The 144,179-nt window shown below is 41.0% G+C and overlaps 2 protein-coding genes across 11 annotated transcripts; one reads left to right on the top strand and one right to left on the bottom strand.

The window, feature by feature from the left end:
* The first annotated feature begins 41,848 nt into the window (after positions 1 to 41,848).
* SMNDC1 (survival motor neuron domain containing 1) lies at positions 41,849 to 53,987 on the top strand. 3 transcript variants are annotated; one of them, XM_065521405.1, is made up of 7 exons: positions 41,849 to 42,010; positions 43,161 to 43,280; positions 45,995 to 46,184; positions 47,931 to 48,073; positions 48,997 to 49,158; positions 51,650 to 51,803; positions 52,750 to 53,987. In XM_065521405.1, the coding sequence occupies exons 3-7, from the start codon at positions 46,182 to 46,184 to the stop codon at positions 52,885 to 52,887; spliced, it is 600 nt and encodes a 199-aa protein (XP_065377477.1). In that variant the 5' UTR covers positions 41,849 to 42,010; positions 43,161 to 43,280; positions 45,995 to 46,181; the 3' UTR covers positions 52,888 to 53,987. The 3 variants fall into 3 exon arrangements, with proteins under 3 accessions (XP_065377477.1, XP_005566465.1, XP_045217446.1); XM_005566408.4 differs by lacking the exon at positions 45,995 to 46,184; XM_045361511.3 differs by lacking the exons at positions 41,849 to 42,010; positions 45,995 to 46,184 and adding an exon at positions 42,204 to 42,332.
* A 6,347-nt stretch (positions 53,988 to 60,334) lies between these two features.
* Positions 60,335 to 141,462, bottom strand: MXI1 (MAX interactor 1, dimerization protein). 8 transcript variants are annotated; one of them, XM_005566405.5, is made up of 6 exons: positions 140,986 to 141,462; positions 120,512 to 120,644; positions 102,648 to 102,677; positions 67,948 to 68,062; positions 67,140 to 67,311; positions 60,335 to 62,127 (listed from the first exon to the last, which is right to left on the bottom strand). In XM_005566405.5, the coding sequence occupies exons 1-6, from the start codon at positions 141,257 to 141,259 to the stop codon at positions 61,964 to 61,966; spliced, it is 888 nt and encodes a 295-aa protein (XP_005566462.1). In that variant the 5' UTR covers positions 141,260 to 141,462; the 3' UTR covers positions 60,335 to 61,963. The 8 variants fall into 8 exon arrangements, 7 of the variants coding, with proteins under 7 accessions (XP_005566462.1, XP_073858789.1, XP_005566463.1 ...); XM_074002688.1 differs by lacking the exon at positions 140,986 to 141,462 and adding an exon at positions 139,512 to 139,595; XM_005566406.4 differs by lacking the exon at positions 140,986 to 141,462 and adding an exon at positions 122,518 to 122,823.
* Positions 141,463 to 144,179: the final 2,717 nt, after the last annotated feature.

Below are 144,179 nucleotides of genomic sequence, written 5' to 3'. Positions count from 1 at the left end.
GGCACAAAGCAGGGGTAGGCTTTGCAGACAGGAATAACCCCAGGACTAAGATGTGACTGAATTCATGGAGAATCTGTCCCTGGGATGCCCTGCAGATCCAGTGGGGAAGTCAGACGAGACCAATGGTATCTGAAGCTGTGACTTGATGATCTTTACTGCCGTTTACCATTCCAAAGTGTGAATACAACAGCTTTCATTTATCCAGTGCGCTTGGGTGGACATTTGGCTTGTTTCCATTTTGCAACCATCACAAATCCTGCCGCCATGAATGCTCCCATCCCCACCGCTGGGTTTGTGCACACACTGCTGTTGGTTCCTAGGATGAGGACTAGCAGTGGAACTTCTGCTCACGGGTCCATGAGCATGTTCAGCTTTGATGGATGCTGCCAAAGAGTGCTCTGAAGGGCTTTGATGGGTTTACTTCCCACCAGAGTGTTCGGGTGTTCCTGCTGCTCAGCATCCTCACTGACACCTGGGATTCTGAGATGTTGTAGTTTTTCTTGATCTGATGGCTCTGTGGCTTTCATTGTGGTTTTAATATTCATTTACCTCGTGATAGTCAGGTTGGACACTACTCACCTGTTCCTTGAGCCTTGGGATTTCCTCATGTAAAGTATCTCTCCATGGGTTTTGTGTGTGTGTGTGTGTGCGTGTGTGTGTGTGTGTTTTGCCCATTTTTGTTTGAATTAATTCTTATAACTCCTTTGACAATTAATGTGTTGAAAAATTTTCTCCCATTTTATGACTTGCTTTTTCATCCTTGTCTGTCTTTTCATTGCTAGCATTTCTTAATATTAATGTTATCTATTTCACCCATGGGTGATGGACTAATTTTTTGGTTTTATTTCCATTAGTGGCAGACCAATATGTTCTAAAATAAAATAAGATTATAAAATAGATTGAAAATTTGTTTAAGTGCTAAGACAATTGTCAAGGAAAATTTGCTGCATCCTTTTCTGTGACTTTGGCTTTTAATACTCTACCAGGTTTTCTTTACACAAAGCACCTGTATAGAGCCAGATACATTCAGACAGTCAATGGATGCTTTAGAATCTAAAACGGAGAGAATAAAGTTACCAACCTGGCCTGGAATGCTGGAAATGAGGCATGAAAGAAAAGACAATTGAGCTACCAGACATTAAAAAGAGGAACACTAGAAAACTAGGATAATGACAAAATGTCCTCAAACAGAAAATCTGAAAACAACCAGATTAAGAGTGGAATATGCTCTACCCTAGCATATTTCTTGCCATATGAAGTGGTCTACCGGAATCCAAGCAGGGAACACAGCGATCTTACTCATTTGCATGCAATTGCCCAAATGCTCTACAGGTTCATCATTTTGAGGAAGAACTCTGCTAGCGTCAGAGTTTGGAAACGAAAGCAAATTAATTTTAGATAGGGCAAGATCATCTATTCTACTTATTTATGGAATCCTTCATTAAAGTTTTGGTTTTGCATCATCCAGCATCATTAATTTGCCCAGATGGTATCTGGAGTATTATTCTCTAACCTTTCAAGCTTTGGGAGTTAACTCAGGATGGCCTATTTCAAACAGGTCTTTAAAAGTCATAGCACGTGTTAACTTTTTGTTTAGCTCATTTCTAAATGGGATGCTCTTCTGGTCCGGCTTTTCCACAATCAAAGATAGACACAGAGAGGGAGAGAGTGTCAGAGAGACACATATATAGAAAAAGCGAGCATGCTATGCAGTAGTGTCTTTCTTTTTAAGAATTACCTGCTCATTTTTCTTGATCTCATTTTCACCAGACTCTGATGTGGCAGATAAGTGGCATAAAATTATAATTGAATCTTTCCTGACTCACTTCAGTGTTCCATGATGTTCGACTTTCAACTTGCTGGGCAATACAGGCAAAGAAATGGGAAATAACTCACAGTCCATCAGTATCATGAATGCTTGGACTGTGCATGAATGTCTGTGAGTGCTGAATATGTGGGTGCTGACCGTGTGGGTTGAGTGTGTATGTACGTGTGTATAGAGTTGTGTTTCTGTTGGGTGTGTGTATGTTTAGCATATGTGCTGAGTGTGTGTGTCTGTGTGTGTTAACTGGGTGATGAGTGCTAATATTATTGAGCGTGTATTAAGTGTGCATATGTATTGAATGTGTGTGTTGAGTGTATGGGTCTGTTGAGTGTGTGCCTGCAAATGTGCCTGTAGTAGGGATGTGTGACAAAGACAGCAGGAGGATGAAAACACACATGCCTGGCAGGGGCCGGTGGCTCACGCCTGTAATCCCAGCACTTTGGGAGGCTGAGGGGGTGGATCACCTGAGGTCAGGAGTTCAAGACCAGCCTGGCCAACATGGTGAAATCCTTTCCCTACTAAAAATACAAAAATTAGGCCTGGTGCAGTGGCTCACGCCTGCAATCCCAGCATTTTGGGAGGTGGAGGAAGGTGGATCACCTGAGGTCGAGAGTTTGAGACCAGCCTGACCAACGTGGAGAAGCCCCATCTCTACTAAAAATACAAAATTAACCAGGCACAGTGGCACATGCCTGTAATCCCAGCTACTCGGGAGGCTGAGGCAGGAGAATTGCTTGAACCCTGGAGGCGGAGGTTGCGGTGAGCCGAGATCACGCCATTGCACTCCAGCCTGGGCAACAAGAGTGAAACTCTTTCTAAAAAAAAAGAAAGAAAGAAAGAAATTAGCCAGGTGTGGTGGTGGTATAGTCCCAGCTTCTCAGGAGGCTGAGGCAGGACAATCTCTTGAACCCAGGAGGCGGAGGTTGCAGTGAGCTGAGATTGCGCCACTGCACTCCAGCATGAGTGAGAGAGCGAGACTCTGTCTCAAACACACACACACACCTGCCTTAGGCCTCCTGTGTTGCATCAGGAATCCAAAGGGCTACTTCTGCAGTCTGACTTCTTTTGTGTGGTTTGCAGCTTTAATACAAATGAGACAGCAGTGACCAGTTATTATTATTTCTTTGGAGGGGATTATCTTGAGTAATCTGGAAAAAGAGAGAGGACACCAGGTTCAGTTTCTGTCCTCAACCCGCACTCTGATCTCATGGTTGGTACTTCTTAGTTGCCTCTTTCTTTACTGGGGCTCACAGCCCACTTTTGCCCCCTTTCCGGTTGAAAAAAAAAATCTTAATTATCCAGACACAATCACTGGATGCGACGCAATTCACCAAGAAAGTGAACCGGGCAGAGGAGGGCAATGACAACAAATCGGCCACCAAGAAATTGGCTCACAGGCTCTCTTGCCCAGTAACCTATGTCACAGGTACAATCTAGACCCTCAACTAGATGGAAAGCTCTTCAGGGGCTGAGATTTTCTCTTCATTTCCCTAACATCCACCTTCCCACCTCGCTCACACTTGGCACTGTTAAGCTCTTAGTAACAATGGTGATAGCTAACACTGAGACCTGCTTGTGCCAGACCTGGTCTGAAGCTTCACTCCAGTTGACAAGGTGCTGTCATGTGATTTGGCCCTCACAGACCACTGCCTTCTCAGCTCTCCAACCACACCAGCATTTTTTTTTTTCCGTTTCTTGAATTCACCAAACTTGTCCCCATCTCAGGCCTGGCCTTTGTATTTGTAGTTCCCTCTGTCAAATACTGCTGAAAGGCCAACTGAGTCCAGAATAGAGCGGTAGTCACTGGACCTGGGCAACACAGATATGACTGCGATCTGACAAGTGTCATTTCAGTGGCTGAACAGAGACAGAAGCCCCAACTGCAGAGGATAGAGGAGAGAACATAGACAGTAACTACAAAATTTTTGCCGTGAGAGGAAGCAGAATGATAAGGTGATGGCAGGAGACAGATGTGGGGTCAAGGAAGATGTTTTTGTTTGCTTGCTTCCTTTTAAAGTAAGAGGTAAGGCAGCAATGAATTGTGTTAGCACATGTTGTGCTGCTCTAACAGAATTCCTTAGACTGGATAATTTATAAAGAACAGATTTATTTCTTCTAGTTCTGGAGGCTGGGAAGGCCAAGGTCAAGGGGCTGGCATCTGGTGAGGTGCTTCTTGCTATATCATCTCATGCAGAAGGTGGAAAGGTAATAGGGCAAGAAGGGGCCAAACTTGCTTTTATAACAAGCCTATAATGATGACATTAATTCAATCGCCTCTTATCAGGCTCCACTTCTCAACACTGTGGCATTGAGGATTAAGATCCCAACACACGAACTTTGGGAACACATTCATACCATAGCAGTACGGAAATGACACAGGTTCTGGCACAGGGCCCAGATGCAAGGGAGAGAGGGAATAATTGCTGGGAAGAGTCATTTTGGAGAATAGCAAAATGTAAACGGGATCTGACAGAAAAGTGTTGTATGGTTGTAAGGCATTATTGAGTTTGTTCAAAAAATTTAATGGTCACAAACTCCTATCAGGTGCATATTATTATTCTCATTATTTAATAGACGAGGAACCTAATAACCAGAAATGTTAAGTAACTTGCCCACAATCACACTGCATGCAAGTGGAGGAATTAAGATTTGAAGAGAGATTCTGACTCCTGGTTAATTATGAGTTTCAAGAACAAGATTATAAAGGATGAAAAACTCATCTCCTTAAGTCAAAACAAAGTCTGAGAGCATCAGAGATACACACAAAGCCCAAGGCTTGAAATCCAGGTACTAGAGAAGCCAAATAGCTCCGATGGTTTATAAATGGGGACAATTTCAAGATTTTGTTTAGTTGCCAGAAAATACATCTGTTGGCAGTGTTCTACTTCTCAAGGAGGAGGTGGACACTTGGGCATTTTCTTTGAGCTAAATCATTGAGCTGAGCCACATTTCTGTTTTATAAGCTTTTCTGTATCTGTGCATTACTTCACAATAAAAAGTTTAAAAGCTGACTTGTTGATAGTGGATGATATGGGACCATGTCCTTTCAAAATGTGGCCCACCTTAGTAGTTCCCAAAACTGACTGGTCATCTGAACCATCTGGGGAACTTCTAAAATGAATATTTCCACCCAAGACCCAGGGAATCAGAAGTCCCTTACACAGAACCGAGAACTTGTATCGTCAGAAGGCTCCCTGTGACTCTCATGCTCAGCCAAGTTTGGGAACCACCAGCCTCAAGTACGCCCATTTAGTTAAAATTAATGTTTTCTGCAATGTTGTTTCCTATCGCCTATGGAGATGCTCAAAATATGCCTCATGCAAGACAGAGTCTGGTTAATTCAATAATGCTGTACGTTCTCTTTTCCTGCCCTACAAACGAACATAACCTCATCCTTTCCCTTCTGACACTTCCATTGCTTTATACCACAGATACAGTGTGTTATAAGAAAAGCCCTTTTTGCTTAAACACCTGATGATCATAAAACTGATTACATCTCTTCCTTTAGCGTTTCTCTCTCTTGACACCTTCTGAGGAAAGACATCATGCCACCCTGAAATGAAAGCTTTATAAGAAGGTCAGGGTCATGGGTGGAGGCAACTGCTCCCGCGTGGGAGTGGACTGACCTCTTGGCTGAAATGAATGTAGTAGCAGATAGGCTTACCCCCTGCTACGAGGGTCACAGCAATATACCACTGGTCAGGGAAGGAGAAGTTCTCCACACTCTCCTGAATCTAGAGTCAGCTGAGAAACCAAAGACTGTGGCCACTCCTGGAAAGGAGGCAGAAGAGCTTAGATGCGGGCTGATGCCTCAGGAGAAGCTGAGCGCAAAGGCAGAGCCAGCCGTTTGGCCATGCAGACTCACAGAGGCCTTAGAGACACCAGCTCCCAGAGTATCACTTCCCCTGCTTCTCCAACCTAGAAAGAGTGCAGTCAAAACGCAGCTCCATTTGTTGCCCTTCCCTGGGGAAAAAAAAAGAAGAAAGGGGCAGGAGTTCAGGATTTGCTTTGCAATGTGAATCTCAGGAATGCATAAGAAACGGCAGTTGGCAGTCACTGCCTCTGAGCAAAGACGCTCTATTGAAATTTGACTCATCCTTGGCAGCTTATTGTGTTTTTCTCCTTCGCCTTCCTTGTAACACAGAGGAGTGAGGTGAGTAACGCTCTGCGCAGTGAGAGAAAAATAGATCCCCAAATGCCTTCCATTATGCTAAAGGCCTGTGTTACCAGCTGTGGCGACAGGGGGTGTGGTCCCATCCATCAGCAGTGGAAGATTCGGAACATCTGACTCCCTCTCTCCGAGGCTATTTGTGGTTCTAAAAGCATGACAAGCAGGGACTGAAAACTGATAAACACAGAGAAGTCTAAAAGCCCTGCTGGGGGTCCTGTGAGAGCCAGGATGGACAAGAGCCCTTATATGCAGGAGTTCTCAAGGCCACACAAAAGGAAAACAGTCAGACCTACTTTCTGCTGCCTAACGTCGCCCGGTCCCTTCACCACAGGTGTAAGAACCACTTCTACCTAAGGGTAAAAATAGCTCATATTTTTTGAGAGCCTGTTACATGCCAGGCATTGTGCAAAGCATTTTCCATGGGCTGTATCACCTAATTCACATGCATGTCCATGCACACACGCATGCACACACACACACACATACACATGTTAAGGTGGGTACCATCAGTATCTCCTTTTACAGATGAAGAAATAAGGCTCAGGAAGGGTAAGTAACTTGCCCAGGGTTACCGGGTTAAAACAGATCCAGGCAGTCTTCAGAAGACAGCCGTAAATAAACGCAGCCATATTAGAATACCTGCTGGCTTAAATGTAGTTATTTGAACAGTGAACAAGAGAAGTATAGGGAAAAAATTTTGTTGCTTCATTCATTTGGCTTTATAGACTATCCAGGTCTTAGAGATAGGAGTACAGCTTGATAACCCCAGACTTCCTAGAAGTGTTTTTGGTTACCTTCTAAAAGGAGGAAATGAAGATGTGATCATTGCCAGAGTCAGAAGTTGGTTAATAAGTCAGCAGTAGGTACAAATCACAGGTCATTATTATGAAGCTTCTCCCTCACTTACAGAAACCTTTTGTAAAAAATCAAAGGCCTCCATCTTCCCCTAAGCAGTTTTTATTTGTTTTGTTTTTTGAGACGGGGTCTCACTCTGTCACCCAGGCTGGAGTGCAGTGGCAAGATCTCAGCTCACTGCAGCTTCTGCCTCCCCTGTTCTAGGGATTCTCCTGCCTCCACCTCCCAAGTAGCTGAAATTACAGGTGTGCGCCATGCCCAGTAATTTTTATATTTTTAGTAGAGATGGGGTTTCACCATGTTGGTCAGGCTAGTCTCGAACTCCTGACCCCATGATCCACCCGCCTCGGCCTCCCACAGTGCGGGGATTACAGGCATGAGCCACCACACACACCCGGCCCCCTATGCAGTTGTAAAAGTATATATTAAGTTCTAATATATAAGAAACATATTTTTCCCTTCTGGAATTGACCACATTATCCTCCTATCCAACCAGAATCATGCTAAGGAGAAAAATAAATGTTCATCTCAATGGCATTTTCTTATTCAGCTAATCGAATTTTTTTTTTTTTTTTTCGAGATGGAGTTTCACTCTTGTTGCCCAGGCTAGGGTGCAATGGCACAATCTCAGCTCACTGCAACCTCCACCTCCCAGGTTCAAGCGATTCTCCTGCCTCAGCCTCCCAAGTAGCTGGGATTACAGGCATGTGCCACCATGCCCGGCTAATTTTTTTTTTTTTTTTTTTTTTTTTTTGCATTTAGCAGAGATGGGGTTTCACCATGTTGTTCAGGCTGGTCTCAAACTCCTGACCTCAGGTGATCCACTCACCTCGGATCCCAAAGTGCTGGGATTACAGGAGTGAGCCACCGTGCCCAGCCGATTTTTTTTTAAACAACAATAATGCCTGAACATGTAGCCACCTAATTACCAGCAGCTTTTTATTTGCACTATCATTAACTTCACTGCTGCCTTGTTAGTAACAAGTGGTACCACAAAGATATTAGCCACAACTGTTAGTTTCCGAAAGGCAGAACATGAAAAAGGACCAGCTCCTCCTTGGCGAAGGTCAGAGAGGGCTTCGGGCTGACTGCAGCAGCACAAGTACCCGATCTCAAGTGGACGAAGCTGCCTGTGGAACCATGTTGGATGGACTGGATCTTGGAGAGCATCTGGCTCAATCCTCTTCACTGACAGGTGAAAAAACTTGAGGTCCAGAGATGTTAAGTAACTTGCCTAGGATCACACAGCTAGTTACCTTCAGTACTGGAACTGAAGCACAGGCCTCCTGATTCCTTTGTTATTGTCAAAAAAAATTTTTAGTTGAGGCATACATACAGAAAAGTATACATATCTTGAGTGTACAGCTTAATTATCCTTAAGTGGGCCATGTAACCACCACCCAGGTGAAAGGAATAGAACGTCTCTAGCACCTCAGAAGCTCCTGATATTTCCCTTCCCATCGCTACACACTCTCTCCTCCTCCTTATCCTGACTTCTAATGCAGTAGATTAGTTTGCTTTGGCCAGTGTTTTTTGAATAAAGAGCTATTTTATGTAAAACTCATCTATTTAAAGTTGAAAAATGAAACTTGTTCTTTCACAGAGTGTGTTAAATGGTATATTAAGAAAATATGTCCCATTTGTTGAGCTAAACAAGCTAAACAAGAGGAATTAGTTCTAGTGATCCATACCACTGGAATATGACTATAGTTAATAATACTTCATTTCTTTTTTATTATTATTATACTTTAAGTTCTAAGGTACATGTGCACAATGTGCAGATTTGTTACATGTGTATACATGTGCCATGTTGGTGTGCTGCACCCATTAACTCATCATTTACATTAGGTATATCTCCTAATGCTATCCCTTCCCCTTCCCCCACCCCATGACAGACCCCAGTGTGTGATGTTCCCCTTCCTGTGTCCTAGTGTTCTCATTGTTCAGTTCCCACCTATGAGTGAGAACATGCGGTGTTTGGTTTTTTGTCCTTGCAATAGTTTGCTGAGAATGATGGTTTCCAGCTGCATCCATGTCCCTACAAATGACATGAACTCATCCTTTTTTATGACTGCATAGTATTCCATGGTGTATATGTGCCACATTTTCTTAATCCAGTCTATCATTGATGGACATTTGGGTTGGTTCCAAGTCTTTGCTATTGTGAATAGTGCCACAATAAACATACGTGTGCATGGGTCTTTATAGCAGCATGTTTTATAATCCTTTGGGTATATATGCAGTAATGGGATGGCTGGGTCAAAGGGTATTTCTAGTTCTAGATCCTTGAGGAATTGCCACACTGTCTTCCACAATGATTGAACTAGTTTACAATCCCACTAACAGTGTATTTATTTCTATTTCTCCAGATCCTCTCCAGCACCTATTGTTTCCTGACTTTTTACTGATTGCCATTCCAACTGGTGTGAAATACTATCTCATTGTGGTTTTGATTTGCATTTCTGTGATGGCCAGTGATGATGAGCATTTTTTCATGTGTCTGTTGGCTGTATAAATGTTTTCTTTTGAGAAGTGTCTGTTCATGTCCTTCACCCACTTTTTGATGGGGTTGTTTGTTTCAGTTCTTTGTAGATTCTGGATATTAGCCCTTTGTCAGATGAGTAGATTGTAAAAATTTTCTCCCATTCTGTAGGTTGCCTGTTCACTCTGATAGTAGTTTCTTTTGCTGTGCAGAAGCTCTTTAGTTTAATTAGATCCCATTTGTCTATTTTGGCTTTTGTTGCCATTGCTTTTGGTGTTTTAGACATGAAGCCCTTGCCCATACCTATGTCCTGAATGGTATTGCCTAGGTTTTCTTCTAGGGTTTTTATGGTTTTAGGTCTAACATTTAAGTCTTTAATCCATCGTTAATTAATTTTTGTATAAGTTGTAAGGGAGGGATCCAGTTTCAGCTTTCTACATATGGCTAGCCAGTTTTCCCAGGACCATTTATTAAATAGGGAATCCTTTCCCCATTTCTTGTTTTTGTCAGGTTTGTCAAAGATCAGATGGTTGTAGATATGTGGTATTATTTCTGAGGGCTCTGTTCTGTTCCATTGGTCTATATCTCTGTTTTGGTACCAGTACCATGCTGTTTTGGTTACTGTAGCCTTGTAGTATAGTTTGAAGTCAGGTAGCGTGATGCCTCCTGCTTTGTTCTTTTGGCTTAGGATTGTCTTGGCAATGCAGACTCTTTCTTGGTTCCATATGAACTTTAAATTAGTTTTTTCCAATTCTGTGAAGAAAGTCATTGGTAGCTTGATGGGGATGTCATTGAATCTATAAATTGCCTTGGGCAGTATGGCCATTTTCATGATATTGATTCTTCCTATCCATGAGCTTGGAATGTTCTTCCATTTATTTGTGTCCTCTTTTATTTCGTTGAGCAGTGGTTTGTAGTTCTCCTTGAAGAGGTCCTTCACATCCCTTGTAAGTTGGATTCCTAGGTATTTTATCCTATTTGAAGCAATTGTGAATGGGAGTTCACTCATGATTTGGCTCTCTGTTTGTCTGTTATTGGTGTATAAGAATGCTTGTGATTTTTGCTCATTGATTTTGTATGCTGAGACTTTGCTGAAGTTGCTTATAAACTTAAGGAGATTTTGGGCTGAGACGATGGGGTTTTCTAAATATACAATCAAGTCATCTGCAAACAGGGACAATTTGACTTCCTCTTTTCCTAATCGAATACCCTTTATTTCTTTCTCCTGCCTGATTGCCCTGGCGAGAACTTCCAACACTATGTTGAATAGGAGTGGTGAGAGAGGGCATCCCTGTCTTGTAACAGTTTTCAAAGGGAATGCTTCCAGTTTTTGCCCATTCAGTATGATATTGGCTGTGGGTTTGTCATAAATAGCTCTTATTATTTTGAGATACATCCCATCAATACCTAATTTATTGAGAGTTTTTAGCATGAAAGACTGTTGAATTTTGTCAAAGGTCTTTTCTGCATCTATTCAGATAATCATGTGGTTTTTGTCTTTGTTTCTGTTTACATGATGGATTACGTTTATTGATTTGCATATGTTGAACCAGCCTTGCATCCCAGGGATGAAGTCCACTTGATCATGGTGGATAAACTTTTTGATGTGCTGCTGGATTCGGTTTGCCAGTATTTTATCGAGGATTTTTGCATCGATGTTCATCAGGCATATTGGTCTACAATTCTTTTTTTTTTATTGTGTCTCTGTCAGGCTTTGGTATCAGGATGATGCTGGCCTCATAAAATGAGTTAGGGAGGACTCCCTCTTTTTCTATTGATTGGAATAGTTTCAGAAGGAATGGTACCAGCTCCTCTTTGTACCTCTGGTAGAATTCGGCTGTGAATCCATCTGGCCCTGGACTTTTTTTGGTTGGCAGGCTGTTAATTATTGCCTCAATTTCAGAGCCTGCTATTGGTCTATTCAGAGATTCAACTTCTTCCTGATTTAGTCTTGGGAGGGTGTATGTGTCCAGGAATGTATCCATTTCTTCTAGATTTTCTAGTTTATTTGCTTAGAGGTGTTTATATTGTTCTCTGAAGGTAGTTTGTATTTCTGTGGGATTGTTGGTGATATCCCCTTTATCATTTTTTATTGCATCTATTTGATTCTTCTCTCTTTTCTTCTTTATTAGTCTTGCTAAGGGTCTATTTTGTTGATCTTTTCAGAAAACCAGCTCCTGGATTCACTGATTTTTTTGAAGGGTGTTTGTGGCTCTATCTCTTTCAGTTCTGCTCTGATCTTAGTTATTTCTTGCCTTCTGCTAGCTTTTGAATGTGTTTGCGCTTGCTTCTCTAGTTCTTTTAATTGTGATGTTAGGGTGTCAATTTTAGATCTTTCCTGCTGTCTCTTGAGGGCATTTAGTGCTATAAATTTCCCTCTACACACTGCTTTAAATGTGTCCCAGAGATTCCGGTATGTTATGTCTTTGTTCTCATTGGTTTCGAAGAACATCTTTATTTCTGCCTTCCTTTCGGTATGTACCCAGTGGACATTCAGGAGCACATTGTTCAGTTTCCGTGTAGTTGAGCAGTTTTGAGTGAGTTTCTTAATCTTGAGTTCTAGTTTAATTGCACTATGGTCTGAGAGACAGTTTGTTATAATTTCTGTTCTTTTACATTTGCTGAGGGGTGCTTTACTTCCAACTATGTGGTCAATTTTGAAAGAAGTGTGATGTGGTGCTGAGAAGAATGTATATTCTGTTGAATAATATGTAGTTTCAAATAGCTAGGAGGATATTGAATATTCCTAACATGGAGAAATGATATATGTTTGACATGATGAATATGATAATTATCCTGATCTGAGCACTATACATCATATGCATCAAAACATCATTAGGTACTCCATAAATATGTATAATTATAAGTTAATTTAAAAAGTAAATTGGGCCGGGCTCAGTGGCTCACGCCTGTAATCCCAGCACTTTGGGAAGGCAAGGCAGGCAGATCACTTGAGGTCAGGAGTTTGAGACCAGCCAGGCCGACATGGTGAAACCCCATCTCTACTAAAAATACAAAAAATTAGCCAGGTGTGGTGGCACATGCCTGTAATCCCAGCTACTTGGGAGGCTGAGGCAGGCAGGAGAATTGCTGGAACCCAGGAGGCAGAGCTTGCACTGCACTCCAGCCTGGGAGACAGAGTGGGACTCCATCTCAAAAAAAAAAAAAAAAAAAAGTAAATTAGGCCCAGTACAGTGGCTCATGCCTGTAATTCCACCACTTTGGGAGGCTGAGGCAGGAGGATTGCTTAAGGCCAGGAGTTCCAGATTAGCCTGGGCAACATAGTGCAACCCTATCTCTACAAAAATATTTTAAAAATAGGTGAGTGTGATAGGGCACTTGCCTTTAGCCCTAGCTCCTCAGGAGGCTGAGGTGGCAGGACTGCTTGAACCCAGGAGGTAAAAGTCACAGTGAGTTCTGGTCATACCACTGCACTCCAGCCTGGATGACAGAGTAGGACCCTGTCTCAAAAAAAAAAAAAACCATAAATTGATTAATTTCTTAAAAATAAGTAATTAGGTTTAAATAAAATCATAAGAGTGGGCCCTAGTCAAATAGGACTGGCTTCCTTATAAAAAGAAGAGATTAGGATGCAGACACAGAGAGAAGACCACGCAAAGACACAGGGAGAAGATGTGCATCTCTAAGCCCAGGAGAGAGCCCTTAGAAGAAAGCAGCCCTGCCGACACTGTGATCTCGGACTTAGGTTTCTAGTCTCCAGAACTGTGAGAAAATAAATTTGTTGTTTAAGCAAGAAAGAGAAAGAAAAAGAAAAAAGGAACTCCAGGCATATTCTATCCCATTGCCCATTTGACATCTCCACTTGGATGTCTTGCATAGCTGAGGCAGCAATATGTATTGGGGTGATCTGACCCAACATCAGGTTGTGGGGGCAATGAAGTCCAGCGGAGTCAAAGGAATGAGAAAAAGTTTGAGAGAGAAAGTGGGACCAGGGGGCCATCGCCACTGTAGAGGCTACAAAGGCCGTGAGCTCTGGGAGCCCATGCTATTTATTGGTGATCAAACAAAGAAACAGGTAGTGAGGATATGGGGGTTGAAAGGAAACAGTGTATTAAGTGAATTAGAAATATATGGCTACTTGAGATAATGGGAGTGCTAGAAGCAAGGAGCCAGCAAGTCTAAGAGACATGCAAGCCCTGCCTCAGCTTCTCTCCCAACACTCAGCTTTCCTCCCAACAATATGGATTCCTTCCCACCCCACCTCGACTTTCTCATTTTTGTAAATGGCACCATCATTCACCTAGCTGCTCAGGCTAAAACTCAGTCATCAGGCTTAAATCATCTTTTCCTCACACCTCCCTTTAACCCACAGTACATCCTATTGACTAAGCCTCCAAAACGTACCCTGAATGCAACCCCCTTTCTCCATTTCCATCTCCACTGCTCCAACCCTGGCCGGGGGCCCCTCCATCATCTCTTGCCTGGACTACTGCATTATCTCCTAATAGGTCCTCCTTACTTCTCTCTTGCCATTTCTTAAGTCCAACCTTCAACCCACATCTAGAATAATTTTTTTTTTTTTTTTTTGAGATGGAGTTTTGCTCTTGTCATCCAGGCTGGAGTGCAATGGTGCAGTCTCGGCTTGCTGCAACCTCCACCTCCCAGGTTCAAGCAATTCTCCTGCCTCAGCCTCCTGAGTAGCTGGGATTACAGACACCAGCCACCACGCCCGGCTTTTTTTTTTTTTTTTTTTTTTTTTTTTGTATTTTCAGTAGAGACAGGGCTTTGCCATACTGGGCAGGCTGGTCTCGAACTCCTGACCTCAGGTGATCCACCCGCTTTGGCCTCCCAAAGTGCTGGGATTACCGGGGTGAGCCACTGTGCCCAGCCTAGAATAATGTTTTTAAAAGGTAAATCAGGTCTCAGTAACTCCAGTGAGGGTCTGTTGCATTCAGAATAAAATTCGAATTCTCACAAAATTTAGGTGACTGCCTCAGCTTACCTCTCTGCCCCATCTCCCTCTCTCTACTGGTCTCCTTACTCAAGACATTCCAGACACGCATGCCTTCTTTTAGTCTCTTGAGCAGGCCAGCCTTGTTCCTGTCTCAGAGCCTCGGTACCTGCTCTTCATTCTCCTCAGAGCATTCTTGCCCCAATCTTTGAACAACTGCTTCTTTGTATCTTGTCATTATAACCTCAATTCAAATGTTGCCTCCTCTGAGAGATTGGCCCTGTCTGAGAGCAGGTGGCTAGCTTCTATTTAATCTTCTTAATAGCTCTTATTGATACCTAAACTTTTCTTATGTATTTATTGTTGACTACTTTAATGATTATACTCCTCAAAGAATATAAGCTCTTTGAGGGCAAGGACTTCTGTTTGTAGCTCTATCCCCAGTACTTAGAACAGTATCTAGCAATAGAAATCACTATATAAGTATCAGTTGATTGGCTGGATTTTGTCAACTCTTCTTCTTCTTCTTTTTTTTTTTTTTAGATGGAATCTCTTTCTGTCACCCAGGCTGGAGTGCAGTGGCACAATCTTGGCTCACTGCAACCTCTGCCTCCTGGATTCAAGCAATGTTCATGCCTCAGCCTCCCAAGTAGCTGGGATTACAGGCATGCACCACCACACCTGGCTAATTTTTGTATTTTTAGTAGAGATGGGGTTTCACCATGTTGGCCAAGCTGGTCTCAAACTCCTCCCGGTCTCAAGTAATACACCCACCTCGGCCTCCCAAAGTGCTGGGATTACAGGTGTGAGCCACCATGCCTGGCCTGGAGTTCATCAGCTTTGACAAGATGGGAAAGCAGTTACTTATCATACGGTCTCCATTGTTTATCATTTCAGGACACCAAGTTGTTAGTAATGGAAACCCAATTCAGGCTGGCTTATGCAATAGTCATAGAGAAGACCAGTAGTAAGCCTCTGTTCAGGCACAGCTGGCAGCAGAAACTCAAATTATATCACCAGAATTATTGTCTTTCAATCTATCCCCCAGTTCCCCAGTTATGCTTTTTTCTGAGTTGGTTCCATTTGCTGCAAGGCCAGCTCCATGCAGTGGCTCCTGCCAACCCTGGGTTTACATTCCACGTTGTATAGCTCAGCAACCTCAGTAGAGAAAAACTGGCCCCTTCTCAGTAGTTCTAGCAAAAATCTCAGAATTAACTTCCAATGGAACAACTTAGATCATGTGCCCATCCCTGAACTAATCACTGTGTCTAGAGGAATGGAATATGCTAATTAGCTAAGCCACTGGCCCACTCCTAGATAGGAGAGCATGGTTGGCAGTGACCCTCTGGCACAAGGGTTCCCATTTGAACAACTTTTGTTGGTTGAACCGACCTGTTTGTACAACTAGAAACATAAAGTTTATTTCTCTAGAGAACCTGCTAACCTGACCCACAAGTACAGTTTTATTCCCACCAGAATATAAAATCCATAAGGACAGGGACTTAGTTCAGTTACTACTTTATCTCCAGTGTTTGGTAAGTCTAGGCATTCAATGACAATGAATTTTTTTTTTTTTTTTTTTTTTTTGAGACAGAGTCTTGCTCTGTAGCCCAGGCTGGAGTGCAGTGGTGCAATCTCGGCTCACTGCAAGCTCCACCTCCCGGGTTCACACCATTCTCCTTACTCAGCCTCCCGAGTAGCTGGGACTACAGGCACCTGCCAGCATGCCTGACTAATTTTTTGTATTTTTAGTAGAGATGGGGTTTCACCGTGTTAGCCAGACTGGTCTCAATCTCCTGACCTCGTGATCCGCCTGCCTCGGCCTCCCAAAGTGCTGGGATTATAGGCGTAAGCCACCACACCCGGCTGAATTTTTTCATTCATTCAAGAAATGCTTACTGAAGCATTTACTAAAGAGGGCATTACCTGAGCTGCAAGGTTTGAGGGCAGAGGAGGGGCAGTCCCCCAGAGAAAACTGCAATGCTATCTCTAGGGGAATAGAAGCAGGTTGGGGAAAAACAAAACAAAAACTATGTCAATTATCTGTTTTGGGGAACTAAAGTGTGTTACTGAAACTTTTGCCAGTTCCAGAAGAACCAGTAGTTTTAGAGCTTAAGGATGAAAAGCAGTCTGATTGCTGCCATCGCACAGCCCAGCCTACTGACTTCATTCACCCATTTAACATTTACACAGAACTGACTGTGTGCCACATCTCACAAAGCCTGTAGGACTCCTCCTATCCTTGAAGTGCATACCCTTTGTCAGTGTCCTTTCTGTCAGCTGGTGCTGAGTTTTATTACTAAGACCTAACCTTAGGATCTTAGGGTCAAAGTCCACGCCTCTCGTTCCCCAAGTGTCCAGGCTTTAAAGTTCCTGAGCCCTGCTCCATGAAGCCCTCATCTTCCAGGTCTAGAGTGTTTACCTTTGCCTTGCATTATCACTAATCTTCCTGAGTTTGGCCCTTACCTCAGGTTGCTGGACTGCTTCCCCTCCTATCCTCCCCCTTGGAATTTGCTCTCTGGCCAGCCCACCTGAATCACCAGGCCTGTTGCTGCCCCAAACATTTTTTCATTTCAGTCATTTTACTTGCCAGGTAACTTTTTCCTTGACCTGAGCAGTGAATGTAGCCATCCTAGCTAGCACTGACTTCCCCGGAGAAGTTATGGGATCATCCCAACATTTGTGCAAAGAACACATCTAAGGCAATCTTGAAAAAGAGTTTATCCTATACAAAAGTAAAGAAGAAAGGCTGTCCCTCAGTTTAAGCTGCACTGGACAATCTGTAAGTTGGAAGCATCCTCCGTTTGCCTGCTTTCTTGCAGACAGAAGACCTAGAGATGAGCTGATCCCTACCTCCCGTGATACCTTGCACTGACTCGAATATTAACGTTCAGTAGGTCATCAGTTTCCCCTTCTTCCAATTTCATTCATTTGTTAAAATCGAGTTTTCCTGAACCTTTCGGATTGTTACTCCTCACCTGGTCTTCTGCAATCGAAGACCTGTCTTATGCTCTGGGGTTGCGATCTGGAAACAAGAGCCCTGTAGTTTTTCCTCTGAGTCATAAACTTAGGGACAAAGTATTCTTCATGATTCTAAAGTATTCTTCATGATTCTACTTGTCATTTCCTTTTTCTTTAGCTGCAGAAAGTCACTCTGGTGGTCAGGTGAATTCCTAAGCAGTGATCCTTTAGCACAAGTGTTACCATTCTAACCCCTAATGTTGGTTGAACCGATCTGTTTGTACAACTAGAAACATAAAGTTTATTTCTCTAGGGAAGCTGCTAACCTGACCCACAAGTGCAGTTTTATTCCTACCAGAATATAAAATCCATAAGGAAAGGGACTTCTTTTAGTTGCTACTGTATCTCCAGTACCTGGCAAGTCTAGGCACTCAATGACGATGAAGTCATTCATTCATTCAACAAATGCTTATTGAAGCATTTACTAAACAGGGCATTGTGTCAGGTGATATTTGAGAAGGAATTAAAAGCAAATGTAGCCAGGAGGATATTTCAGGCACAAGTAACAGAGCTGCCTTAAACAATGAGGCATTTCCTGGTACACAGAAATGGAAATCCAAATTGAGATCAGCTCAGGGTCGAGACCTATGTATTTTCACAGTGTCATCCTAAGCCCAGTTACCTTTGGGGAAAGGAGAGAGGAAAGAGAGAGAGAAAGGTTCCAGAATAGCCATCAGTAACAACTAGAATCATGACAGGAGAGTGAAGCTTCCGGAAGAAGTGAGGGAAACTCTTCCCAGAAGCCTCCAGCAGTCCTTTTGGGTCTCAATGGCCAGTCACATCCCCACTCCTGAATCGTGGATTTAGGCTCAGACAAATCAGCCCCTCACCTGACACGGAAGGCGGGGTCAGCTTCCCTGAAGCGAGGAGCTACGGCTGCATGGAGGAGGAGTGACCCTCCGAACAGAACCTTTGAGAAAAGGAGGAGGAGTTAGAGGGGTTGGATGCGGTGGGGGGCAACTGTAGCATTCACTACGAATCATAACTAGCATTTGTCATGAAAGTCTATAGTTTACAAAGTATCTGTCTGTATGTAACTCATTTCATCCTTCCAGTGATGCTAAGCCTGTGGCTCTCATTTCAGCAGCAAGTCAGAGTCACCTACGGAGTGATTTTGATTCAGAAGGTCTGGAGTGGAGCCTGGACATTTGTGGTTTATTTGGTGGTGGTTGTTGTTGCTGTTTGAGTTGGGGTCTTGCTGTGTCACCCAGGCTTGAGTGCAGCGGTGTGAACACGGCTCACTGTAGCCTCAAACTCCTGGGCTCAAGCAATCCTCCCACCTCAGCCTCCCAAGTAGCTGGGACCACAGGTGCCTGCCACCATGCCTGGCTAATTTTTTTAATTTTGTATTTTGTAGAGATGGGGTCTCACTATGTGGCCTAGGCTGGTTTTGAATTCCTGGTCTCAAGCAGTCCTCCCACCTCGGCCTCCACTGGGATTACAGTGTGAGCCACTGCACCCAACCTAGACATTTGTAGTTCTTCAAAGCTGTATGGGTGGTTCTGATGCCCAGCCTGCATTGCACACCAAGGCTGTGAGCTAAGCAGCTTAACCCACAGGTATGCAAATAAGAATTCAGCAGAGTCCCTGCCTTGGAAAGTCTATACTGTACGTCTATGTTAAGAAATTTTTACATACAAGCCAGAGGAGTTCAGGGAAGGAAGAGCTCCCCATAGGCCGGAATGTTGGTGAAGGTTACTGGGCAAGAGTGAGAATGAAGAAGACTTGTGTAGAAAAGCAAGGGCACTGATGTAGCCAGAAGGGCACAGCATGAGCTGGGGTAAAAAAAAGATGGAACACTCATCAGATTCATGTGTCATCTTTATCAGAGGACAGGCTGATCTCTGTTTTTTGTGATATTAGTTTGTGAGAAAGGGAAGTTTTATTATCATGAGCCAATGACTGGAGAAACTGAGGTTTGTTTCCAGAACTTGGTGAATCAATGCCATCTGATATTCCTGATACTTTGCTGAAACTGTTCACCAAACTTCCTTTTTGAGCACAAAGGGGATTTTAAGAGGCAACATTGGGGCTTTCACATATTTATGTTTTTAAAATCAGATACACCGAGTGGAAAAACCCTATGAGATCACCTTGTGCTCTAACCAAAGTGTGCAAGGGCCATACAATCATCTTCTTAGGCTACACAATCATCTTCTTAGGCTATACAATCATGTTCTTAGGCTATACAATCATCTTCTTAGGCTATACGATCATCTTCTTAGGCTATACAATCATCTTCTTAGAGAAGGAGGCATTTCAAGTCCATCTCAAAGCAAACAAAGATAAACCTGATCAAATCCAGCCAGGCTGCAAAAGTGATTAGGCGGAAGGCTGGAAACAACCTGGAGAATACAGAGGAAGTTTGTAAATTGGCTGGCAATTGGATTACATTTAAAAATTCAATTCGTGACAGATTCAGAAAAGCGTTTCCTTCAGTGAGTTTGTTAACTACCAGACAGAGGCTTGGTGGTTTGCTGATAGCACAGAAGGTGAGTCATTCAGTGTTGGGCTGGGACAACTGTCACCCACTCACTTTGATGGATACACCCCAAACATAGAAATATGTGGTCAACGGGAGTTCAAGACCAGCCTGACCAACAAGGAGAAACCCCATCTCTACTAAAAATACAAAATTAGCCGGGCATGGTGGTGCATGCCTGTAATCCCAGCTACCAGAAGGTTGAGGCAAGAGAATCACCTTAACCGGGGAGGTGGAGGTTGTGGTGAGCCGAGATCATGCCATTGCACTCCAGCCTGGGAAACCAGAGTGAAATTCCATCTCAAATAAAAAAAAAAAGAAATATGTGGTCTGATTGTTTTGAGCTCTATCATTGCTCACTGTTCTTGACAACTTATTTTCCTTCTTTGACTTACCTTTGTTGATGCTACTTCTGCTACTTCCAAATCGCTTTTTAGTGAACGCTGAAGGGGTCTCCCTCATGTGAAAGGAGTTTCTTGGGCGTACAAAGAGAGTTGGCAACAGATGTTCAGTATATGGCTTGGGCTGGACACTGGAGGATTATTGCCTCTCCCAGGTCTCAGGACTCCCACCTATGTTATCTATTAAGTGGACTCAGGATAAGGATTCTGGGCTAGTCAAGAGATATCTACAGAAAGCCCTAGTGTGGTAATTAGCTCCAGCAATGAAAATAAACAAAATATGTACAAATATTTCAAGTATGGTCATAATATAATCTTTATAAGAGAAATGTTATCATCTGGGAGGATGATAGAAAAGAAAGGATGGAAAGAAAAGCACCAGGTCACAGAGGAGGGGACTGGCATAAGCCAGTGAGGAAAGAGGTAAGAGCTGACTCACTGGGTCCCTGGGCCTATGCTTAACCAGCTCCAGAAGACAAGAGGCAAGAGCAGGAATGTGTAGGAGGGCAGCTGATGTGGCAGTAATGCAGCAGCAGAGAGGCCTCCTGACAGAGCTAAACCTGACTCACGCCCATTTGTCTGGGACAGCCAGATCTTTCTGCAGGTCCCATTTTTCTTGGTTTAAGCTGGTCTGTAAGTTGAGTGATAATCATTTTCCTGGGTATCAACTCTGTGGCCTTCCCTTCAGAGTGGACATAAAATCAATAATGCTGATGAGCTGAAAATGATTGCAAACAAAAGACAATGTTTTGGAGAAATTTGGACTTTGTTTTGGCAAATGAGTTGCTTAAGATTTATAAGGAAGAATCCTAGGGATAGGCATGATGGGCATGAGTACCAGTCCACAAAAAGTGGTATAAAAAGCAAAGAAGGGTAGTCTCTCACCCACAGCAGAAAAGAGTGCAAAAGAGTTTCATTGAAAAAGATCACTCTCCTAGTTTAAGCTTATTGCTGGTCTACTCATGTGCTAGTGACCATACAAAGTTGCACGTGAATTGCTTAACCCAACGCATCTCCTTGGTGGAAAAATAAGCCCAGGTGCCTCACTGTCCCTTACCTAAGCATGTGTACAAAGTTCCTCTCCTTGGGCCTTTGCCTCAGGTTCCTTGCTGGTTTTCTCACCTGGATAATCTTATTTGGGGAGGTTTATCATGGCAAAAGAAGAACTTACTGCCTCAGAAACAGATAGACTCCATATAGGGAATCAATTCGAACTGTTTCACTCAGCCATTTGCTCATTCAACAAACATTGAGCCCCATCTATTTGCCATGTTCTGGAGATCTACAGATGAATAAGACCTGATGCTAAAGGAAAATCAATGGCAAGAGTACAATGGAACACCAGATGTAATAAAGGTAAAGAAGCACAGATACCACAGCACTATGCAGGATGAGCAGGGGGCATCCAGTTCCACTTAGGGAAAAGGGTCAGGGACATTTTCCAAGAGAAGATGACCCTTGAGTTGATGATTGAAGGATGAGTACAGATTAGCCTGAGAAACAAGAGAATAAGCTTCCACCAAAAAAGATCAACATTGGCAAAGCCGTCAGAGGTGTGACACCATGGCTCTTTTGGAGACCTCCAAGTGATTTGGCATAACTAAGGCTGGAGATTACGTCAGGACCCAGATCTTGAAGCAATATGCTATGTTATAGAAATTCTGTTTCCAAAGGGATGGAAAATCACTGGAAGATTTTAAACTGGAAAGTGACAAGGTCAGAATTAGGGCTTAAAATAACCATTCTGGCAGCAGAAAGAGAAGAGATCAGGATGACAATCTAGGAGGCTCCCAGGCTATAAATATGGAATTGTACTAAGACAGCAGCTGTGAGAGAAGAAAGAGGCTTGAGCTATGTAATGACATAGTAGATGGAGTTGGTGTCCCATTGAAGTAGAAAAGAAAGGAGAAGAATGAGTTCAGAGGGACTCCAAGGTTCCCTCTTGTAGAATGCAGCAGGTAGCATCATTTCCTGAAAAAGTAAATATAAGAAGAGGAGCAACTTCGGAGGCAAGAGGATAAATTCCATTTTGGACATGTGTGCAAAATGTCTGTGGTTTCTTTCGCTTTTAGCAGTTTGAGTAAAATGTGCCAAAGTATGCTTTTCTTTGTATTTATCCTGCTTGGGGTTTACTAAGATTCTTGAATCTGTAACTTTATGTCTTTCACCAAATTTGGAAAAACTTCAGCCACTATTTTCTTATTTTTTCCTCTTTGATACAGAGTCTTGCTCTGTCATTCAGGCTGGAATGCAATGGTGCAATCTCGGCTTACTACAACCTCTGCCTTCCCGGTTCAAGCAACTCTCTTGCCTCAGCCTCCTAAATAGCTGGGACTACCGGTGCATGCCATCACACCCAGCTAATTTTTGAATTTTTAATGGAGATGGAGTTTTGCCATGTGGGCCAGGCTGGTCTCAAATTCCTGGCCTCAAGTGATCCACACATCTCAGCCTCTCAAAGTGCTGGGATCACAGGCATGAGCCACCATGCCTGGCCTATTTTCTTTTTTTGCTTGTTTGTTTTTTGAGAAAGGGTCTTACTCTGTTGCCCAGGCTGGAGTGCAGTGGTGTGATCATAGCTCACTGTAGCCTCAGCCTCCTGGGCTCAAGCAATCCTCTTGCCTCAGCCTCCTGAGTAGCTTAGACTACAGGCATGCACCACCACACTTGGCTATTTTTTAGATTTTTCTTTAATAGAGACGGGGTCCCACTATGTTTACCAGGCTGGTCTTGAACTCCTGGGTTCAAGCAATCCTCCTGCCTTAACCTCCCAAAGTGTTGGGATTACAGCCATGAGCCACTGCACCCAACCTCAGCCACTATTTTCTAATACATGTTCTGTATTATTTTCTCTTCATTAAGGATTACAGGTGTGCCTATGTTAGAATTTTCTGTATTGACCCAGAGGTCACTGCAGCTCTTAATTTTTCTTCAATCATTTTTTTCTCTTTTATCTTCTGTTCTGATAATGTCTGTTTGTCTATCTTCAAGCTGACTGATTTTCATCTGCCATTTCTAACCTTCTGTCAAGTTCATTGAGTGAATTTTTAATTTTAGATGTTGTATTTTTTACCTCTAGAATCTCCTTTTGGTACATTTTTCTAGTTTCTGTCCCTTTGCTGAGGTTTCCTCTCTGTTCATTCATTATGAACATATATTTGTTTATGTCCTTGAGCAGAGTTAAAATAGTTTATAATAGTTAAAATAATTGTATCCTCATTCAAACTTTTACATCATCTTAGATTCAATCTCTATTGATTGCCTTTTCTTTTGAATATAGGCCACATTTTTCTGTTTTCTTTGATTGTCCAGTAATTTTGGATCGTGACCCGCACATGGTAAATTATACATTATAGAGACCATGGTTTCTGTTCTATTCTTCTGGAAAGCTTTTAATTTTTTGTTTTACAAAACAGTTAACTTGGCTATACTAAAACTTCAAACTCTTACTCTTGTTTAGTGGGCAAGAGTTAAAATGTCTGTTCAGTTCTTTTGTCATTAGCTAGGCTATTTGAGGTCTGCCCTTTATGCGTATAATTTGGAGGACAGTTAGAGATTTGGGGAAAGTTTATACACAGAATTTTTGGTTTCTCTACTGTGGCTCTCTTATTTTTAGGATACCCATCACCACAACAAGTTCCCAGTTGTTGCAATAGCTGTGATAACCTCAAGGTCTGACTTCCAGTTCCTCAAAATTGTATACTTCTTTTTTTTTTTTTTTTTTTGAGACGGAGTCTCGCTCAGTCACCCAGGCTGGAGTGTAGTGGCGCGATCTCAGCTTACTGAGATCTCAGCTTACTTGCTCACTGCAAGCTCCGCCTCCCGGGTTCACGCCATTCTCCTGCCTCAGCCTCCCCAGTAGCTGAGACTACAGGCGCCCGCCAACACGCCCGGCTAATTTTTTGCATTTTTTTTTAGTAGAGACGGGGTTTCACCGTGTTAGCCAGGATGGTCTCGATCTCCTGACCTCGTGATCCGCCCGCCTCGGCCTCCCAAAGTGCTGGGATTACAGGCGTGAGCCACCGCGACCGGCCAAAATTGTATATTTCTATCCAAATTCTAACTATCCCATCACAGAGCTGACTGAGGCCTGTCCTCAGGCAAAAATTCATTAGGGGGAAAAGAAAAAAGCAGACTCATCCAGTACCATTTCCTTCTTCCAATTGTAAATTATCCTCTGGTTTCTCGTTTGGTCACTCTGTAATGCCATTAGGTCAATTTTTTTTTTCCTCCAGAGCTTATAATTGTTATTTGCAGAAGGGCTAATCCAATATGAACTACTCTGCTTTTAACAGAGATGGAATTCCAGGTGTTTAATAAATATTTATTGAATAGATTCAAGTATCCACTTTATAGCTACATGTTGATCACTGATAGACACCATACACTTCATCTAGCCTAAATTAATTAAACTCTTGATTCTCCCATTCCCTCATTCCTACCTCCCGCCAACCTGCTCCTCCCCAAGTCTGAATATATTTCCAACTGCCTTGACATTTCCACTTGAATAAATAATAGGCCTTTCAAATTCAACATATTCAAAACGGGAACATGCCCACCTCAGGGTCTTTCCACTTGCTGTTCCCCCTGCATGGCATGATCTTCCACCAGGTATCCACATGGTTCACAATTCTCACTCCCTTCAGCTGTCAGCCCCAAAGTCAACTTTTCACTGAGGCTTTCCTGACCGTTTGCTATAAAACAAATACAATTCCTTTCCTCCTTTCCACTTCCTATCTCCTTGCTTCCTTTACTTTTCCCCATAGCACTTATCTTCACGTAACTAGTATCTGCTTTTTATTTTTTTATTTTTATTTATTTTATTATTATTATTATTATTTTGAGACGGAGTCTTGCTCTGCTGCCCAGGCTGGAGAGCAGTGGCACGATCTTGGCTCACTGCAAGCTCCACCTCCCGGGTTCACGCCATTCTCCTGCCTCAGCCTCCCAAGTAGCTGGGACTACAGGCGCCCGCCACCTCGCCCGGCTAAATTTTTGTATTTTTTGTAGTAGAGACGGGGTTTCACCGTGTTAGCCCAGATCGTCTCCATCTCCTGACCTCGTGATCCACCCGCCTCGGCCTCCCAAAGTGCTGGGATTACAGGCGTGAGCCACCGCGCCCGGCCAGTATCTGCTTTTTAAATTGTTGGTGTCTGTCTCCCCTCACTACCGTATAAGGTCCGCAAGGGCAGGGCCTTTTCACCGCTTTCTCCCAAACACTGAGCAAAGAGCTTGGTATAGAGTAGATATTCAATAAATAGTTGTTAAATGAATGTTGAAACTACTTGAATCAAAGTGAGATGAAAACCTGGGTAAGGAAGGAACACTAATATTCACAAGCCATGTGGTAGAACAAGAGCCTATAAAAACAAAGAGTTCCATCAGCCAAAGGGAGAAAATCCAGGAGAGAATAATGTCACAGAAGCCGCAAGAGGAGTTGTCTTTTTCTTTCTTTTTTTTTTTTTTTTTTTTTTTTTTTTTTTGAGACGGAGTCTTGCTCTGTCGCCCAGGCTGTAGTGCACTGGCAAGATCTCGGCTCACTGCAAGCTCCGCCTCCCGGGTTCACGCCATTCTCTTGCCTCAGTCTCCGGAGTAGCTGGGACTACAGGTGCCCGCCACCACGCCCAGCTAATTTTTTGTATTTTTTTTAGTAGAGACGGGGTTTCATCGTGTTAGCCAGGATGGTCTCGATCTCCTGACCTCGCGATCCGCCCGCCTCGGCTTCCCAAAGTGCTGGGATTACAGGCGTGAGCCACTGCGCCCGGCCTTACAAGAGAAGTTTTCATAAGGAAGGTGTCAAATATTGCAAAAATCAAGTGAATGGCCGAGTGGCTCTCTGAGAGTTAGGAAGGCTTTGATGACTTTGACAATCATTTCAGTGATACAGTGGAAGACTACAATGGGCTATGAAGTGGCAGCAAATAGAAACATGGGGTCAAAGGCTAGGAAAAGGAGCTAGAAGGGAAGTAAGGCTGAAGCTGCAGGATCGAGGGGATAATGAGAGAGGAAAGTTGGGGAGAGTTAAGCTTACCTCAGCTGGAGCAGTTTACCTTGGACAAGAGCAAGGAGACGTCTCCCTTTGACTCTGAGACGCAAGAGAGGAGGGGAAGAAGGGTTTCTTTGATATAGAGTCAGGGCTGCTACATATGGTTATATTGGTCATGTCCTGTATGTGGATCCCTGGCTGAGAAGAGCATTTGCTCTCCAAGCCATAAGCCCTGATGTGGGGCTGTGTCAACCCAGAGGAAGAGGCATCCTTACTCACGTAATAGCTAAACATGTCTCTGTGGCATCACATTTGCTGAAGGGAGGGGGTACTTTTGAAATGAGAGGAGTTTTCCCTTATGCCCTTCGCAAGGCATGTGACAGGGCTGTGGCTTGCATTTTTGGTGTCCTGCTGCTCAAACCCCTAGCGGGAGCATGCAAACAGGCAGATCCTGGGGAGGACTTTTGGGCTCCGACCCCATGGCAGCATCTAGGGTTGAGTGTGTACAGCTCCCAAAGCCCCAGTGGGCGTGTGTTACAGTGTGCTCTTTCAGTTTTACTATCTGCAGGTGGCTTGTGTCAATCAGCTCAATTAGACCCTCTGCCTTATTGCAAGGACAGAGGATTTCTGTATCCCGGGTTCTTGCTTTAATGTACCAGAAAAATTGGGTCACATGTGGGCCTGGAGGATGGGTGCAAAGTAGCCCCCAGCGAGATGGATGGGGAGGCCAGGAGGGAGATGGTGTGGGAAGGCTGTCTTCCTCTGTACCCTGTTTTCCGGTTGGCCGGACTCTTCCAACCGCCCCCACCACTGAATTCCACATTGTCCTGCCATCGATGGCCTGCCAGCGTCTGCTGGTGTCTGTCGGTGGGCCCTTCTCCTCTGCTCCTCTTGGCATCCAGCCGCTTGTGTGTGGGCCCGCTAGGATCTTTGGGTTTTTGTGGGCACACAATGCGGGGTGTGGCAGGCCAGGGTAGTCGTGGAAAATGCAACATTTGGGCAGGAAACCAGGAATGCCTGTCCTCACTTAGGTCCCTGGGTAAAGGCCCGAGGGTGGAGTCCTCACCAGGGACCTCACCCTTCTCTATACAGCACTTCCCCGCCCCCTCTCATATCGCCTTTTGCTAAGATTTACAAAAGTGGCCCTGTATTGAACTTACATATTTTTAAATAAATATGCCATGAGGACTCTTACGAGATCTTGATTTCTCTGCTTTTTAAACATATGACTCATCATATATCGAAGAAATAAAATATTACAGACATAGTGAAAAGCTTTCTGTAGCACCCCAATGCCCCTCCTTCTTCCCCGGAAACAACCACTATCTTGAAGAAGGTGTTTTTCATTTTCATGCATGGTATTCTACTCTGCTACCAATGTGTTCCCATAAACAACATGAAATATTTTTCCATGACTTTAAAATGTGTATACACGGTCTCCCACTATACATATTTTCTTGAAATTTTCCTTTCTTTTTTTTTTTTTTGTTGCTTGACTTTTTTTTTGAGATTTATCCATGTTGATATTTGTACCTCTAGTCCATTTGTTTTTATTCATTTCATAAAATATTTATTCAATACTCCATTGAATAAATATACCATGCTTTTCCCAGCATTTTCCTATTGATGGGCATTCAGGTTTTGTTTTAAAGTTTTCATTTGTAAAATTAAAGCTGTAATCGGTTTTATGTGTCTCCTCATTACATATCCAGGAACTTCTCTAAGAGCAGAATTGCTGGCTACAGGAGTACCCACCTTACTGTCACTAGATAATGCCAAATTGGCCTCCACAGTGGGTATGACAATAGGTACTTCCACTAGTCGTGTATGAGTGTTACCATTTGCTGTTTTCTTTTCAGACTTTAACATTTTCTCCTACCTGAGGGGCTATAGTTTTTGTTGATATATCCCTGATTATTCATAAGTTTGAGTATTTTTCGTATGTTATCAGCCATTTGGGGTTCTTTCTTTTGTAAGTTGTTTGTTTAGATAGCCTCCTACTTTCCTTTTTTCTTCTTCTACTTTTCATTTTTCCATTGGGTTATTTATCTATTTTCTTATTTATTTATTTATTTATTTATTTATTTATTTATTTTTGAGATGGAGTCTCGCTCTGTTGCCCAGGCTGGAGCGCAGTGGTGCAATCTCGGCTCACTGCAGGCTCCGTCCCCTGGGTTCACGCCATTCTCCTGCCTCAGCCTCCGAGTAGCTGGGACTATAGGCGCCCGCCACCACGCCCGGTCAATTTTTTGTGTTTTTAGTAGAGGCGGGGTTTCACCGTGTTAGCCAGAATGGTCTCCATCTCCTGACCTTGTGATCTGCCTGCCTCGGCCTCCCAAAGTGCTGAGCCACCACGCCCGGCCTATTTATCTATTTTCTAAATGATACATAGGATTTTTAAAATTATTATTACTCTGGCTACTAATTATTTATCACAGATAACTTCTCATGGTCTGTGACTTGTCTTTAACTTTTTAAGGATGTCTTTGATTGTATACATGATTTACATTTTAATATAGTCATATTTTTTCAATATTTTCAAGGATGAATAAAACCTGAAGGTGTATGTGCTGGAGAGGGAAGATATCTTAGGAAATTCTTGCCAAATGATCTTTCTTTTCTCTGTAAAATGAAAGGGGAGGACAATTCTTGGATATAGCTGTAGCGTTCCTGAGATTCCACCTTCCATTGCCTTGCATTCACTGAGTCCACACCAAATGCCTGACCTGGGAATTGGCTGGGTTGGAGGGGAGGGAGATGAGGTAGGATTTCATACATGGAACCCTGCCTTAGTAGAACTTACCATCAGAGGACTGATAAGCATTAGACTGTGTAGTTCTGAAATACTGCAGTAGAAACTTGAGGAAGGAGAGATTGGGATAGGATTGAGTAATTGTCTATGGACTGGATTCATCAGGGCAGACTGTATGTCAAATTTTATGACTTCCTGGACACTTAGGAATCACAGAGTCTTAGGCTGCAAAGAAACATAAGTAAGAGTATTCATGGATAATGTGTTAGTTAATGAAAGGAGAAAAAGTATATTAAAGTATAATATATAAAATTATATTGAAATTATGCCTACAAAAGGCATTTTTACATTTATATTTTAAACCATCGTATTATATATAGTATATATTTATAGTTATATATTTATATTTTATATTTAAAACCATTAAAATTTTTTAAATTGTGGGACGTTTCATTAAAGAAAATTAATAGATAACTGGTGGTCAATTGACCATGGAAGAAAAATCATCTATAGCTTTCATATAAATATTTTATAAGGAGATTTAGATATAGTAGTTATAAAAGAAGTAACAATTTTGTATTTTGACTAAATATGTCTTAGGTTGAATTCATTAAATATTAACAGTATCAGAAGTGACTAATTCCATAAAACTAGGTATTTCACTTTATGAATGTGATGTGCACACAAATTTGTGCACACAAATTAATTTGTCTAAATGATCTTATTATGTCAAAGAATATGACATATATCCAGAAAAAAACTTGCTAACAACTTTCTTTAATTCCTACTCTTGGTTAAATGTCTTCATTTTTAAAAGTGTTTAAAACTACATTTAATAAAGTCTGAAATTATTTTTAAAGATAATAAATAGACGTATACAGTGAAAGCATCCATCTCTTTATCTGTATCACATTTCAGTGTTATACCAATCAAAATGTTCATGAGATGATATGCTACATAAGGCAATGAGGTAAAGTAGGTTGGGAATAACTATTCTTGTAATTTCAGGTAAAATAAAAACAAATTTTAAATGTGGGGGAAAAATTAACGTAAGTAAGGAAATGGAGGCACACCGAAGGCCTCTCTGCAGAAGGTCTCACAGCTTGTGAGAGGCAGAATCCATACTAGAACTACAGATTCCCATCCAGGGTGCTGTCTCACCTGCTCATTAAGAATGTTGACATGGGGCCGGGCATGGCAGGTCATGCCTGTAATCTCAGCACTTTGGGAGGCTGACCTGGGTGAATTGTTTGAGCTGAGGAGTCCAAGACCAGCCTGGGCAACATGGCAAAACCCCGTCTCCACCAAAAATACAAAAAATTAGCCAGGCACAATGGCACACACCTGTGGTCCCAGCTACTTAGGAGGCTGAGGTGGGAGGATTGCTTGAGCCCTGGAGATGGAGGTTGCACTGAGCCATGATTGTGCCAATGCATTCCAACCTGGGCAATAGAGTGAGACCTCATCTCAAAAAAAAAAAAAAAAAAAGAGGGCTGGGCATGGTGGTTGATGCTTGTAATCCCAGAACTTTGGGAGGCCGAGGCGGGCTGATCACCTGAGGTCAGGGGTTCGAGACCAGCCTGACCAACATGGAGAAACCTTGTCTCTATTAAAAATACAAAATTAGCTGGGCGTGGTGGCACATGCCTGTAATCCCAGCTACACCTGTGGTCCCAGCTACTCAGGAGGCTGAGGCAGGAGAATCGCTTGAACACAGGAGGCAGAGGTTACGGTAAGCCGAGATCACACCATTGCATTCCACTCTGGGCAACAAGAGTGAAACTCTGTCTCAAAAAAAAAAAAAAAAAAAAAAAGAATGTTGACATGTCTTCCTTTGATGGTAAAATAGTTTTGAGAGTGATGTGAAGAAAAAACTAATTAGTCAAAACAGAACATCAACACCCCAAAAAGTCCATGACCATTAAATGTGGCACAGAAACTGTTAGAAACAGCTATTATATTCACATCCATTTGTTTGTCTTATAAGGATATAGGGAAATATGTTATCCTCATTTTTTTTTCTAGATAAGACACAAAGAACACGTTCAATACTTTCATAAGTCACAGGATCACTGGCCACATGTGTCTATACATCATAGCTACTTTCTTGTCTCAGTTACATGAATATTGTTCTTCTACTGCCAGCCAGGTTAATTGGTTCTACTTAATGTTGCCTGTAGAGAAAGCATCAAACTTGAGAAGCCAGTAATGCTGAAAAAAATAAACCAGAGCTATGTTGATTAAATTGCTCATAACCAAGCTGCTACTACAGCTCTCATTTTTCATATCTATATCCTTACCAGCACACATGAATGTAAAAATCACTTTCAATTGCCTGTAAAAAACATGCTATCATTAGGATTAATCAAAAGTTCTTTCCATAATGAAAATGCCTAAAACGTTCACTCCTTACTTCTTACTATAGCAACAAACTTATGAAGAAATTGCTATCACGTGTCCGAGTGTTAGAGAAATATAACACCAATTCCGAGAAATCTTTAGAATATTTGCCAAAGTCAAATATAATGTTCACTGATACCAAAAATATACTTTCTCTGTGTTCTCAGGGAGATCAAATTTAGTCCAACTAAACAGTCACGTTATCAAGGAGGCTCATCTTGCCAGGTGTTGAAGACGCAAAGAACAGGATGCGACTACCCCCTACCCCCTTGGATATAATGTCTCAGGGCTCCCAGTTCTAAACCCAGTAGTCCAGGGTTCTCTTAACAGATATAAAAATACTAAGGGAGCAGAAAAGAGAAGCAAGGAGCTCTACTCATGAAAGCTGGTGAGCTGTCACCAATGCCCATTAGAATTGGGTCTTTTGGTGGGGCGTGGTGGCTCACACCCGTAATCCCAGCACTTTGGGAGACTGAGGTCAGGAATTTGAGACCAGCTTGGCCAACATGGCAAAACCCCATCTCTACTAAAAACGCACAGAAAAATATTAGCCAGGAGTGGTGGCAGGCGCCTGTAGTCCCAGGTACTCAGGAAGCTGAGGCAGGAGAATCACTTGAACCCAGGAGGTGGAGGTTTGGAGATTGCAGTGAGCTGAGATTGGGCCACTGCACTCCAGCCTGGGTGACAGTGATACTCTATACCAAAAATAAAATAAAAATAATAAAAATAAAGAACTGGGTCTTTAAAGTTATTCTTCCAGGCAGGGAAGTGGGGAAAGGCATGTGAGGTAGAGCAGACACTTAGAGCAAAGGCAGTAATGCATGAAAAGGCAGGGCAGGTTTACATATGGAGTATGTGCCAGTGCTAAGGCTGTGACAACATCACCAATGGCCTTATATGGTGGGCTAACAAGGGATTTCAATGAGTAGGTGTGGGCATGCGAAGATTAGTGTTTCCAGAAGATCAATCTGATAACCAAGAGTGGAGGATGCGTCTCAGGGAAGGAATTCATTCTTAGGCTATTGCATTAGACCAAGTGAGAAATGATGACAGCCTGGTTTGCAACACAGGGGATAGAGGAAAGGAAATACATCCAAAAGGCTTTCAGAGGGACCTTAAAACTAGTTAAATGACCATAAGGGAGGAAAGTGATTCCTTCAGCTAAAACTAGAAAAAAAAAAAATTAGGAAGAGCATCAGTGTCACAAAATACAATAAAAGACAAGGTCAGGCAAAAATATCAATTTAAAATCTTCTTTCTAGCCAATCATATATTTACTACCTGCAAATAGGCTATTTTCAGAAAATATCATTTATTCTTCCTTTTCTTTCTCTTTTTATAAAACTCACTCTTAATGGCTTTTTGAGGGAATGGAGTAAATCATCACCGATTGTGCCAAAATATTTTGGAGTATTCTGCAACAGAGGAAATGCTTAATCTTTGTGTCTGAGATGCTTCTGCATAAGCAAACTCTCATACAGCATAAAATATATGTATCAGAAATCAATTTGAAACAGACATACATCTGCAGGAAGTGCTGAGGCATTTCTCCATTAGTTTTAATCAAAGGAAAACAAGATGAGAAGGTGATGTTTCATGATCTCTAATATGGGTAGCTTTTGCAAGAGAAACAATGTCAGAGATACCAAAAATAGGGGTGATACTCAAAAAGTATGCCTTTTCCCCCTGTTGTAGCAGATGTTATGGTGTGCTTCCCAGATTCCCTCTTTAGGACTGAGGTACTCATTCTCCTAGCAGTTGGGAGTGCTGATAGCTGACAGCTGTTAGCTGAATTGTTCTTAGCCCCTTTCACATGAACAGCCCCCATCTATTGGCTGGTCAATTGATGATGGGTGAACATAAAGCCCTGGCTCCTTGACTTAAGGGACAGGGGCATCTCAGATACAGAAGGGCCATCCCAGTTCCAGAGCTTCTACAGGACTGATTAAGATCCCTATTGCAAGCACGTAACAGTTCACCTTCCTCTGTGCAGTCTTGCCCATCAGCCCTCACAGGTGTTCCCAAGGGCACTCTCCAAAACTTTACCTCTCGCACAGAAATCTTAGAGTCCTTTCTCCGTGAAGCCCCGTCACTACAAAAGTCCCTTGAACTTTTATAGGTCTTTAAGAAAATGAGCCACACTTCCTACTTGTGCTCTAAGACTAATAACACAGGATGTGAAAAGCATTACAAGTGGTCTATAAAGGACTTTAGATATAAAATAATTTATAAAGGAAGGAATCACAGCAAGGCCAAATAAATACAAATATATTAGAACCAAAATGGAAGTTGAACACAGATAACTTGCTGTTCTTTGTCATTTGGATACTGCGAGCCATAGTTTTTTGGGGTTGTTTGTTTTTCCCTAACTCCTCTCTCCCCACCACACTACCTGGCAATATTCCTTCACTAAGGCTGGAGGAGGTGGGGGTGGGGGGGGAAAAAAAAAAAAAAAAAAAAAATCAGACATCAAAAGATTCCTGTATCGTGACTGCCACCTAATGGAATCTTTGAGCATTAAGGTCTTCATTGTGTAGTTTTCGGGGGTTTTTCAACTGCTGAATAAATAGTATCAACAAAATGGCTAAATGTGACCATGTCAAATTATGCCCATTAGTCTTCATGGGGGAAAACTCTGGGATTCATTTTGGTTTTTGGAAAAAGTCAAGTTAACTGTCTTATTTTTTCCTGTCTACATTTGGGAACGTACATCCCCTGCCACTCATGGTTGTTTGGTTTAACCAACCTTCATTAAAATATTGCTCTTTTATCCACTGTGCAATACAAATAATGTGGACTAATTCACCCCATTCCTCTTTTTTCTAAGATAAATGATCTGTAAGTGACATGAATATGGGGTGGGGAATATCCAGATGAGAAGGGTACTTTCAGGGACTGTGATGCAAATGAATCCCATTGAACTCCGAGTTTAAAAGACTGTCTTAAGACTGCTGCTGGAGCTGCTATACGAGGAAGTTAAACTGGGCCAAAAGATGAAAAAAAACGTCCTATCACAACATCAGAAGGGAAGACCCACTGGACTCTCCTGCATGTGGGGAAGTCAAAGTAATTCTTTCACATGTTAATCATGCTTTCCTTCCTGCCCTTCAAAGAGCTCCTGGTGACTGCTTCAGCCTCCACTGCCCACATCTTTCCTGCTAAACCTTGACCTATCTGGCCTTCTATTGTCTTTTGTTTCTGACAATGCTTTTGTAATCTCCTGTATTACTTCTCAGCTTGTTAAACTATTGCTAATGCCCAGAGTTCCCTGCAACTACCTTCTGCTCTTCCCCATCTTCCCCACACCTCCCAAAACGATTCTAAAAGGCGTTTTAGCTAGTCTATCTATATTTTTCGTTTTGAAAAATTTGAAACAATCACTTCTATAGAACACTTCTATAGTCAGTATAGGACATTCTCCTAAGAAGCCATAAAATAGTTTTTACATCTAATACAATTAGCAATAATTTAATATAATCTAATATTGAGTCCATACTTAAATTTTCCAGGGGTCCCTAAATTTTTTTACAGCTTTATTTTTTGAAACCAAGATCAATCAAGATTTATCCATAGACTTGTTACATCTGTTTACCTCTTAATCTAGAACATTTCCCCACACTTTTCAATGTCACTGACCTTTGGAAGAATTTAGGTGTTTTCTTATAGAATGTCCCATATTCTGGATGTAGTTCTTCCCTCATGCTCAATTTACTTGTTCCTTTATGCCCATATTTCTTGTATACTGGAAGTTGGGTCAATAAGCTTGATTGTATTCAGGTTAAGCATTTTTGGTAGCCTTCCTTCACAGGTAATGCTATTATTGCTTCATGTTGCATCAAATCAAGAGGCATATAAAATCAAGTTGTTCCACTATTAGCAGTACTAAACTTGATCTCTGGGTTAAGTTGGTGACAGCTGAATTTTATCATAGTAAGATATATTTCCCCTTTGTAATTATTGAATAGTCTGTGGGGATACTTTGTATGTATGTGTGATACTTTGACATCACGCCAGCATCTTCCTTTTCCCCACCTCCTTTCACCAGATGGGTTTTAGCTTCTGATGATACTTGCCTGAATTATTGGAAATGGCAAATGGTGATTTTTCTGATTCTGTCATTTTATTTATATGAATTGGCTGACATTCTTCTTTAAAGAGAAACTCCCTTCCCAAACTCTTTGAGTATCACTCTGGACTTAATGGATTTTTAAAATGTATTGAAGGCTTTGATGATCTATTAATTATTCTTTTTAGTGGCCAAATTGTCTCATATGTGGCTAGTGGACCCCACTTGAGCTGGGCTCTGTGGGCTTTTAACTTGACCTTATTCATTCTGGGCCACTTCCATGATTTCTGGCAAGGTATTTCAGGCTTAACTTTCTTTTTTTGTACTTTATGGGCCTGAAACCAGAAATTAGCCATTTCTCTAAGAAACATTGTTTCCTTTTAGTGGGGATTAGCATTTTGATACCAAGCTGTGGGCATTCTCTAGTGGGGTGACATTGCTTCTAAGAAATATACATATGAAAAATTCTAATTCAATTTAATATCAGAGGTTTTAACATCAGTTTTTCCCACTGTAAGAGAAAAGAAGTACAAATATAAAAGAAGGTGGATCTTCTTTTATAAAATACAAAAAGGATATTTGTATTTCTTTTCTCTTAGAGTTTCTACTAATAAATTTATTGTTTGTTTTATAGTAGGCCTAAGAGTTTCAAAATTTACCAATACCACTACTGGCAATAAATCTGTGGTGTTTGAGGGCTTTTGCTTGTTTTCGTTCTTTTTGCTCCCAGAATATAAACCACTAAGAATGTATAGTTGGAGTATTACTTCTAAATAAGTAGTAAAACACTGCCATTTCAGGGCCAGGCGCGGTGGCTCACGCCTGTAATCCCAGCACTTTGGGAGGCCGAGGCAGGCAGATCACGAGGTCAGGAGTTCAAGACCAGCCTGTCCAGCATGGTGAAACCCCATCTCTACTAAAGATACAAAAAAAAATTAGCTGGGCATGGTGGCACACGCCTGTAGTCCCAGCTACTTGGGAGGCTGAGGCAGGAGAATTGTTTTAACCTGGCAGGTGGAGGTTGTAGTGAGCTGAGATTGTGCCACTGCACTCCAGCCTGGGCAACAGAGCGAGACTCCGTCTCAAAAAAAAAAAAAAAAAAGAACTGCTATTTCTGGCCAGGCATGGTGGCTCATACCTGTAATCCTAGCACTTTGGGAGGCCGAGGGGGGTGGATCACCTGAGATAAGGAGTTCGAGACCAGCCTGGCCAACATGGTGATACCCCGTCTCTACTAAAAATACAAAAATTAGCCAGGCGTGGTGGCAAATGGCCGTAATCCCAACTACTCGGGCGGCTGAGACAGGAGAATTGCTTGAACCCAGTAAGTGGAGGTTGCAGTGAGCCGAGATTGTGCCACTGCACGCCAACCTCCAGCCTGGGCAACAGAGTGGGTCTCTATCTCAAAAAAACAACAACAACAAAAAAAACAAGGCCAGGCGCGGTGGCTCAAGCGTGTAATCCCAGCACTTTGGGAGGCTGAGACGGGTGGATCACGAGGTCAGCAGATCGAGACCATCCTGGCTAACACAGTGAAACCCTGTCTCTACTAAAAAATACAAAAAATTAGCCGGGTGTGGTGGCGGGCGCCTGTAGTCCCAGCTACTCGGGAGGCTGAGGCAGGAGAATGGCGTAAACCCGGGAGGCGGAGCTTGCAGTGAGCTGAGATTGGGCCACTGCACTCCAGCCTGGGTGACAGAGCGAGACTCCGTCTCAAAAAAAAAAAAAAAAAAAAAAAAAACCCTGACATTTCTTATCCTGTAAAGCCTTAGACTATAATCTTTTCTCAAACTCAAGAAATTCTTGTTTTCTGTTTTCAGTGGCATATTTTTGTTTTTTAGTGGTACAGTCTTCTGTTCCTCAATGGTACGTGTAAAACACAGAATACTTGAAAATGCACATCCTCAGCCAACAGACACGTGAAAAAATGCTCATCATCACTGGCCATCAGAGAAATGCAAATCAAAACCACAGTGAGATACCATCTTATACCAGTTAGAACGACGATTAGTAAAAAGTCAGGAAACAACAGGTGCTGGAGAGGATCTGGAGAAATAGGAACACTGTTGGTGGGACTGTAAACTAGTTCAATCATTGTGGAAGACAGTGTGGCGATTCCTCAAGGATCTAGAACTAGAAATAGCTTTTGACCCAGCCATCCCTTTACTGGGTATATACCCAAAGGATTATAAATCATGCTGCTATAAAGACACATGCACACGTATGTTTGTTGTGGCACTATTCACAATAGCAAAGACTTGGAACCAACCCCAATGTCCATCAATGATAGACTGGATTAAGAAAATATGGCACATATACACCACAGAATACTATGCAGCCATAAAAAAGGATGAGTTCGTGTCCTTTGTAGAGACATGGATGAAGCTGGAAACCATCATTCTCAGCAAACTATCGCAAGGACAGAAAACCAAACACCGCATGTTCTCACTCATAGATAGGAATTGAACAATGAGATCACTTGGACACAGGATGCGGAACATCACATACCAGGGCCTGTCATGGGGTGGGGGTAGGGGGGAGGGATTGCATTAGGAAATATACGTAATGTAAATGAGGAGTTAATGGGTGCAGCACACCAACATGGCACATGTACACATATGTAACAAACCTGCACATTGTGCACATGCACCCTAGAACTTAAAGTATAACAATAATAAAAAAAAAGAAAAGAAAATGCACATCCTAAGGCTAGCTGTGCCATACAAATTTAAGCAAACAATTCAGTATTGCTATGACTGATGAATATCTGAGCGCCTGCACTGACCAACACCATTTTCAGGTTGTTTTCCATCAACTTTAAATGGATGATGCCACCTAAGCTTCATCCCAGGATACATGTGTTCCATGCAGTGTATCCAAAAACACTCAAATAAGCACAAAAAGGTAAGTAGCTTGTCCTGCAGCAAATTATGCAAAGATTCAAATCACTTATTAGGACTAAAGAAAGGAGCATAAAACAATTACTATGATTACGTACACAACTCTAATCCATTACCTTTGGCATTTTGTCAAAATAGAAAAAAAGTAACCAAATCTGGGGCTCCTTTTAGTCAGGAAATGATACAATAAAAGCTGAGATAAAGAATGCAGTCTCTGCCCCACGGAGGTGGCTCACCCTGTAATTCCAGCACTTTGGGAGGACAAAGTGGGTAGATTACTTGAGTCCAGGAGTTTGAGATCAACCTGGGTAACATAGCGAAACTCTGTCTCTAGCAAAAAAAATAATAATAATACAAAAATTAGCCAGGCATGGTGGCGTGTGCCTGTAGTCCCAGCAACTAGGGAGGCTGAGGCAGGAGGTTTGCTTGAGTCTGGGAGGCAGAGGTTGCAGCGAGCCGAGATTACACCACTACAATCCAGCCTAGGCAACAGAGTAAGACCCAGTCTCAAAAACAAAACAAAACAAAACAAAACCCCAAACCTATTTGACCAATATGTATTACTTCATTGCATATTCTTCTGCTCTGCAGTGGGGTGGCACATTTCCAAAGAAAACTATACTTTAAAAAAATTTTTTTTAATTTAGGCTGGGTGCTGTGACTCACGCCTGTAATCTCAGCACTTTGGGAGGACGAGGCGGGCGGATTGCCTGAGGTCAGGAGTTCAAGATCAGTCTGGCCAACATGGTGAAACCCCATTTCTACTAAAAATACAAAAAAAATTATCCAGGCATGGTGGCACACATCTGTAATCCCAGCTACTTACAAGGCTGAGGCAGGGGAATTGCTTGAACCACGGAGGTGGAGGTTGCAGTGAGCTGAGATCGCACCACTACACTCCAGCCTGGGCGACAGAGCGAGAATCCATCTAAAATAAAAAAAATTAATTTTTAAAAATTTGTGACAGGATCTCACTATGTTGCCCAGGCTGGAGTGCAGCAGCTATTCACAGGCACAGAGTGTGCTGCAGCCTCAAACTTCCAGACTCCCATCTCAGCCTTCCAAGTAGCTGGGTGCCATGGTGCCATACTTTAATTTTCTTTAGTAGAAATAGCTGTATATTCTGATGACAATTTGGAACCTTTACATTTTATTTATTTACCGTCTTTCAATAAAATAAAAATCATGTTTCAAAACTGAAGGTTTAAGATATTGCTTTTTGAATAAACATGATTAAGTTTGAACACAAATGTTTTAAGAAAAATCAGACACTGAAAGTAAATTTTGACACTTCAAAGGAAGTACTAATTCAGAAAGCCTATCTGAAGTATTGCTGTTAGTTTTGTCTGCTCCAGTTTTGTCTGGAGAAACACTGCATACAATTGTGAAAATTAAGGGAACATGTGTAGAGTGCTTAGAATGGTATCTGGCACATACAAACTGTTATTTCTTTGTGAAAATTAAAATTCAATACAGCTTTTCTTTATAAATGAATGTTGCATAGATAAAAACAATCCTGAAAACAAAATTATTAAGATAGTATAGAAATCTATAATGGAACTGATAATGAATATTTCCCGATTTTCTGATCTATGGGGTTCAGGAAAAGTTCTCATTTAAGAGATTTTTACACAATAAGGTTTACTTTATATTCAAGGAAGTTCCTCCTCGCATCGGTTCTTAAAACACACAATTACAGTAACAGCAGTTCTCTAAAACTACATTTTATTTTAAACAAATCTCTTCATTTAAAAGCACATGCTTTCTGGTTTGTCTTCCCTCTTAATTCTAGCTACACACTGCTGCACTCTGCTGCAATTTCAATCTTTCTAAGTTGACTGCCATCCCAATCACACAAACCTGACCTAGTTTCCATCTATACCGGTTATCTGACTCACTATAAGGGTTACGTGTGTGTATGTAGACAACAAAAGGGAAGGCTCCTTGAAAAGAAAGCAAGGAACTAAAGATGTTGGTACAGTTCAAAAGATCCCATCTGAGAAGTGGGCCTTTTTTTTTTTTTTTTTTTTTTTTTTTTTGAGACGGAGTTTCACTCTTGCTGCCCAGGCTGGAGTGCAATGGCATGATCTCGGTTCACCGCAACCTCCGCCTCCCAGGTTCAAGCAATTCTCCTGCCTCAGCCTCCCGAGTAGCTGGGATTACAGTAGCTCGGACACGCCCGGCTTTTTTTTTTTTTTTTTCCTTTTTGTATTTTTAGTAGAGACGGGGTTTCTCCATGTGGTCAGGCTGGTCTCAAACTCCTGACCTCAGGTGATCCGCAAGAAGTGGGCCTTTTTATGGGTCCAGCAACAAACTCCCCACCTCCCAGGAAAGGTTGCTTCCTGGCATCTATATAACTCTTTGTGTCTCAGGCCTTTATTGTTTTTTCAATTGAAACAAAATTATATACATGTGGTTAAAAAAAAAAGGAGAGAGAAGGGCCGGGCGCGGTGGCTCAAGCCTGTAATCCCAGCACTTTGGGAGGCCGAGACGGGAGGATCACGAGGTCAGGAGATCAAGACCATCCTGGCTAATACGGTGAAACCCCGTCTCTACCAAAAAATGCAAAAAACTAGCCGGGCGAGGTGGCGGGCGCCTGTAGTCCCAGCTACTCGGGAGGCTGAGGCAGGAGAATGGCGTAAACCCGGGAGGTGGAGCTTGCAGTGAGCTGAGATCTGCCACTGCACTCCAGCCTGGGCGACAGAGCGAGACTCCGTCTCAAAAAAAAAAGAGAAGAAGAAGAAGAAAAGGAAAAAGAGTAAACAGCAAAGAAGGCAATCAATAAAACATTTGGCTTCCCATTCCAAACCTCTGGACAGGTTTGTGTATCTGTCCAGAACGCGTATATATTATTACAAACATGCACAAGGGGCATTTCTTTTTCAACACAAATGTCAGTATTCCTACCACTCTGTTTACCATTCTAGACTAACTTGGACTTTGTTCCCTATCAGGCGAGATTAACCCAACTAAATTAAAATCAAGTAGGTTTTAACAAAAAAGATTTTAAAGAAATCAATCTCCTCTCCAATAGGTTATTTCTGTCACGATTTAATTAGCTTTCTGTTGCTACCAAGCCTTGTATCATATAAAGCAGTGGTTCTCAGGCCGGGCGCGGTGGCTCACGCCTGTAATCCTAGCATTTTGGGACGCCGATGCGGGGGGATCGCTTGAGCCCAGGAGTTGGAGACCAGCCAGGGCAACATAAGGAGAGCCCCCACCAACACCCCCCCCAACCCACCACCACCGCTCCCGAAAAGCAGTGGTTCCCAGACGTCAGCAGACATTGCTATCATCGGTGGGCTCGTTAAAAGAGAGTCTCTGGATTCAGGAGGTCTAGGGTGGGGCTTGAGAATTTGCATTTCCAATACATTCCAAGACGGAACTCCAAGAAGATAACCTACATTCCGCGCCTGGCGCAGCCCAGCTACGCCATATCCGTCCTAGGCCCCGCCTACTCTGCGTCCCTAACAGCCAGGGACAGGCTAGAGGGCGCGTAGAGTCACGTGAGTCGAGCGAACTCGCGCGAGAGTTTGTATTTCTCGCGAGATTTCACCGTCTCTGTCTTTTCCTCCTTCCAGTGCCCGGCTTTCCTCCCCTCCCCCCTCGCCGCCGACCGAGTTCTTCCTTTTCAGACCGAGTCGTCTCGTCGTCGCGGAGATTTTCCTTCTACTGCTGCTGCTGCTGCCGCCACCACTACCACTGGGCTTATTTGCCCCGACCCCTTCCCGCTGCCCCGCCCCCAGCCCCACACAAGGTAACAACCCCCTTGAGGGAGAGAGTGAGGCCTGGCCGGGCCCGGGTGCCTCCCGAGGTGAAGCGGAGGCCCAAGGCCGAGGAACCCGCCTCGCCGAAGACGCCCAGGCTCTGGCCCTGGAGCCCGGAGCCATGGCCGTCTCCCAGCCAGAGCTGAGCCTCGGCGGCCCGGCCGGCGCTGGCCTCCGTGCTGCGGCGGCAAACACGGCCCGCAGGGGACCGGGTCGGGTGGGGCTGGGCGCCGCGCGGCTCCTTGTGGAGCTTGCCTGTTGGAGCACAGCGGGGCTCCGGCGGTGGTCCTGAGCTGGCGTTTGGATTTCCAGGTCCGAATGATCGAGTTGTGGCGGGCTTTGAGGCGCTGCGTGGCGGGGAGGAGAGCAGCCTGGGTCGCTGTAACTCTTGGGGGCCTTTTCCGGCTCCCCGCCTTTGGTTGGACGGAAATTTTACGAGAGAGAAGAGTACTCGGAAACGTCGTACATTTGCTTATAAACCATCAAAAAGGGTTAATTAGTGTCTTATTTTCAGGAAACTGAGTGAGCTGGATTTGGCGAAAGGCTCATTCCTTAGAACGTCTAAATGGGAAAGTACCTGTGCTGTTCTTTTTGCTGAAGTTAATGCAGCGATAAATAGTTAAGCGACTGGGCGAAAGATTTTTGTTCTGGAGAAGCACTTTTAAATACACTCTTTATTGAATAGTTCACGTAAAGTTAGTTGTTTGTGTAGTTAAGTTAAAAACGTACTTGTTTGGCTTTGGAAGCGTACTTTAGTGCTTAAAAATAAGTATTTAGATTGTTTTTGAAAGTTTCGACTTTTCCAGCAGAGTAGTGCTTTTTAAAAAGATAACGATTATTGAGCCGAACTCAGCACCTACCCTGTGGATAGGAGTTAAAAGAAAATTAGAAATTTCTTTGTATCTGTGTGCTTTTTTAAAGTATGGACTGTATCTCAAGTTTATAATCTTCGGAAGCTGTTGCCTTTAAGTTTGTGGTTTAGGTGAAGTCTGAGAGTAAAGGTAATGGTGGTGAATTAAGCTGCAGTGTTAGAAGGAGTTGGAGGCAAAAACTGGTAATTCAGGCAGACAGGGAAGTTAGTTTTTTATGCCTTGATTTTTGGTTCAGTTTTCGTGGTCTAACCCTTTTTATTTTCCCCAGATGTCAGAGGATTTAGCAAAGCAGCTAGCAAGCTACAAAGCTCAGCTCCAGCAAGTTGAAGCTGCATTATCTGGAAATGGAGAAAATGAAGATTTGCTAAAATTGAAGAAAGATTTACAAGTAAGTATGGGTAGGCAATTGTAGTTTTTTCTCTGTTTTTCAAATTATTGCTTGAATCCCTAAGTACTCAAAGCGCCTTTTGAGGGGTTACACCCCACCCTGCGTATATAGGTAAATTGTGTAGGTACTGTGGTTTGTAGAAGTAGGGTTGTTTCCCCAGTTCTCAGGTTTCTGTACATCAGAGGGAATGACGTATTGTTCTTTGTTATATAAATCTTGTGTACTTACATGATTTTTAAAAACAAAAGTTGGTAGAAATTTCTAAGTCTGTCAGATTTTCAAGACAAGAGGTACATGTAACTTCACAATGAAAAATACTTTTATTTTTTAAGACCTGGAAAATGAAATTTAGTTCAAAAAGTAACAAAGATTGAAGGAGAAAAATAGAACCTTAAGATTCCTTTTAATACCACAAGATTCTTTGAAAATGCGTGACTTCCCCCCCGCCCCAAAATTTACGGGTTATATCTTGTATTGAAAACACACTGCAAAGATGCCTAGAGAGAGACATGTGCTCTGTATAATTGTTACACAGATGTTAGGACTTAAGGCTAGGTTTTACAGTAAAGTTGGTGACACTTGGGGAAATTGAACTATGTGGTGAAAAGGAGATCTTTGTCAAGTCCAGTAGATATGAAAACCTTTTTTTAAAAACCTGCACTGGGATTTCAAGACAGAGCCTTCATAGTAAATACCTTTTGTTTCTCAGGACACTGGACTGATTTAGAAAAATGCCATATATAATTTACAAATATATATGACTTTTAAGAGCTTCCTTTAAATTCTGAACCTGATTTTTAAAAAGTTTCAAGGGTGTTTTGATTAGAGATTGCTTTACCAATTGAGTACTAAACTTGAATCTGTATCCTGTCTAAAAATTATTTCCCTCCCTTTATTATTCCAGTGTCCATTAAAACTATTACTATTTTGGGGATATCACAACTGCAGACAAAATTAACTGAAATAGGGTCCAGATTTGGGATTCTGGAACTGCTTATCTGGGCATAATTAAAATGAGTTGAATACTTTCAAATTCTAGATTTAGAATAAAATTGCAGTAGTATGTTATTTTTAAACACACAAACCATCTGGGATAATTTCAATATGAACAAGACCCCTCTTTGATACGTGGAAGCCAGGCCTGTGGGTTTCAGGGTGCCAGTCAATAAGAAAAAGATGTTTTGGGAGCATTTTCTCCCACTCCCAGGCCCTTAAGTGAAAAATAACCCAATGGTTTGCCACCTGTCCATTTGATTTGCTCACATGTTGTGAGTATACATTGAAGATGAGGCAGCAGAGGTACACCAACCTCTTTTCTTACACTCTGTAAAGCACTTTCTGTTTGTTCCAAAGAGAGATGCCTCGACTACCTTTACCAACTTAAGCAGTCCTTTTTTAGGAAAATAAAACATTGGGTGCCAGTGTTTTGTATATTGCTTCCTGGGCAGTGGGAGGAGGGGTATTTGTTGAACTGGTTGGGTTGGGGAAGTTGGGAGTGGAGTTAGAAATAGCATTATCATCAGGTCTTTTTAATATTTCTAGATTAATTCATCATTAGAGTCTGGGCAGAACTGCCTTACCATGTCATGATCATCGTAGTGGAAAGTACTGTAGGGGGAAACCATTGTGATAAACATTGTAGTAAGCCCCTAAAAGGCTTGCCTGCGGGGGTTCAGTTAATAATGACCTGGAAATCATTTTTCTGTAAAGTATCCTCTTTTCTATAACCATTTAAAACAGCACTGTCCAGTAGAACTTTCTGTGATGATGGAAATGTTCTATATCTGCTTTTCAGTACCATAGCCACTAGCCACATTTGGTTGGGTACTTGAAATACAGCTAGGTTTACTTAGGAGCTGAGTTTTTAATATAACTTAATTAGCCACATGTGACTACCATATTGGATGGCAAGAATTTAGAAGTGTAAGTTCTCATACTTCAGATAGTAATAACAATATTTTTCCTGACCAGTCTTGATCAAAGTTTCTTCCCATTTTATTCTATCATTAGAAATTTCATTTTGGTCACTAGATAAGGTCTGTTTTGAATTGAAAACTACTCAAAAATGGAAACCATCTTTTAAGATGAGGTAATACTCTGAAAAGTATTTGGCTATATGCTTCCACCCAGTAATTGTTGTCTCCATTGAGACTATACTTACAGCTTCTATTTAGCTATGGGGGTTCCCCCGCTCATTCACCTCTTTTTTCCTTCTCTGCCTTCTGGGATGTATCTCATGCTATGGGTATTTAATTCAGCCTGTTACATTTGGTGAGAAGTCTGTTCAGACTGATTTTGTGGCTTCCTCATATTAATATTTTTTGACCATATGGTTTCTAATTTCTTGTGTTCCTCTATAGAATTAGATCCTTATCCTGGTTATTAATTTGTTTGCCCTTTGATTTATGACAAAATACTTTTTCTGCATCTTTTCAATGACTTCATTTTGCCAGTAAGGTTTCTATGTTTATCTCTTTCATGTACTGTCTTTCATAGAGACTGAAGTTATTCAGCAGGCAGCAAAATAATCTACTAAAGTCCTGCCTCTCTTTTTTCACTTAAAAAAGTGGGTGTAATAAAATCCAGGCTAGCTAGCTGACTAGCTCCCCGGGCAGTCTATGATAATCACAGATAGTCAATTTATTAGGCTGTTTTGCTGAATAAGCTGGTTCTAAAGGAGGCAGGGGTCAAGTCACTTGTCTCATATATTACAGTGGCTCTCTGCATCCCCGAAACGCCTTCCTTCAGTAAGCAGAGTGCTTGAGTGCACCCCCTTTGACCTGCTGATATGTAGATCACAACACCTGATGCTTCCTGGAATTGCCGATTACTGTAACTGCTGCCCATCTGTCGATGAAGGAGCAGTTTCAGAACTCAGACTTGAGGGAGGAAAAGTAATTAATGGTATGTACCTTCAAGAACCCCCTCATACATAAAATAGTTTTTCTAATACTTTGGTCCATACACACATGTGAAGAATAGAAATTTAGAAGGTTCTTCATAGTTTGTTGGGAGGGTTATGTAAAACCATGGCAAAGTTAGAGGACATGAGAAGTAAATGCTCTGGATTTTTTCTAAAAAAAGGTCATTTCAGCACAGGCCTCTGAATTCACTAATATGCACAGCTTTTCAGGACCCTTTTCTTTGATGAAATATATTTCTCTAACAAAGTGGATTTGGAAAATAGTTCTGTCCTAAAAGAAATAGAGTTCTAAATCTGAAACCTGCAAGTGCAGAATTCATGTCTGTGCTTAAGTTAAATGATCCCTAGGTGGATCTGGAAATATTTAATGATAGAGATTTGTGTGGGCTCTTGAGTCAGGCTTACTGGATTACATTCCTACCCCTAAAAGTGGTTAAAAGTAAGACCAGATAATTTACTCTTCTTTTGTGTACTACTTGATCTAGTTATTTGGAAGTTTCTTTGCTTTATTTGCAAAGGACTATCTAATTAAAAAGATTTAATTAATGGCTAGTTGGCAACTACTAAAACTTAGAGATATTATTCCTACTAAATTTTTAACTCAACCCAAAGTGTTCTATTTATTTATTTATAAAACTAACCTTTCTTGAAGAGATTTAATACTCAAATATTAGGTTTTTCAGAAATAGCCAGGAAGATTTAGAATCTTTAGAAGAGAGGTAATATTTAACTTTCTTGGCTACTGAATCAGATTTACTATTATGAAACCTCAGTGGGAACTAGAAGAAACTCAGTACATAGTTTAATTTTGTTCATTTTTCTCCCCAAACACATAGTATGATGTTTTAAATGCAACAGTGGGTGAACAGCTACGCCAGTTCTTAGATAAGATGCATAGTGTGGATCTTCATTAGAGTAAAAATGTAGTAGATAGGTAGCAGAATCTGTCAGTTTGTACTATTCTCAATTTTTTAGCCATCCCTACACCAGACATCTTTGAATGAAGCCAATAAATGTAAGCCTGAATTAGAAAAAAATATTTGCCACACAGAAAGGCATTGCCTATGTGTGTTACCTTTTTTCCCCCCTTTTAAATGAAGCTGTGCTGATGTGCTTAACATTAAGGTATGGAACATTTAAAATCTAATCTGGTAATTTGCTTACCCAGATGGGGTGAGTTTTACAGTAATTGAATAGGAAGACCACTGGTTTCTTTTACATATGCCTATAGTATTTTAGTTGAGATATGTATAAGTAGGAACATTTTTGTTACTAATAAAGCTGCTTAAACTGTTTTGGAATTGTTTGGCAGTTAATACTGCTGAGTAATGCCCTATAAAACAGTACAGTTGCATAAAATACGTTACAATAAGAATATCTAATTCAGTTCTTCATACTTGACTTTCTCATCTTTAGAGAGATCTATTCAGCTAAAATAGGCACTTAGAAATGGTATAAGCTCAAGTCTTACATTTTCATTAGTATTTGTGGTTAAGTTGAAAGGCAACTATATGGGCTTAAATCACAGCTCTACCACTTAACTCATAGAAAATACTGTATCTCAGTTTCTACATGGGGATAATCACAGTACTTGCTTAATAGTGTTATGAACTGCAAATGAAATATATAGAGAGTACTTAGTGTACAGTATGAAAGCTGTCATCAAAAACAAAGTTGACAGTGAGAATTACGAAAATAATGTTGTGGTTTTTGTTTTTCTTTTTTAGGAAGTTATAGAACTAACCAAAGACCTTCTGTCAACTCAACCTTCTGAGACGCTTGCAAGTTCAGACAGTTTTGCTTCTACTCAACCTACTCATTCATGGAAAGTAGGAGACAAGTGTATGGCAATCTGGAGTGAAGATGGACAGTAAGTGTAGAAAAAAAAACCCTAACTGTAACATGAAATAATAAAATACAATGGTAAGAAGTTTTTATTCAGTTTTAACTACCCTATTTTAATCTTTACTTCTATTAGGCAGTATGATTCATAGAGCCAATTTGATTCTTGGGTGGTTGCCATTAATACAGTTTAGTTTTAGCTTTAGATTAAGTTTCGGGGATAAGAATGACTTGGATTCTAGAGGAAGGAAAAACGGGACAGTGAATGGGTGTTTTCTAAAATAATCTAAATTCTTTTCTCCTCAAATTGAAAATTAAGTGAACGGCTGGTTTTTCTGAGAATTCTGTGAAGAGCATACACTGAAATCATTCCTATAAGAAATATCTTTTCGCTGGGTGTGGTGGCTCATGCCTGTAATCCCAGCACTTTGGGAGGCTGAGGTGGGTGGATCGCTTGAGATCAGGAGTTAGAGAGCTGCCTGACCAACATGGTGAAACCCCATCTCTACTAAAAATACAAAAATCAGCCAGGTATGGTGGTGTGTGCCTGTAATCCCAGCTACTTGGGAGGCTGAGGCATGAGAATTGTTTGAACCTGGGAGGCGGAGGTTGAAGTGAGCCAAGATTGCACTACTGCACTCCAGTCTGGGTGACAGTGAGACTCTGTCGCAAAAAAGAAAGGAAACCCCTTTTCTCAAAGACATTAAAGCACATTGGGTAGATACATGCAAGAGTTTCCCAGCAATATTTTGATTAGGATGTCTTTTTTTTTTTTTTTAATAAAATACAGCTAACTTCAACCACTCTTTTGTATTCTCTTTGCTAAAACAACCATTTGATTATAGAAGTTTCATTATAGACACATGTAATAATTGTATCACTACAGTATAAGTCTTGTAGGCTGAGTACTAAACCTTTACTCACCTGCTTACAGCCATGATATCTTTACAGGTGTTATGAAGCGGAGATTGAAGAGATAGATGAAGAAAATGGCACCGCTGCAATCACCTTTGCTGGTTATGGCAATGCTGAAGTGACTCCACTGTTGAACCTCAAGCCTGTAGAAGAAGGAAGGAAAGCAAAGGAGGACAGTGGCAACAAACCCATGTCAAAGTAAGTGACTTTGACTTTTCCATTTTAGGTGTAATCTTCCCCACTTGGATACTTGAAGTAGTCTGCAGAGAGAATCTATGCATAAGAAAGTTACAATACTGTTTTACTGTTGTTTTGAAGATTAGCAACAAAGGGTCAACATTGTCTGTATAAATGTGCCTAAGTGAAGATAATTTTGATTCCCATTTAGGCATTCAGTAAATATTAAGAAGATACTATGTACAATGAACATCTTCCCAGCATATTTTATAAGCCAGGTGCTGGGGCTACACCACAGGAGACCACCTCGGGCCTTGTCCCAACTGAGTTTATATTTAGAGAAGAAAACTCATCATTAATGAAGTGCTTTAATAATAGAGTGTAAACATTACAAAGGGGCTATAACAGATACTGTAAGGGAACAAGAGGTACTCAGCCTACACTTTTATTAGGGCAGATTTCTTTGAGAAAACGACATCTAAACTGAGATTTGAAAAGAATAAGAGATAACCAAGTACAAAGCTACAAGGTGATATGACTTTGATCTAGGATTGAATTTTTTGTTATTAATGAGCACTATGACCTTGGATAAGCTGTTTAACTCTGTTTCCTCGTCTGTCAGATAGGGGCCGTACATTATTGGGTGTGAGGATTCAAATGATAAGTGTTAGTAAAGCTTGTAACAGTTCTTTACATGTAGTAGTAAGAGCTTAGTAAGTTTTAAAGAGGGGGTGAGCATGTAAAAGTAACAAATCCCTGTGGTAGAAACTTGGGACTTGGAAAGTGGGTGGTCTGAGAAGAGATTAGAGTGGTAAAGTCCAGAACATAAAGAGCTTTAAGCCACTGATAATATTTGAAGTAGAGGGGATATGATGTAATCACATTTGAGCTTTAGAATGATCACTGTCAGTAGGGAGAGGCAACTACTGCTGTGATCCAGGTATAAGATGATGGCCTGAACCCAGGGAGTAGCAATGGCAATGGGGAACTATGCAGTTTTGAAAATTAAGAGGCAGAATTAACAGTATTTTGGTGAACTTCTGCGTATTTGCCACAACTTAGTCTTTTGATTTGTCAAGAGTTTTCAAAACTTTAGTTGCTACATATTTTTATTGGAATATGCAAAAATTATATATTAACGTAAGCATCCCAATAAAATCCAATTCTAGAACAATTGAGTGTGTGTGTGTGTTTATATATATATATTTTTTTTACGTCTTTGTCATCTGTGTAAAAAGCCATAGCTTCATGGTGGTAATATGGTACCAGGGAGTCTAGATAATGCCCCTCTTAAAGATCTTTTTTTTTGAGACGGAGTCTTGCTTTGTCACCCAGGCTGGAGTGCAGTGGCCGGATCTCAGCTCACTGCAAGCTCCGCCTCCCGGGTTTACGCCATTCTCCTGCCTCAGCCTCCCGAGTAGCTGGGACTACAGGCGCCCACCACCGCGCCTGGCTAGTTTTTTGTATTTTTTAGTAGAGACGGGGTTTCACCATGTTAGCCAGGATGGTCTCTATCTCCTTACCTCGGGATCCGCCTGTCTCGGCCTCCCAAAGTGCTGGGATTACAGGCTTGAGCCACCGCGCCCAGCCTAAAGATCTTTTTTTCATCCTTTTGGTGAGAAGTCAGTGTTAACTGAGCAGAAATTATTGGGGGTTATAGGCTCTGATCCTATTTAGAATCTTATTTAGAATGTTTTTGAAACCCCCAGGTGTTTTGTTTTGATGAGAATTGTTAGCTATGATTTCCCTTTGTGCTGCTGCATTCTTCCAATGTAGGTGAAATATTTTATCTGCACTGAATCTCTTCATACATTTTTTTCTAAATGCCATACTTAACTGTGTCTATTTGGAAGTAGATGAAGGCTTAGATACCCATTAATACTGAAACTCAACTTATTCCTAAAACAACTGGCAACAGCTATACAAAAGTAAAATAGAAAGTCATAGTTGAGGCTGGGCACAGTGGCTCATGCCTGTAATCCCAACACTTTGGGAGGCCAAGGCAGGTGGATCACTTGAGGCCAGGAGTTCAAGACCATCCTGGCCAACATGGCAAAAACCCATCTCTACTAAAAATACAAAAGTTAGCTGGGCATGGTGGCACACGCCTATAGTCCCAGCTACTAGGGAGGGTGAGGCACAAGAATCTCTCGAACCCAGGAGGTGAAGGTTGCAGTGAGCCGAGAGTGCCACTGTACTCCAACTCCAGTCTGGATGACAGAACAAGACTCTAACGCAAAATAAAAAAATAAATTATAGTTGGAATGTTTACTTTATATGGGTAAATAGATTATACTTATGTTTGAAAGCTCCCAAGGATGCTATTAAAAAAAAAAAAATTGCTTAGTAATTCTGGTTGATTGGTACTGATTTTAATGAGTTAGTACTTTTTATTCATAGACCATTGTATATGTTTGATTTTTTTTTTTTTTTGGCACTGCCGGTGTCTTCAAGGAAGTCATTCTTGTATAATAAGTCTTAACAGTTGACATTTAACTTTTTTTTCATGCAGAAAAGAAATGATTGCCCAGCAGCGTGAATATAAAAAGAAGAAAGCTTTGAAAAAAGCTCAGAGAATAAAAGAACTTGAGCAAGAAAGAGAGGACCAGAAAGTGAAATGGCAACAATTCAACAACAGAGCCTATTCCAAAAACAAAAAAGGCCAGGTTGGTAAATCTTTTTATGACACTTTGTAAATTTGAGAAATGTGACTTACTAACTTTAAAATGAAAAGAGAAGTATGTAGATTTTTTTAAAGTATGATTAACTCAGATTTTGCATTCAGAATCCTTGTTGATGCTCAATTTAGCTTATTGAAAAATGTTAGCCATCGTCTCTGCATAAAAATATTACAAATGAGAGAATTTTATATCAGGAATTACAAAAGGTCTATGTTCTTTTCCTTTAATAAACTAATATTTGAAAAAATGGTTGCTACTTGGAGGCAGTGTGCTTCACTCTACCTGCTTTGTTAACATGCCTTCATGCTGGCCATTAGGGGGTAGACTTTATTTAAAAGTACATTCAGTTTCCCTTGATACACTTATCTTTCTAAGTGTGTGTTGGGTAGAAAAAAACTGTAGCATTCATATAGGAAGTTGAGAATAAGGATAGCCTGACTTTCACCCATGTATTACTCGTCACTCCCATCAAGGTAGGCCTTCCATTGATGGACATGGCTTCTGGAAAGAAGTGCTTCCTTTTCATAAAGATGTTTATTTTGTGACAAATAAAGGCCAAGGGACTTCACAATTTAGATATCATAACAGGCCCCACAGTAAACCGCAATATAGCCAGAGCTTTAATCATGCTAAAATGGCTCGCTCACAGCTGAAGTTAGGATTTGAGTTTGCAAAACTAAAATTTTGAGGTATCAGAAAGCAAGTGTTATGAGTATTAGTGTCTAATGATATTTTCCTCAACTTAGAAGTTAGAGTAAATGGCTTCCAGCATGGGACCACTTCTGTACACATTTTTTAACACTGAACAAAGGCAATATGCTTTTCTTCTTTTAAACATTGAAACCAGAATATATTTTAACATTACTTAAAATTTGAAATTTTTTATTTTTTCCAATACTAATAGGAATGGTTTCTGTTTTCTTTCCCCTAGGTAAAGAGGAGTATTTTTGCTTCACCTGAGAGTGTGACTGGCAAAGTTGGAGTAGGAACTTGTGGAATTGCCGATAAACCTATGACACAATATCAAGATACCTCTAAATACAATGTCAGGCATTTGATGCCTCAATAATCAGAAAAACTGTTGGATATCATCTCTGCAGGGCTTTACATTTACCTTTTTATCCTTATATTTTTCTAAAGGTAAATTATTTGTTAGATGAGTAAGCAAGATACCATTGTCGTCATTGGTTGACTTCAGTAGAATGAAACGTGAAGAAATTGCATTTGATAACTGCTATTTGTTTAACTTTTCTCATTATCAGTACCACGGTTCCCTCAAAGTTTGTTGAATAAAGCAATTTTTGTAGATGCTGTTTCATACAGCACTTAGATGAATTATTGATCTTCCTAATATCAGGCGCCTACTTAACCTATGGTATGTACTTTTTGTAAGTTGTAACTTGAAATTTTCAGATGCTTTGAACTTGACACATACTCTAGCAATTCATTGGAACACCAAGGCAAAAACACCAACCTGCTAAAGAGATCCTTTCATTTTTCTTATTTTCAACTTTAAAACTTAGCTGTCGTTCAGTTAAGCCTAAAGATAGGTTAATTTGTAAATGGCAAAGTTTGTTTTGAGGTTTTTCCTCAAAAACTTGTATCCTAGGCCTATTAGGCCATCTCTAAAATTGATGTGTTTTATTTTTATGTACTCTTAGTTCTATGTAAGAAACCTTAGGATGAGCTCCCTTTTCTAAGGTGTTTTTGTTTTTTGTATGTTTGCTTTTTTCCTGTTTTTTGTTTTTTTCATTTACGGCAGTGGTACCATGTTTTGGATGTATAATGTTTATATGGGAGAACAAAAAGCTGATGTATAGCCCTGTATACAGTGTAGATACTATTTTTGTAAAAACACAAGGCTAAATTAATGAACAAGAGTACTGAATGTTTCATCATTAAAAATTTCTTGTATTTCTTGTGCATTAATCTGACCATAATTTCCCTGTATATTATGTTCATTTAGCTGTTTGTAATTTTTGTTAATTAGATCAAGTTGTCTGCATTTGTTGGTGTAAATGAACATCACAGTTATCCTGAGTTGAGTTTAAGCCAAATACATGCATAGAAAAGGGTCTTCCTATTAATGGAAGAAGGTAATTTTTAGGATGTGTATTATTTCAGTTTTGTATGTTTAACTTTTATTAAATAAAGTGTTTTTAAAATCTCCAGGGTGTGTTAACAAAAGGGTAAGCTCTTTAGCTGTCAGCACTTAACAGTGATTAAACTTGCACACAGCATTGCCATGGAAGAGAATATTGAGTGTGAGAGAAAGGTTTCAGTAAATCCTTAAGTATTCCTTCCATTAGAAGAAACTGGATCTTAAAGGGCAAACTAGGCATGTGTTTATAGGATGTTCTCATTTTAATGGGCGTTTGTAGATTTTTGGAGGAAAGGGAAAATAAGTTTTTATTTCATGAATTTTAATTTTTTTTATAAATTGAAACTTAGGACAGTGTTAGGTAGAATTCTTCATTTCTCCCTTCCACCCCCAACCCCTCTCAACCCAGGAGGGTCACTTTTTCTTCATATAATTCGTGGCCACAAGGTAGGACACAAAGGACAGAAAGGCACAAATTGCAGTAGAAAAAGGGCTCTTTGAAGCCTGTAAACTTCTAAATAAAATAAAGTTTCTTATCGTAACATCTTAAGAGCTTATCAATAATCAAGAGTGGCCTTGATGGACTGCAAGAGAATCCTTTGAATTAAAAGCAATGGGAAGAAATTTGGTGTCATTGTGACCCCAGAAAATGGTGGTTGAGATTACCTTGGTGGTGTTAGAATAGTAATTCACCTGATGTTTGTGTAGGCAGGACTGTTAACAGTCTTGTCCCTCTTTTGACCCTGGGGGCCTTAGTTTTGCCAGAGGACTTTGCAGTAGGAGAGAGAAAAGGAATAAAAGTGACCTTATCAAAAAAAAAAAAAAAATCCATTTTGAAAATAGACCTTTAGAATGAAATCAGCAACCATTGTGTCAAAGATCTAGATGTGGCCCTTTGGAAAATCCTAGTGTCAGGATGATTGTGTCTCTGAACTAAGGCAGGACTCCTGGGGAGACTACCTGTCAGTGTGATACTGAATTTGAGAAGACGCTCAATGAGAAGCATGATACCAACAGTATTTTACAATTGAAGGTGGTTAAGCTCTCTATTCTAAAACGAAATATAAACATTGACCTTAAAAAGCTTTGTTAGAAAATTTAATGTGGAGTTTTCCCCATTAAGAAAGGAGACTTGAAGCTTTGAAACTGTGACAGACTGAAATGTTAAATACTGAGTTATGGGCCCCTAAGTAGAAATGGTTGCATGTAACTTACCAAAGCTTGACATTTGACTGTTGTTACCATTTCAAGGAAAGAACAGTTCTAACCTCCCGGAAATTAATAACCAAAATGTTTAGTTTTAGTAGTAATCACAGATAACAAGTGCTATTTTAATTAACATGTAGGGAGGCCACAGAGCATATTGGAAAACAGCAAGGACTCTAGAACCAGACGAGTGTTTATTACCATTTATTACCTGTGTATTCCCATTTATTACTTGTGTATTCCTCTGACTCATTTTTCTCAGCTGTAGAATGGAAAAATCTGTTGCAGTTTTAAGGATTGAGTTCAAATGTGTAAACAGCTTAAGAGTGTCTGGCATAAGCACTATAGAAGTGTCTGCTATTACTCTGCAGAGTGGCAATGGTGAATTATCTGGTATTTTTTCTGTAACTTCAACAGCAATCCACATTACAATGGATAACAATACCCATTGTTTATGATTTGAGGCATCCAATTATAACCATTATTGAAGTGTTACCAAATTACCAAGGTTGTAAGATATATTTAGTATTCCTAGTTAAATGTTTGAACTAATTTGTATACTAGGGCATGTTTTCTTAATGGGAAGGGGGTGAAGGTTATAATAAAAGTCACCCCTAATGCTTGTTTAAAATTAAAGAGGAATTTGTGGACCTGGGACCAACCTTAGACTTATCCAGGCCAAGGTATGTCTGTCTGACGAACACCACAGGTGATCCTGATGTGCAACCCCATCTGAGGACTGTTTTGTTAACTATAAAGATTTGACTTTTGAAATTAAGAAAAATTACCTTTTAGCCTAATCACGAAGACTAGGCACAAACCAAAACAAGATGCATCAGTTATTGTAGCAACACATTTTTTTTTTTTTAAATTGCTTGTCACATTGAAGGGTGTGTATGTTTCCAGTATGCAATTCTGATGCTGAATGTCTGCCTTAAAAATAGCAAAGGAGACCATCAGGTTAACATAAAGGAAAACTGTAGTTTTGTGACTCTTGTGTGTCTAGATTATAATTTTATAATTACAATTTTTATAAGATTAAAACTACCGGTTGTAAATTCAACCAAAGAAAAAAAACATTTAAAGCTTTGATACAGCTTTTTGCTTTAACTTGGGTAGTAATTGAAAATATAAAGGAATAAAATCTATTAAAACCAATGAGGTTTTATATTTGTTAAAATCTTGATTCGATAAATATCAGCTGAATTAAGTGTATGGTACTACGAAGCAATCAATTAGTATAAATGGCAATTTACAAGTTCAACAGTAAATGTAAACATTCTTTGTATCTAGGATTTTTGAGTTGCAAGTTAAACTGAATTTTTACTGCAGTGGAGAGGAAGAGCATAGCAGGCAAAATAACAGGTAATATTGTATTTTAAACAGAAAAACCCAAGTAATTGGCACCCTTTACCCGATCATCGTTTAAAAGGCCTATATATGTGTATAGTTAGGTTCTTAAGAAACATCTTAAGAGGTTCAGAAATCAATTTTATAGTTGGAACACTTTAATCATTTGTTTTGGCCTAGCCAAACTAAATAAAACAAAACAAAATGGTGTTAGATTTCTGTGAGGTGTTTTAATTGCCTTTTAACTTATGTATATAAAGGTGGTTCTTTTGTGGCGTTGACTGGGGTAAAGCAGAACTGAGAATAAAGGGTTTGTGGTAGTTGACAGCTGAACTAGCTAAACATACGAAGTTTTGGATATTTAATTAATCTTTCAGTTTCCAGGCAATAAAAACTGGAAACTTAGTTCCACCACACACCTTACCAGTTATTTAAAACAAAACCAGTATAGTCACTGGAATTATTTAAACCGTAATTTGTTTCTCCACTTAGTCTTTTTTTTAAGAATACAGCTGAAAGAGCCATGGTGATACTAGGAGAGAAAGCTGGCATTTTGTTTGAAGAGCTACTTTCTCAACTTGGGGCTGAAAGTTAAGGTGGTGGTGGTTTTGCTGGCTCAGGGTTTTCCCTTTCTTGGTAAAACTGATGTGCTTTTGTTTTTTCCCCTTTCAAGCCGTGTACTTACTTTAGCAAGATGCAGTGAATTTCTGACCAGAGAAACAAAGAATTCAGGCTTGGAGGAAACACTTGACTCCATATCCTGGGAAACTAGAGTTGAAGCCTGAGATCTGAAGCTAGGCTAGTAATCACTTTAATAGATGGTAACTGTCCAAATGTTCATTGCTCAGAAGTAGCAGGAAGGAGTAAGTATCCCTTTTATTCTTTTGCCTGGAGTTTTTCCCTCCAAAATCACCCTCAGGTTTAGTTGACCTAGGTTTCTAAGTGTGATGAAGCTACTAATTTAGAAATGACTGATGATCTTAAATTTATACTCTTCTTATAAATTTTAGAGGTACTTTTATAGGTTTTGTTATATTTTTACAGTGCTATTCTGTGCCCTGGTGTGAGCATCTAAAATAAGTATCTCAATTATTACTCTACCAATAAAGATTTTTAAAGTATTCCCCATGGCAAAGAGCTATGAGCTTGAGGATATGGAAAAAATTCCAAAACTACAGTAAGTTAGTTGGCAGTATCTTAAAAGAACTTCATTTGAAGCCATTTTCTCTAATTTATGACTATAGAAAGGTAGAACAGGAAGTGATCAGCCAGTACATTTATTTTGAACTACGCTGCCTATTTAAAACAATCTGACATATTCTACAAGAAAACCAGTTTCCTATTAGATCTGATACATAGGAAAGGAGATAGCTGCTGTTTCTCTTTCTTGGCAAAGTCAACACTAAATATTAACCTAGGGCACATTACTATCAGTATACAATATGTTCAACTTGAGGTTAGTCCTTTTTTTTTTTTTTTTTTTAGAACAAATAATCACTAAAACTGATGCTACATTATATAAAGCCTTCATTTAAGAAATTCTGTAGGAGGCTGGGTGCACTGGCTCACACCGGTAATCTCAGCACTTTGGGAGGCCAACATAGTGAAATGCCCTCTCTACTAAAAAATACAATAATTAGCCGGGTGTGGTGCCACATGCCATAGTCCCAGCTACTCAGGAGGCTGAGGCAGGAGCATTGCTTGAACCCAAGAGGTAGAGGTTGCAGTAAGCCGAGGTCGCGCCACTGCACTACAGCCTGCGTGACAGAAATTCTATAGGAAATAACAAATGACTTCTTTATTAAAGTATTACCTACCATGGAATTTTGCTTAAGTGAACTAATATTTAGAAACAGTCTTTTTCTGCAAGACCTAGTCAGAGTAACTAAAATTCAGGATTAAGGATGCGTTAGAAGGTTGCATTCAACAGAGAAACTAGAGAAACACACACCTTTTAATTTCCTACATCTTCCTAGATGGCAGTTGGGGAGTGGGGTGGTTAAGTTCAACCTTTCAAGATAGAGGTAGTACTTATAGCTTTTCAGGAGGAAAAAGGTTCCATGAAGAAATTAAGTAACAACCAGGGTCAGCAAATGTTGGAACTGGGATTAAAGTATAATTAAAACACTTGCTTTTCCCACATTTTACTGTTTTGGGTTAACTGTTGGGAACCTGATTTTGGTCAGGAACTTTGCCTCAATAATTCTCACTGCCTCTTAAAATTCCTTTGTAACGCTAAAAGTAGTCATTGTCGGGGAGATTAGAAAGGTATGAAAATAGGAGTTTTCATACCTATTCTAACCAGAAACTTGAGTTGCCATGACTTCAGAATCCTCTAGTCATAATGCACTATAGGTTTTACCTGTACCTCTTTGAGACAGCGTCTTGCTCTGTTGCCCAGGCTGGACTGCAGTGGCTCAATCTCAGTTCACTGCAACCTCCGCCTCCCGGATTCAAGTGATTCTCCTGCCTCAGCCTCCTGAGTAGCTGGGCCTATAGGCGCATGCCACCACGCTCAGCTAATTTTTCATAGGTTTTTTTTTTTAGTGGGCAATGGAATTTCATCATGTTGGCCAGGATGGTTTCAAACTCCTGAACTCAAGTGATCTGCCCACCTCTGCCTTCCAAAGTGCTGGGATTACAGGTGTGAGCCATTGCGCCTGGCCTACCTGTACCTTTTAATACAAATGTCACTCAGGTGTTTTATAAATAGGGTACCCTAAATAAGGTTAGTGAAGACTAAGGTTAGTGGAACTTCCAGACTTGTGTTTGCAATTTGAGTAATAGTGTAGCTAAAGGGATGCTCCCAAGTTATTTAGAGAACAGATCATGACAATGGCTTTGTGTCCTACCTGAAGCAGTTAAGATTATTATTAGTATGGCACATTAAACCACATGCAGTTAGGTTATATGGAGTTATAAGTCAGGCTCCTGTTGAAATTGCAGAACAGGAATGGCAATTATAATTCAAACTGCTATTCGATTTGGCATTGATACTGATTTGGTAACAAAATAGACATTTAGGAGATAGTTAACTCTTTAGGTGTGGATACCTATTCATGTTTTTGCCTTCATAAAGAAGGATGGTACAAAAAGAACTCGGGTATTCTTCGTTCACAGTTTTTATTTCTTCCAATTAACTTTTGTGTCTTCAAAGTTGATTTGTCTTTTAAAAAATTAATACTTCTTACTCGTCATACAATCTACACCACCCCAAAGAAAACAAACCCAGGGAAGGAATAATTTAGGGGGCAGTTAAAATGTGCACTATAGGTTTATAACAAATGCTTTCCAGCCCATAATCCTGTACATATACAACGAGATGGCAGCACCTCAAGTTCTTCTGAATGAAGGCCCAAATAATGCCCTAGGGCAAATAATGCATGCGAAGGCCATGATAATAATAAAACAGAAGCTTAGTCACTGGCTTCATTCAATTTCCATGGTAGCACACTCTTCAAACTGTCTCACACTTGGTCAAGAGTAAGCAAATATAGAGGCAACATCTTCACTCAGCCAGTAGTAATTATAAGTGAAAGCAGAAATAATTTACCTGGGCCACAAAAATGAATTGTTTTGTCATGTTTTTCATTAAGTCCCTAGCACCTGAAACGTAGCAAATTCTGATACTGGGCTTCTAAAGGCATGCAGTTTTTCACTCACATCTACTTCAAAGAATTTCTTCCACTCAAACATAGCACAATCAAGGAAAAACTTCCAGAGGCACAGGAAGAGCACAAGAACAAGTATATGTTGAGGCGTAACATATGACCAAGATGGTACACTATATATAGAAGCAGTGAATGCTGTTAAAGTGCCACTTACAAAGGGATAGTCTAACATTAACACACAACTCAACTGCACTGCTAAATATGGTTGTCTTTATTTTCTTTTTCCTTGCCCAGCCCTATCTAAACATAAAATAAAACTACAGGACTGAAATTAACAATCCATTAAAATCAGCAATAAGTTATGAAAATCATAAAGCTTTTTTTTTTTTTTTAAGTAATTAAGGGTAGTTAAATTATTTAAAGTATACAAAGTCCAAACAGCCAGGGGTAAGGTCTACCAAGAGGCCTTCCCAGGGTAAGAGAGAGGGCTACAGGGGAACCTTGGAGTTTGAAAGACAAAGGGAACACATGACATCAAAGTGCAGGCTAGAAATTTCACTTAGAAGAAAATAACATTACTGAAAATATTCGTAAGAGTACCAATAGCACCTGCACAGTGGGACTGTGAGGAAGAGAGAGACTGCCTGTAGGAAAATGGAAGCGAATCTTTACATTAAAATGAGACAAGTGCTGAACTTAACTATGTTAACTATGATAGTGTGTCTACAATAGATACCAGATGGTTAAAAGCTGGTAAAAGGTAATGATTCTAAAAACAAAAATAGCATTGACCTTTTTTCTACCTAGCCCAGACCTCATTCATTTTGTGCACTATAAAGAGTGAGGTGTGAGGTGTTTTATCATTATCAAATGCTGCATCAAAATAGATGATTTTTTTCCCCATGTGTTTTTCCACTATAAAAGACATCTATGTTTTTTTATGGATAAGCTTTAAAAAGATGTCATTTTGGTTTTCAACACATATAAACAGTTATCAAAATCTGAAATAAAAATGCTGCTGTGGCTCAGACCTTGGCCTGCTAGTCTGCGTGCACAACTCTTCTGACCCACGCAGACACAGAGGCACGTGGAGCTTTTTCCTTCTGGCCCCCCAATCCATACTCATAGGCCTTGTAGGATAGAGGCTGTCATGCATGAACTGCTCCCATGTGGCCTAAGGGCAGCAGGATGGAGAGCTGGCAGTTGGGTGCCCTAGTGCTAACAATGCAGGATAAGGTTAGCTTGCTTAGCATGGAATCCAACAGAAAGCTGAGCTGCATGATGATCCCTTTCAAAAGGCTTCATGGGAGTCTCTCCTTTTGCAGAGCATGAAATGAGCTTTTTTAAAAAATAATAATAATAAAGGATTGATCATCCACAGGCTTCATGATAAACTGTCCCAGGCTGAGTTTTAATAGCTCATTAGCTATCCAAGATTAATACCTGATTTTCTTGTCTTTTCATTTGAATACTTTTTATTTCGCTTTTAGGACCATAAAGCTCAGGAAGGGTTCATAACCCCATCCTTAAATGTGTCTACTCAATGTAGTATGAGCAAACTAGAAAAGCGAAAGAGGATGGCATCTCCAATGTCCTCTTTTCAATCAACTCAAATCAAGAAAATTTCACACAAGTTTTCTGCTGCCATTAAAAATTATGATTTTTCCAATATGAATATTCTGAATATTTGTTCTCCTTGGGAGGCTCTGCCCCACTTTTTGCTAAGTATTTGCTTAAATACAGGTCCTCTGACCCTTTTGTTCAAGTATAGTTTAGTTTTAAAGAGGAGACTGCATCATGAACCCAATTTAAGAGATTGTTTGTATTGAATTGGCCCAGTGAATATTTTGCCCTGCACTGTTATGTCATGCTGGGTTCTATGAAGTGAATGAAAGTTTGACACTGGCACTGGAGTAACCCTCATCACTCCCAATACTCGGCAGGCTGCTGTGGTCATCAATGTCACTGATGCTGGTGGTACTTATATTGTCCACTTCTCCATGGGAGAACTCTGTGCTTTCAACATCCACTTCAATCTCCTCTGCCAAAGGAAAAAAAAAAAAAAAAAGAACATTAATAATCAAGTATAGCACACCTTCAAAAACTAACGGCATGAGGAAAAGAGGTATAAGAAATGTTAATACAACAAGCCTATTATCAGTGATCCCTGGAGAACAGAGGAACTGAAGGTGAAGAGACAGGAATATTTTTTTGCCAAGGGGAATGTCTGACATACAGTGGTGGTCTGAATTTAGGCAGCAAATTTACTAAATCCTTTGACGCCAGTTCGTCTGGACCTCCCACTAAAACCACTTGGCGTATTTGGGAATTAGTGCTTAATATTAAAAGGTCCTAACCCCCAAGTGGTTTAAAAACATCTGTTTTGCATTAAACCACAAACTAATTCTCAGTTCTGTTTATTAATCAGGGTTGCCTTAAATGGTGGGCAGGAGCATAAACTTAATATAGGCAAACTAGAAAATTTACCCATCCAGGCCTTTGTTGGTGCCATTCTACAGATAGTTCAACACACTTCTAGGATTCATCATAAAGATCTTCAACTAGTCAGTCAAACAAGTCATAATAAAGTAGAGTTTGAGGGATATGTCTTAGATTTAACTTTCTTGCATCAAATATAGCTTGAAATAAGGGCCTGAGACTTAAAAGTCTTCAGATTATAGTGAGATCCATTTTGGTGGTAGTATACAGACTTAAAAACCAAACATTAAAAAATAAATAAATAAATAAATATTTGACTCAGCTATCAATAGATAATGTTGCTGGATGCAGTGTCTGTAATCCCAGCACTCTGGGAGGCTAAGGCAGGAGGATCGCTTGAGCGCAGGAGTTTGAGACAAGCCTGGGTAACAAAGTGAGACCCCATTTCTACCAAAAAAAAAAAAAAAAAACCCCACAAAAATTAGCTGGGTACAGTGGGTGAGCCAGTAGTTCCAGCTACTCGGGAGGCTAAGGTGAGAGGATCACTCTTGAGCCCAGGAAGTTGAGGCTGCAGTGTGCCCACGTCTCATCACTGCACTTCAGCCTATATGACAGAGTGAGACCCTGTCTCTTACAAATAAAAAAAAATCTTAATTGTTAAATACTAGATATTCAATCACCAATAATATACATAAAGCAATACACGTTAAAAACAAAAAGGAGTTAAAAAGTTGTTTTCTCCCATCAGAGCTAGAGTGAACCCAGGATTTTTCAGTTACCTTAAAACAAATTCAAAGCCTGATGTTTCTTTCACATTTGGCACTGACTTTAAGGGGTCACACTAATCACAACTGCTTTAAAAAAAAAAAAAAAGTGGATTCAGCCAGGTGCGGCCAGCACTTTGAGAGGCCGAGGGAGGTGGATCACGACATCAGGAGTTCAAGACCAGCCTGACCAATTTGGTGAAACCCTGTGTCTACTAAAAATACAAAAATTAGGCGGGCATGGTGGCACGCGCCTGTAATCTCAGCTACTTGGGAGGCTGATGCAGCAGAATCACTTGAACCTGGGAGGCAGAGATTGCAGGGAGCCAAGATCGCGCCACTGCACTCCAGCCTGGGAGACACAGCGAGACTCTGTCTCAAAAGAAAACAAAAAGTGGATTCTTGTGAGGCCAAAAGGACAGGGTGAAGCTATTTCCAGGAATATACTTTTCAAAAGGGCTTGTTGCTTCAAAAGTTTTAGAGATTCTAGAGTTGTGTTTTTAAAATGTAGGCAGCTATCCAAATAATCTATTAATTCATATATTTGCTCTATATCCATATTGCTTCAGAAACCATCTTTCCCCACACCACTGAACATTCATCCAACCTACAACTAGAAGATAATAACAAGGCACACTATTCAAAAGAGCATGCTGAACTCAGTCAAAACAAAGTAAAATGATGGCCAGCACAGCGGCTCACACCTGTAATCCCAGCACTTTGGGAGGCCAAGGCAGGAGAATTGCTTGAAGCCCAGGAGTTTGAGACCACTTGGGCAACAAGGCCTATCTCTATTTTAATAAAATTTAAAAATGTTTTAAAAATTTAAAAAAAAAAATGAGAAACTGCTTTAGCCAAGTGTACCAGAGATGTTAACTAAAAGCCCCTGTAACACTACAAAAAGGAGGTTGCCAGCTCAGGATAAGGATGGTACTTGGTAAGGTACTACTAAAGTAAGGTACACTGGGAACACTAAAAAAAAATATGAGAGCTATAGTGATGAAATACACCCTCCTCTCTGAAATTTGGAGGTAGTTGGGGTGGGTACAAGGAGGAGGTAACAGGAAGGACAGCTAAAACCTAAAGACCTAAGAAGAGGTTTCCACTAGTTAGCAATAGAGGAAAGACCAGGACACCAAAGTCTGGGTTATTTCTGCTATACCTAATTCAGGGTTATTTCTGCTATACTTCACTGTTATAAATGCAGCATGTCCTTCAGGTTCTTGCTACTGCCTCTGGTAGACTTTTCTTGAAAACTGAGTGCCACACAAAAATAAACTTTTACATAGAAAAATAACAGAACAGAAAAACAAGAACTCCTAGGGTTGTGTTAAAAAGGATGAAGAAACTATTTGAAAGGCTCCTACTCACCAAATCTGGGACAGTTTGAGCATTCAAAAGAATTTAAAAGGATGACTGCAATGGATTGGAACACATTCGGTACAGCAAAACGTGAGTTCATGATATAATCAAAAACCAGTAAAACCAAAACTTGTTACTTCTGGAAGTTGCTATGGTACCAGCTCTGTTTGGGAAACTGATAAAGCAAAAAACAAGACCAAGCATTTATCCCACCTTCCCTGTATGAACTTTATTTCAGGATAACGGAAAAGTTGAGAAAATGTTTATAGAAGAAAAACAGTTAATAAGTACATGAGGAATGACACAATTAGAAAACCACTATTTTATGTCACCTCAATGAAATAAGGGCAATAATTGCTAAAACTATTAAGTTAAAGGCTGATACATTTATATAAATGTATTAAAATGACCTTACCTGAACCTACTGATTAATATTAAAAGTGCAACAACTAGACACAATACTGACTTAACAGGAAGTACAAAGCACCACCTATGAAGTATTCTGCATCTACCAACTAGTTTACAGTAAACATAAAGGACATAACATATTAAATGACACCATGAGAATACAACCAGACAAATCTAGGATGTGGGAAATTCTATAAGAAAAATGACTCAGTCTCTTGATGTTTAAAAAAATATGTACATATATACACACACAGATCTATACCTATATATTTATTAATGTTTTCTCTGCCAAAGAAGTCTTTTTGAGATGTTGTATAGAAATCAGTTTTTGTTTCTACCAAAATGGTGTGGAACAGGAAAAATTATTATAGATTAATATCTTAAAAGGCACATCAAACAAATGCAATGTGGCCTTTGGATCCTGATTTAAACACACCAATGGTAAAATACCATTTTTGAGACAACTGGAGAAAATTTATCACAGACTGGATATTAGATGATATTAAATAAGATTATCTGATTTTATTAATTTTGTGGGGTATTATAATTGCATTATAATTACATTTTTTTAAATCCTATTTATTCAAGATACATACTGAAGGCCGGGCGCGGTGGCTCAAGCCTGTAATCCCAGCACTTTGGGAGGCCGAGACGGGCAGATCACAAGGTCAGGAGAACGAGACCATCCTGGTTAATACGGTGAAACCTCGTCTCTACTAAAAAGTACAAAAAACTAGCCGGGCGAGGTGGCGGGCGCCTGTAGTCCCAGCTACTTGGGAGGCTGAGGCAGGAGAATGGCGTGAACCCGGGAGGCGGAGCTTGCAGTGAGCTGAGATCTGGCCACTGCACTCCAGCCTGGGCGACAGAGCGAGACTCCGTCTCAAAAAATAAAAACAAAAAAAACAAGATACATACTGAAGTATTTAGGGGCAAAATGATGTTATCTGGGATTTGAGTTAAAGCATTCCAGAAAAAATACTGAGAGTGAGGGTAGTGAAAAACAGATGAAACAAGTTGACAGCTATTCAAACTGAATGGTGGGTATACAGGAGTTCATTATTCTATTCTAAGTATGTTTGAAAATTTCCACTTAAAAAAGTCAAAACCAAAAAACAAAATCAGAGTCCTAAAAACAACCCTGTCATTTGTCTCATGTTTAGAATCCTGAAGAGCTCATGAGCTCTTTTCTCCAAATGTAAGGCTTCAAATCACCAGTGTTCACCTCTGGGATCTTTTAATGTGATATGAAGCCTGATGTGGTGGGAGCTTTAGAAGAATGATCAGTAAAATTCAAACCATTCTTTTTTGGTTGACTTCTGTTCTTTAATTCTGTCAAAGACAAATATTCTAGGATAGATGGAAAGCGAAATAAAGGGTGTTGTACTTTAAAATCTACATATAAAAATTCACATCACTAGTAATAAAAACTTTGACATCATGTATCTTCCTGACACGGGCACATCATTATTTATTTTTTTTTTTTGACGGAGTCTCGCTCTCGCCCAGGCTGGAGTGCAGTGGCATGATCTCGGCTCACTGCACGCTCTGCCTACCGGGTTCACGCCGTTCTCCTGCCTCAGCCTCCCAAGTAGCTGGGACTACAGGCGCCCACCACCACACCCGTCTAATTTTTTGTATTTTTAGTAGAGATGGGTTTCACCGTGTTAGCCAGGATGGCCTCGATCTCCTGACCTCGTGATCCACCCACCTTGGCCTCCCAAAGTGCTGGGATTACAGGTGTGAGTCACCGGGCACAACATTGCTTCTGTGATATTCCTTACCCCAACTGTATACCCTCAATCTAATCATTTGAAAACATTAGACAAACCCATATTGAGGGACATTATATAATATATAATATAAATACATAAATATGAATATATTTTTTTTTCAAGGAAAAAAAACCAAAAAGTTTAATAGCCCACACTGGCTCTGCCAGACAATATTATGATTGCATAAAACCTACAATGTTACACTGTTCGCTAAAAAGAAAGCAAATACGGTGCCTCCCAACATACCCTCCCTAAATCCAGATATAGAGATGTTTAGTATTTCATTAAAGAAGAGGCAAGTTGCCTACCTCGCTCTGAATCAGAACGATCTGAAGAAATAGTTGATCCAATGCTGTCCATTCGTATTCGTTCCATCTCCTGAGGACCCTGCAGCTGTTCCAGTCGCCACTTTAAAAATCTCTGTTCTCGTTCCAAATTCTCAAGCTGGTGCTGGCTCTTCCTTTCAGCTTCTTCAAGTTTCTGAAATGATGAAATGATTTTTACATTTGTGTATAGTCCAGTACAAACAAAAAAACTGATTCCTTCTTTGGCAGAGGAAACATGAATGAATATACACGCGTGTGTGTGTGTGTGTGTGTGTGTGTATAAAAATACATAAATACATTTTTAAAGCCTCCGAAATGAGAATGCATATAAATACATATTTTTAAAAATGAAAAATAGTTTTGTCTTTACTTTTGTGTGTATGTAATGAATGCTATGTTACTGAACAAGATGGACTTCTAAAAGTCTGTAATCTCCACAGAGAAACTTCCTCTGTAGTGTGGTATTTGATGGAAAAATACTGAAGGACGCAGCCAAATGAAGTCATCTCCACCAGAGGGCACAACTGCCTTCCTTCTGAGTATGAAGAGGGTAATTGTTATTTTCCTAGTGTTCCCAGCTCTTCAAATGGCCACACTGTCAAAACAATTTAGTTTAATCAGGTTATGTTGCTCCCATCAGATTAGCTGATAAGTTTTTAGAAAGACTTCTCTTGAGGTCAGTTACTAAGAAGGGCATGGTGAACTAGCTGATATATATGAATAGGAATCAGTGCCAATAATTAAACCAGAACCGAGTGAATTGTGCAAATCTGAAAGTAAAAATTCTCACCTTAATGTGTGCTTTGGCTTTGTTGAGCAAACCAAGTGTTGTGTGCCTGGTGCAGTCTGGTCCTAGTGGAATCAGAACTTTTAAACGTTCTAAACAAAGGCGCAGATGAGCTCGTCTAAGAAAGACAAAAAGTCAAATCAGCACAGTCTGGATATTTCACTAGAAATATCATAAAATCTATTTTAAGATAAACAATAATTTGCATCTATTCAGCCCACAGGATAGATGTTACACCCCTAATTCTCTACTTTCGCTGCATTTCAGTCTCTATTTCTGTTGTACTCTTTAGACAACAGTCACTTTAGATTATTATCCCCAATGGTAATCTCTGTCAAGATGGTTTATTTTTTAACTCACCCCATAAACTGTCTCAACTGTATAATATGGAAGTGTGAAAACATACCAGGACAATTGTATTTGATCTTGAATAACTAAAACCACAGGCGAGAGGAGAGGTTTTCAGCTGTGGTACCCCGAGGGAGTATAAAATGCTCACAAGTTTCTATTTCCTCCCTCCCACCTTTTACTTGTTTGCACATGTATGTGTGGGCATGCGCGCGCACACACACACACACCCTACTTCTCTACAACTGTAGCCATCCTACAGTGTGTTACATGTTGTTATATATTAGTTTGAACCATATGAAATTTCTGATATTCAACCACTTTTCACTTATAAAAATGGTGATTTCTTATACTCCAATACAAAAGAAAAAGCAAAATTCTGTGACCAGCTAGGGTAGGATTAGACAAAATATATGTCCTGTGGTCAATTCTAGCCACAGAAATAACCCAGAAAATAACCCCCTGCTTCTTATCTAAGTGTGCTAGCTTGTTAGCTTAATTTTTTTTTATTTTTCTCTCTTCCTCTCTCTCACTACCTGCCTCCAATCCACAAGGACAACAGGTGACAAAAATTACTTACTGAAAGTCACTGCATTCTCTAATGTACCCTTTCTGTGGGAAAGTTGACAGAAATTTCTCCTAGAAATGATAGCAGAGAACCTCATGGATTTACCTTCCCTGTGCCCTAAAAGAACTATGATCATGGTGATGAGAGAGTTCTGAATATTTAACTTCATCCTAAAACAATACTAGTCCACATCTTTGGTCCTGTGTTTCATAAGGGATAAGGTAATCCAGCAGTTAACAGCATATCTGAAAAGAAAATCCACAAATATGTTCATAGTTTACCCCTCCTCCTTAAGGACCTATAATTGAACTTTCAGTAACTGTCTTAACTGCGTCAAGAACAAAACACATACCCTCCATTCTCTTCTGAAAGAGGACCAAAATGGTTTTGCTAATTCATACACCAAACTATGTGCTTTCTCTGTCTTAATAGACAAGAAATAATGTCAAGTGAAATTCTAAAAGGCTAGCAATTTGAAAGAGAGGTAGGAGAAGGCAATAAGCAGCCAATTATGTCATGATAAACAAGGATGATTAAAGGTAATGAGGTCAGAGGTTTGGCTGATGAATTAAGATTCTTTTAGCACCTACTAACCTAACTATAGTTAAAGGTCTGACAGTATTTCCATTTCAAATTTCTTTATTGAGTTCAGTACCTCAAGTCTAATATTTGGGTCCAGGCTGAAACCTGACATAAGTGATGTGGATAAAGGAATCCCTAAATTAAAGGTGTATCAATGGATTCTCCTTAATGATATTTAACAACTTCAAAGTCACTTTCCTCCCCTACTATACTACTGAAATGCATGGAACCTTTAGCTAAATTTTTATCTTTAACTGGAAAATTTCTTAGGTGAGGATTCCCATGTGACCACAGTACTCTTGCTCAGCAGACCAGAAAAAGCAAACAAACAGCGACAACAACAAAACACTGGAGTAAAAAGTGCCTTTAAACTCTTCATTAAGATAATTATGGCATATAACAACTGCACTCATATAATATGACTGGAGCGTGGAAACAGAGACTGGCAGCTACATTAATAGACATTCCAGCTTTAAATTCAGTCTTCTAAAAAACTCAACAAAGCAACTAGTAAAGTTAAGCACATTACCACAAGAATACCTTGTCAATTTTGTTCGAATTAACTCCAAAACTTCAGTATATGTAAGAATTATCTTGTATTTTTTAGTTTTTAAGAAACTTCAAAATGGGCTGGGCATGCTGGCTCACGCCTACAATCCTAGCACTCTGGGAGGCTCAGGTGGGCGGACTGTTGGAGGCCAAGAGTTCGAGACCAGCCTGGACAACACGGCAAAACCCCATCTCTACTAAAAATATAAAAGTCAGCCAGGTATGGTGGCGCATGCCTGTAATCCCAGCTACTCGGGAGGCTGAGGTACAACAATTGCTTGAACCCAGGAGATGGAGGTTGCAGTGAGCCGAGATGGCGCCACTGCATTCTTCCTGGGCCACAGAGTGAAAGTCTGCCTCAGGAACAACAGGAGAGGGGAGGGGAGGGGAGGGGAGATCAAAATGATTCCGTAAACTTTCATATCAAGGAAAAGAAAGGTGGGTCTATTTTCCGTTTTGTGATACTTGCTAAAACCTAGAATGAAAATAACATATTAAAATTTTTTCTCTCTTTAATCATTCCATGTATTTATTACATGGATTTTACGTACTCAGCACTGTTTCAGATAACTGCTTGAGAAAGAAAAGTAAAAAAGAAATGTTAACTTTAAGAGTTTACGTTCTAGACTACAGAAAGAAACATACTGTTTTGTATCATTTGGTCCACACTGAATGAGTCATACAGATATCAAGGACAACAGAATTTGAATAAATGGAGAGATTGTAATCAGAGGAGGTAGACTTGAAAAAGAGGTTGAAATTTGACTTTGGACTTGAAGAATATTGAATTTGTCTATGAAAAAGCAAGGATTCTCCAGGTAATTTAAAAAGTAAAGGACCTAAATTTATAAACTGGGGGAGCATGTTTAAACATAAAATTTTGCCGGGCGCGGTGGCTCAAGCCTGTAATCCCAGCACTTTGGGAGGCTGAGGCGGGTGGATCACGAGGTCAGGAGATCGAGACTATCCTGGCTAACATGGTGAAACCCCGTCTCTACTAAAAATACAAAAAACTAGCCGGGCGTGGTGGCGGGCGCCTGTAGTCTCAGCTACTTGGGAGGCTGAGGCAGGAGAATGGCGTGAACCCGGGAGGCGGAGCTTGCAGTGAGCCGAGATCACGCCACTGCACTCCAGCCTGGGAGACACAGCGAGACTCCGTCTCAAAAAAAAAAAAAACAAACATAAAATTTTAAATGCCTTATTTTCTCTCCTTCAAGGGAAAACAACTGAGCTGGAATTCTATAAGGAAATAATCAGCTAGTTTCAGCTGTCTGAGGATCTGCAATGCACTGACAAATCAGGAGGTACCCAGACCAAAGTTTGAAAAATGCCTAAATGAACAGGGAAGGCAGAATGCTCTATAAGGTATTTTTTATTAGCCACTACTGAACATTTATTGTCAAATAATTATTCATCTGCTCTGAGATACAGCTTACACCAAGAAAATACACCCTGAGATCTCTCACAAGGGCCAGTGATGCCATTCTTCATATTTTGTAAATACAGTCCTCCAAAATTGATATTAATATGAAGGATGAACAGTGAATTATTTCCTCTGCTCTTGTGGAGAGAGGTGTACCTGTGGAAGATAAATGTCATTTCCTTAAGTTTTTGTATTTAAATGAAACAGGCATTTGGAGAGTAGAATAACAAATGGTTAATGGCAGTTGAACAGCAGCTGACCAAGAGGGAGAGTCCCATCCAAATAATGCACACAGTTATCACATGTCCTTAGATGCCACTTAGGTAAATGTACCCTTCCAAGAGCAATGGATGCCCTGTAACTGTAAACTGGAAAGAGTTAAATCAGAAAAATCCATTCTCCTCAATGTGTAAGTTTTTTTCTCTCCTACAAATTCTTAGAACAGCAATTGTATGGCAAAATTATTCTTCCTTTTCAATGGTGCTGCTCTCCACCCTTTCCCCCATAAGTCTCCCTGTTGGTAACCAGATTGCGAGCTTAACCACCAGTGACCTAGAAAGGCATATCTTTTGATGCCATCTGGTCCTTTCTTTTCTTGCCTTCATTCTCATGTGACTGGTAGCTCAAGAGCCTCCTGTATGAGGTTGCCAAATCATGGATGCTGTAAGACTTCGGGGGAAGGAAAAAAGACAAGCAATAGAAGAAAATAGCTTGGTTTGATTTGAAAATCCTTATTCATGGGCTGGGTGCAGTGGCTCACGCCTGTAATCCCAGCACTTTGGGAGGCCCAGGCGGGCAGATCTTCTGAGGTCAGGAGTTCGAGACCAGTCTGGCCAACAAGGTGAAACCCCGACGCTACTAAAAATGCAAAAATTAGCCAGGCATGGTGGTCCATGCCTGTAATCTCAGCTACTCAGAAGGCTGAGGCAGGATAATTGCTTGAACCCGGGAGGTGGAGGGTGCAGCGAGCTGAGATCGCGCCACTGCACTCCAGCCTGGGTAACAGAGCAAGACTCCACCAAAAAAAAAAAAAATTCCTTATTCACTGAGGAAAAAAATTGCAACTATCATATGATGATGTTTTTCAAGTCTCTAAGGGAGAGAAGAGCTGACACAGAGAATAAGGATTCATGAAAGGCATGGTCCTGCACCTCTAGTAAAAGAAGGGAAAGAAGGACGGGGAAAGTTAAGGCTGCTGTTCTGAATATTATGATGAACACTAGACAAACAGCAAGTAGAAAAAACCTGGTACTGAAACATTTATAGAACTACATTTAATGGAAACTGATTTTTTAAAACATGTAGCTCCTTGGTAGACATTTACTTTACTTTTATTTAACATATACCTTTTTAAAAAAAACATGAACAGCTAATAAAAACTGTAAAACTGAAACCTTTCCTATTTTAGCATGAGTTATAGTAAAACAAAGTTAGAATTAAAGTACTGCAGCAGGAAGTGCCCTGTGAGAAAACTGGAGTTGCCTTGCTGAGGGAGGGGGTTGGAGAATGAAGAGTTCCCAAAGTACTTTTATTTTCAAAGACACTTTGAGTTCTGTTTTAAAATGAGATTTTAAAGTGGGTTTTGCCCAGGGGAAAAGGTAATTCCCAGCCACTAACCCTGTTAGAGAGAAGAGTCCTATCAAAATTAACCACACCTTCAAAAAAGGGCAAGCCCCTTGTGGGATAAAGAACAATTAGAGTCTGTTTGGCTTTTATTTTGGAAGACTGGGATCATTTTTCCCTGAAAGAACCAATGCTCCCTTTGATTTCAAACTCTGTAACCTCTACTGCCAAACTGATGTACCACAGAACATGAAGGGGAAATGATTTTGCTATAAAATGGCTCCACTAGTAGCTGTGCTATTTTAAAGCACAGGTGTATCAACTATAGGAAGCGTACACTGTTGTGGGAAAAGAGAGGAAAGAATACCCTTTCAGAAACAAACCGAGTATCATTTGATGATGTTTTTCAAGTAGTCTTTAAAACTCTAATGCCCCTGTCCAACAATAATAAATCTAACCCCTGCCTGGCCCCACAGATGATCCACTGGCAGATGCCTTTGGAGGCATGGTCCTTCATTGGAACCTGCTTGTCTTTCATTCTTCCACTATAGGATACCTAGACTTTACCAGGTAACTAAATCAAAATGGAAAGCAAGTCAAGTGATGGAGACAGTGCTTATATTTTCCTCTCTGCTGAATGTTACGTAATAGGCTATGAGTCCTCCCATGAGCCACATTCTTCAAAGCTGCAGTGGCTTGTGGCCAGGTTTCCCAACTCCCGACACACACTCCTGCATGTGACAGCAGCTAGCTACTTATCCTACACATTCTATATACCAAAGTGTCTCTAAAACTTAATGTGTTGAGAATCTTCTGAAAACCCAAATTTACCCCCCAAAAAAACCCTGCCTGCCTGTTTTCCTAATGAAAAATGACATTAAAAATGGATCCTGATATATCAAAAGCATATTGTGGCTGAGTTTTATTTACTAAAACATGTACGATCATATTCTGCTGTTCAGCTTATTCTGTTCATGAAATAAAAAAGCTAAACAAAGGCCGGGCATGGTAGCTCATGCCTGTAATCTCAGCACTTTGGGAGGTTGAGGCGGGCGGATCACAGGGTCAGGAGATCGAGACTACCCTGGTTAACACAGTGAAACCCAGTCTCTACTAAAAACACAAAAAATTAGCCAGGAGTGGTGGCACGCGCCTGTAGTCCCAGCCACTCAGAAGGCTGAAGCAGGAGAGTCGCTTGAACCTGGGAGGCAGATTTCAGTGAGCCGAGATCGCGTCACTGCACTCGAACCAGAGTGACAGAGTGAGACTCCATCTCACAAAAAAAAAAAAAAAAAAAGCTAAACAAGCTATTTCTACAAAATGGCGTTTGATAATTGTATGTTTCACCTACAACTCATATATTCTCTAATTCACAGAAAATAAACAGACTGTTAACTCCCAGGTAGTAACTTGGCAAGTGGCATGTCCCTAGCGTCAGATCTGATTGTGGTAGTCATGGGACTTAATGATGACAGAAATAAAAACTTAGGAAAATAGCTGGGACTCTCTTCTCACTTTTCAAAAAGAAGCAGCTTTCACTTAAATAGTCTTAATTGGTATCTTATAAAATAATCAAATAGAAATATCAAGTGTTATTACAAAGTTGCAAATTATACAAATTACATATAATATATAATAATATAAATTATTCTGTCACATTGTCAGCCTCAGCATGAAAGGGCTTATCTGTATACAAATAAGAATTAAAATGGTTGAGATGCATGTTACTTATTCTTGGGAGACTTTTTAAAACCACTTTCTTTCAATAAAATCTAAATAGTTTTTAGCATAGGCTATATATACCGCTAGAGGTATTCAACACTGAGCCAGAGGATATTTGAAGCCACAGGGTTATACTATCCTTTCCAGAAGTCCTAATTTTTTTTCAAAAATTTGGAAGAAAAACATTGTATATAAAAACAAGCACAGATAATGCAAAATATGTTTTTAAAAGAAGACTTCAAATTTCGTATTATTTCAGACAGGTTGAGTATTCCTTATGTGAAATGCTTAGGACCAGAAGTGTTTTGGATTTCTCATTTTTTCGGATTTTGGAATATTTGCATTATATTCAGCTGAGCATCCTAAATCCAAAAATCCCAAATCTGATATGCTCCAATGAGCACTTCTGTTGAGAGTCATGTTGATGCTCAAAATGTTTCACATTTTGGAGCATTTCATATTTCTGGACTCGGGATGCTCAACCTGTACTACATCCCAGGATCTCCAGGAATTTATGTTCAGACCGCTAGAGCAAATCACTACACATCACTATAGACTTTGGAACATCATTTTTGACTCATGGCTGGGATTATGTCTCTCAAAGGTTTGAAGAGGGAAAAATAAGGGACAAGGGAGAAGGGAGAGAAGATATGGAAGAGAGAGGAAAGGGAGATGTAAATTAATGATGACAAAATAGTAGCATATTCTTTCTCAAACTACACAGATTCCACATAGGCTGAAATGTTATTTAGTCTTTACAACTCAGAAATATGAAGAACATGAAGTGTTACTCAGTCAGTAACAATTATCATCAGTAAACAACAGTGCCCTATTATACCACTGAGCTAAATGCTGTAACGATTTTTCAAGTTGTCAGTAATCTTTACCTGTTTGAAGACTGTAATTTAGTCCTCTGCCTACCACTTTTCCAGCCTCATTTCCCATAACTCATACCCTTGCAAACCTCTTCCATAACCAAATGTGCTTTTTTATACTTGCCAATTTCTCTACCTGGAATGCCATTCTCTCCAAATGTCCACCTGGTGGGCATCTAACTCATTTTCAGGCCATGGCCAAACAATTTCTTCCACAAGATCATCCTAGGGATACTCCTTCCTCAGATAATACTTGATTTTATACTAATCACACTGTATTTCAATTGAGACTGAAGCCATACTTTCAGTCATTTCTGTTTTTCAAATAAACAAAATGACTGGCACACAGTGGGGAGGAGAGATGTAATATGTCTAGTGGATGTTTCTGGGACTCTTAAACTCACCAAAGTTGAGGTAACAATCAATACTAGGACCTCCAAACAGTATAATCAGATGCCAGGCTAGCATTTGTGAGAGATCTGTTTATGAATACCAGAACTCTTAACCGTTTTTTGTTTGTTTGTTTATTGTTTTTTGTTTTCTGGTGCAACTGAAGTCACCAGCAAATGTTAAGGTGCACACCACCAAAGATGTCTACATGTAGAGTAACCAACAGTCTCCAACTTAACTCTTCATGAGAGTCAACACTTTTTTTTTTTTTTTGAGACATAGTTTCACTCTGTTGCCCAAGCTGGAGTGCAGTGGCACGATCTCGGCTCACTGCAACCTCCGCCTCTCGGGCTCAAGCAATTCTCCCACCTCAGCCTCCTGAGTAGCTGGGATTACAGGTGCGTGCCACCACGCCCGGCTAATTTTTTTTTTTTTTTTTTTTTTTTTTGAGACGGAGTCTCGCTCTGTAGCCCAGGCTGGAGTGCAGTGGCCGGATCTCAGCTCACTGCAAGCTCCACCTCCCGGGTTCACGCCATTCTCCTGCCTCAGCCTCCCGAGTAGCTGGGACTACAGGCGTCCGCCACCGCGCCCGGCTAGTTTTTTGTATTTTTTAGTAGAGACGGGGTTTCACCGTGTTAGCCAGGATGGTCTCGATCTCCTGAACTTGTGATCCGTCCGTCTCGGCCTCCCAAAGTGCTGGTAATTTTTTTATTTTACTAGAGACAGGGTTTCACCGTATTGCCCAGGGTGGTTTCGGACTCCTGAGCTCAGGCAATCAGCACGCCTCAGCCTCCCAAAGTGCTGGGATTACAGGCATGAGCCACCACATCCGGCCAACACCTTTTTTAATAGTGAAGCAGAGTTTAAGAACTGCAGCTTTTACGACAGAATGACTTTATCAAAGTATTTACAGTGATAGGGGCCTAGGACTAGGAAAACAGAAAAGAAACAGCTAAGAAAACCAAGGTATGAGAAGGGAAAGTCCAGAAAGAAATATTCCACAATGCAAAGAAGAAAAAAATTAAATCAACAGTTCTTAGTCCCATGTGATAAATGAGAAACTAGTGTATGCATAGGCCTACAAGATCCATGGACTGCTTGCTAAGTTGAAGACTATAGTGCAGAACATATAAACAACTATTTTTTTAATTATCCTGCATTCATGTCTAAGGAAGACTTCATTTTTGACAGCCTCATTTGAAAAAAATAATAATAATTAAATCTTGTTCCAGAGGCATTTGTTCTTGACTGGAACTCCCACAAGGAACCCAGTCTCCAAAGTGATTTAACAGAAATTGCTCACTTGACATCCATTCTGTGCTAAATTTAGTTTCTATGCATACTTCCAAAACCCTCTCTTATCTGTTTATAAGGATTTAGTTAAAAAGAAAAACTTGATCATTCATTCACCATATTTCTTCTTTAGTCACACAAGAACTTTCTGTATTCCAAGTTTCAAAGTCTGGGAAATAGGGCTACATCACTGGAGAAAACAGTGGCAATTTGTTCTAAATACAAAATAGCTTATTTTCCTTTGGCAACTTTCCAGGGGTTTGGGTGGACGGAAAGGGATACTCCTCTCTAGAGAGATCAGGCTCTGAACCTGGACTACTGTCAAAACTTAGCCATCGATGGTAGAGAATATTTTTTAATTATCTTTCACATCAATTTGGAAACTGATTAAAGATTTCTGCCTTATTAACAGTTTTTCTACTCTTTGGCCTTTTGTTGGTGTTCATCCCTATTCTGGCAGCCCCCATTGGCTGATTTAATGGTACCAAGGGGCTGAGAAGTGTTGCTGTCCAAAAGAAAAAGCATTCTCTCACAGGGACTGGGAAGGCAATCTGCAATCACAACAGTAGCTACTTGTTAATTTTCTATTTGAAACACAGTGATGTCAATAGTATTGTACCCTGCCAGCCACCATGGGGTAAAGTACATTTTGAAACCAAAACAAACTTCCTACGTGCTGGCAAGTGAGATCTGAGATACAGTGATAACGTTCTATAAGACACTGACCTAGTTTTATATACAAAATGCAAGAATTAAGTCTACTCTTCTATGAAAGTTTAAATCTAACTCTCACAGCTCTATTCCTACCCAGAGCCCAGTATAATTGCTTTATTATATCAAATTATTGTCCAGGATGGAAGAGGGAAATGATGAAATACTGTTACTGATCTCTAATTAAAATGGTGATCTTACATAGCACAAAACAGCACATTTAAAGAATGCTTTGTAATATAGCTGTTCATCTAGAAGCGTAAAATGAAAATAGCAAAGCACCTTTAAAAATGGCCCTACTAATAAGATGTGAGTTGTAAAATAGCTCATTTTAAGGAGATATATTCATGTAGGAGGAAAGACATTTTATTAAATGGAACAGGAATAATCTGACCCAAGAATTAATTCACCCCAGAAGGCGAATATTCATAATTTGTACTGAATATGAGTAACCTGAAATAGAGAGTTAAACGATTAAAAGTGGTAACCATGCTTACTACTGGCAGATGGCAAATGATTTGGCATTGCTGGACATCTGCCAATCCAGTTAAGCCAGCCAGGAATTATTTTTAAAGTCCCATTTTAGAACAATTTTCCCAAAATCAAAATGCAGTTTGTTTTTTGGTGAGGAGGACATAAAATCTGCGGTAGAAAAAGGGTAACAAAGTGAACTGTTGGCCAATGTGTATGTGTATGTGTATGTGGTGGTGTTGTCGTCGTTAACAACTGAGGCATTTACAGGCCATTTGCAACCTCTGGAAAAATAAAATTCACAGAATTTAAAATATGCCATAGTCCCCGATAATAATAGAGAATCGATGTTTTGGTATGTCTTTTTATTTCTAAATTACTTAATTGTTCTGAGCTCTCTTTCATTATACTGTATCACTTTTTTTTTTTTTTCCTGACCACAAAGGGCCCAACTGAAGAGTAGTTTTTGAGAGTAACTTTTGGAGGCAGCCTAGCATAACACAACACCTGGCACCAATCCTGGGCATGCTCTCCTCTGATAAGGCAGAAATTTTCTCAGTGTTATAGTAGGGCACTTACAGATTAGCACTTTTAGGCAGATAGAAAGTGAACCCTAAGAACTACTTTATTTTTTAAAACCCTTCTGAAAAGGGAAAGATGGTTTGATAGATTAACACCAATTACAATTATCTCCTCTTTATCAAGTAAAAGACTGGGTTCAAGTTATATCTGGGTTGCAACATTACACTGTGTGACTTGCTTCTATTTATATTTGTCTAAATCTTAGTTTGACTCTCCTCTAGAAAAGCCCAGGAAAAGATTAAATGAGACAGGAATCAGAGCTCTAGTATTTATTTTATATGATTCCAGCCTCAGCTCAATACCATTACAATTTTCTAAGGACTGCTACACAAGTGCTATTATTTTCATTTCATCAATAGCTCAGGAGAACAGCCCTGAAAAATCTATACAGTTCCAGGGATTTGAGAAAAGAAGGAAGAGCCAGGCGGAGGGGAACATGTTTCAATTATTGCCAATCAATAATTTAGTTGTTCATCAGGCAGGTTGTGTGGCTCTCTTGCCTAAGTATATTCCAATAGCAAGAACATATTGACTATTACTCCAACTAAAGAAGCCAGTAGAGTATGGAGGTTACATTTTCCAATCTTGGCTACATTTCCTTTCAGATATTGCAGGATGAAAGTTCTAAAACATCTTTCAGGATCACCAACAACTGTTATCTCACAGAACAAAAGGCATATGAAGGATACTTGGACATGGTAGAAAATAAGACCCAACATATATTCTGTATTTTCTTCTAAAATATCAATATTTCTTGAACATTGCAAACCAGCAAACCCATGTTCCCTCATTCATCTGACCCAATATATGCTAACAGTAAATTCCAACTGTTTTCAAGGAAGTCCTAAGGGCCCATATCACCAAATTGCTTCTTTAAGAAAAATCATTTTCCATTATAAAAACAGCAGTCTTGAAAAGTCAATCAGCTCTATCTAAATTGTGTTATGTTTACAAATGTTTTAACTGCAAAGATGGAATTTCTAATCAAAAAAAAGAACCTTATTTAGAAAAGAGTGATTTTTTTCACAGCTTTGTCGAATACAAGCTGTTCTGTAAAAGAGTAATTGTGAATCAGGCTGGAATAAAGTGAATCAAGATAGAAAAACCCTACAAACATAACAATTCTAAAGAAAAATGACATATTTGGTTGCATCAATGGTCCAAATGCCAAAGAGTTCACTATTGACAATGACACCAACAGATGGCTCAGAAAAAACTATGATGGCTGTCCTCCATGACAGTAACCAATATATTACAGAAACATATGCCTAACATCTCCTTACTAAAGCCCAATAGCAATATTTAATCAAAGAACTGATCTAAACTTGGTTTGATTTTATTTCTATTTTTATTAGGGTAGTAAGATAGTTACCACACATTGTATTAAGACTTTTTTTAATTTGAGAATTCCTCTTTTAAGATTCAAAGGGAATAGACACCCTCATTTTAGTCATTATGATTTTTGAAGAAGAAATCTAAGTGTACCTTTTCCTAATTTCTGGGTTTCTCCCTTATCTTAATTCAGCCATTACACTTCAACGTTAGAAAACCTGTATCTTTCTCATTTAATTTTAGATTTTAAAGGGACGGCTTTGCTCTAGTTACTTCAGGATAAAAGTATCAGAAAATAATGCATTCTATGAAACATAGATTTTTCTGTAATGGCATAAAATCCCCTATTAACCTCAGTTTTTAGGGAAGCTTACAAGAGATAGGTTATGGGTTAAAATTTTTAAAAATCAATAATCACGGGTTGATGCACTAAAGCAGGCAGAAAGTTTAAAAAGGCACAGGATTTCCCATGCAAACATCTTGCTTGGGCTTCTCTATTAAAGGATGAGAAGCACTCAGATAAAATATAATGTACAAGGTGAAATACATGATCTCAAAAGTTACTAGGCTCTTCATCATATAGGGCCTACTAGAATAAAGTTGGCATCTTCAATAGTACTCCAAAACAGAATGACCTCTAAGAAATTATGGAGGGCTGGTTGGGCGTGGTGGCTCACACCTGTAATCCCAGCACTTTGGGAGGCTAAGGCTGGCAGATCACGAGGTCAGGAGATCGAGACCATCCAGGCTAACACAGTGAAACCCCGTCTCTACTAAAAATACAAAAAAATTAGCCGGGCGTGGTGGCAGGCACCTGTAGTCCCAGCTACTTGGGAGGCTGAGGCAGGAGAATGGCATCAACCCGGGAGGCGGAGCTTGCAGTGAGCCAAGATTGCACCACTGCACTCCAGCCTGGGCGACAGAGCGAGACTCTATCTCAAAAAAAAAAAAAAAAAGAAAAAAGAAAAAAGAAAATTATGGAGGGCTAAGGAATCAGATGTTCAGTTATCCTTATTTACTTAGAGGTAATGATAGATTGATCTGTTCCGTTGAGGCTTTTGGTTGTTTTCACAAGACATTTGGGCATTCACCAACATTGCCACCACAAAAAGAGGGAGAACCATTGTAGACACTCCTTCATAGAAAACACAGCCATTAAAAATGACACTGTATTTTAGCTGTCATCAGAGACATACCAGGAAAGCAACTATAAATTAATAAGAAGGTTGTATCACATTCTCCAAATGTACTCTCAGGCCTGTATCTATCTTATCCATGCTGAAAAGCTGCAAGCTCACTTTCACCCCAGAGTAGGCGACAACTATAATGATTAAAAGAGCAAAAATGACTCAGATGTAGTATTTCTCCTGAAAGCCCTTTTAAACATACTGAAAACATGATAAAAACCAATTATGGCAAACTCCAAGACAGAACCATGCAGAGGAATAACCACTCGTGTCTAAGGTGTTCATATTAGCTTCAGCCTGGGATAACCCCTGCTATGAGTTTACCTCAACTCCCATCTCAAACACACACAACTTAGCACTTAATTATATGCTGCTTATAGAAGCTTATAATATCTTTTGTCTTCTACCTAGACTATAAGTCTCCAGAGCAGGGCTTAGGACTTCTACTTCTTTTATCCTATCCCCATTACCTAGCACACGGTCAATGCCTAATACGTGCTTGTCAGTTGATTTGTAATTATCTTTAGAAGTCCTCTGTCAGTGTTAGGATCTATACCACTTCAAAAGAACTCCCATTTCCACCAAAAATTTCAAATCAGAAAACATCATCTTGGGGTATGTAAGACTGTCAAGAGACATCAGCATAATTACCCATTACTTGTAAGTCACCCTAGATTGATAATCAAAGGAAGTTCAAAATAAATCCTAAATTTTCAAGATCAAGTAATCAAGGAAGTTTGAAACAAACCCTAAATCTAAATTTTTAACATATTTCTTTGTTCTCTCATCTAAAAGTGCAAAGGGTGAGGAAGGGAAGAGAGTCAGAGAGAGGAGCCAAATTGTACTTTATTGAAAACAGTAAAACTGTTGTTAAAAGATAAACAATTTTTAACTATTATTTATTCCTAACCACTGTTGGGCCTGTACTAGCATCTAACTCCGCCATACTCAAGAGCTCTACCAAAATCTTCACCTGCCAAGAAAGATGTGTCCATTTTGCAAATCGAAGGTGACAAACTCAAACAATATGTTTGAGCTCCAGCTTTTCCATATCCGAACTAAAAAATCCTAAATAGAAGTAGAATACAGTTCTCTATACCATTTCTAGAAAACATTTCTCCATCAAGGACCACCATTTCAAAAAACAAAATTTTTAACATAAAGCACTAAACAGCAGTAGCCTCAAGCTAATGTTTAAAAATCAATTGTTTTCTATTCCATTCAACTATTACTAAACATTGTTGACTACAATTTTAAATGAATGGAATTTTATTATGGCAAATTATAAACCCAGTTAAAATCTAAAAAATAATAAAGTTAACAGGAATTTGCCTGAGTAAATTAATCTACATAAGAAATCTTTATCTGGATGAAATTTAAAATTTTATGATCTCGAGAATATTTAAAAATTAATTACTAGGACGGGTGTGGTGGCTCATCCTAGCACTTTGGGAGGCTGAGGCGGGGGGATCACGAGGTCAGGAGTTTGAGACTAGCCTGGCCAACATGGTGAAACCCTGTCTCTACTAAAAATATAAAAATTAGCTGGGCGTGGTGGCGGGTGCCTGTAATCCAAGCTACTCAGGAGGCTGAGGAAAGAGAATAATTTAAACCTAGGAGGCAGAGGTTGCAGTGAGCCAAGATCACGCCATTGCACTCCAGACTGGTGACACAGCGAGACTCCATATCAAAAAATAAATAAATAAATAAATAAATCACTAATATATTTCCTTCTAAGCACAGCAAATCAGAATGTGCTAAACAAAACTATTTTCAAATTTTCTAATAAAATGCCCAATACAGCAGGAACAAGTTTTGGTATATGATATTTGAAACTCACTAAAATAGTTATAAATTACTTTTTCTTTTTTTTTTTTTTTGAGACGGAGTCTCGCTCTGTTGCCCATGCTGGAGTGCAGTGGTGCAATCTCGGCTCACTGCAAACTCTGCCTCCCAGGTTCACACCATTGTCCGGCCTCAGCCTCCTGAGTAGCTGGGATTACAGGCGCCCGCCATCATGCCCGGCTAATTTTTTTATATTTTTAGTAGAGACGGGGTTTCATCGTGTTAGCCAGGATGGTCTCAACCTCCTAGCCTCGTGATCTGCCTGCCTCAGCCTCCCAAAGTGCAGGGATTACAGGTGTGAGCCACGACGCCCAGCCAAATTACTTTATTTTTAATAACCTCTTATCTCTACTTTAATTGCTTCACAGCCTTCAAATGAATCAAACTCAGAACTCACATATATGTAACTCATATACCTTTGTGGAAAAAAAGATGTGCATTATGTATCTCTCTCATACACGCTTTTAAATTGTGGCAACAGAAAAGTGGCTCCAGATGAACCCATTGGCCATTTCAATAATAATCTCTGTAGCTAGCAGCATGTATGGAAATTTAGCACATCCTAACATATTTTCCTAAAGCTATTAATTCTAAACTAAGAGAGACATTAGCTTTCCAAAAAGGAATAGGTCTTCCTAAGGTTCTGTCCAAGGTCAGTGTTCCAGCAGATCATGGAAACTTCCATGAAAGATTGTATTTCTGTAAATAATTCTACAGGCCTTAAATGATGTCAAATAAAATAGTTGTGAGAAGAAACAAAAAAACAGAAGGAAAATAGGATTAACACAACTGCAGATGAAAATCGTAGAAAAGAGTTTATCTCAAAAAGCAAGCTGAAATCTAAGATGCTATATCAAATTATAGAGCTATTTAGACAGAACAGGGTAACAACACCTCAAGGGCCAGATATTTGTATAAATTCCCAAAATTCTGAGGAATGTTTTCATAACAAAAAAGATCTGTCACAGCTTCTATGCTAATTACAGTAAACTTCAAGTTACAATGGAGTTTCTTGGTCTGCTGCACCAATTCAAATACAGAAAAAAAAGTACTTTCATCTGTAAAACCATTGCACTCAAGAGGCATTTTCTCATGGTACGACTTTAGCAAAGAGGTCCCATTATGAAGCACAATCACCACATATTTCCTAAGTGGGTCATATTACCTAGAATATTCTATGGGGACAAACTGTTCTCTTTGAAGCAGGAGTGGAGAACAAAACTATTTTCCTTGGAAAGGGAATATATTTGCAGAGTAGCAAATATCTCAGTATGTGCCTTCCTAAAATATTTTCTATCTTGACATGGCAGGTTTTACCAGCGAAAACAAAAACAGACAAACAAAAAAATTCAGCTATTTATTTGACTTGGCAGTCAACTTTTTTCTCTTAATCTAACGAAAGGTGCAGAGCCTGCTACAGAAATGTTCCTTACTAATTCACCTTAAGTATTAAGTGTAAGGCACTGTGTCAGATACAAAGACAAGCAAGTTACAGTTTCTGCCCTCATGGAATATACATGCTCTAGCAAGAATATAAATGATCTAGAAAGGGAGGAAATAACACTATAAAGTAGTATGGGTTAAAATTCATACAAGTGATACAAACAGTGAATCTGAGATAGGAATTTAGAGAGATCAGTTTGGATAATCAGGAAACACTTTGTGAAAAATTATGTATCTTAGCTGTGCACCTTGAAGGTAGTGTAAAAAACTCTGGTCTGCGAATCAGAAAACCTAGTTTCTCATCCTGACTTTGTCATTAACCAGACTGGCAGAGCATATTACTTAAAGGGACTTAGATTTTCAATACTCTACTAGATGATCTTCTAAGGTCTCTCCCACCTTTATTGTCTGTGGAAATGTATGAACAGAATACACCTATTGCCTTTTTTAAAATCTTACTTTAAAGTACTGTAAACTAAGTGGTTCAAAAAAAATCTTTAAGTTCACAAATTAATGCACTCTTACTACAGAAACTATGACAATAAAATCAACATGATCATTTCCCCTTAAATCTCACTCCTTTCCCCAGAAGTAACAAAAGTGTATCCGTTTGACATCTCTTTTGAGGTGTGCCTTTTCCTATGCGTTTATATACACATACATGTACATATAGAAATATAATCATCCCACAGTATCAATGGGGGATACCAAAATCCCCAATGCTGAAGTCCCTGATATAAAATGGTGTAATATTTGCATATAACCTATGTATATCCTCCTCTATACCTTAAATCATCTCTAGATTACTTATAATAGTTACTACAATGTGAATACCATGTAAATAGTTGTTGTATTGTTTAGGGAATAAGGATAAGGGGAAAAAGTCTGTATATGTTTAGCATAGATGCAATTTTTCCCCCAAATACTTTCAATCCATAGTCATTTGAATCCATGGATGTGGAGTTCACAGATACAAGAGCCAACTACATGTGATTTTGCTTTGTTATTTTTTAACATAAATGAGATCATATTGAAATGCTATTTTGCAATTTGCTTATTTTCATTTAATATGACTTGGCAATCTCTCCACATACACATATACACATCTACATCATTCTTTTTACTTGCTACATGGTATGGATGTATCATCATTTATTTAGTCATTCCCCTGTTAGGAGAAATTCATGTTACTTCTAATTCTTTTGTTATTATAAACTCTTTTGTTATTCTTGTTCACGCCTATCTGTGCATGAGTAGAAGTTCAAAAAGCAGGGGAAGTATATAGTCAATCTGAGCTGAAGTTATAAAGGTAGAAAATATAGGAGAAGATGAAAAAGCTCAGACCAGGCATCCATATTTTCAGCAAAGGGAGAAATGAAGAGTCACAACAGGATACTGGAAATACCTTTAGACTAGGAGATGGGAGATACGGGTCCTAGCCGTTGGATCAAAAACTAGATCTAAGAGTAAAAAGTGGGATTGGGTACTTCAAATAGCAGAAATTTTTAGTCTCGAAGAAATCTTAAAAGATATTCATCTCTATCACATAATTTTAGAGGAACTAAGGTCCTGTCTGTAAACTACAATATAATTTGATGACCCCTAGAGCTTTGGCTTTTGCCTCACACTCTCTTGGAGGGGTAAAAAAAAAAAAATGGTTTGAATAGTCATTATGATAAATGCTATAAGGGGACAATGAGAAGTGAAAATAGCCAATCCATAAAGGCTGCAATTAAAACACAGCGTAACTATCTAGTGGACTCAGTCAGCACAGCTCTGATTTCCAACGCTTAGAAACTCTGCAAGCAAAACATAAACAGCAGACATGTCCTAGAATTAGGAATGGTGCTTGGCAGATTATCAAAGCAGTGAGGACATTACTTAAAAGCTACTTTTATTGTCTAAATGGTTAGGAAGAAAGATTCCAACATACTGACCTGCAGCTACTTTCTCTTCAGATTGTTTATAGACAAATATTTTAGATGAGCTAAGCTGAGCTCCTTGTTTTGTGTAAGAGCAGTGTGCTTTTTCCTCCTGGTATATGGCTCACTCCATCCAGTGATCACTGGAGCCTATTAAAGTGACTGATGAGATACAATAATATAATACAGTTACAACCACAAAATCAGATTTCTGGAGCCTGAGCAAATACAAACTTATCAGACAATACAAAAAAAAAAAAAAGTGGCCAGAAGTTATAGCACAATAATGTTTACCAGATTAACTACATGTCCTTAGAAGTCAGTGGTAAGCAGTTTTCCAAAAGGGACAGGGTCCTGAATGTTCCTGAGCATTTAAACTTCAGAATTTGTATCCGTATCTATCCATATGAGTGTGTATATGTGTACACACAGCTTTGAGGAATGTGTTTGTAATATACACACAAATATATGTTTCTTAGGGCAAATTCTAGTCTTATATATTTACTACTTATCAAAGTACTTCATTATAAATTAAAACCTTATTATAGCTACAGTACCATGTATTATAATAATCTTTAGATATTTACAAAGTACCAAATTTTAAATGAAGTAAGATTCTAAGCTGATTTTTCCTGCTGGTCTTTCATTTCGTGTGTATGTGTGTCTTAAGTGTCATATATATGTGTATATGTATGTATGTGTGTGTGTGTATATATATATATAATATAATATATATATATAATATAATATATAATATATATATATATATATTTATATATATATATACACACACACACACACCTGTATCAAGGAAAATGCTTCAGAAACAGTAGAGTAACAACTAAGTTTCTAATATGCCAATAATAACTGAACTCAAAAATTCACAAAACTGTACAAAACTTTACATGTAAGCAGGGATTTCAAAGATTATCTAGAGCTCCTCCTTTAATAGCCAAGAAAAGCAAGACCCCAAGAAGTTGTATAACTTATACAACATTCACAATCTATCAGCAGTAGAGATGGATGGAAAAATTATGTCTTCTGACTTCTGGTATGACACTCAAGTCAATGCATTACATATCTCTCAAGGGTCATCTGTGTTGGATTCTGAGTATCATTTTTGACAATTTGGCTCCAAAATCATGTTTAGTATTAAAAACTGTCTTTCTCCATTGGCGTTTCCCAAAATAACAACAAAACAAGGAAGTCATTTACTTATGAGTTAAGTTCCAACTTTTCTTGATTTAGAAGATGTGAGTATAAGCAATATGTCATGTGTTTGTCATAGTGCTGATTAATTATTTTCCAAACAAATTTGCCTTAAAGAACTGGTTAGCTAGTAATCAGATTAGGAAATTCTGTTGTCATTATTGAATCCTAGTTTAGACCTAAAGTTTTTCACTAGTAACTCAGGACTTTCACTGTCATGGGATTGACATTATTTACTAGAATAAATAGAAAAAGATAAGCAAGCCGGGCGCAGTGGCTCAAGTCTGTAATCCCAGCACTTTGGGAGGCCGAGACAGGCAGATCACGAGGTCAGGAGATCGAGACCATCCTGGCTAACACAATGAAACCCCGTCTCTACTAAAAAAATACAAAAAACTAGCCGGGCGTGGTGGGGCGCCTGTAGTCCCAGCTACTCAGGAGGCTGAGGCAGGAGAATGGCATAAACCCGGGAGGCGGAGCTTGCAATGAGCTGAGATCCGGCCACTGCACTCCAGCCTGGGCAACAGAGCAAGACTCTGTCTCAAAAAAAAAAAAAAAGAAAAAAGAAAAAAGAAAAAGATAAGCAAGCAGAAAAGAATTACCCTCTTCCTCAAAACAGCTAAAATATATCAAAAAATCCGAATCTCTTCATTTTTAGAATATAAATGCAAGATACTAACAAAGTCTCCCATCTAATAAAAAGACAAGATTTCTTACTGATTTTCCTCTTGGCATGCTTTAATTGCCAAAATTTGTACCAGAATAGAAATTATCTTTAAATGAAGAAGATTCTAGTCTAAGGAAAACTATTTGAATTGTGCTTACTATTCAACTTTCAATATTTATCAAAGCATTTACAATGGACAAATTCCTTTACAATATGCAGCAAAAGAATCTGGCAAAATAACATACTGCCTTAAAGTCTAGTAGGATTCTCCTGTGTAATTATTACAAGCATCAGTACTAAAGGTATAGTCAGTTTATGAATCAAACACATTCCTCAAAGCTGCATATAAAATAAATTTATATTGCATCATCTAAAATATCTCAAGAAAATCTATTAATTAAACTCTTTCTGTTGTTTTTTTAAATTACAAATTCATAGTTTGAGAAGAATTGTTTTCCTAAACAAGTTACAGCTTAAGTTAGGTACTCTGCAATCACTTGCACAAAAAGCTACCTCAACTTCGCTATAATATACCATGTCAATAATTCAAGGTCTGACTTATTTATTTCTATACATAATTTTAGAAGCTGAATTTCAAGTTATAATACTTCTGATTATTTTTTAAGATCTCATGATCTTATTTCTTCCCACACATCAGTTGTAGAATTGCTTTAAACTTTAATAATTGGATAGCTGAAATACTAAGAACACTTGGTTCCTACAATTCAGTCTTTGTCTCTGAATGAGCCTCTGTCACCTTGTTGTATATGTAACCTAGGTCAGGGAGAAGAAAACTTAGTCTTAATGAACTATTTCTAACAAAGGTCAGTATAGAAACTGTGAATCTATCTAGACACAACTGCCACGACTTCATTGTACAGACTGCATTTTAGATGTGTAATTTTATCCTGGCTACATTTCCTCTATTTTATCTCTAAAAGCTGCATATTACTTCATCTTTATCTCATATAGCATTCAATTATAACTCTAACAGGTGCCTATCTCTGCCCTCTGACAACTATTTTTAGTTGGTCTACAGTTTTCAGTATTCCTATCCCTATAGAAATTACAGTTAAAATATTCATTTACTTGCATACAAAAAGAAATACATGAATTATATGTCTGTCTGACAAATGATCCTATTCTTCATACTGTTTGATGTTAATTTACATATTTATCTGGTTCCTAAGAAAATTCAAGTAAATGAATGTCCCCTACTTGGAGTTTCATAAGAAAATTCAATTAAATGAGGGATCCCTACTTTCCAAGACATAGTCACTTTTTAAGTGTTCTACAGTAACCCTCTATAATTAAGCCCTGCAATTGGACTCCTACTGTCTAAAAAAGTGCAAAGAATACAATTATCTTCTTCAGGACTTTTGCAATAATTAAAAGTATGGGTGTCAGTTTTCTACCTTTAGGTTAAAAATGGGAAGTAACCACCATTTTTATCTGCCAGAAATAAAATCCAGAAAACTGGATCAGTAGCTACTTCCTGATCACTGGACAATGTTGCTTCTCCTTTCCTCCACAACTATACTCCTTTAATTTTGTTGTTATAACAAATATAATCAAGTTATATTCCATTACATCTTAAATGAAATTTATAAAACTAGTAAATTCTTTCAATATCTGGTCTTAATTTTGTTAGATTTCACTGTTATTTAGAAATCCTTGAAACCTATACCACCCCCCCATTTTTTTTCCAGTCCAGAGGGTTTTTGTTTGCTTGTTTGTTTTTTAAACACCTATTATGCCATGAATTCACAAGGAATAGGTTCCAGCAGTTCAGGCATCTTTCCACTGGTTCTTATAAAGTACGCTTCTCTGGATGGAGCAGTCTGGTGCTTCAGCTGAACCCAGAAACCTTTCTCTTTGGCTTCTTTTTCTGTTTTCCTTCATGCATTTCAGGAAGCTACCTCAGTTCTTAAAGTGCTTAAAAAATATGCTCAATACACGTTAATTCTCTTGGCAAGAATCTTGCCCTTCGCAGTAGCTCATGCCTGTAATCTCAGCACTTTGGGACGCCAAGGCAGGTGGATCACTTCAGGTCAGGAGTTCGAGACCAGTTTGGCCTACATGGCAAAACCCCATCTCTACTAAAAATACAAAAACTACCAGGTGTGGCGGTGGGTGCCTGTAATCCCAGCTACTTGGGAGGCTGAGGTAGGAGAATCACTTGGACCACCTGGGAGGCAAAGGTTGCAGTGAGCCAAGATTGCACCACTGCATTCCAGCCAGGGCAACAGAGCGAGACTCCATCTCAAAAAATAAATAAATAAATAACTTGCCCTTAACTTGTTTGTGTACAACAATGCTAATATCATGCTCGCAGTCTTCCAGTTTTGCCATGGTAACATTTGTGGACTTTTTTCTCAACAGTACCCATTCCTTTGAGGTCTACAATATCATCTTTCTTGCAGAATCGCATGTCTGTGGCCAAAGGAACAATTCCATGTTTTCTAAAAAACCCAGAGAACATATATCAGGAGTCTCTCCTCTTTCCCTTTATGTTTGTTATTTTGGTAAATTACTGGAAGATGGTAGTTCCAGCTAAAAGAAAGGTATATTCTTTTTATATGCTAAATTGAGCCTAATCTTTCTCCATTATTAAATACTCATACCACATTACATACTGGCACCACATAATATATTGAAAACTTACCTGTGGTTAATTACATGTCTTAAGTAATTCCAAAGTGTTGAGCCATCTGTGCAGTGCCATCAGCTGATGATGAGATTATCAGTTTTTTTAAGTGCCAAACTGCAAACTCAATGGACTTTTCAAGACCTTTCTCCGATCAGTGGTAACTGGTATGATGAATGGATGACTACAAAGTTGGTGAGCAACCCTAGATGGGTTGCTCTTAGTAATTGTGAAGTGGTATCGTATAGTTTTGATTCACATTTCCCTAATGTCTACTAATACTAAGGATTTCACATGTATATTAGCCATTTCTTTTTTTTTTTTTTTGAGACGGAGTCTCACTCTTTGCCCAGGTTGGAGTGCAGTGGCACAATGTCAGCTCAGGTTCTGCTGCAACCTCTGCTGCCCAGGTTCAAGTGATTCTCCTGCCTCAGCCTCCCGAGTAGCTGAGATTACAGGCATGTGCCACCACGCCTGGCTAATTTTGCATTTTTAGTAGCGACGGGGTTTCTCCATATTAGTCAGGCTGGTCTTGAACTCCCGTCCTCAGGTGATCTGCCCACCTTAGCTTCACAAAGTGCTGGGATTACAGGCACGAGCCACCGTGCGTGGCTCACTTTGATAAATTCTAATGTATCTTTTTGTTGTTGTTGGTTGTGTTTTTGGTGTCATACGTAAGAAACCATTGCCTAATGCAACATCACAAAGATTTACCCTTTTTTTTTTTTTTTTTTTTTTGAGACGGAGTCTCGCTCTGTCGCCCAGGCTGGAGCGCAGTGGCCGGATCTCAGCTCACTGCAAGCTCCACCTCCTGGGTTTACACCATTCTCCTGCCTCAGCCTCCCTAGTAGCTGGGATTACAGGCGCCCACCACCTCATCCGGCTAGTTTTTTTTTTTTTTTTTTTTTGTATTTTTTAGTAGAGACAGGGTTTAACCGTGTTAGCCAGGATGGTCTCGATCTCCTGACCTCGTGATCTGCCCGTCTCGGCCTCCCAAAGTGCTGGGATTACAGGCTTGAGCCACCGTGCCTGGCCACAAAGATTTACACTTATGTTTTATTCTAAGAATTTTATTAGCTCTTAAATTCAGGTCTATGACCCATTTTGAGTTTTGTGTATGGTATGAGGTAGGGATCTAACCTCATTATTTTGTATGTAGGTATCCAGTTGTGTCAGCTCTATTTGTTGAAAAGACATTACATTGTCTTGTGATCCTTGTTAAAAATTAGTTGACCATAAATGTCAGAAATTCTTTCTACACGCTCAACTCTATTCCACTAATCAGTAAGTCTATTCTTTGGTCAGTTCCATACTGCCTTGATTGCTGTAGTTTTATAGTGAGATTTGAAATCAGGAAATGCAAGCTCTTCAACTTTATTCGTTTCAAGATTGTTTTGGTTATTCTGGGTACCTTATATTTTCACATGAATTATAGGACCAGCTTGTCAATTTCTGCAAAAAAAAAACAAAGGAAGCTGGAACTTTCATAGGGCTTGCACTGAATGTGTAGATCAATTTGGAGAGTATAGCCATCTTAAAATATTAAGTCTTCCAATCCATGAGCACAGGATATCTTTTCATCTATTTAGGTCTTCCTTAATTTATTTCAAAAGTATTTTGTATTAATAGTTTTCAGTGTACAAAGCTTTCATCTTCTTGGTTACATTTATTCCTAGGTATTTTATTCTTTTGGATGCTATTGTACATGTAATTATTTTCATCTTACTTTGCCCAATCCATCAGAAGATTCACTATCTATGGGAAATACAGCCTTATGAAATGTATTTCTGAAATAATAAAGACTTGAAAGTTGAAATCATACCTTGGTCCAATGGACTGCAGAATGGATGCTGTGTTAGCATACATGAAAACAGCATTAATATCCTTGTACATCTCCATCAGAGCTCTTGGGTAACCAGGTGTATTGTCAATGAGCAATAATTTTTTTTTAAAAAATTTCTGAGCAGGCCGGGCGCGGTGGCTCAAGCCTGTAATCCCAGCACTTTGGGAGGCCGAGACGGGCGGATCACAAGGTCAGGAGATCGAGACCAGCCTGGCTAACCCGGTGAAACCCCGTCTCTACTAAAAAATACAAAAAACTAGCCGGGTGAGGTGGCGGGCGCCTGTAGTCCCAGCTACTCGGGAGGCTGAGGCAGGAGAATGGCGTAGACCCGGGAGGCGGAGCTTGCAGTGAGCTGAGATGCGGCCACTGCACTCCAGCCTGGGCGACAGAGCAAGACTCCGTCTCAAAAAAAAAAAAAAAAAAAAAAAAAAAAAAAGACTCCATCTCAAAAATTTCTGAGCAGTAGGTCTCAACAGTAGGCTTCAAACAGTAAACTATGCTATAAACGATGTACTGTCATTCAGGCTTTATTGTTCCATTTACAGAGCACAGGCAGAGGAGATCTGGCCTCGTTCTTAAGGGCCTAGAATTTTCAGAATGGTAAATGAGTACTGGCTTCAACTTCAAGTCACCAGCTGCATTAGCCCATCAGCCCCTATTAAGACAGTCAGCCCAGTCTTTGAAACTTTGAAGCCAGGCATTGACTTCTCTTCTCTATGACTTCTGCCTGTAGCTATGAAAGTCCTAGATGACATCTTCTTCCAATAGATGGTGGTTTCGTCTACTTTGAAAACCTGTTGCCACCTTCACTGATTATTCTAGCTAGATATTCTCAATTTGCTATAGCTTCCACCTTAGCACCTGCTGCTTCACTTTGTACATTTGTTATGGAGATGACTTCTTTTCTTAAATCTCATGAACCAAACTCTGCTAGCTTCCAACTTTTCTTCTGCAGCTTCCTCCCCTCTTAGCCTTCATAAAATTGAATAGAGTTAGGGCCTTGCTCTGGATTAGGCTTTGGCTTAAGAGAATGTTCTGGCTGGTTTCTATCCAGACTACTAAAAGTTTCTCCATATCACCCATAAGGCTGTTTCACTTTCATATTTGGATGTTCACCAGAGTAGCACTTTTAATTCCCTTTAAGAACTTTTCCTTTGCATTCACAACTTGGCTATTTGGCATAAGAGATCTAGCTTTCAGTCTGTCGTGGTTTTTGACATACCTTTCTCACTAAGCTTAACGATTTCTAGCTTTAAATTTAAAGTGAAATACACGTGACTCTTCGTTTCACTTGAACACTTAGTGGCCACTGTAGGGTTATTAATTGGCCTAATTTCAATATAGCTGTGTCTCAGGGAATAGGGAGGCACCAAAAGAGGGAGAGAGATGGGGCAACAGCCGGTCAGTGAAGCCATTAGAACACACACAACATTTATTAAGTCTGCATCTTATATGGGCATGGTTTGTGACACCCTAAAACAATTACAATAGTAACATCAAAGATTACAGATCCACAGATCATCATAACGCATAAAATTATAATAAAGTTTAAAATATTGCAAGAATTACCAAAATACAACATAGAAACATGAAGTGAACATATGCTGTTGGAAACTGACTTGCTTGACACAGGGTTGCCACAAACCTTCAATTGCTAAAAAATGCAGTATCTGCAAAGTGCAATAAACGAAGTATACCTGTACAGAAGATTATGATACCTGCAAACAGAAATGGTTTTACTTCTTTCTTTCCAATCTGGATGCCTTTTATTTATTTATTTTTTTCTTATCTAACTGCCCTGGATAGAACCTCCAGTACAATGTTGAGTATTAAGTCATGAAAGTTGACATCCTTATTTCTGATCTTAGGGATTGACATCCTTATTTCTGATCTTAGGGAGAAAGCATTCAGTTTTTCACCATTACAAGTGCCATAAGCTGTGAGTTTGTCATTAACGCTGTTTATCAGGTTGAGAAAGTTACTCTAAAGTATTTTCAAACTGAGACATACTAATACCCTTTGCATCCTAGTAAAACCCAAGGCTAAAATGGGATTTTGACTAAACTTTCCAAAATTACAGTACCCAATCTAAAACCATAGACTTCTAATCCAGCTGAAGTTATAGGTTAATTTCAAACCTACAATAAAGGTTTGATTTCTCTAACCCTGCAACTAGACTTTAATGCAAGCAAATACCCTTTAAGTACTATTAGTTGAGGTAAGAGTTTTAAAGAAAGTTCTGCCAAACCAATGTTATTTCTTTCCTACTAACAAGTGAACATTCTTTTTCTAGAATGTGCACACCATGTAAAAAAAAAAAAAAAAAGGTCCTTTTTAAACAAGTATCTTAAAAGCACAAAAAATAGGCAGTGAAAACCATTTCAGATATGCTCTTCCTGCCAAGGAATCCTAAATTAGTCTGATGATGTACCAAGAGAAAACACTGCCTAACCTCAGTCATAAAGATTTACTTTTACATTTGTTCTAAGATAAGGTAGACCAAAACCATCACTCTGTTAAAACATCCATGTAAAATGGGGACATGATAGGCAGTATAGATAAAAAAAAAATTATATTCATTATCATGTCCAAATAATTGGAATAAACAGAACTAATCCATCAAAAATTCTAACACAAAAAATTTGAAATTTTTTACAGGATTCTTGTCTACAAGTATAAATAAATCTTTTCCTCGTAAAAATGCTTACCATTTTCAAGTCATGGGATGAGAAAGGAATAAAGATCCCACAAGTATAGCAAAAACTTCATCAGATAAAGTGTTCTCCTTTATAAAATTACCTATCCTTATCTTAGTGTACTGTATGATATCCTAAAGGACTAAATGAGTCCATACACTTCTAAAAAAGTAGGATAAACTCTGGCATGGTAAAAATCCTTTAAGCTGTTCTCACTTACCAAGTTTTCTCATATAATTTATTTACATTTTAAGAATTCATTAAATTTTCTACTTGCCTATTATAAAATTATTTTATTAGGTCAACTGAACTCTCAAGAGTATATATCTTCATCACTTTTCACTGAAGTCATTATAATGTGAAAACATGTTGATTATAAATCTACTATCACATATAATTTTTTATTCAATGAATTTTTACTAAATGACTGCTATGTCCTCGGGTAAATAAGACAAAGTCCTGCCTTCCTGAAACTTATATTTTAGTGAAAGAAGTCAGACAATATAAATGAATAAATAACTCAGGCAGATATACATGTTAAGGTGACATAAAAACTAATGCAATAGAGTGTGACCAGGAGGTGATTATTATTCTCTAATCAGATGACCTGAGAGTTGAGAACTAAATAATGATGAAGAACTAGAGCAGGGCTTTCCAAGCAGAAGGAACAGCAAGTGTAAAAGTCCTAAGATGGAAATGATTATGCTGTGTTTAAAGAAAAGAGAGGAAGCAATGTCAGAAGGTCTACAGGAGATAAGGGATAGAGTGGTGCACTTTGCAGGCCACAGACTTTATCTAATTGTAGTGAGAAGCTGACTGTAAACAGAGAAATGACTCAATTTGATATATTCTTTGAGAAGATCATTTTTTTTTTCCTTGCTGCAGTAGGCACTGAGACAAGATAACTTTTGCAGCTATGTGAAGAAATAAGTAGTACCAATTAACAGAAAATAATTTTTTATTTACAGTGTTTCTTAGACCTTTGTCTTCCTTTCTGTTCCCAATTCTATCACCTGAGTGCTGACTCATATCTTTTTACTATATGGACTACTTCAAAAAGCATCCAAACTGGTCTCCCTGCTTCCAGAGCTAGATTGTACTTTTTTTAATGCTTTGTACATGCCTATCTCTTTGCTTCAAAAGCCTCAAAAATTCACCACTGCCAATAAAATAAAATCCAAATTCCTTGGCATTCAGTAACATTCCACAGTCTAATTCCAAACCACCTTTTCAGCCTCGTCTTCCACTACTAATCTGATAAGACTCTGCTATTTAACTCAATATGGTCTACTCACTCCTTCCTGAACACAGCTTACAATGCTACATTCCTGCTTCCACGGCTCTACTCACACTGACTCCTTTCCGTATTCTTTTCTTATATTCAAATTATCTCTCTTCTTCATGGCTCAGTATACATTCTCCTTAACTACCCACAGTAGTAGGTTTTGACTATGACGCACAGTATTTTATATCACAATCCAGTATACACAAGTTTCACAATTCCATATTTAACTTTACTTCATGCAGTGTACTTTGGTGTTTTCTTCAATTTCTTTTTCAAAATGATTCACTAAATGATCACATAGACCACTAGTGAGTTTCAATTTTCAGTATGAAAAACACTATTAGTGTACCCTTCTAGACATTTACTGGTAACTTAACTAGATCATGATATTGAAAGATGAAATATAAATACCAAACTATAATGACCTTAACCTTAGAATAGAATAGGGTATCTTATACTTCATTTGATCTATCATGATGCCATATATAGTATTTATTAATTGTTGCTGAAGAGAAAGATTGATATTAACCATAACTCTCATATTCATGATCAAAAAGGATCATGATTAGAACTGTTTTGTGCTCATATCCATCTTGTTTCAAATTGTAGCTATGATGATAAAATGGCCAGTTTTTGACACTTTGACTCAAACTTTCAGCCTTTCTACCTTACAGAATTATGTAACAACCCTGCACAGTGGAGGAACACAGTAAGAACTCTATAAATGCTAATTTCCATTTTTCCCTCAGAGGTATGTGAAAGTCCCTATATGGAGAACACCTATTACCACTCACTAGACATCCTTTTCTTATTTTGTTTTATTTTATTTTATTTTAACAAATATTTAGTCACTTCTCCTCTGCCTAGGAAGACATTATTAGTCCAGTGTTCTCTTTTGGCCCTTCTAGCACTAAGGTTCTTGACCATCAGAGTCCTGTTAAAGTTGTTGATTTTATTTTTTTTTAGACAAGTCTTGCTCTGTTGCCCAGGCTGGAATGCAGTGGCATGATCTTGGCTCACTGCACCCTCTACCTCCCAGGTTCAAGCAATTCTTGTGTCTCAGCCTCCCAAAAAGCTGAGATTACAAGGATGCACTACCATGCCTGGCTAATTTTTGTAATTTTGGTAGAGACGGGGTTTCACCATGTTGGCCCTGCTAGTCTCAAACTCCTGGCCTCAAGCAATCCACCTCCCTTGGCCTCCCAAAAGTGCTGGGATTACAGGCATGAGCCACCATGCCTGGCCAGAGTTTTTGATTCTTTCTAAAACATCATCAGCAATTTGAATTAAAAAAATGAAAAAACAATGAGGCAATCTAAAATCTGTACTGATACTGAATTGTGTCTTCTCTGACAAAGGACCCAACCTGTAAGATAAGCCAATGGGCAAAGTAATATCTTAATTCTTCAATCTCAAAGTCTCATTAAGTTTACTATGAGATGATTCACATCGGTTCCTGAGGAATGCAGAACATCTGAAGTATTTTGCTTCCCCTCCATCTCCAACGCCTATTATGACCTGTTGTGGGCCTAGGCGGACAGGGTTGGTACACAGGTAACAAATGCTCTGAACCATCTAGAGCAGACTCAGTATAACCAATAAGGATTTGGGCAGAAAACAGCTCCCAAGACCTATCCAAGAAGAAAATCTGAATTTCTCTATCAGTCCTGAAACTACCTAGAGCTCCCTAATGGGCTATAGGAATCCTGGGGTAATTGTGGATCACAACCAACTACTCTGGGCCTGTCAAAACCCAAACTCCATCACTAGACTTCCCTTGGAGATCTGGTAGTATGAACCTCAACATCTGGTGGCTATTATATCCTTTAGGCCAGATCCCAGGGCTTCAACAATTTTAGGGCTTTGTTTGAGATAGCTATCGGGAATTACTTAGCCATTCATCAGCAATTTAAAATCACCTACTCCAAATCTCACTGCATTTGCTCCAATAAAAAAACACTAACTCAGGCCGGGCGCAGTGGCTCAAGTCTGTAATCCCAGCACTTTGGGAGGCCGAGGTGGGTGGATCACAGCTCAGGAGATGGAGACCATCCTGGCTAACACAGTGAAACCCCGTCTCTACTAAAAATAGAAAAAAAATTAGCCGGGTGTGGTGGTGGGCACCTGTAGTCCCAGCTGCTCGGGAGGCTGAGGCAGGAGAATGGTGTGAACCCGGGAGGCAAAGCTTGCAGTGAGCTGAGATCACGCCACTGCACTCCAGCCTGGGTGACAGAGCAAGACTCCGTTTCAAAAAAAAAAAAAACACTGACGCAGAGAAGCTTATATCCAAGATTTCAGAACCAAGCTAAAAAGGAAAAAAGTAATTTCTGACACGAATATGTTATATAAAGTGACAAATTTTAAAAAATATGAATTACTTCAGGAATGTCTTTCAGAATGAAGACAAAACTAATCTTTTGATAGTGAGTTACTGTCTTCATATAACATCACACTCAAAGGCATATCAAAGGTAAAGCCAAAATTCTATTTATTTTAAAGGATGCCAAAGCTAGATTAACTTTTCTTTCTTTAACATGTCAAATAAAAATGATGCCTTGGTAAAGAGGACTGTTAAACAGAACTGGATGGGGGCTTTAAAACATAAAAACAACATAGGCTTAAATTTTAAAAATATTCCTGTGCCACCTTCTTGCTAAACCACCTCCCCTATCCTACGTCTACCAGTATTTTTGTTTTTTGCCAGACCACCACTGGTAACTTTCCAGAAGCGGGGTACAGATTATTATTCTAAATTTGAGTTTTATTTTTGTTGATAAAAATCCCTTTTAAAAACAAATATATCTTGGAAAAGTTAATTCTATATCATCTTTCAATGAAGCCTCAGGGAACAGCGAAAGGAAAAGGAGTAAAGAGAGAGGGGAAGAAATAATTTGAGAAATAAACAATGTCTATTAGTCCTCTGGGCTAATAAAGAATATCTGTTAGCACTTCCAAAGCTATTAGAAGAAGATAAGGAAATCACGCCTTAAGTGAAGTAAGGTAGGGTAAGAAACCAGTCTAAAAGTCTTATATCTAAGTAAATAAAATAGGAACAAATGACTTTTATTGGAGATTACACACAGCCCAGGTAATAAAACCACACGTGTTATACCTGTGCCACAGCTAGATGCTAGATTAAACAACTTATATGGCATACCAAAGTAATACTATGGGTGATGCACACATCTTCTGTGAGGGTTTTTAAAAAGGTTATCAATGAGTCAGAAAGAATCTGCAAAATACATTCAACAAAACTGAATCAAAGATTTTTAAAGCTCCATTCCAAATAGTTACTAAAAAGAGTCTCTACTCCAGTGTTCATGGTTTTTGCCAGGTTTCCAATGAGGGTCTCCCAAGGACCACATCCAAATGAAGTAACTATAAAAGCCACATGTTTATCAATATTTAATCCATGGGCCCAAAACATACTCTATGATCTAATTTAGAGTAAACTTCAATTTAAGGTTTTATTTTTAGGATCCTCAGAACTTTCATTTCTCAGTCTTTTTTGTTATGTTTAACATAGCCAGATATGTCCTTCCTTTATCTATCCAGATCTTTAATAAATCAGAAATTAAAAGCAGAAAAGAGATTCTTTAAAACGAAGGAGTTTCTACCACTAACTACCAAAATGTCTTTGACTCGACCACTCAACTTTGAGCTCCAGTTTTATCCTTCACTCAATATGAGAGCCACTGTCTCCTATACATGCCTCAAATGCTAGGCACTGAGGATACAAAATTGAACAAAACAGAATCTTTGCATTTGGGGCATAGTCATTTGGCAGAAAGAGACATACGAACAAATAATTACAATGCTAACTATTCAGCCTTACAATAGGAGACAAGAACAGAGTATCGTGCAAACAAAGTAGTCACAGCCACTGAGTCTGCCTAAAAGACTATGCTAAGCCTTTTCAAGGGGATTTGACATTTAAACTTACTTGCAATGAGGCAGTTAGGCTAGTCAATCTATTTTGTGTTAAAGAGAGGACAGAAAGTTGAAGGTCATGAGATCTTATTTGTCAAAAACAGCTGGTACATATGATTTCAGTTTGTTATTAATCTCTTTTTTTTTTTTTAGGACAGGGTCTCACTCTGTCACACATGCTGCAGTGCAATGGCATGATCATGGCTCACTGCAGCCTTCAACTCCTGGGATCAAGTGATCCTCTTGCCTTAACCTCCTGAGTGGCTGGGACTGCATGCCACCACACCCAGCTAATTTATTTTTATTTTTTTGTAGAGATGGAGGGTGTCTCACTTTGCTGCCCAGGCTGGTCTCGAACTCTTTGCTTCAAGTGATCCTCCCACCTGGGCTTTCCAAAGTGTTGGAATTACAAGCATGAGCCACCATGCCTGGCTGCTATTAACCTAATCGCTATACCAAAAAGAAAGTATTTTACTCTTACAATTCTTATGTTCTCTTCCAAACTTGTCCTCTTCTTCTCTTTCCTCAATTAATAGTAATACCATCTAAGATTCAACTATCCATAACTAATCACCAATTTCTATTGACTCCATTCCATACTCTTTACTTTGTCTACTTCTATCTCAATGGCCACCATCATCTCTTACCTAAATTACTGCACAGCCTTAAAAAGCGTCTTTATGCCTCTGGTATCCCTTCTCCCAACCAACCAATTCTTCAAACTGTAGCCGAATGATATTTCCAAGAAACAGGCTGATCAAATGATAACCACCTTAAAATTATTTAACTGCTCCCTATGGATCTCAGGAAGTCTAAACTCTTCGTTCGGCATGGTAGACAAGACTTTTCAATACCTGGCATGCTTTACTTCATGTTACAATCTTTTATAGTCATCCTGAACCCTTTTGCAGCTTCCTCAGTATACACTGCTCACTCACCATCCTCTGCAGACTTTCCAAGACTCCCTTCAAAAAGGAATCAGGTGACCTTCCAAAATATCTTTCAGTACGTCCAGTACCTTCTGCTTCTCCATTACCATACTTGCCACATTATATAGTACTTTAATTACCTGTCTTTCCTTTACAAAGTTCTGAATTCCTTAAGGAAAGGATAAAAACTATCTTATATATTCTTATATTTCCTATATAAAGCATTCTGCCTGTCTGGCACTGACATACAGCTCATATTTGATAAATAGTTGTTGAATGCATGAATAAATTGAATGAATGAATGAATGAACAAATTACAAAGAAAGAAAAATTCAATACCCTCCAATTTGTAATGCTTATTACCTACTCTTTAGAAATACTACCCTTTAGCAAAACCACATTTAAACCATGAGCTTTTAATAATTAACTCGTTTTCAGAGACAGAAATAAAGGCTACACCTAAAACTCAAATTCGAATAAGCTTTAAAAATGTATTTACATCTTCTAGCTGCTATAAGCTTACTATTTAAGTCATTTTTTGGAGAAAATACATATGTATCAGACTCACAATAGGCTGTACATCTGAAAAGTAAAATTACAACTACATATGCACTATTACATTATTTTCACAGGTAAAATGGTGAGTTTGCTTTTAAACATAAGTGAAAGCTGCACTTCATCACTGACTCACCGATTCTTTTCCAGCTCATTGTGTGTAGATCTAAAAGAAAAAAAAAAAAAGCATTAGCCATGCTTTGTTGATAAAAGCTATAGAAAGACAGGAGGTTATGCTACACCCAATGAATGTATTTAACAATGCAATATCTGGTCAGACTTCTACAAGCTCACTCATCAAGAGGAAATAGTCTACATTCATTAAGATTGCTTATTCAAATATAGTATTTTCAGTTAACAACACTAAATATTCTGAAACTGGAGTTTGTTATTTTAATAAAAGTAATACTAGCACATGTGCTCCCTACTTCTAGCATCCTAGATTTTGTTGATCTGTAGATGTTATATAAGAAATTTTAAATATAATCCTGTTTTTGTTTAAAAAAAAAAAAGTGTGTGTACTTCCATGTTCTCCTCTATCTCCATCTACCCACTTCTAAACAGAGAAAAAAAAGTTTTGGCTAGCATAAAAGCCAAAAAAGGCTTGCCTTACTGCTAAGTGATAGAGGCAAATCCAAGTCTTCCCACCTTATTTTGTGAAACAAAAACAAGAAAAAGTTATACATGAAAGAAAAATATACTAATATAAGAAAAAATATATTAATAAAATCAAGAAACATATTTTACAAGACTGGATAATTCGAAATGTTAGCAATGGTTATTGTTTTGTTTTGGTGCCTTTTTTTCATTTTGCTTCTCATTGTTTTAAATGATACCATCTATTGAACAAGCACAGCATATGGGGAACAGTGGGATAAGCAGTTAATGTATCTTATTTTATCCCTAAAACAACCTTTGTTTTATAAACAAGAATACTGAAGCTCAGAGAAGTCAAGAAATATACTCCTATCCCAAGAGTATAAAGTGGCAGCCATGATTTAAATCCAGGTCTATCTTAATAATCCCCAAATCTTAACCATTCAGTGAGAAGCAATACTGAATAGAGGTTAAGGGCACAGACTCTAAGGCCAAACTGCCTGAGTTCAAATACTGTATGGCCTCAGTAAAGTCCCTCCATTTCTCTGTGCTCGGTTTCCTCATCTGTGAAATAGGAAAAATAACAGTATTTGCCTCATATCATTGTTATAAGGATTAACAAGTTTACACTAAATAGCAAAATATAATGAACTCTAAAGTTAGCTACTATTAGAATTATACTAGTTCCCTGGAATTAACATGTGTTACTTTTGCAATAACTTAACATTAACAACAATAGGAATTTTGTGAAGGACAATTTAAATTCCTGTCACTAGAACTAAAACTTTCATCATTTTGTAGATTCTGGTTAATGTCAAATGCTTAAAGAATATTGACTGCTTTAATCTGATTGTTTCAATGGATATTTAATAATCAGATCCTCAAACCTTAAAATTAAGAGTGCTTTTGGCCGGGCGCAGTGGCTCAAGCCTGTAATCCCAGCACTTTGGGAGGCCGAGACGGGCGGATCACAAGGTCAGGAGATCGAGACCATCCTGGCTAACACAGTGAAACCCCGTCTCTACTAAAAAATACAAAAAACGAGCCGGGCGATGTGGCAGGCGCCTGTAGTCCCAGCTACTCGGGAGGCTGAGGCAGGAGAATGGTGTAAACCCGGAAGGCGGAGCTTGCAGTGAGCTGAGATCCGGCCACTGCACTCCAGCCTGGGCGACTGAGCGAGACTCCGTCTCAAAAAAAAAAAAAAAAAAAAGAGTGCTTTTGCTGGTCTCGTAATTTGTGTAAATTTTATCCACTGTCTTAGCTCAAGGGCCAAAAGACTTCTCTGAGTTACTGTCTCCTATCCACCTTTTGCTTCATGAGTAATTTCATAAAGTCTAAGAGACATGAGATTAAAAAGACTGATACTCATTTTAAAAAATATTATCTTAACAAAAGGACTTCTCCTTTGAGGGAAGTAAATAGAGTCTTAACGATGTTTCAAGAATTCAGATAGAAGAAACTATAAAAGCATAGTCAGAAATCCTAGTTTAACAGCAACTCGGAGCTCAAAATTCAATAAATTACAACCACAGTGTGCCTTTATCACCATAAAAGTGTTTATTTAAAATTTTGTTAATCTTTGTTTGAATTAAATGTTAAAGTAAATCAGTTAAGTTAGAAGAGGGAAAAGGCCTATTTAAAGAGGTTTAGAAGAAAAAATATCATTCAAAATTGGAGTAAAGAATCAATAATAAGATTCCCCACCCCCACTAGTGAGCAAGTTTTGGTTTAATTGCCTCTCTCTGAGAAGAAAACTAAAAACAAAACAAAAAGACAATGCACATATAAAATACTACAGTAAGTAATAAATGGAAACATTGTATTTAGAGAAGAGTAGACTATTTGCCATAGACTTATTCTAAACAGCCATAAACTTATTCTAAACAGTCTGGCAATCGCACTGACAGCCATCAGTGCAAGAGATAATATACTTGACAATAACCAATTGTTGAATTCCAATATTATATTGAGTCTATTATCAAAGCTAGCTCCAAAAGATCATAATCTGACCCACTGCTGTGAACAAAATTAAAACAGCGGGTTCTTCCTGCCTGTCAAACAGACATTTCTTTATTATCTTTTTTGAAAGAAAATGATAGCTAAGATTATGAACCTTTTCACTAAACCAGGAAATGCATGCCACATTTAATTATACCACCAGCAAAATTTAGCAAGATTTTCAAATAACAAGAAGCAAAAATGATCATAAATATACAAATCATTACCATGTTGCCATGTTCTTCCAATTTTTTTTAAAAAGCATCAATAGTGTTTACTTCTGTTTTGATGGGTTTTTACCTGTAATATCAAGTCAACAAATACTGAGAAGCTTCAGTGTTCAAGGCTATCTTACAGTGCAGGAAATCAAAGACCGTCTCCATTGGGTAAATTAAGATATGTTTAACAATAATTATAACTGAAGGCAAAATAAATATACAAAGAAAGGTACAAAGTATTATGGGAGTTCAAAAGAGACAGTTTACTTCCAAATGGCACTGTAAGAAAAACTTCAGAAAAGGGTGGCATTTGTTCTAAGGCTTACATGATAGGTACATTGGCTACTGGTAGAGTCTGAAACTGTTAAGGAGATGCCATTCCAAGTGGAAGGGATAAGATAAGCAAACAAGTCGAGTTGTGAAGTCCAAAGCAAAACCAGCAAACAACACAGAGAGATCATAAAGACCCATGGTGTTAGAGAAAGAAAGTCCTGAATCTAAATATTAACTCTGTCACTCACATTAGCTGTGTAACTTTGGGACAACTTATTTAACCTCTCTGGTTTAGTTTCCTCATCTGTAAAACTGGAGTATTACATATGCCTCAGCCAGGTTACTGTGAGAATTAGAGAAACATATATAAAAACATCTAGCTCCTAATAAACATTTAACAGACGTTAGCTATTGTTAGCTGTTAATATTTTTATTATTTTTTTAAAAGACTAAAATTATGGTACCCAAAACGTTATTAACTATACTACATGGGACAACAAATTGATAGATTCTCAATAACAGAATTAGCCTGGAAATAAGCAAACGACAACCATAATGATGGAAAGAGAAACTGAACGATAGGTGACTGAAGCTACTTGATCATTTAGTCAGCTGTGAGGACAGTACAAGGTTTAGGAGTATATTACAGAGAGAGATGCCTAATTATATGTACACAGAGAAAGTAATCCAAACAGCAGAGGCGATAAACAAGTAATTAAACGCATCACACGCTAGCACATTCAGAAACAACCCCTTTGCTTCTCTGAGCTATGTGTCCACCCAAGCCCTTCCAATAATGTTCCACTGAAATATTCAATTACGATAAATTCCCTGTGTAAGGCTGAGATGTTCTGAATAACCCATCTAGTTAGCCCACTTTTCTTCTCCCAATAAAATGCACCTCTGAGAGCAAACACTAATGAACTGTGTCTTCCTTTCAAACACCCTTACCCTGAATGCTTAACAACTTCCAATGACAGAGAAAAAGACATGTCTATCATTTTATCACTGAATCACAGGTAATATTTTTCACAAACAGCATCCCTTTAAGAGAGGCATCCTAATGTATTCCCTATTTGAATGGGAGTCATTATCTATGAAATGCGACTACCTTAACCAGATATGTGACTTTTCATTGACTACAACATAGCTCCAATACATAAACTTGTGATTATTTAGGGTGTAGTTTGGTGGTAGTCAAAGAAATGAACCATAGAATTGAAACTATACGAAATGGTACAGTTTGGCTCAAGAGCAGTACCATCGTGGAAAGAAAATAAAAACCCCTACTCCAGAATTCCAATACTCTCTTCTAGCAAAAGAAAAGATTTCTAATTTTGATGAATTAATGAGCCAAACCCCTACACTTTGTTAACATTATCATTTAACTTACTTTCTAATCCTGAAGTGCCTCACACATGTTGCCCTCCACACAATGAAAAGAACACATTCTACGAAGCTAAATTCTAATTGGTATCCTAAAGCTTACAATTCTTACACATATACGTAGAGGGCAAGAAAAACAGAAAATTTCAGCTACAGTAGAGCAGGTATCTCTCAAGGATGTACCAAAGGGGTTGAGATTGAAAATATACTGGGATTAGTAGAACAGTAAAACTTCTATTTATTATTACTCTTCTTTTAAGATGGTAGTTTTGTGCATTTGTTTCCATCAAAAAGTACATCTCATTTTAAAAACCATTAAAAACAGTAAAAGTTGAATACTGTAAACTTTTAGAAAAAATGCCTCATAAGAAATATATTGGCCGGGCGCGGTGGCTCAAGCCTGTAATCCCAGCACTTTGGGAGGCCGAGACGGGTGGATCACGAGGTCAGGAGATCGAGACCATCCTGGCTAACATGGTGAAACCCCATCTCTACTAAAATACAAAAAAAAATTAGCCGGGCGAGGTGGTGGGCACCTGTACTCCCAGCTACTCGGGAGGCTGAGGCAGGAGAATGGCGTGAACCCGGGAGGCGGGGCTTGCAGTGAGCTGAGATCCAGCCACTGCACTCCAGCCTGGGCAACAGAGCCAGACTACGTCTCAAAAAAAAAAAAAAGAAAGAAATATATTGCTTCTTTCTTAACAATGACAAAACCATTACCACCACAAGAACTAAGCCCCAAACAGCAAGTATCTAAACAAGATGCACAACAATAACTACAATCAAAAACCTTTACATATCAAAGCTGGATATATGTATACTTCGTGACTAAGTATTTCCACTTACAGGCATATACCAAACCAATATATGTTTACATGTTCACCAAAGGACATACAAAAGAATGCTCATATAGAACTATTCATACTGACCCCAAACTGGAAACATTCATCAATAGTAGAATGCATAAACTGTGAAACATTCATACAACGTAGTATTATACAGCAATGAGAATAAACTAACTACAACTATTGTACAGTAACATGGATTAATCGACACAATTTCAACATAATTTGAATGAAAAAAGCCAAACACACACGAAAAGTACACACTACATAACTCCATTCACATAAAGTTCAAAACCGGTAAAACTAAACTGTGGCATAAAAAGTTAGAATTAAAAAAAAAAGTTGGAATTGCAGTTACCTTGGGGAAGGGGTGACAGTGACTGGAAAAGTCAGGAGGGGGTTTCTGAGATTTGTAATATTTCTTTGCTTTTGTAAAAATGCATTGAACTGTACACAAAATTTGTATGCTTTTTTGTATGTACATTTTACTTTGGTAAACAGGAAAAAATTTTTTAATAGCATACAGACTGAATTCTTTAAAAATCAATTCTTACTTCAAATATAGCAAACACTCTAATGTAAGTCCTTGACAAATCTTTTGGCATACTACATAAACATCTCAAAGAAATGTGCTTTGTAAAGGATAATTTTTAACAAATCTAAAAGTACTGAAATCATACACAGTAAGTTCTCCAATCACAATGAAATTTAATTAGAAATCAGCAACAGTAAGCTAATTAGAAAAATCCCAATATTTAGAACATAAATCACAGCTCAAAGAACAAATTGCAGAGAAATTAGAAAATATTCTAAACTTAATGACACAACATATCAAAAGTTGTTGAATGTAGCTAAAGCAGTGCTTAAACACAACTGTTTAGCTTTAAATCCTTCTGTTGGGAGGGTAGTGTCCAAAATCAATGATCCAAGATTCCACCTTAAGAAAGCAGAAAAAGGAACAAACTAAACTGAAAGAAGTTGAGCAATGGTTCTCAACTGTGAGCAGTTTTGCCCATCAAGACATCTGACAATGTCTGGAGATACTCCGGTTATGCCAACTAGGAGGAGGCTACTGGCATTTTGTGAGGAGATGCTAGGGATGCTGCTAAACATCCTAAGATGCACAAAACAATTATCTGACCCCAAATGTCAAGACTGCTAACGCTGAGAAACTGAAGTAGAGAAATATAATAAAAACCAGAGATAGGAATGAAAGAAATAGAAAATGAGAAATAGTGAAAATCAGTAAAATTGAAAGCTGACTTTTAAAAATCAATATATTGATAAACTACCTCTAAGGCTGATGAAGAATAAAAGACAAAAATTACAACACAAAAACAGTATCAAGAGTGTGCATCATTACAGATTCTACATACATCATACATTAAAAGGATAAGAGAATATTATTAACAACTTTATGCCAACAATTGTCCAGATCATCTAAATTTGATAACTTAGATGATATGAACAAATTTCTTGAAAGACACAAAGGATCAAAACTAGCTCAAGAAGAAACAGAAACTCTGAATTGCCTTTCACCTATTAAAGAGATTAAAATCATAATTTAAAAAAAAAAAAAAAAAAAACTTCCCACAAAGAAAACTCCAGGCCTGTAAGTTCTCCATTAGCAAATTTTACCAGGCATTTAAGGAATAAATAAAACCAATCCTACATAAAATATTTGAAAAAATAAAGATAGAGGGAACACTTTCCAAATCATTTTATGAGACCAGTATTAGCCTGATACCAAAACCTGACAAAGAAATTACATAGAAAACAAACAAAACAAATACTAATATCTCTCATGAACGTAGACACAAAAATTCTAACAAAATATTGCCAAATTGAACCTAATAATATAAAGAAAGTACCCTAGTTCTTGGGACAGAGCTTCTAAAACCTTGAAATTTTCTGAGTAATTAGGAGTGTCTTCATTATTCATGGTGAGTCTTTGGACCACACCTGAGTTTATGCCAAGGAGAGAGAACTCAGGATAGGGGCTGGTCACATCAGAAAGACCAACCATGTGATTAGAGGGTTGGGGCTTTGAGTCACTGATTCTGGCCAGGAGAGAAGTACTGGGAACTGACAACCATATAACCAATGCTTCAATCAATCATGCTTATGTAATAATATCCCAATAAAAACTCTGGAACCTGAAACTTGGGTGAGTTTCATGGTTAGTAAACATATAAATGTGCCAGGAGGGTAATGCATCCTGATTCCATGGAAAAGGCACAGAAGCTCTGTGTCCAGGTTCCTCCCAGACCTCACTCTCTGTGTCTGTGCATTTGGCTGGTCCTGATCTGTATCATTTACAATAAAACTTGCAATTATAAGCATAGCAGCTGGGCATGGTAGCGCATGCCTGTACTGTTAGCTACTTGAGAGACTGAGGCAGAAGGACTGCCTTGAGCCCAGGATTTTGAGGTTGCAGTGAGCTATGATCTTACCACTGCACTCTACTCTGGGTGACAGTGAGACCCTGTCTCTAAAAACAGACAAAGTGTAGCACTTTCCTGAGTTACAAGTAGTGCTAGCAAATTGTCAAACCTGAAGGGGCTGTAGGAACCTCTGAATTTGCAGCCGGTTGGTCAGATGTGAGAGTGGCCTGAGGACTCCTAAACTTACGGCTGGCATCTGTAGCGAGGGCAGACATGTTGGGAACTAAATCCTTAAACCTGTGAAGTTTGTTTTAGCTCTCGGTTGTTAGTATCGGTACTGCAACAGTACACAATACAACATGACTACGTAGGATTTACTTCAGGAATGCAGGTTTAAGAGACTCAAAAATCAATCAATGTAATCCTCCATATTAACAGAATAAAAAAGAAAATGACAGTATCACCTCAATAGATGTAGAAAAAGCATTTAATAAAATTTACCATCCATTCATGATAAAAACTCAGCAAATAAGGGAAGAAAGGCATTCACTCAACCTAAAAGGCATCTAAGAAAAACTATAGTCACACTCAATGGTCAAAGAATGCATTTTTTCATAAGATCAGGAACAGGGCAAGAATGTCCATTCTCATCACTTCTATCCAGCACTGTACTAGAGATTCTAGCCAGTGAAATAAAACAAAAAAAAGGAAACACAGAGAAGGAAATGGAAAAAATAAAAATGTCTTTACTTGCAAACAACATTACTGTCTATTTAGAAAATCCTAAAGAAGCTGGGCACGGTGGCTCACGCCTGTAATCCCAGCACTTTGGGAGGCTGAGACAGGTGGATTACCTGAGGTCAGGAGTTCGAAACCAGCCTGACCAACATGGAGAAACCCTGTCTCTACTAAAAATACAAAAATTAGTCGGGCGTGGTGGCGCATGCCTGTAATCCCAGTTACTCAGGAGGCTGAGGCAGGAGAATCACTTGAACCCAGGAGGTGGAGGTTGCAGTGAGCCAAGATTGCGCCATTGCACTCCAGCCTGGGCAACAAGAGTGAAACTCCGTCTCGGAAAAAAGAAAAAAAAAGAAAATCCTAAGGAATATACAGACTATTAGAACAATTAAGTTTAGCGAAGTCAGTTCACAAAACCAATATGCCAAATTGAATTGCCATTTAAAATAGCATCAAAGAATACTTAAGGGTAAATTTAACAAAGTATGTGCATGACCCACACTCTGAAAACCTAAAAAATACTGCTGAAATTTGAAAACATCCAAATAATAGACATACCATGTTAATGAACTAGAAGATTCAATAGTTAAAACATATCGAGTTTCCCCCAATTAATTTACAGATCCAATGCAATCCCAATAAAAATTCCAGCAGGCTCTCTGTTGTAGAAATTTACAAACTGATTCTAAAATTTATGTAAAAATGCCGGCCATGTGCAGTGGTTCACGCCTGTAATCCCAACACTTTGGAAGGTAGAGGTGGGAGGATTGCATGAGCCCAGGAGTTCAAGACCAGCCTGGGCAACATGGTGAAACCGTACCTCTACAAAAAATACAAAAATTAGCGAAGTGTAGGAGTGCACACCTGTGGTCCCAGCTCCTAACTCAGGAGGCTGTGATGGGAGAATCACCTGAGCCCAAGAAGGTTAAGGCTGCAGTGGGCCATGATCATGCCACTGCACTCCAGCCTGGGTGAAAGAGTGAAAGCCTGTCTCAAAAAAATTAATTAATTAAAATAAAAATGCAAAAGACCCAGAATAGCCAAAGGAACTTTTGAAAAAGAAGAACCAAGTCAGAGTACATTCATTACCTGATTTCATAACTTTCTGAAAAACTGTAATAATTAAGACTGTGTGGCATTAGAATAAGGATGAATATTTAGATCAAAGGATCAGAACAGAAAATCCAGAAATAAGATGCACAAGTCTGTGGTCAACTGATTTTTCACAAAGATGCCAAGGCCATTTGATGAATAAAGTATAGTCTTCTCAACAAATGATGCTGGAACAACTGGACGTCCATTTGCAAAAAAAAAAAAAAAAAAAAAAATGAACTTCAACCTTTACTTCACCCCCTCTGCAAAAATTAACTCTAAATGAATTTTAGATCTAAATGTAAAACCTAACATAAACTGCTAGAAGAAAATAGAGAAGAAAAAAAAATTTTTTGAGATGGAATCTCACTCTGTTGCCCAGGCTGGAGTGCAGTAGCGTGATCTCAAGTCACTGTAGACTCCACTATGCAGGATTAAGTGATTCTCCTGCTTCAGCCTCCCAAGTAGCTGGGATTACCAGCATGTGCCATCATGCCTGGCTAATGTTTGTATTTTTAGTAGAGACAGGGCTTCACCATGTTGGTCATGCTGGTCTCGAACACCTGACCTCGAGATCCACCTGCCTCGTCCTCCCAAACTGTTGGGAATACAGGCGTGAGCCACCACACCTGGCCAACAGAGCTTATTTATTTATTTATTTATTTATTTATTTATTTATTTATTTGAGATGGAGTCTTGCTCTGTCGCCCAGGCTGGAGTGCAGTGGCACAATCTTGGCTCACTGCAAGCTCCGCCTCCCGGGTTCACAACATTCTCCTGCCTCAGCCTCCCAAGTAGCTGGGACTACAGACGCCCACCACCATGCCCGGCTAATTTTTTGTATTTTTAGTAGAGACGGGGTTTCACCATGTTAGCTAGAATGGTCTCGATCTCCTGACCTCATGATCCGCCCTCCTTGGCCTCCCAAAGTGCTGGGATTACAGGTATGAGCCACCACGCCCGACCCTGTAAAATAATACTTCTTAGTTAAGGGAGCAACACTAGAAACTACAGAGAATTTTGAAGGTTAAAATAACGTCTTAAACATATTCTCAAAGTTTAAAAAGACATTAAGATAAACCACTAATTATCTAAACTACTTCATTGGTTAACAACAAATTCTATTACAGAGCAATATTCTAAAAAACCTTTAAAAGTACAGAAAATATCAGCAATTTCCTAACTCACCTGACTTCCAAAGGTAATCATTTTAAGAAAGAGTCAGGCATTGGCTGGGCGCGAGCTCATGCCTGTAATCCCAGCACTTTGGGAGGCTGAGGCAGGCAGATCACTTGAGGCCGGGAGTTCAAGACCATCCTGGCCAACATGGTGAAACCCCGTCTCTACTAAAAATACAAAAATTAGCTGGGCATGGTGATGCGCACCTGTAGTCCCAGATACTCAGGAGGCTGAGGTGGGAGAATCACTTGAACCCGGGAGGTGGGGGTTGCAGTGAGCCGAGATCGTGCCCCTGCACTCCAGTCTGGCAACAGAGCAAGACTCTGTCTCAAAAAAAAAAAAAGAAAGAAAAGAAAAGAAAAGAAAAAAAAGAGTCAGGCCTGAAATAAATACTCAGTAAATAATTGTTGGGGGAAAAATGAGTGGTCCTATAGATGTATAACACTTGCATCTATGGGGAGGAGGTGAGTATATTAATAACAATATAAAAATTAGGAGCAACTTCAAAAAGTAGACTTGATATTATGGGTAATGCTGTTAATTATGGTACCGCTGACTGTGTTTTAAAATGTAGGAAATCAAAATAAAAAAAAATCTAACAAAAAAATGCATGTTTATATTTCATCGGCACTATAAAATCACACTAAAAATGGGACCTGGAAATATACTTTGTCAAAGCATACTATCAAACCTCTTTGATTAGATTAGTATCTAGAAAACTCTCCTTACTGAAAAAATGACAAAGAATCATGCCATATTCAAAAGGAGGCAATGTTCTTTCATTTGTAAGGAGAAATCTAGAAGAGAAAGCTTTCTTCGAGTCAACAGTACTGCCTGATTACAACAGTGATGCATGTATTGCTTAAAATCCAGCTTGACAATAAAGTCAGCCACCATCTACAGCTATAAGGCTTAAGCAATCACCATCTCTAAGCCACATGTGCTTTAACCATAAAATGAGTGATAATATTTTGTCTTCATAAAACAGAGAACCGTACTGAAGCATTCCCTTTCTACATTTTGTGATCTTCTACATCACATATTCAATATTTTGACAAAAATGCCTTTCATCGAATGGGAACAGAAACAACTGTCCTACTGACTTACAAGGCATGATCATACAAGTCTCCTTCAATACTTCCGTAGAGGAATATAACCTTAAGAAACCCAGCAATAGCAGGCCGGGCGCAGTGGCTCAGGCCTATAATCCCAGCACTTTGGGAGGCCGAGGCGGGCGGATCACTTGTGGTCAGGAGTTCCAAACCAGCCTGGCCAACATGGTGAAACCCCATCTCTACCAAAATATACAAAAATTAACCAGGCTGGTGGCAGGCGACTTAATCCCCATTACTTGGGAGGCAGAGGCAGGAGAATCGTTAATTGTTAAAGGAGGTAGAGGTTGCAGTGAGCCGATATCTAGCCACTGCACTCAAACCTAGGGGATAAGAGCGAGACTTCTCTCAAAAAAAAAATAGCATACACTTCAAGGAAGCAAACTTACACTTCAAGGAAGCATTTAAAGGAAAGCCTGAGTTCTTTTAGTATAAAGCATATAATTCTTGGGAATTTTTCATTTAACTCAATTTTCGTGGAAGACTATCACAAAACACATTTCACTGGAAGTGTTAATCACTCAAAATGCAGAAAATACTGAAGAATAATAACAACATCATTAAGAGTTTAACTGGTACTAATCTACATTTTTGTCCTGAAACTTTGGGAGTTTTCTATGGGACAAAGACCCAGAAACTATTTTTTAAAATAAAAAACTTTGAAACAGAATAGTGGAAAGACATTACACAAAAATAAAAATAAGGCTTCATTCAATTCTTCTGTGAACAAATAGATTCATGTAGAATAAAGAGAAGATAAAGCATCTCAAATTACTACTGGAAAAAATCCTTTGTAACTATCCTAGGAAAATAATTCACCACCATCCCTCCCTGCAGAAAAACTAAAAATCCATGAAGATAGCCGATAAGGATGCAAAGCTAAAAATGTAACAATACAATAATTCTATCTAAAATAAGACTAAAACATTTCTTTATTCTATAGTTTAAGAAAAATTAAACTAAAGCCTTATAAGCAACAGAAAAGTTGTTTTTTAGTGTCCTCAATCTTAGAAGGTGGAACTGAAATACTGCTGTTATGAGATTCTTTAGTATCTATAGGACACTAAAGAGAAGAAATATATCAACTTGAAATTAAAGCATAAATTGGCTATTTACTACTTCCCAGATTACCTTAAAACAATGCAATTACTATGTGCGTGTCACAGGCTCATACGAATATTTATTGCCAATATTTGACAGACTTCTGGTTCTTTCAATACGCAAGTTTTTATATTATTTTATTTTCACGAAACAGGATGACACTGAACGTTCTTCAAAATTGTGGCATTCCGTAGCCTACTTGTTTAAAAGAATTGACAGTTTAGAGATTTTTATTCTTTAAATACTACATACTGTTTTTCCAAATGTATCATTAACATCCCTTAGAACACAAAGTAATTAGAGTTTGCCAAAGCAGGGGTTCTATCATCCTTCCTTCAAGTCTAATATGGTACTCAGCACAAAAAAGAAACTCAATTTAAGACAGTCTACTTGGAGTTTGAAAACCTTCCATTCTTTAAGAAACACATACTATGTACGGGGCACTGTGGTAAGTACTAGGGATAAATGTTTAAGCAGAAGAGACTCAATCCCTGCCCGCCTCACAGTGTTTTTAATCCAGTGAATAGGATACGAATTTAAGAAAGAATTGGATAACAGTATTTCTATAAACGTGATGAACACTATGAAGGAAAAATAGGGGTGCCATGAAGTATGTGAAGACCTGATCTACTACTATGACAGATGAGGAAACATTCCTGAGGAACTTATGATCGAGCTGAAGGAAAAGTGTTGTTCAACAGAGAGAACAGCCGGGCGCGGTGGCTCAAGCCTGTAATCCCAGCACTTTGGGAGGCCGAGACGGGCGGATCACAAGGTCAGGAGATCGAGACCATCCTGGCTAACCCTGTGAAACCCTGTCTCTACTAAAAAATACAAAAAACTAGCCGGGCGAGGTGGTGGGCGCCTGCAGTCCCAGCTACTCGGGAGGCTGAGGCAGGAGAATGGCGTAAACCTGGGAGGCGGAGCTTGCAGTGAGCTGAGATCCGGCCACTGCACTCTAGCCTGGGTGACAGAGCGAGACTCCGTCTCAAAAAAAAAAAAAAAAAAACAGAGAGAACAAAGGGGGAAGAAAAATGATTTCCGGCAGGGAACAGAAAGTATGCAAAGATCTTGAGGTAGAAGAAAACGTGTATCCAAAGAAGGTTGACCAATATAATTCATAAGAACTGGCCGGGCACGGTGGCTCACGCCTGTAATCCCAGCACTTTGGGAGGCCGAGGCGGGAGGATCATGAGGTCAGGAGATTGAGACCATCTTGGCTAACACAGTGAAACCCTGTCTCTACTAACAATACAAAAAATTAGCCAGGCGTGGTGGCGGACACCTTTGTCCAAGCTACACGGGAGGCTGAGGCAGGAGAATGGCGTGAACCCGGGAGTCAGAGCTTGCAGTGAGCCGAGATCGCACCACTGCACTCCAGCCTAGGTGACAGAGCAAGACAAAAAAAAAAAGAACTGTGGTTGCAAGGACACCAGGTAATAAGTTACTGCAGTCGTCCAGGTAAGAGATGATGGTAGCTGAGATTAGGAGGACAGTAATGAAGATAACAGGAAAGAAGGCCGATTGAAGAGATATTTAGGAAGAAATCAGTGTTACACTGCAGCCATGGCTTATTTAGTAGAGTTTTAAGGATGACAGACCTTGAGATTTTTTCACCTGTGATACCAAATAGTAAATAAGCTAGAATCTGAGCTTATCTGATGCTCCCCAAAGAGCCAGATAGCTATTGCAGCCACATTCTCTAACAGCAGTAACATCTTAGCAATGTTGATTTTTGGAAGTGTGCCAGAAGGCTGTGACCAAGACCACAGTAAAATCAAGCATTTATTTTAAAAATAATTATATATTATAGGTCCCACTTCCAACTATCAGAACCATCCCAAATGATAAAATTACTGGTATTTGCAAGGAACATATCTGTAATATCACATTATATCATTTATTTTCTCTCCTTTGTACTTCTGTGAAAATAAGATTTTAAGGCATGGGGGAAAGGGGAATAGGAATTTATAGTATTCGGAGTTAACTTTCAGCATAAATTTATAAAGTAACTTTTTATTTTTTTATTTTTTGGGATGGAGTCTCACTCTGTGGCCCAGGCTGGAGTGCAATGGCGCAATCTCGGCTCACTGAAAGCTCCGCCTCCTAAATTCCAGGAATTATCCTGCCTCAGCCTCCCAAGTAGCAGAGATTACAGGCACACGCTACTATGCCCGGCTAATTTTTGTATTTTGAGTAGAGACAGGGTTTCATCATGTTGGCCAGGCTGGTCTCAAACTCCTGACCTCAGGTGATCCACCTACCTCAGCCTCCCAAAGTGCTGGAATTACAGGCGTGAGCCACTGCACCTGGCCTAAAGTAACATTTTTGTCAGGCATACCATATAATACCTGAGAATATCAGGGGTAAAAGAGTCAATCACCATTATATCTTAAAGATGCTATGATGTCAAAGAAACAAATGTCATTTTATAACACACATCAATGTTCACGATGTATAGTAATAAAAGCTACTTCCACACTAGTAGCTTTTTGATCAGGTAAAAATAAGACACATATACTTATGAACTCTATTCCTTTCCTTGTTTCAGATGATAAACACGTGGAAATTTCTGTAAGTCTTCTTTCTGCTTTATGTAACCAGCATAATAAAATCTCTATTAAAATCCAACAGTAAACTTAAAATTAAGAAGAAGCCTACAGAGTCCTCTTTGAAATGGATCAACACTATTGTCCAAATACCCCAGTATTGGAACATCTACCTCAGCTCTCCTTAATTCCACGAAGCAGGCATTTTAAATAAGAGGCTAAGGAGAAATAATTTCTAGTTTTTCATTTTAACATACTAGTTCTCTCTCATAGGCCCCAGCCCAAACCCCACACATGTGTGGCTCTTTTGATAATACATTCTAAAATCTATTTATTTCTCTCTCTCTCTTTCTTGCTACTTATATTCCCATATAAAAGTACCTTCTTTTGTTTTAGGTGGTCTAACGTTCACATATTCTCCTTTGGGCACTATCAGAACACTATGGCATGCTTGCAGTTTTACAAATTTTCCGACATGCTATGCTAAAACACAGTAATTAGCACTGTGGTCCCACACATAATATTAGAATCCTAACAGAAACGCTAGCATGAAAGAGAAACATCACTTAGCCCAAACCCCAAGCTGAGCAAAGTGTAAGTCAACAGATGACTAAGAGTTTCTTATTAATGACAGGTAACGTAATTGATAAAAACCTAGGAATGTGCATCTTATTTATGCCTCTACAATCCTTGAGTTCCTAAAAATGTCACATCTGCAATCATGGGAGACATAATAAATTACTAACATAGTAACCAATCTCTAAAACTGTCAATAAATCAGAGTCACAGAAGTTCAGGATAATGAGGGACCTTGGTGAGAATCTAATACATCTCATTTTACAGATGAATATAGTAAGGGATGGGAAATGTACTGAAATTATATACCTAATTTCTAGAAAATAGGAAAGGCTTAAATACTTGCAGCATGACAGAACTCAGGTTTGGTTTCCTATGTGTACTCTTACTATGTCTCCAAGTTGAAAAAAAGAGTTTTTTTAATCTATGTGGATTGAAACATACATAAATTCCTGAATAGGTCTTAATTCTTGATAGCTTAAACACTGAAACTGTAAGGGCAAGCAAATGTACATTTTTTTAAATGCTGTGTATCATACTACATATTTTCATCTCCACCATACTACAACAAAATCTCTAGACCTACACATAACACATATAGTACATCAAGCTTATGGTTAATTATTTTTATAACCTAAGAAATTAAAAACTATATAGTAGTCTTAATGAAAAGTAGCTAAAAAAGGGAACATGTAGCTCTACGGAGAAGTCAAAGGAGAAAAGTGAATCCTAGTTTTTCCTCAGAGATGTCTGAAATACAGAGTGGGATGATCCAACCTCATGAGTTCCAATTGTTATCTATAGAAGCCTCAGGCTTTCTGCATCAAGAGCCCCATTCTGTCCCAATCTGCTGTTCCAAATGACTAACCAACCACCTGACTGAAGCTCCCCAAAGCCTTCAGGGAAATTTGGTTACCCAGGGATTGCTCTGTCCTCCCCAAAATGAATGTTTATTATACTCTCTAGACAAAGCTCTGGGAAACAGAAATAAAGGTCTCATTTAATTCCCCTTATCAATGGAAAAGGCAGCCATCTGTTAATCTTCTGTTAAGAAAGGCCTTTTGAAAACTTCTTATGAGATGAATCCTAGGAATTTACTGGCTCCCCAGAATAAAAACACTGAAGAGACAGCCAGATACTACTCAGAGTTTTCAAAAATGGAAGTCAACTACATCTTAGTACGTCTATTTTTTTCTCTTTTTGAGACAAAATTTCACTATGTCATCCAGGTTGGTCTTGAACTCCTAAGCTCAAGCAATCCCCCCACCTCAGCCTCCCAAAGTGCTGGAATTACAGGTGAGAGCCACTAGGCCCGTCCTTTCCAAGTACATCTAGACAAGTATATTCTAAAAGATCTATTCTGCTTGAAAGATAAGCAGATTTTTTTTTTCATTTTTGCTTTTAGAGCCCACCAACCAATCGGATCTTATTTAAAGAGGCAAAACTTTCATAGTACGGTCTTCCCTTTCCTCCTTAAACAAATAACCATACCTGCTCACTACCAATTCTACCTAAATATTTTTATTCCTTTAACAAAGCCCTTGATTCTGCTTTATATCCTGCCAGACCTATTTCTGATTTTTTTTTAACCTTCTTGGACTGTCCTAAACTTGACCAGATTATTAAAAGCCACCCCACAATTACTTTTAGCAGGTGGCTGCATGCATGGACACATGCTGCCAAGTTTCTCAAGTTTCTCAACTTACTGTCCTCTCAGTCATAGCCATCTTAATAATCCCAGCAAGAACTTCTTTGGTTGTCTTTCCAGATTCTATTCCTTCCCTTCCATGCAAAACCAGGTTATGATTTCTAGACTTTATTAAAGGGCCAAATCCCCACCCCAGGGTAGTAGTAAAGAAACCCATCAAGTGCTGCTCCTCCAGACTTGGGATTACAGGAGAAATGTGCTCCTTCCCTCCAGTTCCCTCTTCTAAGCGTTCCCAGCTTGCTACCTGTTGGCAGTGCTGGTGTTGCTGCTCCCGCTGCTGTGTTTCTGTGCCCGGCTCAACCTCCGTGGGGGCTTTGAATGCTGCAGTCGGGGGCTTGGCATGGACGGGAATGAAGAGGCGTAGCCATGTTCACACTCTGAAGAGAGCAAGAAAAAAAGGTATAGTAAGAAGAATATAGTACCCAAATCCATTGAACCACAAATCCAAGGTCTTTGCAGTAACAGGTTTTTGAAAGCAAAAAAAAAGGTACAATGTTTCCACTCTTTTTGGTTAGAAGATTAATGTCCCTCGCCTGGACATCAATCCTGTGACACCCCATCAGCTGGAAGGTGTTTTGATACCTCCTCTAAACCAAATAATTTATCCCCCCTTTCCAAAATCCTTCTCTCCCCAAAATTTTTTTTTGAGATTTCAGATGCTTTAGAACATTTTTTGACCAGTTACCATTCGCTTCATTGATTTTACTTGACTCAAAAATTCCCCTTTACTTTCAGCTCTCTCTGTTCTAAAGAGTCTCTTTTAAGCCCAATATTTTCGCGTACTTCGAACAAGTCTTACAGAGACATTTTCTCTCTTGACAACAATCTCCGAGTTCCTGCTCTTCCTGCCCCATCTCCACAGTCCCTTGGGCTGCCACCGCCAAAGGGGCCCTATCTCATCACCCCGCAGGTATTCAGAGGCCCCTTCCGCACGCTGCCAGTCCTCTGCCCACTCTCCACCGGCTTTCCCCAGACACCCCCAGCATCCGCGTTCCTCCTTCTTCTTAACTCCCAGCACCCTCTCCCACTCCAGGCCCTGCTGGTTTCTCCATGGTCACCCTCTCTCCAGTCCCGGACCGTCCTCTCTCCAACTCCCCTCCGCCCGTCTCCTTCCCGCTCCCCGCACACCCACAGCCCCACCCTCCGGGCGCACCCTCGCACCTCCCCCCGCACCTGCACGATCTCTCACACACGCCTCCACTCACGATCTCAGCACAAACACTTCCCCACGCGCACCTCACGCGCGCAAGCTTCCCACGCACGCGCGCCCCTCCCACACGCGCACGCCCCTTCCCGCACACGCCCCTTCCCGCACACGCCCCTTCCCCCGCACCATCCCTCCCACGCGCGCACCCTCACGCGCGACCCTCCCCGCACACGCCCCTCCTCGCACACGCGCGAGCCCCTCTCCTCAGATGCCCCTCCCCACTTGTGCGCACCCCTGCCCTCACACACACGCATGGCCCTCCCCTCACACGCCCCTCCCTACACGCGCACGTCCCTCCCCTCACACCCGCGCACCCCTCCCCTCACATGCGCGCGCCCCTCGCCTCACATGCTCGACCCCCCATGCTCGCACCCCTCCCCTCACATGCACGCACCCCTCCCCTCACACATGCGCGCCCCTCCCCTCACACCCGCGCGCCCCTCCCCTCACACGTCCCTCCCCTCACACATGCGCACGCCCCTCCCCTCATGCGCGCTTCCCTCACACGTCCCTCCCGTCACACGCGCGCACCCCTCGCTCACACGCGCGCTCCCCTACCCGCAGACGCCCCTCCCCTCCCCTCACACGCCCTTTCCCTCACATGAGCGCACCCCTCTCCTCACATGCGCACGCCCCTCCCCTCACATGCGCGTTCCCCTCCCCTCATACGCCACTCCCCTCACGCGCGCACCCCTCCCTCACACGCCCCTCCCCTCACACGCGCGCTCCCTTCCCCACATGCCCCTCCCATCACACGCGCGCTCCCCTCCCTCACACGCCCTCCCCTCACGCGTGCACCCCTCCCTCACTCGCCCCTCCCCTCACACGCGGGCACCCCTCCCTCACACGCCCCACCCCTCACACGCCCGCTCCCCTCCCCACACGCCCCACCCCTCACACGCGCGCTCCCCTACGCTTACATGCACGCACACCTCTCCCTCACATGCGCGCACCTCACACGCGTGCCCTCCCTCACCGGCCGCACCGCACTCCCCATAAAGATTAGTAGCGCTCGGGCTCACGCAGCGGCGCCCAGCCATTACCTCGCTCCCGGCGCTCCAAAAACTCGGCAGCCTCCAGCAGACGCTGCACGTTGATCATCCTTACCCGCTCCATGGGCACCGCGGGTGGCGATCGGCGCCTCTCTGCACTCCCTTCCCGGGCCGACAGGAGGCGCCGCAGGCGGCTACGGCGAGGCGCCGTCCCGGAACATGTGCGGCAGGCGGGCGGGCCAGCCCGGCCGCGGCTCGGCGCGCTCTCCGCTGCCTCAGCCGCCCCAGCCGCGCCAGCCGCGCCCGCCGTGCCACCGGCAGCCCGCGCGTGGTTTGTTTACCTCTCCGCGCGAGCACGGGGGAGGGGCGGGAGCAGCGCCGCGGCCCGCCCCCTCCCGCCCCTGCCTCTGCCCCCTGGGAAATGTAGTCCCGCCCCCGCCCGCGGCTGCCGGGAATCGTAGTGCGCACGCCGTTTCAGGGCGCCTGCGTTCCGCACGATTCGCAAAGGTCGTCGGAAGGTGTAGTCCTGCTGGGTTTCCTTTCCTGTCTCTAGGGAAGCCTAAGAAGTTGTGGGACTTTGCTTCTGGGAGGGAAGGATTTTTTTTTCCCCCTCCAGACACGATGTGGAATGGGAAGGATTTGAGCAAGCTGGGAGTCTACTCCCGGGGAAACTTGTTTCTCAGCGACTCCCTGCGGTTGCCCAGGGGCTGAGACACGCTTTATTCCAAATATCATGTTGCAGTCGTTTATCTCCTACTTTCTCATGTAACGTATGTGCCTCAGTTTCCTCATCTGCAAAATGAGAAGAGTAACACACCTGCACCAACAGCGCACACAGAAACTGGAAAAGCCGAAATTGCTGTTCAAAAACGAGGGATGATTTCATCAGAGAGGGTTTCCATGAAGCCCTTCTTCCACCTCAGCTTGCACACAGACAAGTAGTTATCTTACTTTTAAAAACTTTCTCCTCCCTCAGTCCCTCACTAATGCTTTTAGACGCCAGAAAATTCTCCCTGGTGCTGAACAGAGTTTGATTCAAATCCTGACTCTGCTACTTACACTGACAGTGTGAACTCTTTCAGTCTCATTTTCCTTATGTATAAAATGGATATGATCATAGCCACGACCTTGAGCGCGTGCCATGTGCCAGGCACTGTACTAGACTTAGTGTGCATAGTAAAAGAGAAACAGACGCAGACCTGCTCTCGAGGTTCATGTATTCAGTAGGGCTTTTTGCGAAGATTAAATGCAGTAATTCCAGCACTCAGTATATACTAGGCACTCAGTAAATAGAAGCGATGATGATGTTTTTCTCTTACGCTGTCCTCTGTAGCTAAAAGGGGAGTTAGCTAAAGAGAGCAGAGACCACATTAAAAGACTGCCACTGGCCGGGCACGATGGCTCACGCCTGTAATCCCAGGACTTTGGGAGGCTGAGGCGGGCGGATAACCTGAGGTCAGGAGTTCGAGACCAGCTTTGCCAACATGGTGAAACCCTGTCTCTACTAAAAACATAAAAATTAGCCTGGCATGGTGGCGGGTGCCTGTAATCCCAGCTACTTGGGAGGCTGAGGCAGGAGAATCGCTTGAACCTGGGAGGCGGAGGTTGCAGTGAGCCGAGATCACGCCACTGCACTCCAGCCTGGGCAACAGAGCAAGACTCAGTCTCAAAAGAAAAAAAAAAAAAAAGCCCCTGACTGCTCTCATGGCCACTCTCTTTCTAAGTTCTCCATCTAAAAAATTCTCAAAGTCTAGACTAGGGTTTCTCAACTTTAGCATCATTGACATTTTGATCTGGGTAATTCCTCCTTGGAGCAGGAGCTCTGTCCCGTGCTTTGCAGGATGCTTAGGAGCATCCCTGGCCTCTACCCACTAGAGGCCAGTAGCACACCACTACCCCTCCAGTGTGACAACCAAAAATGTCTCCTGGGGCACAAAATCCCTCCCCGTCCCCCAGTTGGGAACAAGGGATCTAGGGAGAGGAAGGACAAGAGGATCGTACTTGTTGAATGCTCTAGGAGCAAGCTGGGAACCATGCAAACATACCCATAACTGTTTGTTCTCCACCCCAATTATTTATTTTATTTTATTCATTTTTTTTTTTTTTTTTTTTTTTGAGACGGAGTCTCGCTCTGTCACCCAGGCTGGAGTGCAGTGGCACGATCTCGGTTCACTGCAAGCTCCGCCTCCCGGGTTCATGCCATTCTCCTACCTCAGTCTCCCGAGTAGCTGGGACTATAGGCGCCCACCACCATGCCCAGCTAATTTTTTGTATTTGTAGTGGAGACGGGGTTTCACCGTGTTAGTCAGGATGGTCTCGATCTCCTGACCTCATGATCTGCCTGCCTAGGCCTCCCAGAGTGCTGGGATTATAGGCGTGAGCCACTGCGCCGGGCCTCCACCCCAATCGTTTTAACCTGCTGGTTGATATCACATCCAAAATAACATGAAGCTCCTGGTAAGGGAAGAATTTCCCCCTCCCGTGGTCATTCCATTGGCTCCTGCAGAAAATACCATCTTGAGACGGAACTCTTACCCTCTTAAAAATGTTAACGGCTTCATGCTGCATTTTAACATACCTTTCCCTCATACCTTTTGTTTTCTTTTTCTTTTTTTCTAAAGTGAATAAAATCTCCAGTGAGGTCACAAGCTGCAAAATTCTGCCAGTCCTTTTAAATATTACACTTGGCACCACATTTAAAACCAAATAGATATTCCATCAAATCCAAGAAGACCCAAAATGAGAGGTGTTCACAAGCCACACTTTTTTTTTTTTTTTTTTTTTGTAAAGGCTTTGAAAAAGGGACTGTTTTTTTAGCTGTTGACTAGGTCGTTTCAGATCTGAGCTTTCCCATTGGGTGTTGGTAACAACTACCCTCCACCCTTAACAAGGGCCACGTTGGGTAGGGGTGGGAGTGGATTATTTTACAGAAAATGTCATTCATTTAGAACATCTGTTAGTTGAGGGTAGAATTTTTTTTTTTTTTTTGAGACAGAGTCTCACTCTATCACCCGGACTGGAGTGCAGTGGTGCCATCTCGGCTCATTGCAACCTCTACCTCCCGGGTTTAAGCGATTCTCCTGACACAGCCTCCCAAGTAGCTGGGATTACAGGCACCTGCCGCTACGCCCAGCTAATTTTTTGTATTTTCGTAGAGACAGGGTTTCACCATGTTGGCCATGCTGGTCTCGAACTCCTGACCTCGTGATCTGCCCGCCTCAGCCTCCCAAAGTGCTGGGATTACAGACGTGAGTCACTGTGCCTGGTCAGGACAAATACAACTCTACTTTTCCTAATAGGAGGTAAACTTGTGTGACAAGCAATCAAGAAAAGTAGTACAAACTGAAAATATACACGAATTCAAGATGGCTTTAATTCCAGAGGTCACAGAGCCATAGCTGGTTAGGAAGAGATGGCTACATGCAAGAGGCCTGGGGCCTATGCATGGCCTTCCACAGTTGACCTCCAGGTGAACTAATCTAGAGCCCTTCTTCTAGAGCCATGGCCAAGAGGGAGATGAGGACATGGAAAGTAGAGCGAGACTCACCAAAAGGCCACCTGCATTGAAGAAGAGGAGAGATGATGATCATGGTGGGCAGTATTAAGGGCTGGTTCATGTACAGAAATCTCCAGCCTTTTCCAAAAGCAACTGAGGTACCACTTCCTTCTCCCTGCTCTGGCTGCCTCCTGGAGTCCTTCCTAGGATATCAGCTATAAGGGCCTCTCCAGCGCAAAGCTTAGGGCTCTATCCACAGGAAAGTAATGCTACCCACAAACCATCCCTCAGCAACAGTCTCAACCCAGAGGAACCCAGAGGCAGCCATGGACTTTCTTTTGCTCCAATGAATTAGTTTCCACTACAAATGCAGATGGGGAAACAGGAAAAGCAAGGCTTCCGAAGTCTACTGATGTAAGAACCTGGAATCCTACCCATAGTCTCTGTTCTGCCCTCTCCCTAAAGTATGTATCTCTCTCAAGGGAGTCATTTGAAAATGGAAAAAGTCCCCCAGAATCCCCCAGGCCTATAACGATCACAGCCACAGATGGGGACAATCTGCCTTCTGAAGGAGGCAGGCAAAGCCCTCAATTCTTAAGGGTCCTTTCTCAGCACAGTTTACTTAGTGACAATTTCCAAGTGATTTATTGCAGATTCATAAACAATGGAGGCTGATGTGTTGTATCTTTTCTTTAGGGAGGAGAGATGGGGAGAGAGGAAGGGGCCATGAGGTTAAGTTACAAGTCCAAAGTCACTGTGTTGATGACACCTTGCACTTTGGAAAACTTCCCTGAAACTGCAAAGTGTTTACTGACTAGGGCACTGTCTTCTGCAACTATCTTTAAGGATGGGCGTTTTCAAATACTCAACATTGGGGATAGGGGAGGTGAACTACAAGCTCTTAAGTGAGAACCGTAACAGTTACACATTTTTCCATCCCCCACTCCAAAATGACTACCGCAGCCTCCTCCCCTCCTCTTCCCCCGGAGCCCAGAAACGTGAAGAACAGCAGAAAACCTTTCCCTCGCCCGGTGAGTCAGCCTTGCCTAAGTTCATGCGTAAGCTCTCCTCAAGTCAGCGGCAGCTCAGAGCTGCGGGTCTCTGTGCAGCCGAGATAAATTTGGGCCTAGAAGGGATGACGTAATGCTAAACCCGAGAGGTAGCTGCCGCCTCCCAGGGCTCCGGTCGCCAGGGCTGCCGGCTGACATCCCAACTACACGGAAACGCACCAAGCGACTCAGGTGCTGCCCGAGCTGGGGAGGAAGGGAAAGGACTTGGGGTGGGTGGAACGCCAGGGGGAGGCAGTGTTTATCTGAGACGGCTGAATCTGGAAGTTTGTTGTTTTTTAACTCCAGTTTTACTGGTGAGATCAGACCACTGGCAAAGGCTCAAACAGCTGCACTTGACTTCCATCCTGACCCATCTCTTCCCTCTTAGAAAAGGGCTTCTTACATTTTATTAAATGGCCCTTATTACAGCAGCCTATTTCAGTGATTATAATGGATGTGTTAATCTCTCAAATGTCCTTTTCCTTCTTTTTTGCATGAACTTGGATCCAAGACGTCTGCATTGCAGGACTCAATTAACATGCACATCTAAGTGGCTTGCTTACTCTGGAGCACCCCACTTGGGGTGACACCAGGGTGCTACTGATAAGGTATTTGGGAGGAGTTTGCTAGGGCCATGCCAAGTGAATATTTCCCCAAATAACATTTCAAGGTTTATGTCATAGAAGTTTGTGTTATTAAGTTTGTTTCTCAATACAGTCCCCATTTTTCAGTTGAGAAAGTTCAGGCTCAGAGAGGTATGGTAACTGGCAGAAGGCCAACAGCTGTCTATCAAACTGATGGAATAAGGGTTAGAACTCAAGCTTTTTAAACCTGTGGGGCCCAATCCTTTAAATATCAAGATCAAGTTACATTCCCAAAGGATCCGAGTGCTGTTTTTTCTGTTCGTGGTTCATTCTTCCCCAAGGAAATGTTGCCATCAGAGTGAACTCCTTCACTCCTGGTGATGACCGCAAGCCTTGGGCCCAACCTCACCCTTCCACTATAATTAAAAGACCACCACAGGAAACAATCTTTGCTGTGTCAAAGTAGTTTTCTTCATTAGAAATGCCTCCCAAATACTTTTCAACATTTATTAGTGTAATCACATTTATTCTTTAATTTGTGCCTGTAATCATTTATGCTGGTAGATTTTGTGACTTTCAGCAATATCTGGCAAATAACCTGGTCAGCCATGGTGTGTGATTCTTTTGAAGCACTGTTCAGTTCCAAGAGTTGATATTTTTGTTTAGGATTTCTGCATCTATATTTGAAAGCAAAAGTAAACTGTATTTTTTCTTGTGTTTACTAGATGTTGGTATTGCAATAGTCTGTTCTTTCAAAGTTAGATATAACTTGTTTTTAAAGCCTTAAAAAATAAAGAAGACTGCCAGAGGCCTTCTCCTGCTGCTGAGAGGATGCCCCACATTCTTGCCAAAGCCCTGGGTAACCTTCCCTCCCCTGCCAGGAGCTGGCCTTGAGTTGCCCTGCCCCCACCCCTTGGCATCACCACCCTTCTCCAGGCAGCAGAAACTTGTGGAGGTCACGCTTAGGTCCAGCCAGGCCCTGAACACCAAACCACACAACCAGCTCCTGCCACCTTGTATCTGAGTTCTCTCAGTCTCAGATGCAGCACTTATAATAAAAATAACATTCTCTTGCCTGTCCAAGGTGTAGCTGATCTCACCAGCTCTTCCAGCCAACAGTGGTTTGATTTGAGGAAGCTGGGATTGTCCCTAGATCCTAGAACAACACGCATCCATTTGCCTACTAGCTGCCACGTAACTAGGGCTGCCATGCACGTTGCTGCTCCTCTAGTCAGTTCATTTAATCCTCAGCACGCCTCTGAGATTCCTGTTTTACAAGTAAGACCCAGAAAGGTTAGGTGATTTGCCCAAGGTCACAAAGGCTATGAAAAGATTTGAACCTGAATTTTCTGACTCTTGGACCCTACAGCATACATCATGTTATGTTCAATCGCATAAGGTCAGACGAAATTGGTTAAAGCAATGGTCTCAACCAAGGGCAATCCCATCACACTAAGAGGTGTTAGAAACATCGTAGGAGTGTCTTTTTTATTGTCACAACGACTAGGGGGTTTCCAGTGGCATTTAGTGGGTGGGAACCAAGGATGTTAAATCCTGCCATATTCCAGACGAATCTGTACAAGAACTGTCACACCAACAGCTCCTGTGTTGAGAAACACTAGGTCAGAAAGATAAAGGCAGAAAACTCATCATGTATTCAATAAATATTCCTTAAGCATCTGTTATGTGCCAGGCACTAAGCTAGATGCCAAAGATAAAATAATGAACAAAACTACTTATGGTCCCTGTCCTCTATGTGCTTATATTCTAGCCCTCCAGACTGACAATAAGCAAGTAGAGTAAGTGTAAATTGTGATGAGTAGAATACAGGATAAATGATAAAAGTGGGGTAAGGTTTAGGTGGGTGGGTGAGGAGTTCTGGGATGATCACAAAGACTGTTTAGGACATCTTCTCAAACTTTAAGGAGCACACAAATCACCTGGGTATTGTGGCAAATGCAGATCCTGCTGCAGCAGATCTGGAGTCTCATTTCTGACAAGCTCCCAGCAGGTACCAAGGCTCTCCATCCTCCAATCACACTCACTCTGAACGGCAATGATGAAGGCCATGGCAAGGAGTTCGGATTTTATTTTAAGTGAGGCAGGAAACTATTGAAGGGCTTTTAAAAAGTAAGTAACAGGAACCCAGTTACATTTTGGGTTTTTTTGCTTTTGTTTTTGTTTTCTGAGACAGAGTCTCACTCTGTCGCCCAGGCTGGAGTGCAGTGGCACGACCTTGACTCACTGCAACCTCCGCCTCTCGGGTTCAAGCAATTCTCCTGCCTCAGCCTCCCGAGTACCTGGGATTACAGGCACCCGCCACCATGCCCGGCTAATTTTTGTACTTTTTAGTAGAGATGGGGTTTCACCATGTTGGCCAGACTGGTCTCGAACTCCTGACCTCAGGTGATCCACCCACTTCGGCCTCCCAAAGTGCTGGGATTACAGGCATGAGCCACCATGCCCGGCCAAACCCAGTTATATTTAAGATCCCTCTTATCTCCTAACTCTGGATCAGCGAGAGGAAGAGGTTGGCCTATGTCATTGTCTGACCGGAACCAGCTGACCCACACTGTCACAGTGGCAGCGAGGACCTAATGCTCATCTCTGCAGCTCACACTTGCCTCTCTCCTCTGGCTTCCCTGGCAGAAGCCCTTGGCTCCATGTATGGGCCAGCCCAGTTGCCCTACAAGCTCGGGCGCCTCCAGAAGCCTAATACAGCCTGACAGGGTGTGGATTCACACCCTGACACCCTCGTATGCAGAACCACAGGAGACCTACTGGTTGGGTGAGTTCCCCAGGGGGTGCTGGGCAAGGTACTACTGCACGTGCAAGCAGTGACACCCTAAACCATCTCTGTCTAGAGAAAGGAGCCATTTGGCTCCACTGTCAACACCCAAAGGGCCCTGGAGGTTCTGACAGCCTGCTCTCTACCCTAGCAAGAGTGGAGAGAAAAGGAAGTCGCTCCAGGGAGGCATCCCCAAGGAGACCCTCAGCCTAAGTTAAAACATTCCACATTCCAAATCTTTTTTTTTTTTTTTTTTTGATGGAGTCTTGCTCTGTCACCCAGTCTGGAGTGCAGTGGCGCAATCTCGGCTCACTGCAAGCTCCACCTCCCGGGTTGACGCCATTCTCCTGCCTCAGCCTCCTGAGTAGCTGGGATTACAGGCGCCCACCACCACGCCTGGCTAACTTTTGTATTTTTAGTAGAGACGGGATTTCACCGTGTTAGCCAGGATGGTCTTGATCTCCTGACCTTGTGATCCACCCACCTCAGCCTCCCAAAGTGCTGGGATTATAGGCGTGAACCACCGCGCCCGGCCTCCAGATTCCAATTCTTGCCTCTTGCACATTTCTTACTCCCCAGGGCTTTTCCCAGAGCCCTAAGGTCTCTCTAGGAAGAAAGAAAACCCTGAGGTTTTAGTCTCTACTCCACTATTTATTAGCCTGTGGCCTTAGGAAAGTTAGCCTTGCTAAAGCTAAGGCTTTCCTCATCTACAACATGAGGGTTATTACAGCACCTGCATATTGGATGTTTGTGAGGATTTAATATAAAGCGTGTAGCATTGTGCTGGCCCATAGTAAATGCTCAATAACAGGAGGCCATTATCACCATTCCTTTGGAAAACAGAGAAGACATTGCGCTTGTCAGCAGCTCTCTTGGGGACAGGTTATCACACTCCCAGAAGACAGACAAAAATTGTTGACTGAATTCTATGTCTGTCATTTGAACTAGAATATAGACATGGAACTGGAGATCATACATGCTTCACTTTGGAAGCACCAAGCACAGAGCTTGGCTCTCTGGCAGGTTTTAGAAATTATTTGTTGAACTTAGCTCAGTTTTACAACTGGTAGAAAAAATTGAAGGTTGTATGCAAGGCACGCACAGTCTTGGGAGCCAAGAAATACGGCAGGACGGTCAGGCTGTAGTGGAGGTAAGAGGGAAATAACACACGGGCACCATAAGGTACTTCTGGGCCCCTGTAGAAATAAAAACAAAGTCCACACCAGCTTTCACTTGCCCAGAGCAACCCTGGGCATGCCCTCCACTTCAATACAATAGCCTTCCTACTCCCAAATCATCTTTATTCAAGTATCCTTGCTAATGGCAATAAAGACACAGAAAAAGAAATTTCAAATAGTAGGTAATCCAAATCCCCTTTTATTGGCTTTAGTTTGAATTTCTCAATCTCCCTCTCCCTCAGGACCGTGTGTTTATCTTTCTAATTTTGCTGTGTCTAAATTTCCTTACAGACACAGGAGTTGGGTATTAGAGGTCTGTGGCCAAGAGCATATTGTACAGGAGAGTGGACTTGGGAGGATGCTGGTGTGGACAATCCTCCAAGTGCAGAAGGCCCCTATCTGTAAAGAACTGAGAGTGGAATGTATTTATTTACAATGTTGTTTACAGTTTCCTAAGCTCAGGCAGTAAAAGAAAAAAAAAATACATCTGTAGACATTACAAGGACAAACACAAAAACACAAAGGATTGTAGGCCAGGCACGGTGGCTCCCGCCTGTAATTCCAGCACCTTTGGAGGCCGAGGCTGGCGGACTGCTTCAGCCCGGGAGTTCGAGACCAGCCTAGGCAACATAGCAAAATCTTGTATTTACAGAAAGTAAAAAAATCAGTGGGGCAAGGTGGCACACTCCTATAGTCCCACCTACTCGGGAGGCTGAGGCAGGGAGGATTGCTTGAGCCCAGGAGGTAGAGGTTGTAATGAGCTGAGACTGTGCCACTGTACTCCAGCCTGGGTAAAGAGCAAGACCCTGTCTCCAAAAATATGTATATATTTTAAACATAGATAGAAGAGACAGGGAGGGAAGGAACTACTCCTTTAGGAAGCTCAGGCTAAATTTTTATTCAGTCTATAACGATGGCTAGAACCAAAGACAGAAAACCTCAAGTCAAATGCCATCCTGCATTGTTGGGGTTCACTTTAAGACAAGTGAAATTCTAAAACCTGGCAGTGGAATCGTACACTCCATGAGGACAGGAACTCTACCTCTAAAACCTGGCACTACAATAATACACTCCATGAGGGCAGGCACTCTACCTCCAAGACCTAGCCCAGTGCCTCCCATTAAGCAAGTATGTACTCTTTATGTTTTAATTAATAAATGAATGAATAAACACAAATTTAGGGAAAATGGCTCACAACGTAATTCCACATCTTACTAAAATAGTTGCCACAAGGGCTTTTCAAGAGGTTTCTCTAAATTTTTTTTGAAAAAGAATTCTGTTTACATATATTTCCTAGAGTGTATTGCTCAAAGCAAGGGTCACCTGAACTTTCAAAACATTTCATAAGCAAGGGGCCCAGCACACATTCTGCCAAGATGAGGAAGCAAAGAAGGAGCCTCCTGCTCAGCATGATGGTGGCAAATGCCCATTATTTTTGACCACAAAGATCAAGTCAGCTGTTGACAGCTTTAACACCTCTAGCCAGGCCACTCGGATACAATGACATCAGAGACAATTGCTTCCTTTAAGTTAGAAGAGCCAGAGAGCAGGTGTCTGTCCCTGGGGAATTGAAGCCTCTCCCATTCCCTTCCGTCCTCCCTCCCTCTCTTTTTTTCTCTCTCCCCACTGTGAGTCTAGAGCTCCACTCTTGACCTCCAGCAGGATCCCCTGAGACTTGAATTCCTCCTCCTCAGTCAAGGCTTGAGATAGCCATCTGGACACTGCCACCATCTTCTAGCTCCTCCCTCCTCCCACCCCCCAATGTAAAAGACAGTATTTTTCTAAGTATGGCAAATTGAAATTAGCTTCATTTTGAAAGACTATTGAGAATGTTGCAACGACCTTTGCAATAACCAGACACACCCTGGGATCAGTAAACCAGGTTTGAAAATTGCTGACTTTACGAGCACTGGACCTGTGAAACAAATGCCCAGGTTGGGACTCTACCTGGAACTGATTCTCGTATCAAGTGGGAGGGAACACAGCCCAGAAAGACCTGGTTCTGCCTCTGCTGTGTCATCTTGGGCAAGCCAGTGTCCCTCTCTGGGTCTCAGACTCCATGACTGTACAGATGATGGATGCTCTGTGACCTCTGGGGCTCCTTCTGGACCTGATGCTCTGTGGTACTACCTGCCTCCTTCAAAAACAAAACCTGGACCCAGAGCGGTGGCTCACGCCTGTAATCCTAGCACTTTGGGAGGCCAAGAAGGGCAGAACACAAGGTCAGGAGTTCGAGACCAGCCTAGGCAGCATGGTGAAAACCCGTCTCTACTAAAAATACAAAAATTAGCCAGGCACGGTGGCACCCACCTGTAGACCCAGCTACTTGGGAGGCTGAGGCAGGAGAATCGCTTGAACCCAGGAGGCGGAGGTTGCAGTGAGCCGAGATTGTGCCAATGCATTCCAGCCTGGGCAACAGAGTGAGATTCCATCTCAAAAAAAAAAAAAAAAAAAAAAAACCTGAAGTGGACCGGAAAGAAACATTGGAAGGGAGAAGAATAGTTTAGGAGGCCAGATTACCATAAAGCTCCCGCATTTCTGCATGCTGAAAACTGCTTGCCTCATTCTGCAGGAAAACTCCCATTTCTTGCTGGGTTGTTATTTTTTTATTTCTTTTTCTTTCTCTCCTTAAAAAAAAAAAAAAAACTCAAAAGCCACAAAACCACAATTCATCTCCCCAAAACAGGACATTTGGAAGCCAGAGCTGTCGGGGGTTAGGTGTGTCAGGCCTGACATACTGGTGGTATCTAAGTGAAGACCAAGCCAAGGCAAGCATGTGCTTCTCCTCCATAAACCCAGTTTAAATCAATATTTATCCAACTGTATTTATAGAAAGTGGTGGTGGTAGGGAGGAGGGGGTGGGGTAGGGAGGCAGGGGGATCTAAAACAGAACAAGCCACAATGACTGATGCAAATCTTTGTGGCCAATTCGCTTCTGCAGGGCTTGGTTTTTTTTTTCAAAAGGCAAAAGACCCAGCTTTTGATGAACCTGCTGTTGGCCCCAGTACCATAGCAACAGCCCCAAGTCCTCTAATATGCCCAGAGGACAGACTTGGGAAAGGCAGTAGGAGGGGGTGGTGTTTCCTAGGAGCCCTAAACTTGAGTTAAGGCCAGGAGAGTTGAACAACTCTGAAAGACCAAAAAAAAAAAAAAAAAAAAAAAAAACTCTGGTTGGCTATTCTGTCTCCAGCCTCACTTCTAAACCTTTTCTAAGCAAGGTGTGTACAAGAAGACCTTGGACAATAAACAAGGTGTTTCAAATACCAGCTCTGCTTCAGGTTCCTGGCTGACCTTGAGTAAGTCACTTCACCTCTCTGGACTTCATTCCTTGGCTGTAAAATGAGTACATGTGTATATGGTTAAGAGCACAGGCTCTGGAATTAGAGGCCTAAGTTCAAAACTCAGCTCTGTCACTTACTAGCTATATGTCCTTTGGGCAAATTACCAGGCATCCCGGCTCCTGAGTTCCCTCCTCTGTAAAAGGGGGTAATAAAATTGCATCCATCAGAAGGTTAGCATGAAGATCGAGGGAGATAATGAATGCATAGCCTCATACTTGCAATATAGTCAGTGTTCAATAAATGGTAGCCATTATTGATATTATGCCATACAATTAGTTGCTGCTGCTGCATGCCGGCACCCTCTTCATTTTCTTCAGTTTCACCTCTAGACTTTTGCCCAGGCATCCCCAGATGAATCCCCATTTCTGGATGTGTCCGTGGGAGAGTGTTTTGATCAGAGATGAGAGATGGATGAGCAGCTACTGTTTTGCCTTGGTAGCTAATGGAGCCTCCTTTTTGCTCCCAAACCAGGAATGGCTCAATTCAGCTTCTCTAACTTCCAAGGCCTTGTCCCCTTTCCCTGGATCCCCTTTTCCAGGGCATGCAGTCCTTGGGAGCTCTGTGACTCTGAAAGCCATAACAATATCCTCAAAAAAGCCTCCTTCTGGTATTTACCAGTTAGCAGAGATCATATTTAAAACTGGAAAAAATAAGTTAAATCTGGGGAACATAATTTGGGATGCAGAGGAAATAGGGCCTGATGTAAGAATGCTCTTCACATAACTCCACTAAAGACAAATACCCTACTCCACTCCCACCATATTTCAACCTACAGAGTTTTCAGAAAGAAGCATCTGCACATAGTAGACGTGCAATGTACATTTGAAAAATGTATGAATTCATCATAAGATTGTTGCCATGCAAAAATGCAACCAGCTTGAACATTAGTTGCCGTCAAAGCCCTCAATTTCAGCAGAAGTCACTCTAGTCTCCTACTTTCTTATTTGTTCTCAGGGTCACAGCTGTTCACAGGATGCAGTCTCAGCTCTTCAGGTCTCAACTATCATCTTCTTACAGGGATTGGTCTCATCACCCAAGGGAGTTGGAGAACAGTATTTCTGACTCTTCTCCAAATCTCAGAAAGGCTGTCATGTGTTCCCTGGCCTCCAAACCTGATCCTTGTGCCATAGCTAGTAAATGACAAATCTAACCAATCAAAAACTTTACGTTAAGGATCTACTACTGTATGCCCAGTGGTGTGCTATATGCAATGGGTAACATACACTGAATACTGTAAGTGATCTTTTCTCTTAAGTTACTAATAATGTCCTTGTAAAGATAAAGCTAACACACAGGAAGCAAGTAGAGAAGTGCATGGTACTGATTATCAAAGCTCAGAGAAGGTGCTATTTATTGAGCACCTATTATATTTCAGGTACGTTAAATATTTAAGTGCAGTGCCTCATTTAGTTGTTTGACAATGATATGAGGGTCATACTATTGTTATCCCCATTTTGCAAAAAGGAAATGGAACCTCAGGCTAAGTAAGTTGTGTACAAAGTCACAAAGCCAGTAAGCAGTAGAGTAGCAAGCTGGGCCCTGCTCCATGTGACTGCAAAGGTTTCATTCTCTCAAGTACAATGACTTAAGAAATAGAGCCAAATGGGCTGAAATACCTAGGGGCAGCTTCCTGGAGGAGGTGGGAACTGCCCTAAGTCTTGAAGAGAAGGTAGGATACAGATATCCCTAGGGGAATAAGAGAATCAAGGCATTCTAGACAGTAGAAGAGTCTAAGTCGAGCACAGAGGTTCGACTGTGAAGCCTGCTTGCTGGTGGATCTACCGGACAGACACAGAGGTTTCAGGGCAAGGCAAAGGAGATGAAGTCAGGAAGGCAGGGTGGGGCCAAATGACACCACACAACAGCAGCTTCCCCTGCCAGGAGGAAGAGGCTGCTTCTTGGGCTCTCCATGCCCCTAGGAAAGCACCCCACCCTCAAACCCAGGTGATCCACTCCAAGGAGCCTTATGGTTTTCTACTCTCATCTGATCGCCCTTCCCTATCTTAAGTGTTGCCTCCAAAGCAACCTCCCCCAGACACTAGGAAGCCCATTTCTCTCCTCCAGACCTTACCTGCTCTCACAGCTTCTTTCACTTACCTGCCAGTCAGCTTTTATGCACATAACATCCCTTTATGGATCTCTTCTTCTCTTTTAGTTTTAACCTTTTCCAAAATCTTTTTCTACTTATGAGTCAGTCCTTAATTCCCACCCTTCCACTGGACTCAAAATGCGTATAGGTGATGTCAGAGATTATTTACATATAATTTCTGAATTTATGGTAACAGGGTCACAGCCTTCTTGATTAATATTTCTGGAGGCCTTCAATTTGTGATCCGTAGAGATTCACATCAGTTGGAATTTTGGGAGAATGTACCTGCCTTTCCTAGGGAATCCCCCTGCCTTGCACACAGCAAACAGTCAACAACGGGTGACTTAATTTGAACCCCTCCTCCAAGAAAACTCAACCTCTCCACTAGAAATAATTCAGCAATGTGGCCACAACTTGGTGAACACTACCAGTACGGAAACCTCAACAAGGGAAAGAAAAGCAGTTCTGGCTACGATGGAAAATAAGGCAAGCTCCTGCCAAGTAAGTACTTCGCAAACAGCAGTAAAAATGGAACGTGTTAACTCGTGACCAGGGTCCACCGTGCATCTCAGAAAGGTCTCACCGAACCCGAAATGGAGAATCGGGGCCCGACACTCATCTCCGGAGAGAAAAGCGTCCCTTTAAGAAGAGACTGGACCAGCTGGCCTCACTACAGCTCCGGGAGATTTCCTGGCTTGCATCCTGGCTCCACCCCCGCAGCCTCCGGCCTCAGCAACGCGTGACGTCAGAAGAGGCTGGAGCTGCCGATTGGCTGAATGACGCAGCTAGGTCAAGTCCAGTCGGAGGAAAGAAGTTTGTCTCCATGTGGAAACCATGTGTCTCTAGCCGGGAGGGGGAGGAGGAGAAGGCGGAGAAACCGAGATCAAGTGATTATAGGGGAACTCGCTGAAATGAAGGCGGGGAGGTTGTGCACCTGAGTCGGCCAGCGATGCCCTTTTGCAGTAGTGACCTAAAAAAAAAAAAAAAGTACACAACAAACTACCTCACCCCACCCCCAATAATAATAACTAAAAAGCTAGGGTCCTTGCTGCCTTCCAGAAACCAGGGACCCGGTAGATGCTGGAATCCTATCGGAACGCCCAGATCCCTCTCCCTCCCCCAACGACTGAATGATGTAAGCGTTTCGGAAAGCAGAGCTCTGGAGCAAAACAAGCCCCGCGCGCGCAGAACGACCCGCAGTGCCCGAGCCGGGCGCACGCACGACCCGCCCCCCAACTCGCGTTATTGCTGTGCACACGCGGATTGCCGTGACGCGCGGGCATTGTGTGCAGCGAGCAGAAAACAACGACGAGCGCCGCCAGCGCGAAGAAGCGCCCCCCATAAAACGAGGCAGATGTAGGGCCCGCCGTTTTCCGTACCCAGAGACCTAGACCGGGCAGAAGGAGGGGAGGAGAGGGGGTGGGTGGGATAAAGTGGCCCCCGTGGGCCGCCTCTCTTTGCGAGGGGAACAACGGAGGGCCTGGCGGGTGGTCGCACGGAGTTTGCCGGAGGTCACCCCAGCCTGTCCGAGCTGTTGGAGACGGGCGAGAGCCTGGAGCAGGGTCTCTGCAGCCAAAGTGGGCACAGCGCAGCGCCCCAAGCTCTCGGGGAAATCTGGGGGCCGTTGGCATCACGTCATTTAGAGCCAAACAGCAGCGGCGAAAAGAGGCGAGAGAGCTAAAAATACTCCCTCCGGGAGCCGGCCGGAGGAGGGGGGCTGCGGGGCCGAGGGACTTATTACGCACACGAAGTTGACTTAGACTAGGGCGCTAAGGTTCCAAACCCCTCTCGGGGGCCGGCAGATTTGCAGGGCGGACGCTTCGGGAGATGGGCTGGAAGGAAGCCCCTCGGCTTCACCAGCCTCTGGAGCCCGGTTACGCCGCCACGGGCCCGCCCCGCGCGGGGCAGCCCGAGCCCAGCGCGCCTGGCTCTCTGCTTACGTGACTGGTGGCCACGCCGGAGCCCCGGCACGGGGTAAACAACGAGGTGGCGGCGGCCAGGGCGGCGGGGTGGGGCGGGGGGAGGTCTCCGATTGTCTGCGGAGCGGGTGCGAAGTGGGGGCGGGACGCTGAGGAAGCTCCGACCGCCTCCTCCATACACCTCGCTGGCGGGCGGGGGTGGGGGGCTGGGGTGGAGGGACAAGCCAGCTTCGCCACACACTGCCAAGGTGCCCTCATGGGGTGTACCCCTAGTTAGAGTCAAAGCCACGGGACAGACTCCAGAGAACTGGGAGCCGGGGATAGGGGTAGCTAAAGAAATCGCGCCCCTCCCCCCTGCAACAAAAGCAAACACACCAAACAAAACCACGTCTTCACCCAGCTCCCCACCAGCTCTGGCTTTTCAGAAACTACCCTCCAGACAAATGCACACATAGCTTCCCCCCACCCTCCGCCCCCCCGCCCCCCCCAGCATGAATAATTGCGAAGCGATTCGGCTGCATAGCCTGCGATGCGCCTCTCTCGCAACCCAAGCACTCCGGGAAAACAGGCGAGAAGAGAAAGAAAAGAACGCACCACCGACCTCGCAACACAAATCCTTGTTTTGGCCTTACAGCGTCTGCATAATTGCGCTACCAACACACGGTTACTTTAACCCTAAAGACCTGGGGTGTCGGTCAGCAATGGTGTTTTTGTGTCTGAGGGTTGTTGTGTTGGGTGGGGGGAAGGTTGCAAGATCTGACACGTTGCAATCGGGACCTTCTTTCTTTCTTTCTCTCTCTCTCTCTCTCTCTCACACACACACACACACACACACACACACTCGCACTTCACTGATCTTCCTACTTGTTCGGACACATTAAACATCCCGGTTTCCTCCTGTCTGTCGGTCTGTCTGCCTAGTTCCCTTCCTCCTTTTCACAGCTATTATTCTGAGGACCGTGCTGGATACGCTGCACACGCGTGCCCCCGTTAGGGCGCTGAGTCGACTGCCTGGGGAAAGCTGGGGGACCTGGCTGGTAGTGGCAAAAATGAAACAAATAAATACAAAAAAAGAGGCCAGGCCACGGTGGGGTTCCCAGCACACCCCCACCCACGCACTATTCTCCACGTGAATCTGGGGGTGGGCGGGTTGTGGGGGGAGGTAGAAATCGACCAGGAAGGCGTTTGCCTTGCTTGCCCTGCGCGCTCACTCAGGAGCCGTCTCCCGGAAAATAAAGAAAAAGCACACAACAGCCCACACCTTGTTCCCCAACTATTGTTTCTCCAAGATCCCAAAGTTTCCTTCTAGCCGCGTCCCCACGGCCAAGTTTCCCGGGCTCAGGACGGCGTGTCCGGGGCGAGCTGCTGGCGTTGCTTGGCCCCGCCGGCCTCTTTCTTTGGGGGGGGGGCGGTGGCACCCCAGGGCAACTGGGGGACTGTGTCTGTGGACGTGATGGCCTGAGCCCAGTCCTGCTGCGAGAGGGAAGGAAAAAGGCGAAGTAGGGGGGAGAGAGAGAGAGAGAGAGACAGAGCCGAGCCCACGCCGTGGAGAGCTGTTTGGTTGTTATTGTTGTAGTGTGTGTCTGTGTTTTCTTTCTGGAACCTCTGAGCTCTGCCTATGGTTTCCAACTTTCGGCTTCTAATCCCCACCCCACCCAGGAACGAGCGACAGAAAAACAACACTTGTCTGCCTGAGAAGGCTCCGGAAAAAAAAAAAAAAAAAAAAAAAAGGAAGAAAGGCGACCTCAAAGAGATGAGCTCTCGGCTCAGTTGTCAGCAAACAACACCACTCCCCCGCTCCTCCGCTGGGCCATCCTCCCAGCCCCAGCCCGCCGGAGACGGACAGACCGACGCACCGACAGGCCCCTCTCTCCCCCTTGCCCGTCTTTGTTACATCTTTAGCAGCTTTGTGCGTGCGTGTCCTTTCTCCGGTGTCATCGGCTTTACTGCCAAGGGCTGGATGTGTGTGGTGGGGGGTAGGGGGGGGCACGGGCCGAGCTCGCGACAGGGGTCGCCCAAGTGGGGGAGAAAGAAAGAGCCGGGCGCCGAGGAAGAGCAGGGGCCCCCAAACTTACTTTTGTTTTCTTTCTCGATCTGCTCCAGGTAGCTGGCGGCCTCGAGCAGAATCTGCACGTTCTGCAGAAAAGTGTTAATGTGCTTCTCCATCGAGTTCTCGCTGGTGTTGAAAATGTCCGAGAAGGGGCACCTGGGCTTGGCCCCCGCAGGCTCCTCGGGCAGGGCCGGGGGCTGGGGCGCGGCCGCGGCGGGGGGCACAACCGGGGGCGCGGAGGGGGCCAGCCCCGCGCCCTCGCAGCGCGCCTCCTTGCGCGGCCGCCCGCGTTTGCCCATGGAGCAACGGGGGTCCGCCGAGCTCGTCTCTAACGGGGCTGCGCTGCCCGGCCGAGCTCCGGGTCCCCAGGGAGACCCGGCCGGCTGGAGAGGAGAAGGCGCCGGGGCGAGGAGCCGGCCTGACTTCCCGAGCCTCGCTGCCTGCAGTTGTGTGTGTGAGTGTATGGGAGTGTGTGTCGGTCTCGCAGTGGGTCTGTGTGTATGGGAGATTGAATGAACCTACAGGACAGACGGAGGCGCTCTGGCGCCTGGGTCCTAGTGCGAGACTGTCGCCATCGGACCGGTCAAAATAAAAGGTGGAGACTAGCGAGGCCGGGACCGCCCCTGCCCGTCCCCGCAGCCTTCCCTGCCTCTCTTCAAGACTTACCACAGAGTAGAACACTGTTTTAACCGGAATGGAAAAAAATATTTGATGTCTCTGGGTGCACCTGCATAAAAACAAACTACTTTTTTCACAGAAAAATAATACCTCAAAAATTGTCCAGCACAATGCTTGGCACATAGTTAGGTCTCCATACATGGTGGCTGCTATGACTTAAATAAAAGCCCCCAATCCAAATGGGAAGAAGGGAACCAGTATGTAACCAGGAGATCTCCCCACCCCCAACACAAACACTCCTACACACAGACACACATACATACGTAATCATGCACACACTTGCAGGCACCTGTGTGTGCCTTCACACAGCCAAATGAAATCCCAGGCCGTCCAAATCCGAGTTACAGATTTACTCACTCCTTTCTCCCTTCAAATGCAAAGTTATTTTTCAGAAGTAGGAGGAGATGTCAGCATCCCTCTCCACACTCGTCTCCCCAGCCGTGGTTCAGCTGTGCAAAGCTCACACCAGGATGCCTCCACACCTGGCTCCCTTTTATTTGAAAGGCAGAAGTGGCAGCTCAGGAACCACCCTCCTCCCCAACTGAATTCCACCTTTTGCCTTTGAAGACCCCTTCCCCAGCTGACATTGTTTCACTGCCGCTGCTGTCAGCAATCATGGATGCTTTCCAGCCCTGGGAAGTACTGGAGGCGGCAGGGGATAATTGAAGGCTGCTCTAGAGTGCCATAGGAAAGGGTTCAAATCCCAGCGCTGCTGCATACAGACTGTGTGAGCTTGGACAAGTCCCTAAACTTCTCTTGGCCTAAGTTTCCACATCACTGAAATGTCTGATAAGATGCTTGTATACTAAACTGTATCTGACTTAGCACAGACTGGCCCATGGTAAGATCTTTTTTTTTCCAATCCAGACCCAGGCAAGGGCCTGAGTCCCCTATTCTGATGTAACTTGTATCTAAGAAAGGAACAAGATGTAGTGAACAATACTCTTCTGCACTTCCTTGGAAAATATCTGTATGACAAGCCCATCTAAATATGGTTACTTTGCAAGGTCACCTGGAGTTTTCCTCCAGGGAAACCATTTATATAAAGGACAAAGACAATGCTGCCCCCTGGAGGTGTGCGATGCAGCCACCCTACTCAGAGGCAGCTTCATACACATTGTCATAAAAACTCTTGATGGCCAGGCGCAGTGGCGCAGGCCTGTAATCCCAGCTCTTTGGGAGGCCGAGGTGGGCGGATCACCTGAGGTTGGGAGTTGGCGACCAGCCTGACCAACATAGAGAAACCCGGTCTCTACTAAAAATACAAAATTAGCCAGGCGTGGTGGCGCATGCCTGTAATCCCAGCTACTCGGGAGGCTGAGGCAGGGGAATCTCTTGAACCCAGGAGGCAGAGATTGCAGTGAGCCAAGATTACGCCATTGCACTACAGTCTGGGCAACAAGAGTGAAACTCCATCTCAAAAGAAAAGAAAGAAAGAAAGAAAGAAAAACTCTTACAGGTCATGGAAACTTTTCTTTTAAAAAAAGGAAAATACATTTCTTTGTGAAATACTCTGTATAAAACTTACAGAATATGTATACATGCACACACTCTCCCAGAGCCTTCAAGAAAGCCTTTGTGCACTTTTAAAAACATAATAACGTGTTGCTGCTATGAGAGGAACAATTAGCAATTGTCATTTTAAAGCCGACGTATTCTCATTTTGGACCATAATATAATTATACCACACATACTCTTTGCTCATTTTCCATCTTGTGACAAATTTTGCCTGGGTGATCGCTGCATCCTTTAGCTACGATAGAGTAGAACCTTCTAAGTGTTGGAGATAAAAGTTTATCTTCCATTATTAGAACAATGACTGACTTTTTTGTTTCTGTGAGAACCACAACCTGAGTTATTCGTGTTGAAACGCCTGTAAACATCTAAAAATGTTAGGAAGACCTCATGTATGCACAGTTTCAAACCAGCTTTCTCCAATGCCATTTTTGCAAAAACTGGCCCTTGTGTGAAACAGCTCTGATCTCTCTTGCCCCAAATGAAAGATGGTACTGAGACAATGAACCAGCTAAGCCCAGACAAAACCTTGCTTTCTCTTTAATTGCCCAGTGGTGGCATGGGTCAGATATATAGTACTGCAACATATATACACCACCAAGGCAGGCACACGCGTGCATGAGTGGCATGGTGGGGGAAGGGTGTTTTGTAATTATTTATTTATGCCTGTTCCATCTCTCATAGGTCTGCGAGTTTCAGAAAGCCCAGTGGGAATCTTCAAGCTGGGCCACGGATCTGACCAAAGCCAAAATAAACAATGGCTTGAAGAAAATCTACAAAAAAGTGCTGATTTGCACTATTCCCACAGTCGGCCACAGCCCCCACCATCATTCCCATGGAAAACACCACGGCTGGTGCCAAATCAAGTTTTCCCCCCATCATAGGGGCATTGTTTTTTGTTATTATGTGAGTTCTTAGCATCAGACAATGGCACCACAAGAGACACAGTGGAAGCAGGAGAAATGCCTTTTTGTTTCATAAAGTCTGTGTTACTGTGCCCCCAGAGTCTCGCATATAGTTTACTTG

The sequence above is a fragment of the Macaca fascicularis genome, chromosome 9, assembly GCF_037993035.2.
Source record: "Macaca fascicularis isolate 582-1 chromosome 9, T2T-MFA8v1.1".
Classification (NCBI taxonomy): Eukaryota; Metazoa; Chordata; class Mammalia; order Primates; family Cercopithecidae; genus Macaca; species Macaca fascicularis.
The sequence above is the reverse complement of the archived record's forward strand: the minus strand, read 5'-3'. Positions and strand labels throughout refer to the sequence as shown.

Bases quoted from the DNA above. Each gene is read 5' to 3' on its own strand.
- SMNDC1 (XM_005566408.4), top strand. From the start codon at position 43,161: ATGTCAGAGGATTTAGCAAAGCAGCTAGCAAGCTACAAAGCTCAGCTC. The intron at 43,281-47,930 runs GTAAGTATGGGT...TTTCTTTTTTAG, and splicing joins AATTGAAGAAAGATTTACAA to GAAGTTATAGAACTAACCAA. The intron at 49,159-51,649 runs GTAAGTGACTTT...TTTTTCATGCAG, and splicing joins GGCAACAAACCCATGTCAAA to AAAAGAAATGATTGCCCAGC.
- MXI1 (XM_005566405.5), bottom strand. From the start codon at position 141,259: ATGGGCAAACGCGGGCGGCCGCGCAAGGAGGCGCGCTGCGAGGGCGCG. The intron at 68,063-102,647 runs GTGAGTCAGTGA...TGTCTTTCTTAG, and splicing joins AATGAGCTGGAAAAGAATCG to ACGAGCTCATCTGCGCCTTT. The intron at 62,128-67,139 runs GTAGGCAACTTG...TTCCTTTGGCAG, and splicing joins TCGTTCTGATTCAGAGCGAG to AGGAGATTGAAGTGGATGTT.